The sequence below is a fragment of the Triplophysa dalaica genome, chromosome 6 (genome assembly GCF_015846415.1).
Source record: "Triplophysa dalaica isolate WHDGS20190420 chromosome 6, ASM1584641v1, whole genome shotgun sequence".
NCBI classification, from domain to species: Eukaryota; Metazoa; Chordata; class Actinopteri; order Cypriniformes; family Nemacheilidae; genus Triplophysa; species Triplophysa dalaica.
This window is the reverse complement of record NC_079547.1, coordinates 6,023,350-6,154,473: the sequence shown is the minus strand read 5'-3', so window position 1 is coordinate 6,154,473 and position 131,124 is coordinate 6,023,350. Positions and strand designations below refer to the sequence as shown.

Below are 131,124 nucleotides of genomic sequence, written 5' to 3'. Positions count from 1 at the left end.
TGGCTTTTCACAGTCAAATGATTGTTTTTATACAAGGTGGTTAGAATCTCCAGACGTCTGGGTCAGCTGCATAAATGCATTTGTGCGCATTATGAACGGATCGGATTGCAGTAGAAATGTTATCTTGCGCCGCTCAATAGCAATTTTACTGTTTAAATTGAGAGACGGTCACGAGGGACAAAAATGTTCTCATTCGCCTCTCCACATAGGGTTGGCACTGGATGCATTTGCCCATAGTGAACTGCTGAAAGGCAGGCTGGGTGTGTGGGCAGTATCCCGTCACACATAAGAACAGGATGCACAATTCCTGTGGATTTTCCCTGCAGGGACGACATTTTCTCTCTGTTCTGAGATGTGTGTTCAATGTGCCATTTACCTGCTCATTGTGTCGGGGGAATGGACCTAAGAGAGTTTGTGTCAGATTATTACCCCAATTTAACACCTGATTGTTTCATTGAAGGATTACAGAAGGAAAGAAAAGGAAGATGAGTGGTTGAAGAGTAATAAATTTGATCATTTTAACGTCAAAATCTGAATGGATGATATCTCAGATTCATTGCTTTGGGATATAGGCCTAGTTTAACCAAAATTTAATCATTATTTACGCACTCTTATGTGATTTCAGACGGTTTTCAATGGTTTTCTTTCCTCTGCAGAAAAGATATTTTGAAGAACGAATTAAACAACACCGACCCATTGACTTCCACTGTATGGATACAAAACTACAAATGATTTCTCAAAATATCGTATTTTGTGATCAACAGAAGAATGAGTCATATACAGGTTTTGAACAACATGTGGGTGAATAAATAAAAACTGATTTTTTATTTTGTGGTGAATAAAACAGACTGGTGATAAATGATTAAAATAAAAGGTCAGATTACAATACATTTTAGAGTTAGTATAGGAAAAATACAATAAACTATTCTCTATATTTCAGAATTCTAAGGTTTTCTGTTATTTCTTTATTTCCTTATATTGTTTGTCCTTTGTGTTTCAACTGCACCTACAAATGCATACAAACTGTATAAAATTGTGCAATATTGCAAAATTATGAAAAGCTCTCTAAATAAAATGAAACAGTAAAATAACTTCCTTAAATGTTTTAATACACTCATTCTGACTGTACACTGTAAAAATGTACATTTTGTTCAACTTAAACTTTTACTTTATTCAACATAAAAAAATATTAGTTATTACCAGGGCGGGATTGTTGTTTGACTGAATGACTGAATTTGATGCGAAATTGCTGTTTACTAATATTTTTAAATTGAATTAACCAAAAAATATGGCAGACAGGTAACATATGAGTTAAAACAACAATTTTTTTACAGTGTAAAAGCCATTATAGCATATTACATTTTACATAATTTAATTGGCTTACTCCCTAACTCAGCAACTCTGCCAAAACTTTACATATAACGACTTTTAAATTTGATTGTAATTGAATTTTTAAAGTAGCAAATTATTTTTACAATGAAAGTGGAATTGAAAAAACTAACATTTTAACTTGTGAATTCGAATTAATAGCAAGATAATAGCCTACACCATACGACCTCTACACAATAAAGCTGTTTTCACATCATATTTTAAACATCTTGAGCATTTCTCTTATTGTTTTCAAAACCTTTTGGTGGCTTCTGTTTTTATCCAAATGAAAGCTACACTAACGGGCCATAAAACTCACAACAACACGGAGAGGTTGATGAATGGCTTTAAAAAGGCATTGCGTTACTGGTGTGAAAGAAGTGTGTGGGTAGTAAGAACGATCCGTTTTGTGAGGCATTGTGCAATGTGCGCGTGCACTATTTTACCTTGGTGCCCGGCGGTCAAGAGGCCTTGATCAGATTTGCGCGTACTGGACCGCTTTCATCATCGCGTTTGTAGAAGCTGTTCATGTGGAACCGTGGGGGCGTTAAACCTTGCCAGGGCACAACAGCGGCCCTGGCATATCTAGATGCCTAATGATAAGATCTCATCATTGTGACAGTTTATGCAACTGCCATTTACATCTGTCGCTCTTTCCTCTAACCATGAAGCGCGAGAATGCGACGTTATCGCGTTTTCTACGCACCTGCTTTACCAATTGTTTTGTGACAAACACATGTAGGCGCGAGGTCGCAGTTGTCATGTCACTGGCCATAACAACATCCATTACATCAGACTCAATGAGCGCGTTCCCGGAGACAGCAGCCCGTGATTAACTGGTCTGTCACACATCATTTGACGCGCCATTTGTCAGTCTCACTGTGCGTCTTATAGGGCAGGCGCTTCAAACTGCAACATTGCTGCAGAGGCCACATGCTAAGAGGACTGTGCTATGAATGTTTTAGCAGACGGAGACTGCAACGCTACAACAGAAATAGAAACAGCGCTAGAGTTGAAGGCAGCAGGAGTACAGTATGGGAACGGTTGCTAGGTAACGCCCGGGCTCGCGCGGAGCATCCTTGCGTCCCTTCAGCGGTGCGATCAGGGGAAATCTGTCTTCACTTAGACTTGTTTCAAGTTAAATCTGTTTGACAGGTTATAAGACACGTAAAGACAAAGTTCTTATTTTTCTTTTGGTCGCTGGTAACAGAAAGAATCATGAGCTCCTAATACGGTTCACTTCAATCCCAACTTCTCTGCTCAACGCAGCATGACTAGAACTGTAGTGCATTAAAATGTCTTTAGCGCCCTCTGCCGCGTTTATACGTCAAGCAGCGTTCTGGACCATTTTTACCAATTACATTTTCTTTCTTTGCTTTGCATTCTAAACTAGAGTGCTCCAAAACACATTGTTTGAGGGAATTTTCTGAGTTGTAGATCATTACCTGTTAAACAGTATTATACTCTGGTTTATCAGCCTACTGTTGTTATAATAATGTATGTGTATATTAAACATCTCATAACTCACTTTTTGTTTGCGTTTTTTGTATTTTTTGTGAAAACAAGGAGCGAACACTGAATCATGGTCATAGCAGTTTTAATTCAAACATTTCAAATAAAACATAGAATTTTTCTTACACATTATCTATACACACACACAAACACACCCACATCCAAGCATTTAAGTAACAAAAGTAAACATGTCAATACATAAAAATACCTTGAACGAAGAGGACCATAACATTTTAATAGGTTATAATAAACTTTTTTGTTGACCCGATACATTCAGTGAATACAAGTATAAAAAAGTATGAGACGACACCCGGTGTGCAAGGATATCATCTGTCAGTTTGCCTGTTGGTAAAAGCAGCATTATCTGGTACAACGGCAAGTCTACCCAAATATTGTGTATCATTATTCAACGTTCTCTTTAAAAATAAACTGCCAGACATGATTTTATTACATTGGTTAAGTGAGATTCTTTACTGATGTGGACATAAAGATGCTTTCGACTACAAAAAATGGGTAAATGAAACGTAGACTCGGTGTGACATAAGAGTAAAAAGTATCAAAACTACTCTCTTTAAAAGCCATGACAAGAATGACTATAGCTTTACACCATATGTTTTCCACAAATGCCTTACAGGAGCACATCAAACACTAACAGTTTAACACCCTCATGTAACTTAAACATGAATTACTTACGTGACAAGCCAAAAAAAGCTATATGCTACTTTTTCATTTTCCATGAAGTACAATGTTGTGCATTTGTTTGCAGGGTGTAAATGTTTCTTGATTTAGAATACACAGAGTATAAATGTGTAACATACAGTAGCTTTTATGTCAGGTTTTACAGCAAGACCCTTAGTTTGGACTGCTACTAAAAGCACATAAACACTATCTGCCAAAACAGTGAGTGTTTAACCATCACACGGGACAAATAGTGATACAACCATGACATCTTTCCCATTTCTTTACCACTGACAAACTCGACCTCTAAACAATGACCACATTTTCACCACACATTTGCACTCATCAATAAAACTATCTGTGCAGACGCTACTCTATAAATATATTAAATATGCATTTAAGGATACGAGTGATATCAATGGCTAAAATCCATCTATCCATTTGCTTTAGAAAAAAGCAACTAATTTAGCTGACGAGAAAGTTATTGCTTGACGTGCTTTCTGTGTGAGGGGGAAAAAGATATAGAAGTTGAGAAACTCAAACGAGAGACGGAATAAAACAAACAAACAAAAGTATCACCTGCATGTTCCCTGAATACTGCGACTACATGAAATCATTGGAAAAATTGGTTCTGCCTGCAGTTCAGGCTTGGTCCATAGGGGGTGCCGGAGTACTATGGTGTGGCTGTATGTCTGTCGGGATCCCACAGTGGTTGAACAGTGGGGGGAAAAGGTGCTTGGTTTGAATGGGGCACAAAAGCTCCGATGTTGTCGAGGAGGGAGTGGCTATAACAGGTACAGTGTGACTGCTCTGAGGCAAAGCGGAGACGGACAAACCAGGTTGGCATGGGGCTGAGGGTACAGGGTTCAGGGGTGTTGAGAGCGCTGTGGACATCAGCAGTCCGTCGGAGGCAATAAGGCTGTGAAATTGAGAAGAGTCACTGAGGGGTAGTGTGAGAACGCCCCAAGATCCGTGTGAGATGTCCTCATCCTTGTCAAGGTCCAGATCACTGAGATCTGCTTTGGAGTTATCCATCTTGGATAGGAGGTGAGGTTGCCTCTGTGGATATGTGCTGTCTGTGAGATGTCCCACAGAGGAGGGGGGAGTGAGAGGTGGTTGTGGCGACGGAGGTGATGGGGGAAAAGCATCTTCCGAAGTGGGGAGCAGACTGGCGTCGAGCTCGAGGTTGGAAAGAGTCTCTACGGATAGCCGTGCGCTCAGTAGATCCACAACTCCACTCGACAAGCTACGACAATCCACCCCTTCTACGGGACCAAGCTCGACCATTCCACTAAGACAAGCAAAGGATTCTGGGTACGAGCCCATGGCCTGAAGTACACGAACTAGCTCCTCGGCTTCCTCTGAGGTGGGCAACAGTTCACTGTTCTTACCTATAAAATACACAAAATCAATTGTATAAATATAAAATGTATGCTAGTAGAACATTAAACAATCTTGAGAAAAGAGAGGCGATTACCTTCAAAAATATCAAAGTCCTGAAGATCATCCGGGAGTCGAGGTAGGACATCTGAAAAATCCTCCTGATTCAACTCCAGGTCATGTGGAATGTCATTGATGTCATTGGTGATGTCCTCTGGAAGTTCGTCTGCGCTCAGATCAGGAGTTAAAGGGCTCCTGCGTACAACACAAATGTTAGGACACACATATACATATACACACGCGCATAGATTCAGAATCGGCTCTCACCTTATGCCCGACGGCTGAGAGGGCAGGCACAAGATAGATGGCATGGCCAAGTTACCCTGGGGCAATGCGGGAGGAATGGGTTTCTGAGGACGCCGTGTTACTCCCCTCTTGCTTCTCTTTTTATGTTTCTTACTGAGAGGTGGAGGCTTGGCTCTCTTCAGTGGCCTGTGCCTCTGAATCTGCTGGTGGTGGTGGTACGTCTTACGGCTGATATCACCTCGAAGGAAATTGTCCTGCGGGAAATATGCATTGGCGCACAAACGGTTAAACACAATTGAGCTGAAAGTTTTATATGTAATTAAGCAGTTCACTGTATCTCACCATTTTTTTTGCGTGCTCGTCACAAAGCGGCGTCTGGTGTGTAATGTCAAAGACGGGGATGGAACACTGAGCCCCATCTGCAAAGCGAGCGGTACAGCTCGAGAACAGCTGCTGAGATCGGTTTTGAAGGATATCTTCAGAGTACAGTTAAGGAGGCAAGACGGGGGAATGCAGACAGTCATAAAACTTAAGCGGGTAATCACCAAAACAGATGGTTTACTAGATCACAGGAAATGGGGTTTATTCAGTGTACAATTAAAAAAAAAAGATATATATAAACAGTGTAAATATATATTTTTTTATAAAACAAAGTGGCTTTGGAACAAGGAATCACTTATAATATTACATACAACAACAATGACAATGTCCATAATAATTTTGATAATAGAAAAATATTGTTAATAAAGATATAACTGTGTATACAGAAATATACTGTATATATGTGTATTTGACAGATATACTATATGGCATGACAATGCAAAAATCTACAAAACAAACTGTTAATAATAGTAGGCATCAGTCTGTCTCGGGAGACAGTGTTAGCGCCCTGTCTGGTTTGTTCAGTCTTGTTGAGAGCAGAGTCTGATGTGGCTCAGAAGATCGATTCTAGCCTTTCAGTTTCTACCACAGATGTTGCACACTAAATCAGACGGCTGGTAAGAGGTCTTGTTCTGCTGCCTCTGTTTCCTCCGTTGTTGTTTTTCCTTCAGCTGCAGGTTACTCTTCTCCGTGCCCTTTTGACTTCCTCACGAATGACATGACGCCAATGACCACGATCAGTTGCTACCAGTTCCCAGCTCTTTGGGGCGATGTCAATCAGCTTCATGTCGCGTTTGGAGACATCCTTAAAGCGCAGTATTGGGGGACTTGTGGGCGGTGCCCCATGGCCAGCTCGCCGCACAGGAGGTCCATCATCCACATGCCCAAGCCGTCGGAGTTGATGCTTACAGACCATAAGAAGCATGCTGAGGGAGCCTGCTTTCTCCAGCACTTTGGTGTTGGTTACCTCGTCCTGCCATGTGATGCCAAGTATCCAACGAAGACACTGCAAGTGAAAGCTCTCAAGGCAGAGAAAAGCTCTCCGAGCAGACCTGTCCATAGACTTTGAAGATCTTTTCGGTTTGGGAGGTCTGAGCAGCAACATCGGCAAGCAGCATCATCGGCGAACAGTATCTCCCGGATGAGCACTGTGTGAATCTTGGTCTTGGCCTTCAGGCAGGACAGGTTAAACAGCTTCCCGTCGCTTCTGGTTTGCAGATGAACTCCCTTCTTCAGAGTCCTTGAAGGCAAATCTCAACACACAGCTTTGTTTTACGCTCCTCTTGATGATGAAGGGTTCGGATGACACGCCATCGAAGTTGACAGTGCCCGTCATGTTGTTGTGGAAGGAGGTGGAGATTCTTAGCAACTGTGGGGGGCAACCGATCTTCTATAGCCCTCATCTGCTGAGGGGGATGAAAAGTGGCATTCGTTTCTCTCTGCATTTCTCATGGAGCTGACACACTGAGAAAAGCATGTCCACAGTAGATCTCTCTGTCCTGAAGCCGCAGTAGGACTAGGGGTCAGAGAGGACCTGTAGGCAAGCAAGGACCATGCGTGCAAAGTCTTTGCCCACGGTGCTCAGAAGAGAGATGCCATGGTAATTATTTCAGTCACTTTGGTTGCCCTAGTTCTTGTACAGCGTGATGATCTTCGAGTCGTGCTTGTCCTGGGGGACCTTGCCTTCTCTCCAACACTGATACAGGAGTTTGTGAAGTGGTTCAAGCAAGACTTGATGATTTCAAGAGGTAATCCATCTTGACCTGGAGCTTTGATAAGGCATCGATGGCTTTGTTGAGTTCCTCCAGGGTGGTCTCTACATCCAACTCATTTAGAACAGGAAGGTCCTCGACTGCTTCAAGTGCTTCCTGAGAGACAGAATTTTCTCATCTCCCAAGCTGCTTGTCCTGTTCTGTGATGGTCTCTCCTCTCTTTAATTTTAGGGCTGTGCTCTTCTTCACCTATTTTCCTGTTGCTTGCTTGATGCCATCGTACTTACGTATGATATTGCATGTGTCTGAGGATTGTTGGATCTTGCCTGACAGCTGAAGCCAGTAGTTGTTTGCGCACTGGCATGTTGTTTGCTGGGCCTTGCATAGTGTAGCCTTCAGTGCTTGCAGATTCCTTTAACTTGGATCAAGTTTGTACTCAATCAGTGCACTTTGTTTGGCGTTGATGACAGGCTCCTTTTGGTGTCATACCAGTTGGTGTTTCTGTACTTCTTGCCATAGGTCAGCATGGCCAAGCTGTAGATGGAATTGCGGATACTGTTCCATCTTTACTCAGCGTTCTGTTCCTGACAGTTAGTAAGGGTTTCTTCAAGTCTCACAATGAACTCATTGTTCTTGTTTATGTTGGGAGTCTTGCTGGTATCAATGCAGGATGTAAGATCAAGGTAGATCTTTCTTGGTTTCAACTTTAACCTGGAGGCAATCAGTGATTGATCAGTGTCGCAGTCAGCTCGGTGGTAGGCTCTGGTGTTGCAGAGCTGATGCAAGTGTTTTGACCTGGGGCGTCTCCAGGATACTTTATGGCTTGCCTTATTCTGGAAAAAGGTGTTGATCACACATAGGTTGCATAGACAGCAGAATCCAAGGAGTCTCTGACCGTTGGGATTAATTTTGCCAACGCCATGATGACCTAGAACATTTGGCCATCCCTCTTGGTCTGTGCTCACCCATTCATTAAAGTTACCTAGAATGTATACATGCTATGAAGATGGAAAAATTGCTAATGGTTGTATCTAATGGCTCGTAGAACTGGTCTTTGAGCGCAAACGCAGATGCCAATGACTGGACCCTCCTCTGTTGAGAGACCCAACTTCAGGATTCTCTCTGTGCCATCTGTTGGTGGTTCTATCATCTGTAGCAGTGTGTTCCTCACAGCAAAGCCTACCCTGTGTTCTCTTGGTTCATCTGCACTTTTCGCTTGCCAAAAGAAGGTATAGTGTTCGTCATTTAGGGATCCTTTGTCTGGGAGTCATGTCTCTTGCAGGGCTGCAATATCCATGTTAAGTCTGTGGAGCTCGCAATCAATGATTGTAGTTTTGCGAGCGTCATGAATTTCTTTCGTCAATTTTAATAATATAATATGTTATAATTAGTGGTGGGCCGTTAACGGCGTTAACGCCGTTAACGCAGTGAGACTATTATCGCGCGTTAAAAAAAATGTCGCCGTTAATCTATTCTCAAAGTTGGGTTGGCAGCTGGGACTATACTACGCAAGCTATGATGACTTTCACCTTGATATTTTAGCGCGGATGTATACCAGCTTAACTGCACTGTACGCGGCGAGAACGATATTTTTCAACTCGCGTCATTTGCGGAAGCAGAAGCCGGCTCATCATCTCATAACCAGGGCTTCATTCGCGCGATTCGCGCAGCAAGCAGGTCTATCGCCTCTTTGCATTAACATATAAATCACTCGCGCTTGACACGCCATTCGCGTTTGGTCTGAACACAACATAACGTTACTGTTAAATTACCGCATCAAACGTGACGTGCTAACATGGATGCAGCTATGAAGCCGCCGGGTTTGCTTCAGGGAATATTAATTTTTAAGAAGCTTCCCAATAGAAACATCGACAAGACTAAGGTTGTTTGCACCTTGTGCAATGCGGAATTGGTTTAAAAAAAACACTTTCTCTCAACAGGTAGTGGTCTAGCTTTAGTTGAAACCAGTAACTTTGTATTGAGATCCAATGTATTATGGCTCCTGTATGACATATCGCTTGTTGCTCCCTCACTCTTTGTAAGTCGCTTTGGATAAAAGCGTCTGCTAAATGACTAAATGTAAATGTACTGTAGGAGTTCTTCCAGTCTCAAGTACCACCTAAACGGAAATCATCCCTTAGCTAATGCGGAAGTAAACACAAGTTCATCTTATTGAACATAATTTAATTTTCATCACCAATTATCATAGTAGAACAGCTTTCTCAAGCAGTTTGTGATGCATTTTGGAAACAGGAGATGAGCCCCTGGTCTAATGCGCCACCTGGCTTGAGAAACCCGTTCTCAAAGACTTACTTTTAGTCATTATTTGGGTAGCACACATATTCTGAATGCCTTCGGCAGAATTCAAATGAGCCATTTTAATCTAGATTAATCTAGATTAATTTTGGAATCTATGCCCACCACTAGTTATAATATAGACCACTTTGCAAAATGTAAACACAGGTCCTTAAGCACTTCCAGTTTTAGTTTTTATTTATATATTATCAGTATTTTTTCAATTTTAGATGATAACCCTGACTTTGTAAATCATTTATAAATATTATTTTGGTTGTATTTTGCTCAAACGTTTGTATAGTGTTAAAGAACTTTAACAGAAAGATCCTGTGCACCAGTGTTGGACCCACATTGTTTATGTCATTCAAAGACATGTATAATGCACTATTATATTTAATAATATCATTTTTATAATATAAAAGAACCATTTTTATGCAAATCTTTTACTACTTCCAAACATAAGCAACTTTGAGAGGATACGTTGAAAGCAGTGCCTGGAAAATGGTAAGGCTGGATTTTGACATTCTTTTCCTTTTATGACAGCCAAACATGAACCTGAGTCTGCCAAGCCAGCCAATGATAATGCAGTGCTGTGAAATAAAAACACATATTAAAACCCAGCAGGAAAAATGCCTCTGTAGCATCAAAAAAATATTTATATGTCATCCCACATAAATCCGCCTCAGTTGTGTGTGTTTGTACCTGGAGGCTGTAGAGGTCTCTTTATGTTGTTCCTGAATAAGCTGTGCACTGTGGTGAGGTTCCTCTCTTGCTGCCTGGAGTAGGGCTTTTTGAAGGGCATGCTGGGATTTCCTCTCCCTTCTGAAGCTCCTCTGCTCCCTGCTAAGGTGCTTGTGTTTTTCTTTCAGGTATGAGCAGAAGCCTGCCAGACGCTCAGTGCGGGAAATGCTGGCACTGAGAGACATAAGAAAGATGATAGTCTAGTTTTTGTCCGTTAAATATTACTTTGCAAGATCACTAAACTGATATTAAAGGGTCCACACTGCACACTTTTTGTCCACGTCCTGACTAAGATTAGCCAAGGCTGCTTACACTAAAAGGGTTAAAGGGATAGTTCACCCAAAAGTGACATGTCATGATTTTGCACCCTCAGGTTGTTCCTAACCTGTATACATTTCTTTGTTTGGTTGACCACAAAGAAAGATATTTGGAAGAATGTTAGTAACTGAGATTTCAGTTACCATGAGATTTTCTACCATGGTAGAAAGAACTGTTTTATAATTTTTTTTCTGTTTTTCGGTAAACTATCCCTGTAACCACAGGCCGCCGCCGCCACCACCACTGACCAATCAGAATTACATATTCTAGTGAGGTAATAAAGTAAATGGATGTTGTTGGACCTCTTTGCAAAGTGTTTCTCTTGTAGTCTCGTGCACTGATATGACACTGATTTTCCCAAGTCTCCATCCTCCTCCTCACTTTCTTCTGACCACTCAAGACCTAGAACACAAACTATGTATTAGTAATGGAAACTAATGCTAAAGTTTCCTTTAAATGGCACACATCACTGTCACATACCCAAATGGGAGTTCAGATCTTGGTATTCCCACTTGTGCTGGTCTATCAGACTTTGGAGTTGCTTCAAACATGGAGCTTGCTGTTTCATTGCAACTGAATTCTTTGTTATTAAATGTCTGTCTATGTCATCTCGGCTTTGTGGCATCCCTAAAGCTCCAGGGATAACCTTTTTGTCATGATTAAGCTTCAGGTTAATTTTCTTCTCGCCGGGAGCCGTTTCTGTGGAGCCCTTTTGGCAGACCTGAAGAGGCGAGGAAGTTTTGAATGATGAGACTGATTGGAGTGTGGGGGTTTTCGGAGTTGGCGTTCGAGGGGAGGAGGGCGTTAAAGGTGTCTGCATGGTTCTTCCAATCTGCGGAGGACATGCATGGATGGAGGAAAGAGAAGACAATTTCGGATGTTTCTGGAGGGTTGAATCCACCCGGCATTCTTGCTGTTTCTGACTCACAGCTTGACTTTCTTGAGGCTTCTTTAAAAACGTGCTACTTACTTTTAACATTTTTTCTTGCTTGTAAAGGGCAAACGGATCTGAGGGGAGCAGACGAGCCAGGGAAGGGGGTGGGGATAAATGCTCAAGCCCGTTGTGGGTCTTCAGAGCCAGAGATGGAACAGTGATGTTGAGGGCCAAAGACTCGATGGAATCTTGTTTCTTCTTTCGTTCCTTTTTGGGGAGGACGCCCATAACCTGAAGGTGACTGTTGCAATACCTAAACAGCAGACAGGTACAGTATGTGGTGAGTTTTCACACACAAATAACTTCCTTTAAACATTGATGAACTTACTTGCGGTCCTGCGCCTTGGGTATGGGGTTAGTGCAGCGCTGGCTGTTGTATTTGGCTACATATTCACACTGTCTGAAGGGGGCACTTCGATCCTCGAGCACATGGCGGATGCAGAAAGCGTAGCCATTGAGCCTGCGCTGCTTGCACAGCTTTGGACTATATGAACACAGAGGCTTGTGGTCCACCTCCGAGTAGTGGATGTGTTTGCCTTCATACATCCCAGGGCTGGAACTCTCCGGAACATCAGCTGATAAATAAAACGATAGATTATTGCGACATTCACTATTCAAAACAATGTTAGCTTTTGTAGTGCGAGTCATTATGCAATGACAATTCTAATTAATTGAGTATTCACTTTCTTCTACAGACTGCCAAAGGAAACTAAAAAGACTAAAGTCTTATAGATAAATATGTTGTTACAATTTGTCCATCCATCTACATGTCCATCCCCCGAGTCACGGGATGCTGGAACCTGGCAGGTGTCTCGGGCCTAAATATATTTAACATATTTGTTTCTTGTGCATTTATTGTATGTGTTCATTTCAATCATCATTTGTCAAATCTCAATTATAAACAGGTCAACACCGGTTCGAACCTGTATAGTTTTTGGCATATAAGTTTACGGGACAAAGGAATCAATGCTTTCCCCTCTTCCATTATAACTGGCATTCCTTTTAAGTTTCTAGCACTCAAGAGGATCCAAAAAGCTACAACAGAGACCCATGAATTTTATGAAGACACAGCTTTGAATAATTGTTGAAACCACCTCAGACATCAAACCATCTGAACTCTTCATTTTAAAGCACTTATCAAAGCATGTAGCGACAAGTGTAGGCTGCTCGGCATAAACAGCATATACAAAAATGTGACAGGCGGTGAGGAAAGTATCCTCGTTTTCAAGCAATCAATGTCTCTTGAAGAAAAAACAGCTGTTGTAAGCAGAGCTTTTAGCAGGTGAAGCACTAAATCATAAAACGATGCCTCATAAAAGTGCTCGGGCAGAGCACAATACGTTCGACATGCAAAGCAACTTTGAAAACGCAAGGGGACGGTGGACAACCCGCCTACTACTCTATCATGTACTTGGGCAGAACTATCAGTTACTTTTGAGGCAAGGATTAAGCAAGTTGGGTGTAGCGCCCGTTGTAACAATTTGATCATTTTGTTGCGAAAATGCAATTTTTAAAAGGCAGCTGCGCAAACGATCAAAGGATACATTCATTTGTTACATTACAAATATTAAGAACCTATTTTGATACTTTTTAACGGTCGTCGAAAACATTCATTCGGCCGCGAGACACCCAAGGATAATATTAGGGGGAATTACCTGTCTACGCGCGTCATCGACGACCGGAGACATTTGAAAGTTTTTTGTTTTATTTACCTCGGAAAATTGCTTTTTTTTCGTAAGTTTATTTGTAAATAATAACTCATGGATAACTAATATCACTTGCTTGATGAAAAATAATCCTTTATTTTTGCGCAATTCGTATTTACCGTTGGCCTGTGAAACCTCTTGAATCCCCACAAGTCGGGTAACGAGCCGCCCGTCTTGCCGTGCGTGATAAGCGGCTTCCGCCTTTGCTTGAGTCCGGTGCTTCCCAGCAGCCCCGCACTTTCAGATCGCTGCGGCCTACGCTAAACAAGCTAAGCTGATCTTTTCATACGGTCGACGGCTATTGCGCACAACGGGGATAATCCGCCTCTACTTTCACACTTTACGCGAGCGGATTTTGTGTTTTAACGCGTGCGTATAATTTTACACGAAACCTACTTGCACATCTTTGTCGATTATTGAAATAAAACTATCCGTACACAAGTAGAAGGGGTGTTGGTTTTGTCATCAGATGCGAGGCTTCTTACAGCACAACTACAGGCACTGGGGGGACATGACAACACCGACAGTGCAACAACAACCTCTGCAACCATTTTGGAATTCAACTTTGTATGTTCATTGTCGGCTTTTAGACAGATGACAGGGCTTGCAAACGCAAAATTCATAAAGAGGGATTGTGTGTCGAGTGTTAGAAGTGTTCAGACCAACGTGGAGGTTTATTTCAACAGCTATCATGGATTTTAAGTTTGAGGGGATCTCCCCCAAAGTCTTTACCGACAGCCTCCTCTTAAGCGTCTCATCCATGCCTGGAATATGACATCACCAACTTCAAATACACAGCAGTAAAAAAAACACACGTGTGAAAATAATTCCCGTCATTTATAATTTTCCTTCACTGTTATCAGTAAATATTAATAAGAGAAGACGTATAATAGTTGTAAAGTTTAAGTATACAGGGAAGCAGGTGTTACTGGTGTACAGAGATCTCGAAGTCTGAGGTTGCCTCCTATGAATCCATTCAGTGATGTCAGCACGGTCTAGACCGTTGCAAAATAATGTGATAGTTTACTCTAAACATCTAACTGCTTCACTTCTCCAATCAATGTAATTGGAATTCAGTGGATAGAAGCAGATTATTTTATTATATATTTTTATAGCACATGTACTCTCCTCAACAGGCAGAACGAGTAACTTAAATTTATAAATATATTATTTTAACCCTTTAAATTAAAAAAATAGTTTTCGCTGCAGTCAATAAAATGGAGGTCATATTTGAAATTTTAAGCTGTGTCTTCTGTAAATATATAATTGTAAGCTTTTTAAAGAACCACAACCATAGGGTGTGGTCTTTTTTTAATCAACCAGAGTTGTAAACTGTGGTATATTGATACAACACATTCTTTTACCAATTTAAACCATAGATATAAATGCTGAAAACCGTATATTGATATAATACATTTTTATTCATCATTAAGAGCTTTCCAAACAAAGCAGACGTCATTTAGTCTAAGCTTGGGAATGAAAACTTTACAACAACCTTCAGAGAATATTTAAATAGGAGCAAGATTAATTTCACTGCTCTGGTTACTTCTGACTATGTATAATAAGTGTGACAAACAGTAAAATATGCTTAATCCAGGTCTATGGGTGGACATGTTTGTGACCGTGACTAATGTGTGTGCTGTGTGCATTGCTATCGACAACTCTGAAAGAGTTTTAACAAATGGAGGGCTCGTCCACTGCGTCTGCCCCCTCTGTCACAGCCTTCACACACTTGGCCATTGTCTGGGAGGCTCTGCTGATAGAGTCTATAGTGGAAGACAGAAGAAACTAGTAAACACACGGTTACATCATTTTGAACACTAGGTGGAGCGTTTGTCTGACACACATGTACCTGTCATGTAAAACTCCTTCAAAGTAAGCTGAGGGGGGACGAGGGGAGCTCCAAGCAATGACTGATTCACAGCCTACAGAAAACAGACAAGACATTACTTGGTTGTTAAAGTAGTGAAGGTATAAAATAAAAATGCACAAATATGAGGGAGAAAACACTAACCTTTGAAAGTTCATTGGCCTGTTTGAAATAATTGGCTTCTTCTACATCATCATACCTCACCAGGTTAGGAGAGACCTCTGCCAGTCTTCTCCTTACCTCATCTAGTGTGTCATAGGGCAGCGTGACTCCAGCCAGCTAAGAACGCACAAAGATAAGAGTCTGTACCGAACCTCCCGTTTTTTTAGGTGTTTCATACAGAAAGTGTACACAGATTTTTGTGGCATGTGTGAATGTAGGCAACAGAATGCATTTACCTCAGAGATGGCACGCAAAATCTTCCAGTCCTCGCGTGCCATGCCTGGAGCGGTAACAGCAACCCTGGTTTGCTGGGCACGACCCTCTGTGTTAACATATGTGCCATACTTCTCTGTGTATGCTGCGCTGGGCAAGATGACATCAGCCATAGGTGCACCTACATCTCCATGGTGACCTGAGTCAGTGTGTGACACCATTAACTTCCAAAAATGTACACTTGGTAATAGACCTCTTACTTTGTGATATAGCCTTCAAAATAAGCATTTTCACTGACCCTGATAGATGATAAAGCTATCTTTGGGAAGGTCTGCTTTGGTGATGCAGCCTGCATCAGCTCCCAAAAGAAACAGGACTTTGGGAGGGTTCTTCCGGATGGCATCAACACCAGGCTTATAACCCATGTCCAAGGCTGCCACTTGACTGGCCACCCTGATGTCAAAAACATGTACATGCACTCTTTAGTTTAAAATTTACTTAACAAAAACTGAGCATTCTTAGTGGTGTATTGTACTAGCTAACCTGTGTAACACATTAAGAACCTTCCATCCCTCCTCTACACCACTGCTGGCCCGAGCATTTTGAGAAATAGTTGAGACAGCCTTAAGTATGGCTGCCCCATCCTCCCTCTGGAGAGCTGAACTACCCACTACAACCACAGGCGTCTTTGCCTGGGATAGGACCTAAAACACAATAATAAAATACTCTATATTCCTTCAAATTCAAGCATTTAGAAAATATTTATTTATTATTCCTATGAATAATAACCTTGCAGAAAGGGTGCGTTCCAGCAGCGATCTCCTGCAGCACTTGTGTGGATTCACCCAGATGGTTGTAAGAGTAGCTTAGATCCACATTGTGACCCACCAAGGCCACCTGTAGCTCATTATGTAACCAGCTGAAAAATTGATTGAACAAAAACAGTTAGGTGAAGAAAAATGACCGGCAAATGTGAAATGATTGTACCTCTTGCGGATACGTGTGTTGAAGAGAGGAGCCTCGTAACGTGGGTTTGTTCCGACCAAAAGCAAGTGGTCACACTCCTCAATGCCAGCAATACGGCTGTTTAAGAGGTAATTGGAGCGAAGGTCGGTTCTATGGAGACAATTACACAAAATGTGTTACATCTTCTAATAGTATTATGGCAATCATCCCAATTATGAGTATTGTGATTTGTTTTAAACTTTTGATGACCCACCCAGCACCAGACATCGGGAAGATCTCCTCAGTACACAGGGTCTCGCTGTCCAGTCTGTTCAGCAGGTCCTTTAGGGACACAAGAGCTTCTGCATCTACCATCCCGCCTGCAATGGCTCCTACCTCAGAACCCTGAACTCCCTGGAGCTGAAAACACAAACCTCAACCATTGAATTCTTTTATCTGTAAAATTACAAAACAGCATATGCATGTTTTCATAATGACATACATGCACATCTTGTTTATGATATTACAATATGCATGTACTTACTGCTCCAGCGACACGTGTTAGAACATCTTCCCAGCTGGTGTTCACCAGCTGCCCATTAGCATCCTTAACCATTGGTTGGGTCAGGCGCTGCCTTTTTAACCCATCGTATGAAAACCTTTGAGAGAGAAAGGACAGTAGACTAATGCATCACTAAGGGAATTTTGTGTCAAATTAGTGCAAAAAAAAAGATTTCTATCTTTTTTACAGCAAGTTGAAAAATAGATTTTTTGCTAAAAGAACATTTCTTCATGTCGCATATGGAGTTTGCATGCCACAGAAATTAGATGTACAAATCGCTTAAGAACTCTAGCTAGTCTGACTTCGCCAAAGTCGCACCAATGCCGTTTCAGAAAGACTAAACCGTTTAAGACATTTAAATGTTTTTGATATAATCCAACCAAAATCCTAATATGTATGTAATCGTGCACTACATGTACAAATATAGAAAGTAAGTGCTGATTTCATAAGTGCATAAGCTCTTGAAATTCTTACCTGGTCTTGTCTGATATCCATTCCTCATTTACATCTTCATTAAGACGAGGCAGAATTCTCATGACTTCACCACCCCTGGTGCTCACCACAATATTTGAGCCTACAGCGTCCATCACATCAATGGACTCTGTCTTCCTGCAGACACATCAGCAAATCACATTCATAAAATACAAATCACCAATGCAATTAACAGTCATCAAGTAAACAGCCAATAAATGGCACCACAAATAAGCTATGAAAGTGCAAAAATGCAGCACTAAATGTCTCAGAAGTGTACCTGGTCTCCCAGGGTCGTGAGGTGAAGGCGTATGGTTTGGACGTCAGTGCTCCGACAGGACACAAGTCTATCACATTACCAGACATCTCAGACAAGAACATCTTCTCTACATAGGTGCCGATCTGCATGTCATTACCACGTCCTGTAGTTCCCAGATCCTCCACTCCGGCAACCTCGCTAGCAAAACTGAAAGATTACAAAGCTTAAGTTTGTAGAAGAGGTTTTCTTTAATATTACTTGATAAACGCTTGGCTGTGCCGAGTGATGAATGAGATTTCTGTGTTACATAGCCTTAAAGATCTACTCACCGTACACATCGTGTGCACTGAATGCAGCGAGTCATGATTGTTTTGATGAGCGGCCCGATGTTCTTATCCTCCACTGCTCTTTTCCCTTCTGCGAAACGACTTCTGTCTGAGCCAAACATCATGGACTGGTCCTACAAATCCGGTTCAGACCAACAAAGTGAGTGAAAAGCAACTGCATTAGGCCCTGTTCAAATATGGTATCAATGCTTAAAATATAATCTGAATATAGAACATTTTTGACATGCATCTTTTTTCTGATCATATATACACCCTTCAACTTTGTCACATCCCTGGACACACCAATAGTATCACTGAAGGTCACGGATGATAATGTTGCCAGATATTGCAACAAAGAATTACAGCCACTTTTTCCTTTCTTATGCAGATCCTTCAGATGATGGTGGTGGGCTCGTAAATAGCTCTAAATTATTATTTTCTCACCTGCAGATCACATTCTCCTCCTTGATCACAGATTGGACAGTCAAGAGGGTGGTTGGCAAGGAGAAACTCCATGACTCCCTCCCTATCACAGATGGTAAATGGACCTTTATTCCATGTCATGAAAACTGTTGTATTAAATTAATTTGTGCAGAAAGCTACCTGGCCTTCCGTGTTTTCTCTGAGTTGGTCAAAATGTTCCATCCTTTCATGACAGGCATCGCACATGCTGCTACAGGCTGTCAATGAGAAACAAAAGGTGTGGAACATTTTAATTGTATGTAGAGTGTGTTGGTGACAACATTTAATCACAAAAGCATGCAAGTTTGAGTCCTGCACGTTACCTTTGGGGCTTTTTCGATTTCCACCAGACACATGCGGCAGTTACCTGCCACTGACAAACGATCATGATAGCAGAAACGTGGAATCTGCACGCCAACCTTCTCACAAGCCTTAACACAAATGTCTATGTCAGCAAACCGGATGAAAACTGCGCTCTTATGGAGTATAAAAAAAAAAAATCACAAAATCACCTGAAGTACTGTGGTTCCAGGTTCCACCGAGATAGGCTTTCCATCTACGAACACTTCAACCAAATTGCTTGAGGCCCGGACTGATGTTAAAACTGTTGGTAAAAAACAGCATTTGACTGCAGTAAGGTTGCTAAACATCAATGAGATAAAAGTAACAGGAAGGAAAAAACACAAGGAATGAATACCATTGTTAGAGGTGGGAATGGAGCCCATGGAATGGGCTGCCCCAGCCAGTGCCCTACTCAGTGTAGGCAAACGCAACATGTTGCTGTTGAAAAACATGCCATGTGATTAGAAGCACACATAACATGCTGATCACCATTTGAAGGCGTACTTTCTAGGTCGACTATGAATAAATATTTAAAACACAAGGACTGTTGACTATGAAATATGTCACTTTAGTCTTAATGATTAGACCCTTTGGCAGACAGTAATACAATTTATATAATCTGCCGGTCTGTACTATTTTTGTGCTTAAATGTATTTATCTGTAAAGCTGCAAAACTGCTATAGCGCAATTTAAAAAAAGAATTGAATTAAATAACCAACGTAATGCACAGGGCAGACTGTAAGTAACGTTATAAGTCATGAGGCAAGGGTTACAAAACCTTCAATTTAACAGCTAACTTACATCACAACATGTTGTTGAACCCTCAGTAAGACATAAACCACAATATTTTTAAAATAACCCTTTATAATTAAAAACTTATATAGATATGACATTGTCAAGACAGATATTTCAAACACTTCAATATAAATCTCATGCTGTGGACATTTGCAGGTAAAACTGGTTAGCAGGCTAGCACTCTAAGCACAGTAGCTGGTCAAGGGCAGGGAGAACATTACTGTAATTCTCCTATTTTCTTGCATATAATTATCACGCACAACTGTTATCCAAAACTAAGCTGTCCAGACAAAACTCCCTTGACCATTTAAACTAGGCAAAAAGCAGTCGTTCACGCTTACCTTGACGCTATTTGGCCTTCTAGACCAGAACAGCGTTCCTGCCGTGTATTCAGAAACAAATGTCCTCGGCGTATTTCGGAGATTACGGAAATAGCCGATTTCCAGTCACATGCAAAAATATATAAAATTAGATTATTCTTATTAAAGTAGCTCTAAATAAATAAATAAACAAAATTAATGTATGTCAGAAAATGTTAACAATCTCTTTAAAAAGATATACATTAATAAATAGTTTATGCCATGTTTTGTGTTGACCTTTTACATTTACTCTTTCGTCATTTCCGCTAAATAACAACGCCATCTCCTTCTCGTATTTCATCTTAAAAGTCATACAAGTCTGTCGAAACATTGATTGATTTTTATAAATATGTGGAAATTTTTCACACCTTATGGTCTGTTTTAATCCAAAGAGTTAAATTACACATGCACATACGAATAAGTCCCCTGTTTAAAATATTTTATGTAAAGTCGCCTTGCATGGGAGGAGTCACGGCGTCAGAGGTATAAAGATCATCTCACGCTCATTTCTCGTTCCTTCGCTCTTCCTCCAAGCTCTAGGCCCAACGTCTCAACACGAGGTCTCACCGGTAACTTTTAACAATGGGTTTTGGTGATCTTAAAACGCCCGCTGGCCTCAAAGTATTGAATGATTTTCTGACAGATAAAAGTTATATCGAGGGGTGAGTTATTCTACGTCTTTTTAGGTATTTTGAGATTGCTAATAGCAACCCGATAAGTTTAAAATTAGTAGTCATATAAACGTTACCCATACACTTCGAAGGCCATAGTTGATGTTTTTTTTATTAAAAATTAAATCTATGATCAGTTGGTTATTGTGTGATCTCTATTTTGTAGTAATGTCCCCTCCCCCTAAAATTTGTCAGTTGCCACAGCTTCCATACTATACTATTGAGGTTTGTGCGTGAACTGTATGGTCATGTAATGCAAAAACAACATATAAGAAAATCTTAATATTAAATGATTGTGACTCGACATTTGATTGCTCAAACACTTTTTCTTTCTTTTTCAAGGTACGTACCCTCTCAGGCAGATGTTGCGGTGTTCGATGCCCTGTCTGGTGCGCCCCCAGCTGACCTTTGCCATGCCTTGCGGTGGTACAACCACATCAAATCATACCATAAAGAGAAGGGCAGGTAACTTCACGCTTGATTTTTTTAAATACTAAACTTTTTGCGTTTACCCACTATACATGATGATTTCTTAACACCATCTTTCGCCTGAAAAACTGATGCACAATCCTTTATACTCTGATTTGGTTGGGGTTTTAAAGTCAAATCTAGGTATGTTGATGCAGTTCAAGGATTCATTTGTCCTTTATTATTATTATTTCAGCCTTCCAGGTGTAAAGAAACCTCTTGGTCAGTACGGCCCTGCTGGTGTTCAGGACACAACCAAAGCAGCTCCTGCAGCGGCAGATGAAGATGACGACGACATTGATCTGTTTGGTTCAGATGAGGAAGAGGTAAATTGAGATACTTTTCAGAGTTTTGATGAATTGCTGGTCACATGATGTTTTTTTATACCATCTTTCGGCTGATGTTGTGATGACTCCTTTAATTACTGAAAACCAGGTTGTGGTAAATATTCAGTGATTCGCTAGTTGTGTGCGAACCTGATTGTAGGTGTGTTCTGTTACAGGATGAGGAGACCATAAGGATCAAGGAGGAGAGACTTGCAACTTACAATGCAAAGAAGTCTAAAAGTATGCTTTATTGCACTTTTATATGTACATAAAAGCAACGTTGTGGCTAGTTCAATGTTGATTTATCAACATCTTTCGAATGACTTGTGTGCTTGACACTTAATTTAAACCTGACGTTTACCATTAAATTAATTTCGCCAATTAAATTGTGTGATCAATGTCTTCACCTTTCTTGTTTAATTCATTGTCTGAGCAGAGCCTGCCCTCATCGCCAAGTCTTCTATATTGTTGGACGTCAAGCCCTGGGATGATGAAACTGACATGGCCAAGCTTGAGGAGTGTGTCCGCACCATTCAGTTGGATGGTCTCGTCTGGGGTCAATGTAAGTACATGGCCAGTAATCTGCAATGACAAACTAAATATTTTATTATGCTTAAATCTCATCAGTTTCAGTTCTTTCAATTCAAGTAAATTGTGATTTTTCTCTTATACAGCTAAACTGTTACCGGTCGGCTATGGCATAAAAAAACTGCAGATTGCTTGCGTGGTGGAAGATGACAAAGTTGGAACGGATCAGCTAGAAGAACTGATCACAGCTTTTGAGGACTTTGTGCAGTCAATGGATGTGGCAGCCTTCAACAAGATTTAAGACCCCACAACAAAAAGCATTAACCCAATAAAGGCGCTTCACATTCACTTGTTCGTGGTTATGTTTTCATTAAAATCATCATCTGCTTGGCACTCTTTGTGTAACCTTATGCCTTTGGTTCAATTCCAGCTCGTTTAAGATGGAAGAGTATCACAAGTGTCCCAAACTTTTGCAGCGTTTCTTGCAGCCCGTTCTTAAATCTAATCTTGCCATTTATATCCAATGTCAAAGTTTACACTTTCACATGGATTCACTCACCAATTGTGTGATTATATTACTTTCCATGACATGATCTTGTCTGTAAAATCTAAGTTGAACTCTTTTAGAACCTCAATTAAAATAGTTAAACGTGTTTGGCTGCAGTAAATTTACGGTGCCGTTGCCAATTCGCACAGATTTATGTCAGTGGGCGGATTCCCGCGCTTTACTTTTACGTCACGAACAGACCCTTTGCAAAATACGGAGACCGATGGAATTTAAGTGGAATAACATCTTCAAGCAGGTGAAAGCATCGCTAAGTCCTATTAGGCTATTCGTGTTAAAGTAATTTGTAAATTCTGTTCAACGGTACAGTTAATATGTCATATCCTGTTGTCACCCTCTCCACGTTGTAATGCTAAGTATCACTAGCTTGCTAGGTGAGCTAGCGCAGCATGCTAGCGCAAACTGTATAGTTTGCGTGATTCTAAGCCGTGTATGAAGTCTGAAATAATCCGTTTATTATGAAATACGTTTTTGATGTAAATGGTTTTCTTTGTAAATATAACGGAAACGCTTTTTTAATGCAGGATTTATGTATGGAGGCCGGTGTCAATTTGGAGATGAAAATGAGTAATTAATAACTGACCGACAAAGTGCATTGCTAATTTATAACAAGTTTATATGTACAAGCCGTATACCAGTCATTGGTTTTTGATGCAAAGCATACTTAGGTTGCCAGTTTACACTTAAATAAATAGCAGGTCTACAGTAAGTTAGCGTTCAAGTTTTATAAAAGTATATCTCGAAGTTACGAACATATTCTTTTATTTAATTAAAATAAAGTAGAATATTTAAAGTGTTAAAAAAAGGAACTAATTTCTAATTCAGGTCAATGTATTTTGTTTCTGTAGACGCGTTTGATAATTAACTGCACGTGGCTTTACACGTAAAGTGCGATGATGTGACCCAAACATTTCTCAAGTATTCTCTCCTCCATATACGTGAGTACATCTAACGTTATATATGTATATACTTTTCTTACTGCTTACTTAATAGGGTTGTTGTTGGCATTAAATGTTTTAGCATTTTCACAATAGATAAAATGTGTATAATATATGTAAACAATGGATGAACGCATGTGTAATGCATTATGCGGCCACTCATATTTATACTTGTGGATGTTTTTGTCAGACAGTACAATGCCCTTGGAGGAGGGACTTAAATCCTTTGCTAAAGGTAAAACTCTTTAACCTTAAGCAATCAAAATTTGTCAGCTTGCAAAGGCTGTTTTCAGCAAATTATTATGACATTGTGAAATTATGAGAAGGCATGTGAATGTCCTGTTTTTTTGTAGATGCAGAGAGGCGTCCGGCTGGTACGTCAGGCAGGTGAGTTGTCATGCTATACGTAACTGAAAAATAAATCCAGCATTTACTGGAATCCACATTTCGTTGAACAGTAATATGTTACATGAATATTATGATTTTGTTTTTAAATCTTTTTTTTAATTCTCTCTAAACGATGAGTAGAGGGTTGGAGCCTATTGCTGGCCCTTCCAATTCCCAAAGACAGGGTTACTGCAGCTGCTGTCAAGTTCTGTATAACAGCGTTGAACAGGTACAAACTGTAACATGTCTCATGTTTATGAGTAGTTTCCTACTACTAGCCAATAGTTTTCATCACCGAAACGGATAATGCATGTTAATGGATCTGATATCTTCATTTTTATAAAAACTGAAAGTATTGTGATATTCTTTTGTTTAAAAACAAAATACTTTATTAAAATTATTGTAACCGACTTAGCATTTTTCTCTGCAGCACATCCTGAGTGCTCAACATAGAGAAGTGGTGCGAGCTGCTCGGACTAATGTGTCTTCTGGAAGTTTGTTGGAAAGATTCCTTAAGGATGTGCTTCAGCATCATCCCCATCGCTACAGTGACACACGGTATGCCTCTGTCTGCACTGTATATCAAATGTAACTTTTGGTTGACCAATATATCAGCACATGTATATGTTCATCCACACACATAAATTTGATTTATTACATATTTCCAATAATGAATAATAACATTTATCTAAAAAACATTCTTATGCTTGCATTCATCATCCAATAACATCATGTCACTAGCAAATTATCCACCAATAAGCCTTAACTCATTCGCTGCCAGCCTTTAAAAAAAAAGTTGCCAGCCTATGCCAGCGATTTTTTTAATTTTCACCCAACTTTAATGGCTCACAGTAAATTTTCTGTAAAGAATATATGGAGTCTCAGCTTTTAAACAAAAGAAACCTTATTCTTCTATCTTCATTTCTTCTTTTTATCACCCCTTAGATGTGGGTAGGTTTCTTAAAAAATGCATCGCTTTGATTAAACAGCTGAGATAATTAACGTTTTTTGTCAAAGATTCTGCCCAGATTACACTCAGAATAATCACTTAAAACCTCTAAAACATATACGTTCCAGGTTCTGGGATTCTGTACTTTTTCCCAAAGTTGTGTAACAGCGCCACCTGCTGTAAAACAGTACAAACACTGATTGCCGTAAAAACTTGTCTTTGGCGGTGAAGCATTTTTTTAATTGACGAGGTAACTCGTCAATGGCGGTGAAAGAGTTATTATATTATATTATTATATATAGTAGCCCTGCGATGGGTTGGCACTCCATCCAGGGTGTATCCTGCCTTGATGCCCGATGACTCCTGAGATAGGCACAGGCTCCCCGTGACCCGAGGTAGTTCGGATAAGCTGTAGAAAATGGAATGGAATGGAATTATATATAGTAATTATATCATTGGATGCTGAAAAGAGATTAGGTGCATTTTTATGGCTCTCACGAGGGTGTAATAGCTTGACTTGACTCTGTTAATTCAGTCTCTGTTTTGTTTGAAACTATCCCTAGCATGTGTAGCTAGACAGTGACTCTTGACTAATAAGCAGTTGCCGGTTGTGATCATAGCGTTTTCTATCTGAGTGAAAAATCAGGCAGTCTTTGTCATCTCTTCAATTATTAAAGTGGGAGTGTGACTGATGTAATACAAAGGGTATAAATAAGCTTTTTACTTTTATACCTCTGTTCCTTTGTAGGCCTACACATGCTGATCTGCCTTCTCTAACCACCCCACTTGTCCCAAAGGAGGAGTTCTCAGAAGTGTACTGTGGATCAGATGATGATGGTGTCTCTGTTGGGACACGTGAGGAGATGCCGACCTCTGATGAAGAGTCCTGCCAAATGCTGCAAATTGCATCGGCTTCCCCACCAGTAACAACAGACCTTCCTGGAACTACTCACATACAAACCACTTCTCAAAGGAGAAAAAAGGTGCCTGAACCACCTCCCCCTGAAAAGTATTCCCCCACACAAGGTTTTTTGCAAAGGACTAGTGGCAGTTCTACCAATGACCAACCACATACATCAAAAACAACACAGCCTATTCCAAACGAACTCTCACAAACACACCCTTCTGAACATATCTCTGATTCAGAGGATCCACCAGTCACCAAGACCAAAGTGGTCGAACACAGAAAAGCACATAGGAAAACCAATAGGAACACAGAGGGAAGTGACTCCTCCCATGCCCCGCCAGCTACAAAGTACATTACCTCAAAGGACCAACCTGCAACCTTAAACTCAATGGCAAAGGAACCCACAGTGTGGATTTCATCAGTGCCACCTTGGAAAGGCCCCCATAGGGAACAAACATTCAGTCATCTATCTGACCAGATACAAGATGTGATAGATGAGGTTATTGAAAGGTACTGTTATGGTCGCAGTCCCAAGGTTGACCTACACGAGGATGATGCCAACTTTCTTCTAAGTCCACAGTCTATGAGTGAATCCAAAGACAGTGAAGAATGGGACAATGCGATACAGACAGCTTTGGGAAAAGCTAAGAGTGAAGAGAAAAATTTAGCAGAATTATTAAAAGTGCATATAAACCTTGAAGACCAAGAATACCAAACTCAGCTAGACACAGCTCTAAAAACATTTGTGATGAGTATGAAAGCAGGACCAGAGGGAACCATAGAGAGTGCTACTGAAGAGGTATTTCCTGATCTTCCCCACGTTCCACAGTCTTTTATTGGAAAAACGTGGATGCAGGTTATGTATGAAGATGACATGAAAATTGACTCTATAGTGAAAGAGTTACAACAAGGTCAGGTCCGTTGCTATTTTGACAGTGAATCCTTGGCTAGGTATGGGAAACACTGTAAGAAAAGAGGAAAGAACAGGAAACAAGATAAAACAGAGCAAGCAGATACTGCTGGATGCGAGCCTACGGACATTCTACCTCTGTTGGAACACCATGATGAAGACCTAACACATCCAGTTGTTTTGTTGAAAAGAACAAGGCAAAACATTTTTAGACAAGCATCACGTTGCCAAGTTGTAAAAGTAAGCCATGGTACACAAACCATCCCCTTAAGCTGTCCAGTGGTGCGTCCAAAATCAACACAAGAAAGAGTCCCCTTGCCACACAGTCAAGAGCAAGGTCATATCCTTGAAAAAACTCCTGACATGAAGACAAGACTCTGTGCATTGAAGCTTCCTGCTTCCTACTGCAAGATAATGAGTCCCCTACAGCCCAAAACTGTGGTCTATGTGCTTTCTTCTCCAGATGGGGGACAGGGGATATCCAAGCCCACCCCTGTTAAGAAAGTAGGCAGGAAGCGTAAGTCATCTGATAGCGACCTAGGCATGAAATACAAGTACAAAAAGACACCCGTGAAGTTCTACGATCCGCTAACCAATAGGATTTTGAAGAGCCCACCAAAAGGAATGTCATCACTTCCTAATTCCATATCACTTTCACACGTCCGACAGTTATTCCGTAGCCTCAGCCCAGATATTAACAAGGAAAAACAGGACCTGGAGCAGGGGCAGTCTTCAGGAGCCTCTCGGAAGGGTCGTGGTAGGAGCAGCATGGCTGAACTTTGTACCTCCACCTCAGGCTCTTGTCTAGAGGGCGGTGGCCCTTCGGAGCCTGGTTCTTCTTTGTCTAGCAGAGTCTTGTTCCCCCGCTCTTCCATTTCAAGTAGCAGTTGTTTCCTCTTAGGACACCTTAAGCCGTCTGCCTCCCACACAGATGACTCTCCCAAAGCACTTTCTCAGTCTTGCACAGGCAGTTCGTATAAAGTTGGAGGGTCTGAACGAAAGGACCACCACAAAAGATCAGATGGCCAAACGCCAATTAGGCGTAGCTCACGTAGGGCTGGATCTTTGACTCCTGCCAAGAGAACATCGGCACCCCCTTTAAGGACCAAAAGGAAGTCTACCAAACCACAGTCCAAAGCAAAATCACAGGCCACTCTACAGCCCAAGGTTAACCCCCGCATATCTGCCGAATGTAGGACATCACCCAGAAATAAGAACCCTGTTAGGGCATCTCTTAGATCATCTACTTCAAAACTGGCGATTCAGCGCGTCACTACACCCTCTTCGAAAAAAATACATACAATGCTCAATGCCAGTCAGCAGAAGAGAACAAGGGGGAGGACGGCCACTGAACATATAGCAAACTGAACGTTATCAGACACCAGCTATGAACATAAGCTGTCTTCAGTTTTTTATGCTGTATAGATTTGCACAGTTGAATTTCAGCTGACTGTCTCAAGTTGAAGTTCATGTTTGTCTGCATCTGTTCCTTTGTTTGTTTGTTATCATGCGTTTTATAACTTGTAATGAGTATATTTTTTAAGTTTATAATGGGTATTTTTCTCAAAAGTTGATATTGATTGTTGTTAATTAAAATTTATAATGAATATCTAAGATAAGTATGTTTTAGCATTTTTAATAGGAGTATCTTAGCATTTTTCTCCCAGGTTGTGACACTGTAGTCTAAAATATTAATGCTAGCCAATGTGAAACCTATGCTTATGTCAGCAATACACATATAGGCTACAGCACCCGGAGACTAGTAAAGCAAAGGAGTAGTGGAGGAATGCCAGGAAACTAATAGATATAAAACGAACATACATGTATAACCTGCTTCACTAAAATCCGAGACTACTCACAAATATAAAGAACAGCATTTAATTTTTGTTCTCAAAGGGCTGTACGTAGGGGGGGAAATCTAACGTTTTAACTAACATAAAACATTTTTATTTTAGGGTTTGGGTAAGTCAAGCGTAGCTCTATCTTGCCTAATCTATTTGCAATAAAGGTAAATGGCAGTCCCCAATTAACCAGCGAAACTGAGTGTGTGCGAAGAATGAGGATGGCCTGACGCGTCAGCGCAGCAGAAGCGGATGTGCTGCGCAGGCGCATTTCTTACCTTACGGTGCGAGATGCTTGGCCACCGCCTTCCATCCGTGCCGCCACCCCTTCGCCTTCTTCCCAGTCCTCCCCACCCCTCAGCATCCCGACCGCGTTAACCACCCCTCAGCATCCGATGCTGCATGAAGGATTTCCCCCTCTTCTTGCGGGATAAGCGAAGATATTTAACGCTCTCACAATAATGGACTGCGACGCTCGGTGTGAATTAATGCGCTGATGTCATTTTATTCAGCCTTCAAATATGAATCATGCATCTGGTATTCAATCTGTGTCTGCTCGGTTGCATATTTATTTCCGTGCTGTCTTCTATTGCCACGACCTCAACGGGTATGTATAATTTTCCCAACTTTAACGTTTTTGACAGTTTAATATTCCGTGTCCGTAATATAATATATATTTTTTGTAAATTTTCTACACGTACGTACATTATTATTTCAGTGTTTTTCGAATGCCTTTTGATGCAGTTGGAAATTCCTGCTTGTCTAATGATAATTACGGAGATATTGTCAAACAGGGTGGGTGATGTCGGATTTGATAGAGAAGCGTCCATTACTTTGCTGTGTTCAAGTGCATTTGTATGTGTCAATCTATGCAGATGTGGAGGTAAAAGCTTGCAAAGGCCTGTTTGGGTTGACAGCACCATTGGTATGGTGTCGAGAAGATGGTTTAAGGGTCACCCATCCAGACTCGCCGAGTCTCGATGGATCTTAATTCGATTACCATGAAAACACATGATTATTATGCGTTTACATGACGCGCCTCGAATGCATTTACAATCCTGCTATCCGTCGTCAGATATCTTGCCGATGATGTTTAAAAATAGATACGCTCAAATGGGTTCCTGTCTCTTGCCATTACGTATCTCGTATTCTTCTCCCATCCGCCGGCTTGAATGTGCGATCAGATGTCAGTGTTTTTATTTGGTTATGCACTTGCCCCTGTGCCTCCGCTCGATACACAGAGAGAGATCTGCATAAGAGAGACCTGTGCGCACACTCTCTCTCTCTCTCTCTCTCTCTCTCTCTCTCTCTCTGTCTCTCTTTCTCTGCAGCATCACAGGGCTGCAGCTACTGGCATACGGTCATATATAATTGAAGGGATTCCTCTTTGAGATGGAAACCTTAAAGCGTTAAACAATTTCCTGGTGCTGTTCCTCCTCTCTGCAGGTTCCAGCTTCTTGCAGTATGAAGAACTCAGGGAGTCTCACACTCCGCGAGCCACAGCTGCAGCGCCGGGCAATTTCACAGGAAGGAAAACGGGAGAGCGCGAGATCACGATCACATATCCATCGCGGCTCGTATACTTCCTGAACGAAGACTCGGAGAGCGCGTATCATGACCTGGACACTCGCACGCGGAATCAGGCCGGTGATGGACAGGTGAGACGCAAGGTGTCACTCAGGTGCGCTTGTGCGTCAGCGCTCGTGCAGTAGAGACCACTTCATCGAGTCATTACTTGTCCAATTAAAACCATGGAATATTAATCTCTAAAACGAATGAAGACTGTTAGATTAGCTGGCCATCAAAAATGTGCAGTGTTGCAGTATCAGAATATAACACTAGTGTGATGGGGCTGCTTTATATCTCACCTATAGCAGCTGCGATGAATGGTGCATTATTCCCAATGTTCATCCAGGTCCACTGGACCTCTCTCACAAATCGTACACGCTTTTCGCAAAAGAAGCAGTTTTCTCCCCCCCAACAGGGACTCCATACAAAACAGACGGGATGTGGGACTGCTTTGTGCACACACTTTCTGCGTGGTTCTGCCAATGCAGTATTTTTGTAACAGGACGCACATCTGTGATTTATGTTTGTTTGTTTTTGCTCTAGAGCAATTTATCTTTATCTTAGAAATGTGCTTGCTGAGAGGATAAAAATAGCATGTTTTTCATGAAAAGATTTGCTGAATAGCAGATCTGGCTTTTGATGTCCAGATTTATACACTATTGTATGTGTGTTTTTGAAGTGTAAATGAGCCTCTCTTTCTTTCTGACTGTAGCATGTCCACCTGGCCCAAGCAAGTTTCCAGCTGCAAGCTTTTGGCTCCACCTTTACACTGGACCTGACTCTGAACAAGTAAGTGCGCGAGTGTGTGGCTATAATAACATAAAATGTAAAAAAATGGAGATCCCAGGGTTACTGGGCACTGAATGTTTTAAATCATAACACTCAACCTCTGATCAACTAACAGCATTGTCGTGAAGGTCATACAGCACAGTTCATACAGAAGACAGTGTTCTCCCACTGCACTCTTACTGAGCACAGAGGCGCATGGGATTTGGAACAGTGGATTGCATATTTTCTGAAAATGTAGGGCTTGTTTTGGACAATTATTGTGACATTTCCTTTAAAAATGGTCTCACTCATCTTTTGTAGTGATTTGTTGTCATCAGACTATATGGAGATCCACTATGAGAAAGACAAGCCGGTTCTCTCTAGGGTAAGACACAAAGTACAACATTATTATGAAAGGGGAAGTTCACCCGAAAATGAAAATTCTGTCATCATTTACTTAACCTCAGGTTGTTTGAAACCTGTATACATTTTGTTGTTATGCTAAACACAAAGAAATATATTTGGAAGAATGTTAGCAATTTTCCAGTCTAGGACATCATCTATTTTGTACATTTCTGTTCTGTTGAACACAAAATTAGATATTTTGAAAAATTTGGAAAAACAAACAGTTCTGGGGCACCTTTGACTACCTTTTAATTTTACTTACTATGGCAGTAAATGGGGAATGAGATCTGTTTGGTTACTGACATTCTTCCAAATATCTTCCGTTGTGTTCAGCAGAACAAAGAAATTTATATTGGTCTGGAACAACCAGAGGGTGAGTAAACAATGATAGAATTTTCATTTTTGGGTGAACTGTCCCTTTAAACTCACCCCTGAAAACAAACCTGGTAACACTTTAAATTAATGTTATATTTTTGAACATTAGTAAATGCATTGTAACATGAACTAACAATGTGCAGTATAGATCGGCATGTATTAATCCTTGTTAATGTCAATACATGTAGTTCATGGTGCATTAATAAATGTTAAGAGATAAAACGTTTGATAAAAAAGGGCAATTCAATGCAAATGTTAACTTTAAAAATAGAAAATAAACCTTTTTCCAGAGGTTTCTAACAAACTGATAGGCCAGATGTCAATATTTGGTGGTTTAAATACCCATGTGAAATCTTTCCTAAAGTTTTTGAAGCATAGTATTCAATAGTGGGCCAAGTGAATTGTCACAACCATAACGGTCCACATTCCTCATAAATGGGCACATGAAAATATAAATAAAATAACTAATCTGTGGTTTATGAAGAGAATTCCTTCTCCATTTGTTGGGGATTATTGCTTCTGGTTGGTACATTTTAATTCACTGAAATCCTACAAAGTATGTTGTAAAATTGTGCATCCTGAATTTGTTTTAATTGAAAAGTCATGCACAGCCTGATATCATCTGTACTCTATCATCAGTGGTTTAATAAACTATAAACAGATGACTCAATATATTGCTATTAAATATTTTAAGTTTTGTCTAGAAATGTCACATCCATAACGCTGAAATTAACATGACCTAAGAATAATAAATTCTCTAGAAATATTGTCCAATTTTAGTGCATGTAATCTAGCGCATCAACTAACTGTTAACAATTACAACCTTAATGTAAAGTGTTACCTTCTGTATTTTACTGACAAACAAGCAAAAATATAACATTAAATAACACTGTGGTGTAAGTTAATGTCATTTACATTTTATAAGTACATTTTAAGTGATGTCTTTGTCTGCAAGCATTGACCCATATGCGTATGTTTAGGGCGGCGAACACTGCTACTACCACGGCCAGGTGAGAGGGCAGGAGGACTCCCATGTAGCTTTGTCCACCTGCGACGGGCTACAGTGAGTTGCGTTTCTTTGTTTTTTGTGTGAGAGGAAGAGAGAAAGTCTGATCTGGAGGCCCACTGTGAGGCCAGATGGCCCTTGGTACACATAAAATGATCTGAATGTCAACATGTTAGTGTGTGGTTGAGTGTTACAGTCGATGGAAAGACCAGACGTGTTTGTTCTGCATTAAAACCAATTTAGGTTTTCTTATCACTAGCAGGTCATTACATTTTTTTTCTTCTGTTGATCCGGCATTCTTTTAGCGGGATGTTTGATGATGGTAATTTCGTCTATCTCATCGAGCCTCTGAAACAGACTCACACCGTGGTAAGATCACAACTGTTGTAGTTTATCGTTCCGGTTTAATTTGCCACATGACCCGTCTGTCGACTACACCTGAACATTTGCACTCTTTAGGAAACAGAGGCACGGCCACACACTTTGCGGCGAACATCATCGCTGCGCATGACCTCTGTCCCTGCTGATTGGGGTAAGTGTGTCACGGTCTCAGTAACAGTAGAGGCTAGATATTACGACCACACCCTCGTTTCTATGGTTACCTACATTTCTGCTTCCCTCAGCTCCTGATGACCCAGTTGAGGAAACAGAAGTGGAGAAACAGTTTTTCGCTAGCATGCCTTGGTTGAAGAGGAGGAGGAAAAGAGCCGTAAGAAAATGACCTTTAACCCCTTCAATGGTTTTCACTGTTTCCATGGAAACATCTATATGTGTTACCTCATATGTTACATTATAGTACATATAGTAGATTTACATTTAGCTTGATTGTGATGTTTTTGTGTAATTTTGTTTTTGTTCTGCGGTTGCTTAGATGCCACGAAACATCTTTGAAGAAATGAAATATCTGGAAATAATGATTGTCGCTGACCACAACACGGTGGGTTTATTTTTTTAACACAAAACACAGTTTTTCTAGAAGAATTTAAAAAAATCAAATTAATTAAGCTGTGCACCCTAGTCTTTATTTTAAGAATTAGAACAGAAATTGTCCACTAGAGGGCACTAAATAACAAATGTCACATAATGTATAAAAAAATTATGTTCACAGTGGGCTTTTAGACAGTTTGACCTCTTTTTTTACAGTTTAAAAGGCATAAGAGTAAGAAGCATACCCGGAACTCGGCCAAATCTGTGGTCAACCTGGTAGATGCTGTATGTTTCCATATTTGTATATTTGTCGATTGAAAATTCCCCTAAATATACCTTTTATATTTTTCATAATTTCCCTTTAAATTTCAAATAATATTCCCCTAAGATTTTTAAGGAACAGCTGAATACACGTGTGGTATTGGTTGCCGTGGAGATCTGGACGGACAGGGACCGGATTCCACTCAGCGTGAAGCCGCTGGAAATGTTGCGAGATTTTTCAAAGTACAGACAGCAAAGCATCAACATCAATGCTGATGCAGTGCACTTGTTTACGTGAGTTCTGGACGTTTTTTTGTATTTTAGTGAATTTCTTTTAGTTTGATGTTGGATCGCGTGGTTTTAAATGCAGTTCAAAGAAAGAGATGATGTATAAAGTTTTCTCTTCTCAGCAATGTGACATTTCATTACGGTCGGAGCAGTGTTGCATACATCGGCGGCGTGTGTTCCAAAGGAAGAGGAGTTGGTGTCAATGAGGTAAGAAACAAAGCATAGGGTAAACAGACTGGGCGGTTCACCTAGACAAACGTTACCAATAGCAATTTTATTTAAAAAACAAAGTACCATCTTAAAAGGGTGTCATGTATTTGTCACATTCTTTCAGTTTGGCAGCACATGGACGATGGCTGGCTCGCTCTCACAGAGTTTAGCCCAGAATCTGGGTATCCAATGGGATCCTGTGATAAGGAGGAGTAAGTTTGTTTCACTTCCTATTTTCATGCTGCATTTCTCAATTTAGGATTCTGCTTGACGTTAATTTTTAAATGTCCTGTGTTTTTTCAGAGGAATGCGGCTGTATGGACTCATGGGTGGGATGTATAATGGAGGATACTGGGTATCATTAAACACATACTCGCACCCCATCTAACAGCCTCTCCAAAATACGCGTCGGGTTTTGAGCTTCTAGTTTTCTCTCAGATATTCTTGATATGCATAGTTTTATTTTTGACTGTTTTTTCCCTGTAGAGTGCAACACCCACGCAGGTTTTCCAAATGCAGCATCAGTGACTACAGAAATTTCCTTTTAAGAGGGGGAGCGTCATGTCTGTTTAACAAACCCAACAAGGTAGGCTTGTTCGTCCATTGAGCACATTATATATATTGATATATATTGATACTTCTTTTAGAAGAACCTAAAGCAATGAACCTTTGTGTCGGCAGCTTTTTGAGGCTACAGAATGTGGGAATGGTTATGTAGAAGTGGGAGAGGAGTGTGACTGTGGAGCCCGAATGGTAAGGACTTTTTCAAACCCTTTATCTTAGACAGAATAATTTCTGCATTTTAGTCTGTCCAATAAAAACAAATATTGTTTTTTCTGTGTGTTTCTACAGGAGTGCTATAAAGACTGCTGTAAAAAATGTTCTTTGTCCAATGGTGCTCACTGCAGCGATGGCCCCTGCTGCAATGGCACTTGTCTGGTAAGGCGCTTGAAATTCATTAACATTCTTCAGATTTAAATAGGTTTAAATAGGTTAAACATTATTATGGACTGATTCTTTGTTTTTCTTTTTTAGTTTTACCCGCGGGGATACAGCTGCCGATATGCAGTGAATGATTGTGACATATCAGAGACTTGCTCAGGAGACTCAGGACAGGTCTTGTTTTTTTCCAACTTCTATCACTGTCAAAATTATTTTTGTTTCTGTGTCATTGGCCACATTGAGCTATACGACATGACAGCTCTTGTTTGCTTGCAAAATGATCAATGATGAGTTTTTGACCTGAATTTAGGGTAAAACAATCAGTTATTGTGATGTACCTGACTTTCTTATTATTTGTTAGTCAGTCAACAAGGTCACTCCACATTTCAGTTCAACATTTACAGTTAACACATTTAGAAATGTTAGACACCTGTCACAAATGATGTGGCACTTGAAAGTACAGACAGGAATGTAACAGTTGCAAAATGACAATAACAGTATCACAGGACATAATTTCACACAATACACCCCCAAACTCACCATCACGCCGTCATTTTCTGCCAGTCACAAGTGCCATAACAGAAGGCATGTGATTCACTTAATGACAGCCCATCTGCAGCTTTAACACTTTAAAATGATTCAGGATTAAAGCACAGTTGTCTTACACTGAATATATTAAATTGGTTATAGTTTTATTAGAGATGTGCAATATTGAAGTTTAATAACATTCTAAAAAAACATTCTAAAAAAATGCAATAAATGAATTTTAAATTGTTGTGAAATCTCTTCACGTTTGATACATACATTTAAAATACATTTAATATCTGAAAATTATATACCCAATTATATACATGGTTCACATTCTTTTTGGGAAAAGAAATCAAGACTATCTCTGTCTTGCCAATCCAACTTACTGCTCTCTGCAGTCTACATTAGCCTAAAACTTTGACTTTATATATCTTTAAAAACTAAAATCCTTTAGTTCTTGTAGAACATTGCAATATTAACATTTGCAATATTTTAAATGTATCCTCTTGCCCAATTATTCGACTATTTATATATTAATTTATTTCAGAATCTTTTTTTCTGTCGCTCTAAAAAATCTGGCTTACGTTCTTGACATATTTATTAACCTCTTTAAACTGTTTAGACACTTATATCTAAATCTTAACAGGCATTATATGTTAGGTACAATTAGTAAATATTCTTCAAATTTTACTTCATATTGGAATCAGATAATAATTCTGAATAATAACATAAAAATACAAAACTGAATAAAACATCTTAAAGCAGTAGTTCACCTCAAAGGGAAAATTCTGTCATCATTTGCTCACCTTCAATTCATTTTAAACCTGTATGGCATCGTTGGTCCCCATTCACTTCTATTATATGGACATAAAACCAATGCGAGTCAATGGGGACCGATGGTTCTCTGTTAACAACATTTTTCTAAATATATTCTTTTGTGTTCTGCAGAAGAAAGAATGCCATACAGGTTTGAAATGTAAAGAGGTTGAACAAACGATGACTGCATTTTTATTTTGGGGTGAACTGCTCTTTCAATTTTCATCACTGTAAAACAAATTATTTTGTTTGTATTATTTTTCATAGTGCCCTCCTAATCTCCATAAACAAGATGGCTACTCTTGTCAACTCAATCAGGTAAAACACTCTCTTTAACATCTCAGTAAAATAAATTGGATTAAAAAATGTTAAGAACATTTTTGATCTGTCACAACTCACTATTTACTGTCATTCCAGGGCCGCTGTTACAGTGGTGAATGTAAGACCCGGGATGGTCAGTGCAAATATATCTGGGGGACAAGTGAGTTACACTAATGTCCTCAGAGAACTTATACACATACCATAAATTTACACCATTTCACCTGCTACACCTCCTGTACCTTTCTATTCTCTTAGAGTCGGAAGGCTCAGAGAAGCACTGCTATGAAAAGTTAAATACAGAAGGGACCGAAAAAGGGAATTGTGGAAAAGATGGAGACAAATGGATTACCTGCAGCAAACAGTGAGTTTCCTTATCGTATTTATTTTCTCCCGCAAACTTACTAAAAGGGTATATTGTTGTTCAATTGTTAGTGTTGGATCATGATTCACTTAAGGAATATGCAAGTCAGGTGATGCTGCTGCCACTCCCCAAAAGTTAGATGGTTCGTAGTTTTTAGATATGGTGGATGGAGCAGCATATTTGTAAACAAATCTTAATCTGCATTTTAAAATGCTGAAGGTGCATTAGATTATTCCTCAAATCTAGATATATGGCCAGTTACAATACATTTATCCATGATTTGATATGTTACTACTGCAGTGATCAATAGATGCACATTTTAAGCATCTGCTTTTGGTCATTATTTTGATCTTTAAATCTTCACTAAAAGCAGCCGCTTCAATTTTTAAAAATTCATATTTTGGCAAAACTCTTATTGCACCATTTACACCTTAAAATGCCCTAAACATACATCTGCTCAGAAAATCTTAATGATGATTGAAAACCATCTCTAACATTTTCCCAAATGTGTGAATTCACAGCGATGTGTTCTGTGGGTACCTGCTGTGCAGTCATATTGGCAGAAGCCCAAGGATTGGAACCATGAAAGGTGACATCACTCCAACCACCTTCAACCATCAGGGTAGACTGGTGGACTGCAGGCATGTTCCATGATTTTATATCGCAATACTTGATTGTTTCAGATTTTCTTTATTTTTGACGGTATTCCCTTTAACTTTATTTTAGTGGTGGACATGTTCTGTTAGATGATGATACTGATTTGGGGTATGTAGAAGATGGGACACCGTGTGGGCCCTCTATGATGTGCCTTGAGCGGAAATGTCTACCTATCTCCTCCTTGAACCTCACAGCTTGTCCGTCTGGCCCGAGCGACCGAGTCTGCTCTTCTCACGGCGTGAGTGATCACCATCTGACTCTCGCACCTGCTTACACAAGACTTTTACTCTAGATTAGAGTTGAAAATAAATTGGTTTAAATTCCGAAACAATAAAGTCAGAAATCCATTTAAATTTATTTCAATGTTTTAGTCCTGGGCTGCAAGGTGTCTCTTAGTGTGCTACGAAGACTTTAAAGATATATCTTAACTACAGGTATACCTTTTCTACATGTGTTTCCCGAACTGTACCTTAGGAGGTTACTTTCCTACATGCCACGTTAACAGGTGCTGTCCATGGCAGTGGTGCTGAATTAATGGATATCGATCGCTCAACAATCAATTATTTACTCTGTACAGGGACTGCTTTATGTGAGATAGTGGTGTACTTTATAAAATAAGCACTTTAGAAATAGTTGAGGTTGCGTTTATTGGGACTCATAGGATATAAACCAAATTACAAACTAAATCCAACCAATGGATTTTATTTAATTGTGAAATGACTGTGCGAACCCGCAATCCCATGCCCAAATGTCTCAACACGCTACACTAACTGGCAGTATGGTCACTTATATCAAAGGTTCTCAAACTTTGGGTCATAAGTATTAGGTCCACCACATCAGAAGTAACTGTGATTAAATTTCAGAAAAACAAGAGTAATCACCGACTTTACTTTTTCAAGGGAAAAGTAATTCAGTTAACGTAATTTATTACTTAGTAACTACTTACACCCAACACTGATGACAACATGTTACATTGTAAGAGAGAGATTGAGATTAAATTGAGATTAAAGTTCAGAATAAATTCAGAATTTTGAAGATAAACAGCGATCCCTACTGTATAACAGTTATAACAAAGATTGCTATAAATTTCCATCAATTCAAATTTATGAGCATTCTCATAAACGACAAAAAATCAATTAATGCCAAAGAAAAAGGATTCAGTAGTTTTTTATCTGCTTGTCTCTCCTCAGGTGTGCAATAATGAAGCCACCTGCACCTGTGATGCTACCTGGGCTGGAACTGACTGCAGCATGCACGACCCCCCAAAAGAGCCGCCTATCATTGAGGACCCGGGCCCTAAGGGTTCGTGATCTCTCTTATTTCTTGAAATATACCAAACACAGTCAGCAATGCAATATTCACAGACCCTCCAATGCATAACGCCAGCCACTGCAAAGCCACTTCCAAACATCATAGTTTTTTGGTAGTGCCCTATTTTTACACTGGGACCTTCCCTGTCAACTTCTACAAACACTGGTGTATATAATTTTTTTTAAATGGGGCCTTAAGTGACATTTTCTCTGTTGAATCACCCCTATTTCCTTTGCACAGTGAGCGTGGCCACAAACAGGCTGATAGGGGCAGTGGCAGGGACCATTCTGGCCCTGGGGGTGATTTTTGGAGGCACAGGGTGGGGAATAGAGTAAGCACATCTTAACCCTTTAACGCCATCCCCCCGGCAAGAGGGAGACCTTGAGATCCCTCGTGTACGTGCAAGCTGTGTTTACGTGTTCTCCCAGTGGCTTTGTCCGTTGTGTTAAATGTGATGGTGCCCTGTAATTTTTCTATGTTGTGTAATTGATGGACTGATTGATTGGTATATATCTCTCTTTTTTCCCTCCTCTCCCCTGGCTGCTTTTATCCTGGATCTCTTTATTATTATCACCCTGTGTTGCAGTGCTTCCCTCTTTGGTCCATGTGGGGCATTTACAAAAACGTAACAAAAGCTTCAAAGAATGAATAAGAACGAGGGGAAAAGGGTGTAAAAACATGTGATCACTTGTGCTGACGCTTTTTCTGTGCGTGTGGCGTCTTCGACCAACATCAAATCCCCCCAGAATTGACCTAATTTCTGTGCATAGCTAATTACGAAACTTTCTCGAGGTGCATGAGTGGGTGAAAGTGCGTGATGAGTGTGTTTGTAGGTTAAGGTTCTTTGTGTGTCTGCGTGTGTGTGTCCGTGCAGTTGTTCTCGTCAGTCCCGTGTCGACGTAGGCTAACTTGAAACAGCACGTGCTTTAAGATCATATGCCACTCCCCTGTTCTAAAGCCAGTACATCTGCCCTCCCCAAATTCTATACAAACCCCACACATACACTATTCTATCCTATCACACTGGTAAGTTCGCAAAAATCTACCCCCTGTAATGGATTCATGAGCAAAATAAGCTTTTATTGTCATACCCATCCATGACTAAAATAGTGCATAACATACTTGAAGTCCAGCATTTGATGTGTAAACCCTGCATGCTGTGCAGGTGCCCCCTGCGGCTCATGTCATGTTTCTCTCCCATCATGCCCTTCTGCAGGTCCTAGCGCCACCAACCTTATCATAGGCTCCATCGCAGGGGCCATCCTGATGGCAGCCATAGTGCTGGGGGGTACGGGATGGGGATTTAAGTAAGAGCTACACCGCATGCTTCCTACTGCCTGCCAGCCTGGAGCAGGCTAACTCACTTAAACATACACTTTTGAATAAAAACATGCAACACATACCACTACGCACATGCACACACAGATTCACACAAGGGCCTGGGCTTCTGCTACAGACAACAGATAGTGAAATAGTAGTGAAGTGATGAAGATTGTCCCCGTTAGGATGCATGCTGTGCTTAGTATTATATCATGTTTAAATTGTCATTTTGTCAAATAAAAACCAAGGTTGACTGTACAGCTGTATGTGGTACGCACACAACAGCTCAGAAAGTTACTTGCCGATGTTTGTAACCACCTGGCCAATCGAGTAATAGAGTCACGTAAATAATACCCAAGCCCATCTTTGGTACACGTCCTGAAAAAGGCGTGGTTACGCATTTGCTGAAGCACTCTGTTGACTGTAGCAGAACCTCTTGCAGACCGGCCCAACGCTTGACATGCATGCAAGCAAAATGGTTAAATAAATACTGAGCAAGATGTGTAATGAAAGTTATGAAATTACAACAAAAGAAAAGGTTGTTGTGTAGCCTGTTTTTGCTAACAATTCAAACGTGTTAAATATCAATATGCTATGAATTGTACCAAGGTGGGAATTGTTAGAGAATGTTACCTTGTTTGCTCCAGGAATCAAGCAAATGCAGATCAAGTTTTGCAAAATGATGTGTGTGCGATAGGGAACATCAAATAGGAGTGTAACCTTAAAATTTACATTTGGTCTCAAAATATCTGTAGATTACAGTTTTTAACATAGATTACAAGATTAATAAAATATAAAACGTAAGTGAAAGTGGACATGTAACATAATTTATTGTTCACAATGGCATGTTTGTGGCCAGCATAGACCCATATTCATCCACTTAAGCTACTAGGAAGAAGTACTGGACAGCTAGCCTTGAGACCTGGTGACCATTCATACTTTTAGAGGACCACAGCATGCTTGTTTGCACATAGCATCTTGACTGAGCCCATTTAGAGTTTGCATGTGAACTGGCACAAAGCCAGAGCTAAACCGGAGTGCTATCAGAGCATCGCACAAAGGCTGGGCTCACCTCATGTGAAGGGAGGGGTATTTTTTTCTTTCCTTGGTTTGAGAAAGGGATTCTGTGGGGTGGGTTGTTGGGTTGGGTTGACCAGTTTTTGTTTATCCGCTCTCCTCGCCGTGATCTCTCTCTCAATCCCCCCTCCGTTGTCTAAAAGGGTGAGAGTTTGAGCGGAGAGGGGTGGAGGTTGTGTCGTAGGCAGCCTTTGTGCCATGGCTGGCTGCCACGCCCTCTTATCTCCCGGAAGGCCCTGGGCCCCCCGAAAACCTAGAACAGAGCAAGAGCCCTCACCCCCCACCCGGACTCGCCAGGCACCGCTGCCTTTACTGCCTGCTTCACAGAGACCTGGTACAGATACACGCGCTGCACTGCACCTGCATGCTACCCCAAACACCCCCTTCCCCTACACAGCGATAGTGGCGTCTCCCACCTAACCTCTCTTTGGCCAGGTGCATGTTAAACTGCTGGGATGCCCCACATCAAGCCACACTACGGGGAGGTTGTGTCAAACCCCTGTCGTTGTTGGTGTTGTTGTTGCAGTTGTTGTTGCCTTTATTGTTGTTCCTGGTGGTATCGTCGTAGTTCATGTTGTGGGTGTAACGTCATTTCTGACCCTCGATGTTGTACACTCTTTCTTGCTGTTCTCTGTCTGTGTCAGTGTTTTCTCTCCCAGGAGGTAATGTTTTTTTTTCCACATCCCTTGTTGTCTTTCTAACACATACTCACCCAGTCAGTGGAGGGACATTCTGTGTCTCCTCTTGTCGCTGTGAAGGACGGCCGCTTTAATCCACCGCACCCCGGCAGCGATAGAATGGCTTGTCCATATGCGAAAATTTGATCCAAATGTTACAGATAGCTTTTTTCAGAAATCAGTCGGAAATAATTACAAGGCTAACTGAGCAACTCAAGTAACATGAACGTTGCAGCCGGGTTGCTGGGGGTCAAGGTGGTTCATGGCCTAAATGGGCAGAATAGTTGCATGTCGATGTTTCTAGCATTGCCCGCACTAATCCTTCTCTCTTCTCTTCTCTCCCGTTTGTTCTTATCGGCAAGAAATGTCAAGAAAAGACGATATGACCCTAATGCCAGTGCCATCTAAAGACTTTGAGAACTGCATCCTTGCCTTGTGTGCCCCTTGGTTCTGTTAGAACCTGCTGGACTGTACCTTCTCCTGCTGCTAGCTCCGCCGCTGATGGAGTTAGCGTTACTTGAATTAAATGATGAAAGAAAGCAAGGGAAGACGAACGTACGAACATTTTCTAGCCAAAGTCTCGTAGAACTGCTTCTTTAGAGTCGCCAGTGTCCCTTCGCCCTCTGACCTTGATTATCCATGCTGAGTCACTAGAAACCCAAACAAATGACTGAGTGGATGGTTCCCGCTCATCTGGGCATGACTTCCTGTTTACATGCTGTGGTCTCCGGTTCTGATCTCAGCATGAGCAGCTTCAGCCGTGGACCTCATATTGGCAGAGGAGGGACACCAATGCAAGAATACCGTTTCAGAGAAAAAAGGACGGTTTCAGAACCCAGGTCCCGTAGGTCACAGTTCCAGTAGGTGGGTGAGCACGTCCATGTGTTTTGAGGGGCTGAATGTGCTAGAAGAGGGACCCATATCTTCTTCTACAAACATTTCAAGGCATAAATGAACATTTTGTTTGTTTCTTTTGTTATTTCCGCATGTTATATTGCCGGCATTTTTTGTAGAATTATTTCAACTATTCAATCGAAATGAAAAAGAAAAAAGGATCCAATTGGCCAGCAGCCTTAGAAGCTGCATGATAAAATGAACTTTGAACTCCAGAGTCATATGTATGCCTGATGACGTCAATTCCCCTTAAATAAACTATTATTCTTCCGGCTGGGCCCTGTAGGACTGCCCTGACCTAAATGCCGTTACTGGCCAATCAGAAAGCTGCATGATGTAATTGCACTGAGGGCAGAGCCCACACAGCCTGCCGCGCTTTTTAAGGTATCTGCATGTCAAAGGAAAAACAGTTAACATTTACTTACTATGCAAAGGGGTAACATTGTACAAACCTTGAGGTTTGATAAAGAATTCTCAAAGGAGACTAACAATGAATTTGATCTCAAGTTAACAGATTATTATTATTATTAGGCAGTCTTTTATATGCTCGGCCATCTATGTTTGACATTATAGTAAGCTTACGATTACTTCAAATGAATGTTTCTATGAAAATCTCAGCTTCTAAAAATGAAAATGTCATTTGTCATTTCCGTGGGACGGTATAATTCAGGCACTTGTGAAATTAATTGATACTATTCATAGAAAGGGGCTATTGAAGTAGAGGGAGCTCTAATTTTGGGCTAAAATAAGAGCAGAGAGAAAGAGTGTGTTTTTCTAAATCATCATTGACTGACACTATCAGGTTTCTGAACTCATCTTCCTAACCCGGTCCCCTTTGAAAACCATCTCATGTTCCCATGGAAACATTGCCAAAAAATAATATAATAAAGAACTTAACAAAAACGTTAAAAATTGAAGTCTTATTTTCTTTATGTAATGGAGAATACCTGAGAATTTATTTGTGAGCACAGACAAATTGGAAAAAAATTACATGAAAACATCTAAATATCTACCATGGGCAGTTCAGAACATGCTATGATGTTAAACATTGTAAAATCAGACATATTTTTGAAAAAAAGAATTGCAATTTTTTTTTTAAGATTTCATTAAATTATCATGAGTTGGTCAAACAAAAATTGTAAATGCTTACAGCAGACTATTTATATAAACGTCATTTTTTTACTTTTATTTGGACTAATAAATTAACAAAGAGAGATTACAAATTAAAGTTCTGATACAAACAGATATACATTTATTTAAAATATAAATGTTGTTTTGACTGCTTTATCGTATTTCGATTTAGACATTACATCAATAATCCCATCACATTTTAATCCTATGCACATTTTAAATCCTTTTCAAGTGTTCCTAAATCTTAAATTCATAAATCTGCACTTGTAAATATAGAATTTAGATAGAAATATTATGTATATTTAAACCAACATCCTTAAAATAATGTTCTTTAACATGAAATCCTAAAATGATATGCTTATAAGATAATTAAATTGTTTTCAAAATGTTATCATCAATTACATTTTTTTATGAACTGAAATTAATTTTAATTTAATTTTAATGGTTGCCCAATGAATGGGAATTTGGGATTTTGAAATGTAATTGGTTGCCTTTATGCCAAGCTATCCGAAACTGAGGCAACTAGATGAGAAACAGAGTCTCTGATTCCCTCTGCTGCCATCATCAGCATCTCTTTCTCCACACAGACAGATCCTGATGCAGAAGAAAACACAACAATTATTCTTTTTAGAAAAATATTTGCTGCATAGGTATAGAGACAAAGATACAAAATTAAATATTATGCAAACATGATGCAAAATGTAAACAATTTTAAAGAAATAAACGATGAATATAAACAAATATAGTAATTAAAAGACCTGTGGGTGCGCAGAAAGAGAGCTCATTTCTCAGTCGCTGTACAAGCTCACAGAGTTCCTCTTCTGTGTCTGAGTCATCTGAGACAGAATGTTCTTTCTGTGCAAAAACATAGATGCCCGGCTGATGAACAGAAAGATCCTGTCGTTCATGAAACAGCTCCTCCTCTTCCTCCTCTAGCCCCTCTACCTCCTCAGTAACTGTATGGAGTTCTTGCATGAAGACGCTGTCTGTGTCATCCAGATTTGTGCAGATGTCTTCTGATACCTCATAAACAGTCCCCTGCTTCACTTCTTTACTTCCCAGATCTATTACTTGTTCCCGATAGCCATTTCTCTCATCCACAAGCTCTTCCTTTTCACTGGAGATGTCACAAGGTGGGGTAAATTCATTCTCACTAATGGCGTCATGATCTTGTTGAGGAAGATTTACATGAGAATCCAAATTGATTGTGAGATCATTTCGGTCCCTCAGACTCAACACCTGACATGACTAACACAAATCAAAATCTGTCATATAAGGTCATTTAAAACTCCAGGTACATTCCATGTCAGTGGGGCATATTTTTGATATATAGTTATCAAATTGTAGAAAATCATGTTTTGCCCAATCACACTACTACATGTGGAAAAAGCCATAGCTCATCTTATGTTACAAATTTTGTAAAGTTGCTCATTTTATTCCGCATTTAAGCATGAAAATAAATTAAATAATTTCCTTGTTTTTATTCAATAATATTAGATAATCAAGCATGTGGTATGTTCTTTAAAAATAAGTTTTTACTGTGAAATTAGGCTCAAAATGTTGAAAAATAAAAGTATATGCATATCAAAAATGTCTACCAAGTTCCTGTCAACAGTGTTACCCAGTAAAGTAAAAAATATGAGATAAAGGTAAAAAAATCCAGAACCAAAAAACCCTAAAATGGATAACAGTAGAAAATCTTCCTTCATTCTACTCCGTCCAAAAAAAAGGTAATAATAGTATGTCATCAGAAATCATTCCATCTTACATGTCTGACTCTGTCTAGTTCATCCTCCAGATGTTGGTTATGTTGGCTCAGCGCGTCCATCATGGTCTTCAACTCGGTGCATTTGTCCTCCAGTGAATCATGCTCTGACTGCGCCGCAACTCTCCATACCTGAAACTCTTTCTCCAGGAGCCTGCTCATCACATGAACCCAACAAATACAGACACAAGACTATAAGAATTGTTTAAAAAAAGTTAATTACATTTTATTAACTCAGACTTGCATGACTTCCTGCGTAAGGATGACTCACCACTTGTCTCTCTGCATCTCTCTCATGGCTTTCTGGGTAACACTGAGGTCTTTTTGAAAAATAGCCGTTTCTTTCTACAACACAAAACATATCCACATTGTTAAACCCTAAAAAGAAAAGCATTTAATGTACTCTGAGATGATGGAGGTAGGATACCTGAACTGTCTCTGTGTCTTCAGTCTGCAGACTTTTAGACTCGACTGATAGCACAACAGGGGCAGCAGTCACACCTGATTCAGATCCACCAAGTGTGTCTGGAGCTTCTACTGGCTGCTGAACTGAAGCAGGTGCACTGAAGAGATGCAGAGATACATGTAATTATTGTATGTTTAGTATTTCCTGCACACAGACGAATATACAAATGCAAAAATCTGTACATGTATTGCAGCTCAGCGCTGGAACCTGCTCTCAGAGCTCTCTGTGTCCTCTCTGCATCTCTCCGGGTGTGATGTCGAGGAATCAAAGCGCGTCGAGCACTGGAGGCCAGTGATGTTACTGACTCTTTCCATGACGGCTGAACAAAACACAATACACATTCTACATTGCGGTTAAAAGATTATATTAATACAACTATTCAATAGTTCACCAAAAATAGGAAAATTCTGCCTTCATTTACTCTCTTTTAAACCATGACGTTTTTGTTCATGTAGTCAAATCATCACGGAAACCAAAACAACATTGCTTTTCATTGTGTGAAGAACAACACAGACATCTTGAATGTTTTATTTATTATTTAGCAAATGAAAGATATGCATGTTTTTGGAACTACGGGCTTCTTCCCCTTTAGGAGAATATGTACGTACATTTTTTTACATGTATGAAAAATGTAATGTGCTTTTTAGAGAGCAAACCTGTGTGCAGAATTCCAGTACGGGATGGGAAGGTTTGTGCTTCTTGCTGCCTCTCTCAGTTAAAAAGCAGCTTTGACAGAGATGTGTGTTCAGACACTTCAGACAGCGATACCTGAGGAGAGGTCATACCAGGTAAGACTTCATATAATTGAATTGAGAATGATGTCTGAATTTGGATCGGAGTATAATTAACATGGAATTAAATTTATTTAACTGTCGTTTTTTAAAATAGATTCCATTAGTCAGTATAACTGTACCACGAACATTTTTCTTTTAACAAAATAAACAAGTCACCATAAAATGAAAAATTAACCATTATTTTTTAATGGAATAATGCTGTTTTTATTATAAATGTGCTACCCTTGCAGGCCGTTGTGTTTCATTATTCACGTGCTTGCATATTTAGATTTATAACAAGACAAATTTCGCCCCCATTGACTACTATAGTAGGAAAAAATACAATAATAGTGAAAAGTGCCCCAGAACTGTTTGCTGTCCTACATTCTTCAAAATCTCTTCTTTTGGTTAAACAGAACAAAAACGATTTTCTTTTTTTCCTACTATGGTAGTAAATGGGGGGCAAAATCTGTCTGGTTACAAGCATTCTTCCAAATATCTTTTTCTGTGTTCATCAGAACAAATACATTATTAAGATTTGGAACAACTGGACGGCGAGTAATGAGTGAAGACAGTATTTACATTTTTGGGTGAAGTATCCCTTTAAATACAGTGCAGTATATTCATATAAAACAGTAGTATTGTGTCGTTTAAACATGAATATGAACTTGTTTTCTTTGCATTAATCAAGATCTGAAACATTACAACGGTTTGTCCTGTTCGAATTTTCTACAAATGCAAATAAAAAACAATATTTTGATATACGATTCGGTACAAATGTTGTCACTGGTTCACAGAATAAAACCAAAATGATTTTACCTAAATGCATCATATACATAGTAAATTCAGATATACAGAAAATAATTTTGTGTGATCTTTTACTTTTTTTGTGGCTGTATACGTCACCAATTGGAAAAAAACACCATCGCAACTTCCATTTCATGCCGACTTGCTTCTCTGTTCAAAATGCCAAAACACCTAATTGTGCACTGATCATTTACTTACAGTATATAGTCTGAACGTTTTAGCAATATGTATTGGATATATTTATAAAAAAATACCCTTTGTGGTTTTGATTGTCAAAAGGAAAACCTCTCCGACATACCTGAGGCCAGTGATGGGAAATGCTTTACATGTGTGACAGCGAACTCTATGATGTACAGTCTCACTCACTGAGAGTCTGTAAAGAGTGGAGAGCCACAACAACAGACGAGGTTCTGACTGTAGCCAGTTGAGAAAATGTTCTTCCGTCACACTTGCATTGATTACCTGAGAGAAAAACAAACTTAAAGTCAGTTTTGAGGATGTTTACATGGGAATAAACAAGGGTGATGTAGCCTAGAGGTTTTAAAGAACGGTTTGAGGAGTAGTTAATGCTTCAGTAATACGTGTACTGTAAGTGTATTTAAATATCGGCTAATATTAATGAGATGTTTATTGACAATACTGTACCCCATTAAAACAGGAGGCCACCGCAGTATCAACATGACCAAACACATGGTTCTCTTGAACCGCTGCTGGAACCTTAACACACAAATCTTAGTTAGAAATTGGCTGAAATATTTGTTAGGGACTCCAATTCATTTGTCTTTTTCACCTGACTTAGGTCATCCAGCAAGACTCTGAGTCCAGTTCGACTGACACTGCCACTGTCACTATCCTGATTCCCAATGTACTGGAACAAATCTATGATTAAAATATTACAGTCCCTATTAAATCTCTTGTACGTATACAAAAAAGCTCAAGGTTTGCATCCTAGAAGAGAGAAATTGTCTACTAAAAGTTCACTTGAGCATATTGACAGATAATACACCTTATAAAGCCTGACATTGGTGGATATAACCTCATAAAAATGTGTATGTGTGTAATAAACATCATTGTGTAAGTAAACATTGTACAGACCTCTATGTTTAGCTGTAAGAGTGTCTCCAGAAAGAGCGATCAATGCCGCCTCCACTGACCGGAGCAGGATAACACCAGTCTGCTCTCTAACAGAAAAACGTAAAGTTACACACAAACACACAAATGCAAAGATACTTCATGTTGAATCACTTGTCATCACCTGTCAAACAGCTTAAAGAGGAGTCTGGTGGTTTGATCTGTGGCTTCCCGTACAGCTTGACCAGACAGTTCCTCTGAAGTGTTCTGAAATAACTGTTGAAGACTCTGTTGTACATCCTCCTGAGAAAGTCTAACCATTGCATCTCCAGATCTGTTTAGAGTATTTAAAACTGGACGCAGATGCTGCAGTGTCACCAGGTGCACTGACCCGCATTAAGTTTAATAAGAAACAGACAAGATATATGTTATAATGCATGTCACGTGTGGATGCAGTAATATCATTTAATTATGTCCTAAATACAGTTATAGAAGAGAACTTGCATGAAATGTTGTTTTTGCAGAAACATCAACGCTGAAAGACTCACTTTGACACTGTTTTTGTAATGAGCGGAGCTTCAGTGCAGCACGATACACTGCAGGACGAACCTCATTCAGACCTTATTATGGAAGAAATAGATAAATTGGTGTATAGAACCATCCATACATAAATAAACAAACAGAAGGTTAATTCTAAGTGCATTATATACAGGATCTTTAAACAGTGTTTTTTTTTTATATACAGTACATGTACAAAATGCAGACAACAAAAATAAAATGAGAAGATAAAGAATGCCCTCATAATCAAACAAAAAACAACACAACATTAGTTTGTTAATGCATCAGTGATGAATGAATTCTATCAGGGGATCAATAAAAGCATACACATAGACTTACCAGTGTATTGCAGCTCCATAACAGTCAAGATCCTGAAACAGGTTTTCATCCTTTTAATATAACGTATTTGTGAAGCCAACATCCACAACATCTTCCGTTCGTACATCACGTTACATTAATTATTATAATGAAATTGATTATTGTCACATTTACAAAAATAACAAATGTGCTGCTTACCTAAACCTTATGAAAAGGAAACCGTTTTTTGCACCTTGTTACCAGCACCTGCTAAACAGAACTTCTATTCTAAACTTGCATACACAAGCTGACACATTAACCTGGTTTGTATTACTTATTGTAAATAATATATGAACACAGAGGTTTTATGTCACGCAGTCCATGTCAACACTGTAGGCTAATATTAGGCTGCCGACTCTTTGTGTAGGCTTTACAGTATATTCACAAATAAATATGACATAAGACAATAAACAGTTTCAGAACATCAGTTAAGTGCCGGAAAGAACAGCTAAAAAGATCTTGATCCATAACACCCCAAAACTGAAACACAGTCTATTTTGAGCTTTTATTGGCTGATTTATCTTCATTGTTCAGTCCAAGTTTTATACGTCAAAATTTTATAAATCAATAATCTAACCATTTTATATATGAGATGGTTGATCTTTTGAAATTTGCTTTTAGCTCCTCTTTTCATTTAACACTCATGTAAATTTAATGCACTGAACATGTCAACAGGTTTAGTAGTGATATGCAAATGTACAGTAAGAGGATTTGTCAGACGTAATTCTAGACTGGCAAAAAAAATCCAATAAAGTCCTGTCAAATTGTTGTTAAGTATTGTAAAATGGTTGCAGGATTTTACTGTAAAGCAATTTACAGTTAATTGAGGTTTGTTAAGTACAGTATCTTGTTTTTTACAGAAATATAGAAACCTGTATTGCATGTTAGACCAGTTAGAAAAACCTGTATGTCTAATAATACAAGTAACTATTTACAGAGATTTCCTGTGTACATCAAAGTTTTAATACATATGTGAACTTACATGCTTAACCACTCAAAGTCCGTTCGTTTTGAGTTCGAGTACAAACACAAGAGTTGACTGTTGTTCATTTTCTCTGAGACCTTTCCGCTTTTTTACGCCAACCTTGTTGTAGCTGACTTGGATGGGTTGATTCCAACAAATTATCTGCACAAAGATACAGTCACAAACACAAGCAGAAGCATTAGAATAGTTGACAGAATTGAATTAAACAAACAAAAATAAAGCTTCAATCTGTACCTTTAACCTCTCTATCAGATCTCATTTATAAAAAGGTTATTCCATTTGTGTAGCAAGTGATACTTAGGCTATGTGATGCGCTCAGCATTTATAAATTTGGGTATTTAATAACCGTTTAGAACCAATCAGAGTCAAGGACCAGAACTGACTGTTTTATTATAAATGTTTAACAACAGATTTCAGAACATAGTACATTACCTTAGACAATAAGTTTGGGAGAGTCTGGAGGCATGAAACTCCTGTTGCAGACACCTACAAAAATATATACAGTATACATAATTCAATTTATTTACATTTATGAGAGCCATTTGAATAATTAATCACTCTAAATGACTTACGACAGGTTTCTGTGTAAAAGAAGCAGAATGGGATCCCCATGCATGGGATAACACAAGTAAGCGCTGGATTTAATCTGCATTTGTCCCCAATGGCTTCTGTTTGAAGAACTAAAGGATCTTTCCCTTTTCTTCCTGTTAGAAGAATCTTTAAGTAAATAATGACATATTCCTAACTCACCAAATGTAACGTTAAGAATAACATTGTGGGCTAGGACCTTAACACTTTACTAGATGATGTTGCACTGTTTTAGCCACGAACCAAAAAGTAATCGACATCTGACTATATGGGCTACTGCATGCCCTTAGGCTCCAGACTAAAGTTTAACTAGAAGCACTGACTGATAGTCGAGCGCAAACAGAAAAAATTCGGTGGGATATCAGCCTGCAATCTAAATATTCACATTTTCTCTAGAACAGTGGTTCTCAAACTTCTTTGCTTAAGTACCCCTTTTTATGATTTTTTCAAGCCTAGTACCCCTTGACCAGACAGCAACATTTTGCATTAAAATACAGTGAACTGAGAGTCAGACAGTTATTATATCTGATGCCCCCAAGCAGGTTTATTGCTTATAAACATTTCTGTATGTAGCTTTACGCAGCTATGTAAATCTCTTAAGTATAATGCATAACAGTTAAAGGTAAATCAGTGTTTTTCAGTTCAATCAACATTTCTTTAACATTTAACCGCAACCTCTCCTAAGTTGCATTATTTCGCACCCAGACACCGCTCCTGATTCCGGGTCTCAAAAAATAACTTGTTTTAAAAGTATGAATTCATTTTTTATGCATATTTGTGTAATCCTAATTTCATTTAACAATACTATCATCATAATTTATTGATTTATTGATTTTAAGTATTCATTCCTAAATTTCAGTTTCTCTTACGTACATTACCCCCGGGGGTACAACTCGGCCCCCTTTGGACTGGAACTTTTAGCAGATGCATTTATCGAAAGCGACTTACAAATGAGGTGAAGAATGGAAAGAATTGGAACAACATAAGGACAACAAAATGCATAAGTGAAATTGTACTGGTCTCGTATAGCCCCGCACAGTATACAAAGCTTAGTTTTTTTTTAAAGAAAGAGTTGAAAAAGAGATAGAAGTCAGAATTGGAAGAGATGAGTTTTCAACTATTGAAAAAACTGACAAATAGGTCACTTTCACTTCACTTCACTTTCACAACTGACTTACCTAAGGACTTGGACTTGACTCAGACTACAAAGTTTGACTTGGACCTGTGCTGTGGCTTCACCTTACTTCAAATATAAATACTTTTACGGGGTTTTGACAAATATGAATCGATTATTATTCAGCATTATCTTATTTTAAATTGATGATTTAAGCACGATTAACACCAACCTTTACTGATACAGAAAGTAGATCATAATTCATGGTTTAAGTCTCAAATGAATGTTTCCTGCTAGGTCAGTGCTACTGTGAGAAGTCTTATCATCGTGTTTAAAAACGTCTTCTGTTAGCACACACTCTATTCTTGAGTAGCTTGTGTATGTGTGATTGCATTGTTTTAGGAAAGTGAGAAAGAGTGGAAAACCACGAGACAGACATAAGGTCATGTTTTGAAGAGTGGTACATGTGCTTAGGCTGTGAGAGGTTTCTATGCACCCATGATATCTATTGCATCATTCAATGAGCTTTAAATGTGCTAATGCCTCTTATCTTCTATCTCTAAGGGATCGCCCGGCCACCCTGCGGAGAAAGCTCATTTCGGCCGCCTGTATCCGGGATCTTGTCCTTTCGGTCATGACCCACAGCTCATGACCATAGGTGAGAGTAGGAACGTAGATTGACCGGTAAATCGAGAGCTTCGCTTTGCGGCTCAGCTCCTTCTTCACCACGACAGACCGGTACAGCGACTGCATTACTGCAGAAGCTGCACCGATCCGTCTGTCAATCTCCCGCTCCATCCTTCCCTCACTCGTGAACAAGACCCCCAGATACTTGAACTCCTCCACTTGAGGCAGGAACTCTCCACCTACCTGAAGCGAGCAAGCCACCCTTTTCCGGCTGAGAACCATGGCCTCAGATTTGGAGGTGCTGATTCTCATCCCAGCCGCTTCACACTCGGCTGCAAACCGTCCCAGTGCATGCTGAAGGTCCTGGTCTGATGGGGCCAGCACGATGACATCATCCGCAAAGAGCAGAGATGCAATCGTGTGGTCACCAAACCCGACGCCCTCCGGCCCCTGGCTGCGCCTAGAAATTCTGTCCATAAAAATTATGAACAGAACCGGCGACAAAGGGCAGCCCTGCCGGAGTCCAACATGCACCGGAAACAAGTCTGACTTACCAAGCTCCTGCTCCGGTCGTACAGGGACCGGATGGCCCTTAGCAAAGGGTCCCGAATCCCATACTCCCGGAGCACCCTCCACAAGATGCTGCGGGGGACACAGTCGAATGCCTTCTCCAAATCCACAAAACACATGTGGATTGGTTGGGCAAACTCCCATGAACCCTCCAGCACCCTGAAGAGGGTATAGAGCTGGTCCAGTGTTCCACGACCGGGACGGAAACCACACTGTTCCTCCCGAATCCGAGGTTCTACTATCGGCCGGATTCTCCATCTCCAGTACCCTGGCATAGACTTTCCCGGGGAGGCTGAGAAGTGTGATCCCCCGGTAATTGGAGCACACCCTCCGGTCCCCCTTCTTAAAAAGGGGGACCACCACCCCGGTCTGCCAGTCCAAGGGCACTGTCCCCGACCGCCACGCGATGCTGCAGAGGCGTGTCAGCCAAGACAGCCCCACAACATCCAGAGACTTGAGGTACTCAGGAAGGATCTCATCCACCCCCGGTGCCCTGCCACCGAGGAGTTTCTTGACTACCTCGGTGACTTCATCCCGGGTGATGGGCGAGTCCGCCTCTGAGCCCTCGGCCTCTGCTTCCTCAATGGAAGACGTGACGGCGGGATTGAGGAGATCCTCGAAGTATTCCTTCCACCGCCCGATGATATCCCCGGTCGAGGTCAACAGCTGCCCCCCTCCACTGTAAACAGCGTTGGTGGGGCATTGCTTTCCCCTCCTGAGGCGTCGGACGGTTTGCCAGAATCTCTTCGAGGCCGACCGATAGTCCTTCTCCATGGCCTCGCCGAACTCCTCCCAGGCCCGAGTTTTTGCCTCCCCAACCACCCGGGCTGCAGTCCGCTTGGCCTGTCGGTACCTGTCAGCTGCCTCGGGAGTCCCACAAGCCAGCCAGGCCCGATAGGACTCCTTCTTCAGCTTGACGGCATCCCTTACTTCCGGTGTCCACCACCGGGTTCGGGGATTGCCGCCTCGACAGGCACCGGAGACCTTACGGCCACAGCTCCGAGTGGCTGCGTTGACAATGGAGGTGGAGAACATGGTCCACTCGGACTCAATATCTCCAGACTCCCTCTGGATCTGGTCGAAGCTCTGCCGGAGGTGGAAGTTGAAGATCTCTCTGACAGGCGATTCGGCCAAACGTTCCCAACAGACCCTCACAGTACGTTTGGGTCTGCCGAGTCTGTCCAGCTTCCTCCCCCGCCATCGGATCCAACTCACCACCAGGTGGTGATCGGTTGACAGCTCCGCCCCTCTCTTCACCCGAGTGTCCAAGACATACGGCCGTAGGTCAGATGAAACAACAACAAAGTCGATCATTGACCTCCGGCCAAGGGTGTCCTGGTGCCATGTGCACTGATGGACACCCTTATGCTTGAACATGGTGTTCGTTATGGCCAAACTGTAACTCGCACAGAAGTCCAATAACAGAACACCACTCGGGTTCAGATCAGGAGGGCCGTTCCTCCCAATCACGCCCCTCCAGGTGTCACTGTCGCTGCCCACGTGAGCGTTGAAGTCACCCAGCAGAAGGACGGAGTCCCCAGTCGGGGCGCTTTCCAGCACCCCTCCCAGAGACTCCAAGAAGGCCGGGTACTCTACACTGCCATTTGGCCCATAGGCGCAAACAACAGTGAGAGACCTATCCCCGACCCGGAGGCGCAGGGAAGCGACCCTCTCGTTCACCGGGGTAAACTCCAACACATGGCGGCTGAGCTGGGGGGCTATAAGCAAACCCACACCAGCCCGCCGCCTCTCACCCTTGGCAACTCCAGAGTGGTAAAGAGTCCATCCTCCCTCGAGGAGTGTGGTTCCAGAGCCCAAGCTGTGCGTAGAGGTGATCCCGACTATCTCTAGTCGGAATCTCTGAACCTCACGCACAAGCTCCGGCTCCTTCCCGTCAGAGAGGTGACGTTCCATGTCCCTAGAGCTAGATTCCGCGTCCAGGGATCGGGTTTTCGAGGCCCCCGCCTTCGACTACCACCCGTTCCACTTTGCACCGGCCCCTTACGGTCCCTCCTGTAGGTGGTGGGCTGTAGGCTCTTATCTTTATTTGTCTAATCTGAAGTTTAATGAACTTAAAATTACTGGTACAGTCGGAATGGTCTGGTTCTACTCAAAAAGGTTTTGTCAACTTTACTTAAATATCTTGGGATGTAAGGTAGGTCGGCCTATGAAACTCCTTGAGAGTGCTGAAGCTGACTTCTGCTGGCGAGGCTGCTAACTATTTTTCTTCACTAAATTTTATTCTAGTAATTATATTCCTGACTCTGAGTCTTCTTTCATCATAACTGGTCTTCGCGTCTTTTACTGTAAATCGCCTACAGACCGAAGACTATGATGAAGCCGACGTCATCTTTCAAGAACGCGCATTAGGAAAAACGTATTACACAGCGGGAGTACAGGATTCCTAAAGATGTCTGTAACAGAGAGAAGATGACGATTGACCTTTTGGACAGACTCATGAGCAAGGGAGAGGACATCTGCTGCAAGTTCGTACAGATTTTAAGATGGGGAAATATAATGGCGAGTTTTCCATTATTGGTGAGTCATGCCATTATTGCACCTCGAGTACAAGGTTAGAGTCCACCAAAATCCCAACCATTCACCTGCTGTTTTAATGCTACTGTGATTGGCTTGTAGTGACCTTTTTTAAATACGTGTATTTGTTTTACAGGACAGATAACATCAGAGGTAACTTACATATTCTTAAGATTTGAAAGACAGGTAAAAAAAGAAATTATGTTTCATCACAAATTCCACGTGGCACCTGCTTAATCTTCAACAATGTAAATTTTTTAACCATGAAAGAAAGGAGTTGATCAGATGGACCAAGGTTTGTTTATTTATTAAAATATTTGTAAATACATTGGTACGGTGTTTACTTTAAGAAACATTTATAAAATTATATAACCGATTTTTCGATTCCTAAAAATAATAAAAAAGTATTTTTCTTATATGATTGATGTTTTCGTAACTTCTGTTTTTAGCGAATCAGAAAAAAAAATGCTTTCATATGAAACGCCAACTTCACATTTTTAAATATTCTGTCAAAGTAAAAAAACAATGTTTTAATGGGGACCAAAGCTGTTAGCATGAAAACAATCATGAGTCATGTAGTATCTTTATTTTTTATTCTTAAACAGTTTAATATTTACTTTAAAAAATTGTTTCTTAAGATCATGTTTTTCTAAATGTCTTCAACAAATTAAACAAATGTTCTATGCATTTACTGTATCTAATAAAAACTGTACTGTACTTTAAGATTATTGTAGTTTTACATCTCCAATAAACAATATTCAACTAACACAAACATTGTGTAAGACCATCACAAACTGTCATCAGTCTTTAGGAACCACAACACTTCAACAGCCAGAAGCTGTATTTTAAACACGCAGTGGCAAAAATTGGATATGTCAGTATCATTCAAGAGCTTTATCTGTACTTTGGTACAATGACAATTTTCTTTTGTCCATTCCTGATTTAAAAGATGCAAAGTTTATTTATAAAGTGACAGTTTATACATAGACACCCCCATACTGTCTTAATAATGATAAGCATTGACACTTTACATTATATCCTTAAAATGTTCTTAAACTGCACCCATTTGCTCTGATAAATCGGCATTTTATTTATAGACGGTTTTCTTTGGATGCATGCACCTGGTCCGAAGTTAAATTCCGGTCTGTGTCTAGTGACTAATAATACAACCATTTTTTTGGTTTAATTTATTATATTAACATTAATTACTATTAATATATTTTGTAATTTATTAAATAAACTATTTGATTAATTGTATAGCATATCATTTTTTAATAAACAATTTGTTTAGCCATAAAGTAATGGTTCATCCACTGGTAAACCAAAATAATACTGGGTAGAAATACTTTTAACTTGCTAGCTAATGTTATTATTTCTTTAATTTGTCATCAGAAATAATCTGCAGGGATTTTCTTCGCGAATGTATACCGGAAAATAAATTTGGGCCACCAAACATGCATGCGCAGTAACAATTGTTTATGTCGTTGCTTAAAACCCTATCTACTATGATAAACATTATTAAAGCTCATTACAAATAAAAACAGTAATCAAAGTTCTCATTTTACTTGCTGAGCACATCATTTTTACAGTCTAATCATTTAAAAAGCACTTATCCCAAATATGGAGTTATTGGTATTGGTTTTAAAAAAGTTATTTTCAAGTGAAATACACCCTCTTAAAATAAACCCCTGCACAATAATAAAAAAAAGAGAGAGTAAAAATAACTCATGGCAAATAATAAACAAAAATAGCAAATAATAAACAGAAACCGCTACCACTCAAAAAACTTCATGCTGCAGCTAATCAGGTGACATCATCGGAAGGACCATTTTTTTAGTTAGAGTGTAGCGAACTTCAGGCATCTGCTTGCTGCCTCGAAAGACTTTGGAGCTCACTATGCGATTCACTTTTGTCATAATCGAGTGAATGTCCTCTTTCCTGCCAGAAGAAAAAAATAAGTAAAAGTTAGATAAGTTATATAATATAATAATAGCAGATCAAAATAAGTACTTAACTCTAACAAATCAGCTTTAAGCTACGGCAAATGTTCTATCTTTCTAAAATAAAAAAATACATCTCACCGTGTGCTGCCAATTTTTAGCTGCTCACAGAGTTCCTGGATATAGAACGACCCATTTTGTATGTGACGGAAAGCTCTGTAGGACTCCACTGTTGACATACCGATCAGAAAATCAGCTTCTATAGGGATACTCTGGAAGGTAGCAGTTTGAGCATTTTCCTTCTCTGTGCCTTCTTCTGTACCATCGTCCTGTTCATCTGCCATTCCCACGGCCTCCTGGCATACATTTCCTTGACAGGCCTGAATAAAGATAAGCTTGGGCTTGCCAGCCAGCGTGCAGCATTTAGCAAGAGGTCGCAAAAGGTCACGGATTTCAACCTGCTTTCCATCTACACCCAACACTGTGCCTTTCTCTCCATGTGAGAGGATGCAGCATACGAAAGCGTCCATTTGTGCGTGATCCTTTTCTGCAAACTGCTTTATAAAACGTTGCATATCTGAGGCATTCAAATTGTCCTCAACCTCAACCTCAAATTGCATCTTCTTAAACACTTTGACAAGTTCATCTAGAAAAAAAGCATACAAATGTTAAGAAATGTTCTACTGCTATGTGTTCTTCACGAAAAAACAAACAAACAAACACGCATGTCCAAATTCACTGATTTTCAAGAACTGGAATAAAACACTGTGCTATTTAAATGATTATTTAATGTGTTGTCAAAGTTGACAAGCACTTTTTAATACTTTTCATTTGCTAGATATTTGCAAAACTTAGTTTCAAACATAAAGGGTGACTGACAATAATGATTTGTGGCAACAACAAAAAAACATGAAATATGGAAATACAAGGTTTCAGAAGTTAAAAAGTCTTATAAAATTACCTTTATCTTTATCTGTCCCCAACCGCTTTCCAAGTGATGTATTTGTCTCAAAATAAAAGTTGTTAATGATCAAACAATGTCCACGAGGCTGATTTGACATAGAATATAGCTCCTGCTTTGGTACTGTGAAAAAAGTCCAATATTACATTAAGAGCTTAGAGACATATATGTGGGCTATTCTAAATGTACCTATGATGATATTACAGTAAATTAGATAATATTCTAGTCTTTTCGCCTCGACATTACTTACCTGAAGCTGAACGCTTTCTTTTAGAAAAATGTTGAGAAATGTTGGTAACTGTTTGCAGTTGTTTCCTCTTTCCTTTAGGGTCATTAGGATTCTGTTGCATGAGTCCGGGGTGGTTTTCTTTGCCTCCCTGCATGACAGAATGCAAACTGTGACTATTGTTTGTTTTTAATAAAATGAAACCAAAGTAAATGAAGTAAGCCAAATGCAGAAATTTTTAGCTTCGGTCAGATACCTGTGAATTTTTTTTGTGAGCACAACCAGTTTGCTCCATCTGAGGACAGAAAAGTCAATACAAGGGAAAGAAACAAACACAGTAACACTGATATTTACATTGTCTTCTTGCAAGTAAACATAAAGAAGACCAGAGATATGGTAATTGATTTTTCGATCTAGTCCCTGGTCTCCTCCACTAACAAAAGAGTAAAAGGTCAAATGGTTGAATGAGCTAGTAGTTGATAACAAGTTGCGTTTTGATACTCATGCTGAAGCATATGCAAAAAAGGCCAGCAACTGTTACACTGTCTTCGGAGGCTCTCTACTTTTAATATTAGTAGGACTTTTATGACTATGTATTATAAATATTATATTGAATCTGTACTTTGATTTTCTATCTGCTGTTGGTATGATAATGTAAACGTTAAGCATTGAAACTCATTGAATGGCATTGTCAACCAACGCCAAGCCTAAACTTGAAACCAGTGGATATAGAAACTCCTTTATTCCTACTGCTGTAAGGCTTTTAAATGTGTGATATGTTAGAATTTGTTTTGTTTGTGTGTTTTTAGTATGTTAACAAACTCTATGCTGCATCAAAAATCGCTCTTTGGAATTATAATAAACTTTGAACCTTGAAAGATCCGAATTAAACAAATACGCAAAGCACGAGGAAAACGTTGAACTGGCTTTATCTGTTTACAATTTATCTGATTTGTTAAATTTGATTCATAATTTATTTTATACTGGAAACCACAAGGTGAAAATGATACTATCAGTTAAAACATGCGACATGTTTACAAAGAACCTGCCATTAAAAATGTAGCTAGTTGTATAACGTTGTTTAAATGCCTTAACGTTAAGTTAAATGTCAATGACTCACGCATGTTTGCAGCTCATGAAGGAAGTTTTCCGGTTTTTCAATTTCGCGGGCTTTTGTGCACAGACAAAAAGTGCATAAATATTGCACTTACCTCAATTATAAAATAGTTCTGGATTGAAGAATAATGCAAAGAACACCGTTGTTCAGAAGCAAATCGAGAGTATTAGTAATAGTGCCCTGATTGAGACCACGGTGTTAGAGGAGACTCACGCAGCGGAATAAAGCGAAAGTAAATGCAGACTCTGCATAAACTTGGACACACCTAGACTTAAAGGCATAGTTCGCACAAAATAAATCATGTCCTCGACCTCATGTTCTTCAAAACATATGATACTGGGAACAAAAAAGATAAATGTCAAAAGAATGTGTATATTATTATTGATTTTTTGTTGGGTAAACTACTCTTTAAAGGGGTCCTATGGCACGAATAGGCATTTTAGGCGTGTTTATAATGGGGTTTATTTTCTTTGTTGAGTCGCGACGAGATGTAACACTAGAAAGCGCGTGCTTTATTTATTATGTTACCATTCCCTGCTGTAATGCGAGCTTGTTTCTATCTCACACAAACTCTGTATGATGTATATGGTTGTTTGTTTATAGTCTTTATAACGTCGTACATAACAGGTACAACAGTTAGCTATAGTTTTTAATTATATAACAGAATATTTTTTTATAAAACCTTACCAATCCTTTAAGTGACGTGCACAGGAATTTTGAGGGGCAGTTGCTCTGACCTGAAAAAAGGGCACCCACCCAAAAAAAACTGAAAATAAACTCCCCGGCTATATGAAGGACTAAGAAAAACTCTGATTAATTAATCAATTCGCCTACACAGTGTCATGTCATCTTTATCACAGTGCAAAGTCTCTGTCTCATCTCCTGGTTGGCTTTTTCGCAGACAACCCTGCAGTGATGTGCTACGACAGCGTTTTAGTGCCACGTCAAAAAAAAAAAAGATTTCGAGAATAAAGTCGAAATATTACGAGAATAAAGTCGAAATGTTACGAGAATAAAGTCGAAATGTTACGAGATTAAAGTCGAAATGTTACGAGAATAAACTCGTCGTAAAACATATTTTGTTTACGTGAATGTTGTATTTTAAGAGTTTAAGTTGTGTTTAAGCACGTCTTCTGAACCAGTGAGTTAGTTCGGAAGGCCTTGCAAACACCAGCAGTCATTTTTAAAACCTCTCTAGTTCACATTTGTACATTTTTATAAATCCTTAAGGATTGTGTCTTTTATAAGCTTGATGCAACCAGATCTCGTAACATTTCGACTTTAATTTCGTAACATTTCGACTTTATTCTCGTAACATTTCGACCTCTTTTCAGTGGGCATTTTGGCTTCAAACAATACCCAAAATAGTGATAGCATTTAGGCTTTAACCTTTTTGAATAAAATAATTAATGTGATGCATTACTTCCATCATTCATTCTTCTTGCTAAAACGAAATGTGAGAAACTAACTATCAGCAAAAAAAATAGAAGCCTATATCTGTATTATTATTTAGGCTAAACGTGGCAAACGTGGCAAACTCAGCCTGGATTTATGAAGATTTTATTTCATTTCACATAACTTGATGATGATGATCGTTCACCTTTTCTGACAACGAGTCGTCTCACCCGACAACCGCGACAATCTCCTTCTAGGACCGCTCATGCAGGCTCAGCTCAGGTGCCGGTCGCGTGCAGCGCTGCAGCCATGTAAACAGAGTTTTCCCTTCCCCTACTGACTTTCATTTTCGGTGACCGAATATGGAAGTGAATGAGGCTTTGCGGTGTTTTTTTATCTAGGCCTACGTGAAATTATGCATCCATTGTACGATTTATTTTTTTCTTTTTTTCCACCTCGGATGGGCAACACGAGTCGAGAAGGGCATATGGGCAGTTGCCCGGGCAACCTGAGCAACCCCCCTGTGCACTTCCCTGAATCCTTTACATCCTGCTCAATTCGCGCTGGCAAAGTTGATGTATCGGCTTGATCATCTTCATTTTCCGTATCAGATTAGGGCTCGAATTGATACGAAGTCACGTTGACATTTTATCACCTCTCTGTCAGTACAATTGCTTGTGAACATGATGTTCCGAATATGGTAAGAGGGGTTACATTGTCCTTACACTCTTGCAGTATTCGACCAATCGCTACGCAATGGTTGACTGGCCAATCATAACACACCAGGCTTTTCAGAGCAATGAACTTCAGCGCGTTTCAGAGAGGCTGGACAAAGAGGGGATACAAACATGTACGGTGTGTGGAAAATACAGCGTTTTTTACGCTGTATTTAACCTTAAATCGTATATACACATTACATTACATCCAAAACAAACTATAATATTCGTTTTAGCCGTTAAGTCGTGTCAGTTGACGCCTTTAAATTCGCACTCCGTAAGATTGTCGCTATCTCAGTTTGTAATTGCTACTGCAGGTGATGTGCGGAGGTATTTCTTTACGTGAGTTGTGATTCGGTACTGCTCAACAGCGCGGATGAGTCTGATGTTTTGAGTCGTGGCCTGTGTCAGGAGAAGGGGGAGTCTGCTGACCTGGAGTATGCAGTTTTACACCCTAGGAAGTTTTACGGCCTATACAGTTTTAAGACCATGTTGTTCCGTATTTCTCCAGTAGGGGTCGCTGTTCACTATGAACCACCAGTACAGACCTAAAAGATAACTTCGTCGTCTATCGCGAGTTAGACATATGGTAAATAATCGTTTTTGATACTAAGAAATGGCCCAACATGCATATTTTTAACGATTAATTGATATTGTTATGAATTAATTTAAACATCGTAACATATATATATATATAATACAGATATGTGTGTGTGTGATTTAAACTCAAAGACAATACAATTAATACTTATTGGCGACCAGGTCAATATTGTGTCTGGATCAATCTTAGCTAACCACGTGTATGCCACCTCGATATCTCTTACTCATTTTCATATTTATTTTCTTTATAATTTATTCTCATTTTGTCTCTGTAGTCAATGCGAGATGGCCTTTCCTGTTAAGATATTCTTCTGACCCTGTTAACTTGCATTATATATTATATGTAACCATTTCTGTTTAGCTGCACACGCGCATTCAAGTTTTTATAAAAAAAAATAATAGCACCAATAATGCAATAATTGAGCACGAACAACCACAAAGATGTTCAAACTCAAATTGAAAACATAAGTCCCATATGGATCTTGATTTGAGTTGTTAAAGAGATGATCCAATTATCTATTGTACATACAATATACCTCTTTGATATTTTCCATTGAATATTTTAACTTAATGATCTGGATTAAAATCTATGTGCACTTTATAGGGGTTTTATCACGTTAATCATGTATCTTGTTTTCTTAATAGTAGTTGTTGGCTGGCTAATAAGGCCTTTTATATGGTGATATTATTGATCTCATTTGTAATAAAACTTGGAAATAATTGAAAAAATATTAACTTGTACTGTCTTGTTATTTCAAAAAGTTTTAGAAAAATAAATCTCTATGAATTTGTATGAATTATACAGCAGGGGCGTAGAACTGCATACTCCCCCTACTGGAGAAATAAGGAACAGCAGGGGCGTTAAACTGCCTGGGTCGCAAAACTGCATGCTCCTTAATAAACACAGATAACATATAACGGCTGCGGGTAATTTCCATACCTTGTCACTGATTTGACTGGGAGTCCCAATTTTTATAGTATATCATGCAAAATTTTCACGATGAGTTGAGGGAAAACAAGGAGCGGAGCCACTTGCAGTAAACTCAAAATCACACAACGGGGTAAATGCAGGGAGGGAACACGAGGGAAACATACAATAATACACACCAGACAACTCAACACAAGGGCTATGTATTCACAGGTGAAAACAATACATGATAACGAGACAAAATATGATAGGAACTGGCGCCCAACAGAGGTCCCAGCACCAGGGCATGACATCATGAGTAAGGGAAGCTTCCACAGACATGTTAATCCATCAGGAATTGTCCTTATTATAGAGTTAAATTCTTTAAACAGAACGGGACATTGATGGATATTCATAAAACATAAGATAACAAATCACCATTGGATTTGAATAGATCAACAAAAATGATTTTTTTATTAAACCATTTTTCAAAAAAAAAGATCTATTTCTAATTTTAATATCCACATTTTTCCATAAAATTGATTTGTGGGGGACAAGTTGTGGTTCTAAACCAATTTCCAGGCGAACAAAGCTTGTTAATGAAATCTTGCCAGTTTAATAGTAGAGTAACAGTGGAGTAATTGCATTTCATCAAAAAAGAAAGCCACCTACCCTATTAAATAAATTATTAGGAATAAAATACCACAATGAATCTGACCCTATCAAACATCTTTTTAACAAATTAATTGTAAATGTACTGTTATCATCAAAATTCTGGACTTTCAGACCCCCATCAGGCATGCGTTCACTCGTCTATTGTTTTTCTGACTCTGTTTTTCTGAATGGCAGTTGGGTGATTTTGCCTTTCAAGTTCCAGCGAGGTGATATGTCGATGTTCCCTGACTTTGAACTGAACATGTTCGCTCCCTTCTCACTTAAGATGGCCGAACACCCTGTGAAGTCCACTTTGCAGTCCACCTAAGGACAAATGGAACGCACTTCTGTAAATCAAGAAACAGGAAATGGTTTGATTAGTTTTGTATCAATGATGGCAGTTATACTAGAATTGATGTATCAAAGGGAAGACATTCTGTGTTAGATTTAACAATAGTTTCGGAAAGCTTAGCTGGAAAGTGTTAATGGAAAATATTAGATCACAGTACAATAGGCAGAGACCATTTTTCTATTTGCAGTAAAATGGGAGTAGAGATTGCTGAAGTTGTGGGGGAAAGAATGCCAAGGTGGAGGTTTAAATCAGCGGATTGGGATAAGTACAAGGAGCTATGTGAAAGCAAAATGAAGGAAATTTTATGATGGATGTTAATGTTTCTAATACCAAAAATATGTCAGGTTCTACAGAGTTCAGCTGTAGAAGTAATAGGCGAGAAGACAGGAAGCAGGAGGAAAGCTGTACCATGGGGGAATGAGGAATATAATGAAGCAATTATAAGGAGAAATAAAGCCCTTAAGAGGGTAAGAAGGTCACTTAACTTTAATGATTTAGTTTACTATAAAAGGGCACCGGCTATGGTGAGAAGAGTAATTCGGACATCTAAAATAAATTATTGGAGAGAATTTTGTAAGAAAATTGGTGAAGACATTGAAATAAATGAAGTATGGGGTATGATAAGAAAGATGGAAGGGATACAAAGAGATCGCAACACACCTGTTTTAATACATAATAATAGACAAATTTGAACTGAAAGTGGAAAAGCAGACGTATTGGCAGAAAATTTTGTTAAAGTTCACAGTACTCCCATCTATCAGAGGACTCAAGGAATGATAGGGAGCAGATATTAAGTAAATATCCTCACTTATTGGAGGATAAAGGACCATCTGGATGTATGTTGGATTCAGAATTTACCTTGTATGAATTGAAAAAGGAACTTGAAGGGGTTTAAACAAACTTCTCCAGTTAGAGATCTGTTATGAGATGATAAAACGTTTATCAGAAACATCGTTAGATCTTATCTTGAGCCTTTTTAATAAGGTTTGGGAGTAAGGAAAGTTACCAGCTGACTGGAACAGGCTAAACAAGGCAAGGACCATATGCAGCCAAATAACTACAGACCCATAGCTTTAACTTCTAATTTCTGCAAACTATATAAACTTATTATTATTATTATTATTTATATTATTATTATTTATTCTGCTAGTTTAGTTATTCTATTCCACCAATCTTGAATGACACTCCAGCTCAGTAGGTGGCAGGAATGCACTTTTCTGTTTGAATTCCCACCGTCATAAAGAGCCAAAAAATAAAAGGAAGTTTGATTAGTTTCTATTTGTAATTGCTCCTCTTTGTGTCTGACTCAGATTTGTTGTAACGTTAGGAACTTTGAGGATCTGAAATGTCTATGACAGTCATAGAAACTAATAGTTATTTTATGTTAGTCTGTCTTCGAAGACTGTGAGAAAAGGTGACTTCGATGCAAAAATGAGCAAAATACAGGTGACGTTTTATCATTTCAAATCGTAAGAGAAAATATGTTTACTTCGTACCATACTTTGTGTTTTTAATTAATGGATTTAACGTTATACACGAATACTTATGAATATTTTTAATAGACTTGTTAAGTTTTACATTTTAAAATGTTTCAATCGATTGTCATGAACGAGTTCCTATTGTCTAGAGATGATTGAATATAGATTTAATTACTGCGTGTGTTCACAAACTTAAACTTTTTTTGTTCAAACTGTCACTAAACAGATGTGGGAAATGGTTACAAATGGCTCTGACTGAGGCATGCCTGACCCTTTCAGAATCAAAAGGTGGTCCATGTTTATTTTTTTCAAATTAAATTATTTCTTTGTTCTATTGTTTGAGTCAAATAACTACAATACTTTATAAACAAACAATACTACATAAACAACAGTGTTGTGAATCGGTTCACTTGATTTCAATCATATTTGTTCTGTAGGAAGCTTCAAATTTTGGGTGAGGGAATATTTCATTTTTAAAAAGTAATGTTATGGTTTCGTTTTTGGCAGACGGTTTTATCCAAATTGACTTACATTGCATCTTCTTATACATTGGTTTCCAAGTATGTGCCATCTCCCAGGATCGTTGTTAGTGCCATGCTCTTACCACTGAGCTACAACCGTATTGGTCTACAACAGGGTGAAAGCATCTGCCAAATGCATAGGATGTAAACACGTTCTGCCCTAAAATACTTGTAAAACTTGAGCCTGTACTAGGCTGGCTCGACTGCGGGGCAATAATGTATTTTGGATGGGCAGATACTGTATATAATCATAGTTCATTACATGCATTAATTTGTGACATGCAAACATTTTCTGTGATTAAATTGACATATCATTTTTAATAGATAATACAAATAATTGTTAGTTAAATATTTTTGAAGGGGCCCAGGAAAAATTCCCCTTGACCCAGCCTGGTAAAAATATAATCTCCATATTTTTCTTCTGTTCTTTAGGGTTTCTGTGTACTGGATGCTCCTGTCACCAAAACAAATTCCTTGTATGTGCAAACCTACTTGGCAATAAAGCTCTTTCTGATTCTGATTGATCTTGAACAATGCAATCAAAACAGGAACCATTCAAGAAAAGCATTCGTCAAAATAAGCGTTTTCTTATTGATACTTTACAAGAAGATGCCGACTTCATCTTGCAGCATGTCCAACAAGATGAACTCATCACTGACCGTGAGTACCGCCTCTTAAAAGATGATCAGCAAAGAAAAGGGCGAGAGGATGTGGTCATCACCTTACTTGATAAACTTATGGGCAAGGGGGAGGAAACCTGCAAAAAATTCATAAAGCTTTTGGAACGGGATGAGGTATTGGAGACTTTTCGATCATTGGTGGGTCATGCCATCATTGCACATCCAGGGGAAATACAAGGTAATGGTCCACCGAGATCCCACCCATTTACCTGCTGTGTTAATACTGCTCTGCTTGTCTTGTGGTGACCTTTATTTAATATGTTCATCTGTTTTACAGAGCAGGTAAAATGAGAGGTCGCTTTCATATTCTGAAGATTAAAAGTCAGGTAAGAAAGAGACAAGTATGTTTAATAATTGTATACTAATGTATATCTGTCTGCATATTTCAGATCAGGCAATACACAATAACACAAATTCCACGCGGTACCTGCGTAATTATCAACAATGTACATTTTGCAAGCATGAGTGAAAGGATTGGATCAGATGAGGATCAAAGTTTGTTTAATTCATTTTTAAATATAATATATTGGTAACTGTCTTTTTGATTCCTAAGAATGCAACTAACTTTGCCTAATAATCAGCAATCTTACGTTATTAAAAAGATATTAATGTGATTTTTCCCGTGCCATAGAGTCTCTTGACAGAGTTTTCAGCTGGCTGGGGTTTACGGTGTTGGTACACAAAGATAAAACCGCAGCACAAATGAAGGATCTCCTGAAGGACCTGGGCAGGACAGTGAATGGTGACTGCTTCGTATGCTGCATCCTCAGCCACGGCAGCAGTGATGGAGTCTATGGAACCGACGGGAACATTGTTTCTGTTGATGAAATACGTGATCCTTTCAATGGCAGTAACTGTAGGAACCTAGCTGGCAAACCCAAACTGTTTTTTATACAAGCTTGTCGTGGAAAGAAATACCAAAATGTTGTTCAAGTCCAAGCAGATGATCCAGAAGGAGACGAGTCAGAGCTGGAGGTGGATGCTGACAGAATGGAAGTCTTAATCCCAGCTGACTCGGATTTCCTCATTGCCAGATCAACTATTGACCATTACTACTCTTTCAGAAACATAATGAAAGGCTCCTGGTTTATTCAGTCTCTGTGCAAGCAGCTAGAGACACTTTGTCCACAGTGAGTTTGAACAGTTTTCCCTTAACTTGCTCCAGTATACAAAAATGGATTTCTATCATAAACATATACCTGTGTTTTATCACACAAATATTTTATTATTATGTAATCATGATTAATACGTATTTTTTTTAGGGGAACTGACATCCAGACAATACTGCTCGCAGTGAATTATGATGTCAGCCTTGAGGGTGTTACCAGGAAACAGATGTCTGTCCATGAAGTTGCCATGAGGATGAAACTGATTCTTCATGTCCCCAAAGTCCAGTGAAACCCTGCAAAGTCCTGCAGTACATGTTAAGCTACATATGTAATTTATATACACTTTAGTTTTTTTATATATGTTTGATGCTGTCATTAGGACTGTTTTTAGTTATTCAGGATAAAAATCTTAAATTCTCTTTATATAAAAAGTAAATAAAGTAAAATAGAAATAGGGACCAAAGCTGTTAACATGACAACAATCATATCTTTTTATTTTAAAACATTTTAATATTTCCTTTTAAAAATGTTCCTCAGGATAATGCTTTAATTTGTATATGCATTTACTGTATCTAATAAAAAAGTATTCCAACTGTACTATATTAGATATTGGAGTTTTACATCTACAATAAACAACATTCAATCATCACAAACAAGTCAATGGGTAAAACTAAAAACTATCAAAAGTATTCAGGAACCACAACATTTTGAGACAAAACTGGTGTACTTATAGACCGTTTGAGCAGCAACAATATAAATGTTATGTGGCCCAAACTTAACTTCCAGTAGACCTCCTCAAAGAATCAATACACGAGTAGTTTACATAATTTAATACATTTAATATACAATAATATATTAATATAAACAAAATTAAATTGTTATATTATAATAACCAAACACAGACGATGGACATTATGTAGGTGGACCTGACCGGAGAAATTGATTAATAAAAAAGATCCGAAGTATCATTTTATACTACTTCAAAAAGTTCTCCTTTGAAGGCAAAGTTTCTCCACTTTGTTTCTGTTAAATTTCTGCTTCAAAGTACAGCCATTTTGATTCGTGTTTTAGTTAAGTGAGGTTGTGGCTGTAGCCCATTACTGACTTGTGGACAGTGTTATTTGGCTTGCTTTCCATCTCTTAAGAGGTTAAGAAGAGATAAGTTTAGTTTAAAAGAACATGAAATCAAGAAAGTTCCAAGAAATGTGGCATTTAATATAGCAAACACGACAATATGCAACCCTAAATAAATATGTTTTTAAATAGGATTAGGATTGTAATTTGTTCAGACTCTCTATCTGCTTTTAAAATTATAGAGTTGACAAAATCTGATAGAGAAGACCTGCTAGTAGAAATCTATACATTACTGTACTGACTGAAAGAAGAGGGTATAATTGTATACTTTTGTTGGGTGCAGGCACATATCCGGATAGTGAATGAAACAGCGGATAAATTAGCAAAAACAGGAGTGAGATAAAATCAGTAATAAATAGGAAAATATTAAGAATATGACAACAAAGATGGTAAAATAGCAGCAAAGGAAGGTGGTAATATAATATTGTAAAATCAGTAGGGACAAAATAACAGTTTTATGGAAGGCACAGAAATGAAGAAGTAATGATTTAGATTAAGGATGGGACATACAGGACTAAACTCAACACTTTAATGGGGAAGCATGAAAATGGTATGTGTGATGTTTCTGAAACAGTAGCATGTGCTCTTTCAATGAAGTAAATATGATGATCAGCGTAACAGTCTTTTTAGCAATATAAGTTACAGGCCAGTGAGCGTTGTGGACCTTTTGGGAAAGGGTTTGAATGATTATCATGTATTTAAGGCAGTTTTAACCTTTTTAGAGCTTACAGGACTAGACCACAGGGTTTAATGTAGGAGGATGAGGGTCATGATGCTTCTGCCCATCAAAGCGGTTGAGGAGACCAGTGCGGAAACTGGAGGAGCTGAACACGCAGCGCCCGCTGAAGCTTGGGCTCTGATCCTCTGAGATGGATTGGGCATTACAAGTTTTCTTTTTTTTATAGCAAAACAGATTCATCACCCATGTGGTCGAGATATACAGTAGGTGGCGGTAATACTCCTAAAGAGTGAACGGCCATTGAACCAAATAGAAGAAGAAGAAGGAAGTTTAATTAGTTTCTATTTGTAAATGCTCCTCTGACTTAGATTTGTTGTAACGTTGGGAACTTTGAGGATCTGACATTTCTATGACAGTCATAGAAACTGTGAACATCATTCTGCTGATACGTGTTCTGAGTAATGTAACGTTACTTTATATTAGTCTATCTTGGAAGACTGTGAGAAAAGGTGACTTTGATGCAAAAATGAGCACAAATACAGGTGACGTTTTATCATTTCAAATCGAAAGAGAAAATATGTTTACTTCGTACCATACTTTGTGTTTTTAATTAATGGATTTAACGTTATACACGAATACTTGACTTGTTAAGTTTTACATTTTAAAATGTTTCAATCGATTGACATGAACGAGTTCCTATTGTCTAGAGATTAATGAATATAGATGGAATTACTGCGTGTGTTCACAAAATAAAACTTTTTTTTGTTCAAAATGTCACTGAACAGATGTGGGAAATGGTTACAAATGGCTCTGACTGAGGCATTTCAGAATGAAAAGGTGGTCCATGTTTTTTTTTTTTCAAATTAAATTAATTATTTGTTCTATTGTCTGACTACAACACTTTATAAATAAAAAATACTACATAAACAACAGTGTTGTGATCGGTACACTTGATTTGAATCATGTTTCTGTAGGAATCTACAAATTTAAGGGGCGGGAATATTTCATTTAAAAAAAGTAATGTTTCGTTTTTACATTTATGCATTTGGCAGACGGTTTTATCCAAATTGACTTACATTGCATCTTCTTATACATTTGCTTCCATGTATGTGCATTCTCTCAGGATCGACCCACGACCTTGGCGTGCTCTTACCACTGAGCTACAACCGTATTGGCTACAACAGGGTGAAAGCATCTGCCAAATGCATAGGATGTAAACACGTTCTGCCCTAAAATATTTGTAAAACTTGTGCCTATACTAGGCTGGCTTGACTGAGGGCAATAATGTATTCTGGACGGGCAGATACTGTATATAATCATAGTTCATTACATGCATTAATTTGTGACATGCAAACATTTTCTGTGATTAGATTGACAGATCATTTTTAATAGATAATACAAATAATTGCTAGTTAAATATTTTTGAAGGGTCCCAAGAAAAATTCTCCTTGACCCAGCCTGGTAAAACTATAATCTCCATATTTTTCTTCTGTTCTTTAGGGTTTCTGTGTACTGGATGCTCCTGTCACCAAAACAAATTCCTTGTATGTGCAAACCTACTTGGCAATAAAGCTCTTTCTGATTCTGATTGATCTTGAACAATGCAATCAAAACAGGAACCATTCAAGAAAAGCATTCGTCAAAATAAGCGTTTTCTTATTGATACTTTACAAGAAGATGCCGACTTCATCTTGCAGCATGTCCAACAAGATGAACTCATCACTGACCGTGAGTACCGCCTCTTAAAAGATGATCAGCAAAGAAAAGGGCGAGAGGATGTGGTCATCACCTTACTTGATAAACTTATGGGCAAGGGGGAGGAAACCTGCAAAAAATTCATAAAGCTTTTGGAACGGGATGAGTTATTGGAGACTTTTCCAAATGTGAAGAATCACTCTATTCTTGCTACAGGTACATTTATCCAGCAAGCTCTTCACTTTATGATTTGATAAATCTCTTTACTTAGTTGTCTGTATGGATGTTTGGAAATGATTTATATGTTCTTGCTTTTCAGACAACCCAGTTACAGATAACTCAAAGGTGAATTTATATTTTAAATATATATTTCCCCTCCCTTATGTAAGCTGTTTATTTAACATGTATACACAGACAGAGAAATATACTTTTATACGTAAATGACACAATTACAAACCAAGATTCTTTTGTTGATTTTTGTTGTTTACTCATTTAGCTCAGCATTGATCTTCAAAAGAACCTTCAAAAATTGGCCTGCAGCTCAGAGAAATTCAAGAAAGGGCACAGAAACCAGGAACAGGGTCATGAGGTTAATATGTAGCACTAACAATATGCATATATAATATGTGGAAACACAGTTCTCATACATTTTCATTCGTAATGAGGAGTTCTAAATAGTTACATACTTTTACCTGACTATTATTTTTATGCTTGTATAAAACATATATAAATACTTGTTAATCCAAGACATAAAAAAATGGACTTGGTAGTGTAATAAGTTCATTGTACTGTAATAGTTCTGCATTCTTTTACAGGACGACTACTATCCCGTGACCCAGCGGCCTTTAGGATACTGTCTAATCTTCAACAACCTAAATTATCATCAACTGGGCTTAAGTAACAGGACTGGCACAGATAAAGATAGAGGTTTTTCAAGTAACTTTTTGTGTACAGCTATACTTTATCACTTCTCAAATGAGCCTCATAAATTCTCTCTCTTTTGTCTGTTTAGATGATCTTACCAGATTGTTTCTCAAAATGCATTTTTGGGTTGAGGTGCGAAACGACTTGCAAGGTCCGGATATGTTGAATGTGATCAAAGAGTTTGCAGAGAAAGATCACTCTAGAATGGATGTTTTCGTCTGCTGCATTCTCTCCCATGGGGCAATCGGCACTGTGATGGGCACAGACGGCCAGTGCATCCTAATCCGGGATCTTATATTGCCTTTTGCTGAAAGCCGCACACTTGCAAATAAGCCTAAGCTTTTTTTCATTCAGGCCTCCCAAGGTACAAATAGGAACATAGGAGTGTTTTTGAAGAACATACAGGAGACTAATAAAAATGATGCTCAAATGGATGTTTCTAGTATTCCTCTAGAAGCAGATTTTTTAATTGGAATGTCCACTGCTGCGCATTGTGTGTCAGTGCGGAACATCGTAGAAGGGTCCATCTATATTCAAGAGCTCTGCAAACAGCTGGAAGAATGCTGTTCCAGGTGAGTTTGAAGGGTGATGTCAAATAAAGCATACTTAAATATTAATGAACATTGTTTTTCCCTTCAGTAAATTGGAATTAACTTGCCTGCATCTTTCTCTCACAGAAAAGAGGATATCTTGTCCATTCTGACAAAGGTGAACCGTAAAGTGAGCACGACAAATCTGATGGGTCATAAGCAAATACCTGAACCTCGGTATACCTTAACCAGGAAACTGGTACTCCCCTGGACTGAAGCTTTGGATCACTAAAATAACATTGCATCTTTCTACGTTCACACTTTGTAATTCATGGGATGGTCTGAGCACTTTGATACTACAAAAGAATGTTGAACTACAAGTTACAAGCACCATGATGATATTTTAGTTCACTGGACACTTTTTACTTTGGCCTCACAGAGAACATCACCCTTTTGTTTGTGTCCTCCTACTTTTGATAATAACACTGCTGCAATAAGGGACCAAAGTATAGCAATCTTGTGTCATGAAAATGTTCATGAATTGAACAGATGTTGCTAAAATAAATATGAATGCTGTTAATAAAGCAAGATGTTATACGCATTAAACATGTTGGTGTCTTTAATAGTAATATTTTTGTTAAAAGAATTAGGTCACCCATTGTATAAAACATAATACCTGGCAACCCTCACTATCTGGTAGCCCAACCCTCATGTGAACGAGCTTCCGCGAAGGGTTCGAGTGTCTGCGAGGGAAACTCAATGTGAGTGTTGCATAATAAACCGTAAAATAATCATAAATCAAGCTTTATTTGTTAGAGATTTGCATAATATTTGTTGGATTAAGTTGAGCGAAATGCCTATATTTAGTTTACCATGTTTTATTGCGATGCAAGGAAACGAAAGCACAAAATGTACGGCCACGTAAGTTAATGTTTAAAAGTAAAAGAAAACCTATTATGGCCGATAGATTGTTGAATTGTTATGTTTTATCGATTAACTGAAGAAAGAAAAATCAACTTCTTAGTATTGCCTTACTGTACAGAACATGTTATGCCTAATTTACCAACAGGTTGATCTTTCATTCTCTCACATCTTTTATATTTCCCAGCTAACGTTATTTGGCGTTGAACTATGGCCACGAACAGTACAAACCGTGAACGAATTCGTGAACATAAAGTCTTCCTAGTAGAAACTTTATGTGAAGAAGCTGACGTCATCTTGCAGCACGCACAGGGCGATAAACTTATAACCCCGCGGGAGTACAGGAATCTTAAAGATGTCGTTAACAGAGAGAAGAAGACCATTGACCTTCTGGACAAACTCATGAACAAGGGAGAGGAAACCTGCTGCAATTTCGTACAGATTTTAGGAAAGGCCGATATATTGGAGACTTTTCCATCATTGGTGGGTCATGCCATCATTGCACATCCAGGGAAAATACAAGGTAATGGTCCACCGAGATCCCACCCATTTACCTGTTGTTTTAATACTGCTCTGCTTGTCTTGTGGTGACCTTTATTTAATATGTTCATCTGTTTTACAGACCAGGTAACATGAGAGGTCGCTTTCATATTCTGAAGATTAAAAGTCAGGTAAGAAAGAGACAAGTATGTTTAATGATTGTATACTAACGTATTTCTGTCTGCATATTTCAGATCAGGCAATATACAATAACACAAATTCCACGCGGTACCTGCGTAATTATCAACAATGTACATTTTGGAAGCATGAAGGAAAGGGAGGGATCAGATGAGGATCAAAGTTTGTTTAATTAATTTTAAAATATAACATATTGGTATTTGGTCTTTTTGATTCCTAAAATTGCAGTTAACTTTGCCTAATAATCAGCAATCTTACCTTATTAAAAAGATATTTATGTGATTTTTCCCGTGCCATAGAGTCTCTTGACAGAGTTTTCAGCTGGCTGGGGTTTACGGTGTTGGTACACAAAGATAAAACCGCAGCACAAATGAAGGATCTCCTGATAGACCTGGGCAGGACAGTGAATGGTGACTGCTTCGTATGCTGCATCCTCAGCCACGGCAGCAGTGATGGAGTCTTTGGAACTGACAAGAACATTGTTTCTGTTGATGAAATACGTGAACCTTTCAATGGCAGTAACTGTAGGAACCTAGCTGGCAAACCCAAACTGTTTTTTATACAAGCTTGTCGTGGAGGTAAATTCCAAAATGTTGTTCGAGTCCAAGCAGATGATCCAGAAGGAGCCGAGTCAGAGCTGGAGGTGGATGCTGAAAGTATGGAAGTCTCAATCCCAGCTGACTCGGATTTCCTCATTGCCAGATCAACTATTGACCTTCACGTCTCTTTCAGAAACACAGTGAAAGGCTCCTGGTTTATTCAGTCACTGTGCAAGCAGCTAGAGACACATTGTCCAAAGTGAGTTTGAACAGTTTTCCCTTAACTTGCTCCAGTATACAAAATTGGATTTCTGTCACAAAGATAGACCTGTGTTTTATCAAACAAATATTTTATTATTATGTAATCATGATCAATACATATTATTTTAGGGGAACTGACATCCAGACAATACTGCTCGAAGTGAATTATGATGTCAGCCTTGAGGGTGTTACCAGGAAACAGATGCCTGTCCATGAAGTTGCCATGAGGAAGAAACTAATTCTTCATGTCCCCAAAGTCCAGTGAAACCCTGCAAAGTCCTGCAGTACATGTTAAGCTACATATGTCATTTATATACACTTTAGTTTTTTTATATGATTGATGTTTTCATTAGGTCTGTTTTTAGTTATACAGGAAAGAAATCTTAAATTCTCTTTTCCTTTTTAAATATTTTGTAATAATAAATAAAGTAAAAAAAAAATAGGGACCAAAGCTGTTAACATGACAGCAATCCTGGCCCCATATCTTCATTTTTTTTTTAAAACATTGTAATATTTCCTTTTAAAAATGTTCCTCAAGATAATGCTTTAATTTGTATATCCATTTACTGTCTCTAATCAAAAAGTATTCCAACTGTACTATATTAGATATTGGAGTTTTGCATCTACAATAAACAACATTCAATCAACACAAACATGTCAATGGATAAAACTAAAAACTATCAAAAGTATTCAGGAACCACAACATTTTGAGACAAAACCAGTGTACTTATAGACTGTTTTAGCAGAAACAACATAAATGTTATGTAACCCAAACTTAACTTCCAGTAGACCTCCGCAAAGAATCAATACATGAGTAGTTTACATCATTAAATACATTTAATATACAATAAATTATTAATATAAACAAAATTCAATTGCTATATTATAACCAAACACAGACACAATGGACATTATGTAGGTGGACCGGAGAAATTGATTAATAAAAAAGATCCGAACTATCATTTTATACTGCTTCAAAAGTTCATCTTTGTTTTTGTTAAATTTCTGCTTCAAAGTACAGCCATTTTGATTCGTGTATTAGTTAAGTGAGGTTGTGGCTGTAGCCCATTACTGACTTGTGGACAGTGTTTTTTGGCTTGCTTTCCATCTCTTAAGAGGTTAAGAAGAGATAAGTTTAGTTTAAAAGATTTAATTTATTTAAATTATATTTATTTAATTTAATATTGCAAACACGTTTCTTCTTTAGTCAGTCAGTCATATTTATTTAGAGAGCACATTTGAAAACAACAGCTGTTGGCCAAAGTGCTGAAAAAAATGTTATATACAAAATTTATGCATATAACAAAATACAAGTAAACATAGAACACAGCGACAGATAGTACACTACAGTTATGTCACTGTGCTTACTTATGACCATATGCAACCCTAAATAAATACGTTTTTAGAAGTGAATTCACAACAGCGTATGTTGGTGCACTTCTTATATAAGGTGGTCAATTTTTCTGTAGCTTTGGAGCAGCTTCTGAAAAGGCCTGAACTCCTTTCGATTTCAAGCATGTCCTTGAAACGGTCAACTGAAGGCTAGTTGATCAATGTTCCCTGGATCGGAGATATACTGTATGACGGAGCCATTCCATGGAAACCCTTATAAATAAACAACGTTTTAAAATGGTTAAGGTATATTACCTGGGAGCAAGAGGAGAGAGATCAACACTGGTGAAATATGTTCCCTTTTCCTTGTTCCAGTTAACAGTTGAGCGGCAGCATTCTGAACAAGTAAAAGATGAGACAATAGAGACTAGGAAAATATTACAGAAATAAATTTGAGTAAAATTTATAATGAATTGCTTAGATGATGAAGTAATGTTATTGTGAAAAATATCAGCTTAGTGGTTGAAAGACGTGAGTGGCTTACATTTAAAGCTTTGTGTTATTTGCTGATTCTCATCAGCTTCATTGGTCCCGGTGATATCAAGGCAATACGTACTTTCAGAAGCGTGTTTATTGTCTTAACTGCTGTCAAATTTACATTGCTAAAAAGCTCTATTCATCTTCTATTCATTACAATGGCAATGGCAAAAACCTAAATAATAAACAATAAAAATCCTACAATGTGATTTTCTGGAATTTTTTTTCTTATTTTGTCTCTCATATGCCCCTCTCATCTTTTTAAGTGGGAGAACTTGTACAATTGGTGGCTGACTAAATACTTTTTTTGCCCCACTGTATACATGTTGCTGCTTGTTGGGCTGATATTCATAAAAAACACCCACCAAACAAAAGAAAACATATCTCAAACCTGCTGCACACCTTTCCAAACCGTTTCCAGGAAACATGTCGCTCAACCCAGAAACTGTGCGCACCGGTTTGAGCTTGAACATGCCCCTGTTACTTCTCCCTCGTGAACGGAAGATGAGGTCTTTTGTTCAACAATAAAATAACATAATTCAAGCTGATGGTTAAATTGAACAAAGATATTTTGATAACAAAATGATAACAAAAGAAAATTGTATTGCATGGAAAATGTCAAGCCCTGTTTACAGTTATTGTACTGCAAGCACAGGTGTTTTGTGTGCATTTTGTATCATTTACTAAATAAAAACGACTTCATTACATGTAATTCATGTCATGCACTTCTCTAAAAACTGTCAAACAAAACAGTAGTTGTTAGTTCTCATTCGCGTCACGTCAGCACAAAGCATTCCAGAGAGATATCGTTCTTGAACAAATTGAACAAACTGGTAAATGTTGTTCATGAACGAAATGAACGAGAGTGTACACTATAGTTCGGTCATTTACCATGCGAGTCTCGTTCAGCAATCACCTGAGAGCTGCAAAGCCCAGTTCCAGATAGGCTACTGTGCACGCTTGTTTATTTAAAATACATAAAATTCCCGTTTAACATAATTCCAGATTGATGAATGTGTAAATGACCAAAAATTGACTTTAATTATGCAGAAAAATCTTGTGCGTTGGTCATCTGAACTACTTATTTAGACTTATTCTATTTATTTAATGAGTAGATCAGAGACACACATTTGAAAAAAGCCTGTAATCAGTTTACACGTCCATTAATACGTTTGTTGACATAACACAACTCTTCTTTCGCCACCTGCCAATGTATTATAGAAATGGTCACTGAACGAATCAGTAACCGAAAAAGAAAGAATCACCCTCGCCTGTTAATCAAGGTATAGTGCAGTTTATAAGTGCAAACGGATCAAATATAACTAGCTTGTTCATATGCAGTTTTTTTGCAGCTTGCACTAAACGTATGCTAACAGTCAATGGTGTTCAGCTCTGTTGCCTCAGTTTTACGTCACACATATATTTGTTTTACAAAAGTAGCTTAAAGATTGTCTATGATTTACATATTACACATTGATTATTCTGTTGTTTGAGATCTGTGTATTTGTATGAAAATGCTAACTTGCAACATATGTGCTAAGACCTGCAGCAAAACATCTGCATATGTCAGGCACATGCAAACTCACAGTTTTTTGCCTAATGCATCTTTTATATGTGGTTTCCCTTAATGCACAAGCACTTTTTCTGCCTTAAAAGTGTCATGCTTATGGACATAAATATGGAATGAATAGGACTAGACTGGATAGTGCAGGTGATGATTTATCACAGGCAATGTTGATTTGTGTAACTGTAAGTGTGAGGATGTCAGGCATCTTATCTAACATCTGAAAGTCATATTAGTGAGGGCAGGACAATTACATGCCCTTTTCAAACATTGTGACCAAAAGTTTACTGTAAAGTCAAGATTCACGTCACTTTTGTCAAGAAACTATAAAGATTGCTCTAAAGATATTGTCGTCCAATCAATTTCAAATTTAGCAAGCACTATTGATTGTAATGAGGAAAGTGAGGCAATCCAAGTCAGAGCAGTAATGAAGGTATGAAGGTTTGGCTGACAGTTTCTTTGACATTTGTCATTTTTATCTTAAATCACAAGCAAAATTGATTCTTTCAATTGTCAGGAAATACACTACATAAACCAGTCACACCTTATTTTCAAACTACAAGAAAAAATTATTTCTCTAGGACAATCTGAAGATAACATACACACTGTTGATGGATACCATGAAAAGTGAGGACCTTCACAGGGCTTGCAATATCCAGATACTCAAGACTGATCATAAGAGCAAGACATATTTCAAAAGTAACTTCAGTTATGTGGAGGCAGTGTCCATCTGTCTTGGGATGAACGAGTCAGGCAAGGAATGTTTTGCTCAATATGTCCCGGTAAAAAATACCATTGCGTCTCTCATGTCCTTACAGTCAGTCTAGGAGCAACTTCAACAATTAGGAACTAGAGTCCAGCCTGATGATGTGTTTCAAGATTTGTGGGAAGGCACAAATATTACAAATAACTTGCTGCTTAAGCACACAACCTCTTCAAGTGGCATAATCCTTTACCAGGATTCATTTAATGTAGTAAACCCCTTAGGCTCAGGGAGGAAAAAGCACAAGATTTTGGCTGTGTATCTGACACTTGCCAATATTCTGCAGAGAACAGATCGAGTATTGATCAAATGCAGATTGTGCTGCTTTCTCGAGAACAAGACTACAAGCATTTTGGACAAGATCTAGTGTTTGGCTCTCTTTTGAAAGATTTAAAAGATCTTGAGCTAAATGGACTAACTTTACAAGATGGACAGGTCTGGAAGGGAACCCTATGTGCCATAGCAGGTGACTTTTTACGGTTCAAACAACATTGGGGGCTTTAATGAAAACTTTAGCAAGAGCATACATTTTTGCAGATACTGTGATAGTGACCGTGAAACATTTCTGGCCAATCCTTTAGCAAAGGGACCCGACCGCACACCACAGTCATATAAGAAAAATGTTGAGGCTCTGAGTCGTAAAGCGGAATCAAGCGACTGTGGCATTAAATTTGACCCTATCTTCAATGAGCTCACATATTTTCATGTATGCCAACCAGGACTACCTCCTTGTATTGGACAAGATCTTTTTGAAGGCATTGTCTCAACTGATTTGGCATTATTCCTTAACCACCTTGTTTCAAAAGAGAATTGAATAGACGCATGGAGCAGTTTAAATATCTGGGTAATGATGCCAACAACAAACCTTGTGAGGTCAACCCAGGGACTGGTAAACTTTCTGGCGCACTGTTCAGAATTGGTGTTTCCTGGGAATGTTGCCATTATTAATTGGTGATAAAATAAATAACCCTGAAGATAGTGAGGTATGGCAGCTCATCTTGCAGTTAAAGGAAATTGTGGAGCTTGTCTGTGCTCCAACAATTTCCAGAGATCAGGTAGCATATTTAAGTGTCCTTATTGATGAATATTCGCAAAAAAGAGTGCAATTTTTGGTGATCATATGCTTAAGCCTAAGCACCACTACCTAAATCATTATCCAGAACTCATTGTTCACTTTGGCCCTCTCATCCGTCTGTGGACCCGAAGGTTTAAAAGTAAGCATGGTTACTTCAAGCAATGTGCAAGAAAGATCCATTACTTTAAAAACCTCTGTGGAACCCTTGCTGAAAAACATCAAATGTTGCAGTCTTTCATGTATCGTTCCACCATGTATCGTGGTAGATAAGGGAACTGAATTTATGCTAGGACACTATAATGAGAAGATCATTCAGTCAGTTGCTCATCTTAACTTTGTTCCTAAAGTTACCATCATAAGTCATGATGTGACCGTACAAGGGACAACATAAAAGAGCAACATGTTTGTTGTGATGGATCATAATGATGGCCTTGTAGTAGGACAAATAAAAATGGCCATCATTAATAAACATTCAGAAGTGTACTTTATCACTGAGGTGTATCAGGCTGTTCGTCAGCCTTTCATTAATGCTAATCTCAGCCTAAATATTCAGTTTGTGGCATGCCTCTGCTAACTCTTCATCATTTGGTCCCCACATTTTAGTTGTGACATGTCATCCATCAGTGATCAAAATAAAGGAAATCATCCTCAAGAAATTGCCCAGGCTGTCTGAGGATATTCAAAATCAAGTTATCACTACACTCACAAGCTCATGTCTGGAATCAATAGATGACCTCAAGTATGTACAGCAGGATGATCTCAGAGACCTCCTGCCTGTTATACAGCAAAGACAACTTCTGGAAGCATTCAGAATAGGTAATTAGTATTTTTATCAATGATCTAATGTTAGTTGACTCTGTTTATATTTGTATTTCGACTGGCCGCAGACTTTACAGTTCTCCCAAAATCAGTCTCAACTGTGTACCGTCTCAATCAGAGTTCCGAAGTCCCTCTTTAGGATCTCCGACTGGCACATCCTGATGTTGATCACCCCTGCGGGCAGCATGACTGCTCCAAAGTTCCTGGCCCTTCAGGATCGTGGATATCTGTGCAGAAAAATGTTGATCACGGCACCAGGAAAGCATTGAATGTGCACCTTACCTTTAGTAGAGGAACCACATACGTTCCAGATGATTGAGTCTCCGATGACAGCAGTGTTGAATTCCATCTCGCGGGGGCAAAGCAATTCCTGGTGGGGATCTCAAAGACAAGAGGCGGCTTCGATCCTGGCTAGCAAATTTCATCCTTGGGTGTGTTAGTGAATGAATGTAGTTCAACTGGGCACATCGCGTCCTCTATGCATGAGTTCTGTTTCAAAATCATGCCGCAAACTTGCCACGGACAGCTAAGCGGCAGACCAGGATTGACCGGTTCGGACTGAAGAATCCTGGAGCATTAGACAATAATCTGTGGCGTGTTCAATCGACCGTAAATGCATTTAAACTGCTGATTACTCTTGTAATTTAGGAGAAGCGAATAGTCAGCAGAAGTCTGCAGTAGTGCGCAGGTCTGCTATTTACCCTGTTTTAACTGTTGAACTGGACTGTTGCCTGTAATTAGTTAAAGGAACTCTCCAAATGTTTTGGAAAAAGGATCATTCTTCAACTCCCCTAGATTTAATAAAATGAGTTTTACAGTTTTGGAATCTATTCAGCCGATCTCTGGGTCTGGCGATAGCACTTTTAGCATAGCTTAGCATTGAATCCAATTAGACCAGTAGCGTCGTGTTCAAACACGCTCGGTCCGGTATTAGGCTGAACCCAGAGCGTGTTGTGCTTACAAATAGCAGCCTTTAATGTTCAAAGATTGCATTTGTGCACGCAGGCAGCTTAAGCGCAATTTATGGTCTCGTCACGGATCTACGCCGTAGCCTACGCCTTCGTAGAGCCGCGTACCCTACGCCGTAGCCTGACGCGCACCTCTCCAAAAATGTAACAACTGGTCAACTCAAAGGAGACCCAACACGGACGCTGTGATTGGTCTGTGTGAATCCCTTCCTCAGTTTAAAAAACTCTGGGATGGAGTCACGTTAACTATAATGCATTTTCGAATTAATTATATAATTAAATTATTTGTACTTCTGTATTTAACATCTCAAATCTGCAAAAGTGACTGTTTACTTGCCTAGTGGTCACTGCCTGTCGACGCGGACAACAACGTCACAGTATCAAAACCGACACGTAGCCTACGGCGTAGAGATGTAGGTCTGACGCAGAAGTAAAAATCAAACTTCAGAGAGACAGGATTTATAGGCAGCATAAACAGAGAGTGTCTTTGCTATAGCCAATAATCTATTTACAAACTACAATTATAAATTATCACTAGAAATGTCATCAAAAGTTATTGAAAGGGAAAATAAAATTTTGATTTATACTATACTATGCTCCAATGGGCGTTTCGGCCGCCATTTTATTTTTTCGAGCTTGAGCCGTCTCGACCAATCACATTCCTTGCATGTTGTCACTGGTTAGCTTGAGGAGCTTGACGTAGAGCATTTTTAAGAAAAGTTTCAATTTCAAAAGATGCTCTGAGCTGCAGAAAAAGACGCCGGCCCTGGCATTTAAACAAGAGGTCAGGAATTTTTTTGAAAACACGGTTTACTCCATTGGATTATAATTAGGGACGCAAAATAAATTATCGGCCATATCGCTATCGTCCGATTAATGGTCATTTTTAATGTTATCGGTGGATAATACAATTAAGGCCGATATATTGTAGCCGATAAATAATAAATCATTTCGTCTGGTTTAAAATCTTTAGCTGCACGCAACTTACTCAGAGTTAAAATACAGCACAGCACTGTCTTTCGCTCTTGATCATTCACTTACGCCTTTTAGCCAAACATTGTTGGTACTAGTGTTGGGTGATATTCTCTGTAGTCAGATCGTGCTATCGCCAGCCTGTGGATCGCCGATACATGATAGTATTAAGGGGCGGGGCAATTACACATTTATTTATGACAAACTGGATTTGTTTAAAACAACGGAAGCTTACGTGTCTAGAAATGTGACTGCAATTAGCATTCTATCAGAGTTTAAGTTCAGTGCAGTTGGCAACATTGTTACTTTCCACCGCAACCTTCTAAACAAGAGAAAGTAAACTATTGATGCCCGTGAGCTCTGTTATGACGTGATTGCCAAACGGGAACATTTCGTATGCTGGCTTTAAACCCTCACAGGCAGAGCAATTCCTGCGAGGAAAAGCCTGAGCAGTGCGCATCACAAGCTCTCTCTTGCGCTGAAAACTCAAAGCCGGCACATTATAAACTCTCTCTTGCATGAGAAAAAGCCAAAGCCGCGTGCATTGCAAGCTCTCTTGCATTAAGAAATGTATAATGCGCGTTTGTAATATTGATTTGCAACATATATTACCAAACAGCCAACCATCGTCTAGGGCAGGGGTTCCCAAAGTTTTCAGACCACGACCCTCAATATTAGACTGCTGACGACCCGCGACCCCCCCCCTCCTTTCTCCTCTCTGTTTTCCTACGACAGCTTGTAAGGATTTGCGATTTGGTTACATACTGACAGAGCTAAAACAAAAAGGAGCTCAATCTCTAAGCCAGGCTATTTTATTAACAAAAAACGATTACATCCCATAACTGTGAAGTGCTTACAGACAGAATACGAACAAGCTGCCTGTAACACGCATAAGTCAGCGCGGAGAATGTCTTTTCGCATAAATACGTTGAGCCAAATTGCAAGAGTACATCCAACGCGGCTTTCGACAACTGTGGATATTCCAGCGCGACAGAAACCCAGAACTCATCCAGCGTCTTGCCGTCAAATGCCGTCCTCAGGATTCGATCGGTTGAAAGTTCTATCAGCGCATCTTCCATATCTGACGCCAAATGATTTGCCGTGGTCACATTAAATGGTGACCTTATCCGGTCATATTGGTCGGGAGCGTATCCCTCAGGGAAATACTTATGAAATGGATCCAAAAGGGACTGAAGGTGAGCAGTAACAGATGCCTTGATGCTGTTAACACTGAGTGCATTTTCCTCCATAAATTCTTCCAGTTCAGAAAACATGTCTATGCGTCCCATTTCCACTCTCTCTCTCTCCAACGCACCAGCTTTCTCGCAAATTCCTGCACTTTATCATTAAGGTACAAGATGTTTGTGTTTTCACCTTGCAGGGACACATTAAGTCCGTTTAGTTTTTCAAAAATACATGACAAATATGCCAGTCTTGTCACCCAGTCAGCATCAGACAGATGCTCAGCAAGTGGGGATCTTTGGTCTGTGAGGAAAATGCGCACCTCATCCCGCAGCTCGTACAGGCGTCTCAGCACATTTCCTCGCGTCAGCCACCTGACTTCTGTGTGTAGGAGCAGGCCTTTGTGCTCTGATCCCATTTCATTACAGAGAGTGGAAAACAGTCGTGTGTTCAGTGGACGTGATTTTATGTAATTAACAATCTTCACAGCAGTGTCAAGAACATGTTTAAACTCCGCATTCAGGGTTTTGCATGCGAGGGCTTCTCTGTGTATGATGCAGTGCGTGAAATTGAGGTGAGGTGCAACTTGGAGGACTCGTGCCTTTAGTCCTTTCTTTTTTCCCAGCATTGCCCCAGCTCCGTCTGTGCACACTGATATGCACTCGCCCCAAGATAGTCCTTCATCTTTAAGTTTGCTGTCCAGTTTATTGAAAATGTCCTCGCCCGTGCATGATCCCTTCAGTTGCGTACAAAATAACATTTCCTCGTGTAGTTTCCCCTCAAAAATATATCTGACAAATACAAGGAGTTGAGCGGTGCTGGACACGTCTGTGGATTCATCCAGTTGTAAGGCGTACCTCCCACTCTTCTTCACTTTGTCAATCAGTTGACACTTGATATCCTGAGCCCTGTCTGTAATGCGGCCGGATACAGTCCCATCAGAGAGCGGCACTTGTTCCAGCTCAGCGGCCAGTTTATCTCCGTGCATGATGCGACTCATAACTATTGCTGCTGGTTTGATTAAAGTTTCTCCAATTGTGTGTGGCTTTTTGGTCCGTGCAATTAAATATGCCACTTCATATGAAGCCTTCTGAGCTTTAGTGGGGATAGTTGTTTGTTTAAAAATGACTTTTTTTGTCCCTGTAACTCTTTCTCCTTTCTGCGGAAAAAGTCAGTGGGTTTATCTGTGAGGCTGGGGTGTTTGGTGTTCAGGTGTCTTTGCATTTTCACGGGCTTCAAACTCTCATGTGCGAGGACTTCGGAGCACACAACGCATTGAGGGTGTTGTACCTGATTTATAACAATGCACGTGAGACCATAGTTTATGTATTCCTCCCTGTATTTTCTGGCTTTCGAGGAGGGATGGTCCATTTGCGGAGCACAGGTTTGGCGGGCTGCCCTTCCAGAGGTGGAGGGTAGTCCTGGCGGCTCATCCTCTTCTCTGCCCTCTGTATTTTCTGCTGATCCCGCTCTCTCATCAGCAGGCATCTCTGGTCCCTTCTCGTTTTCTTTTGATGATAATATCCCCCGTTTCATTTTTTATAAAGTTTAGATCTCAAATTAGACCGATCGCTATTTAACAAAACACCAAATGTGCATCTAGCTAGCTAGCGAATGTTGTTGTGCTGCACGTGATTGATGCCGTCACACTGTCTTAATTAATCGGAGCAAACAAATTTTTAATTCCAGTTTATTTTAATTATCCTAAATTTATACTTGTATCATTACCTTTAAAAAAAAATAATAATAATACGTTTCTGTAAATCATCTCGCGACCCCCCGGGTGGTCGTGACCCCCACTTTGGTAACCACTGGTCTAGGGAATCAGCTATCGACGATAGGTCTGAGGATCGTCAATACACGATATTATCATCATTTGGAACAACCCTAGTTGGTACAGTATGTAGATACAGTATTTATGAATGTGTAAATTATATGAACAAAAGCATATTGCTTAGATCAGACTGCTCTGAATGCTTTCTGTCCTGAAGCCTGTTAGACATGTGGCTATTAAGAAAAAAATTTTGGGTTGCTCTGGAAGAACATCTATAACTTATTTATTAAATAAAAATATATATACCAGAAAATGTTCTTACATCTATTTGATGTCTGCATTTACATCTGCAATACATACAGTAGTTTGATCACTTGCAATACGTCTCAAATAGATGTAAGCCAGATGGATTGTGCCATCTGGGCTCTTTCTATAGCGCGAGTCATAGACCCATTCAGTATATGTTGCTGTGAGAAGAGAAAGTTCACAAAGTTCAAGAGAGAGTGATTGACAGCGTGATGCGATCGTTTCCACCCAACAGTAGGCTATATACAGTTAAGGAATGATATGATGTGTTTATTGAGCTTAAATTAATTTAAATTAGTGGTGGGCATAGATTATTTTTTTTAATCTAGATTAATCTAGATTAATTCCAAGATTAATCTAGATTAATCTAGATTAAAATTGCTCATTTGAATTCTGCCGAAGGCATTCAGAATATGTGTGCTACCCAAATAATGACTAAAAGTAAGTCTTTGAGAACGGGTTTCTCAAGCCAGGTGGCGCATTAGACCAGGGGCTCATCTCCTGTTTCCAAAATGCATCACAAACTGCTTGAGAAAGCTGTTCTACTATGATAATTGGTGATGAAAATTAAATTATGTTCAATAAAATGAACTTGTTTTTACTTCCGCATTAGCTAAGGGATGATTTGCGTTTAGGTGGTACTTGAAACTGGAAGAGCTCCTACAGTACATTTACATTTAGTCATTTAGCAAATGCTTTTATCCAAAGCGACTTACAAAGAGTGAGGGAGCAACAAGCGACCTGTCATACAGGAGCCATAATACATAAGATCTCAATGCAAAGTTACTGGTTTCAACTAAAGCTAGACCACTACCTGTTGAGAGAAAGTGTTTTTTTTTAACCAATTCCGCATTGCACAAGGTGCAAACAACCTTAGTCTTGTCGATGTTTCCATTGGGGAGCTTCTTAAAAATTAATATTCCCTGAAGCAAACCCGGCGGCTTCATAGCTGCATCCATGTTAGCACGTCACGTTTGATGCGGTAATTTCACAGTAACCTTATGTTGTGTTCAGACCAAACGCGAATGGCGTGTCAAGCGCGAGTGATTTATATGTTAATGCAAAGAGGCGATAGACCTACTTGCTGCACGAATTGCGCGAATGAAGCCCTGGTTATGAGATGATGAGGCGGCTTCTGCTTCAGCGAATCACGCGAATCACGCGAGTTGAAAAATCTCGCTCTCGCCCCGTACAGTGCAGTTAAGCTGGTATACATCCGCGCTAAAATATCAAGGTGAAAGTCATCATAGCTTGCGTAGTATAGACCCAGCTCCCAACCCAACTTTGAGAATAGATTAACGGCAACGTTTTTTTTATCGCGCGATAAGAGTCTCACTGCGTTAACGGCCCACCACTAATTTAAATACAACCTTTCAAAGTTGAATGTCACTATTATATTTACAAAAATACTGTTGGTATATTTTAGGAGCTGTTAGATTTAGGGCAAGTTTTTTCTTTTTGATTAATATTTGTTTTTCTGAGGGTCTAGACTACATGCGGCTACTATAGCTTGATGCAAAAAACAGGGGTGGATGGTGTTATGTATATAGTCAGTTTTATCTTTATCGCAACAAATACCAGGAATTATCGTGATAGAGTTCCAGGGCCATATCACCCATCCCTACTAATGTTGTGCAGTGAATGTTTTAAAATAAAAGCAGTTGTCCACTTTTTGCCATTTGTCTCAGTCTTAGGGAATTTTATATTAATATTTAGATACTGTACAGTGGCCAATATATTGGTTATCGGCTTCCAATGTTAAAGAAGTATTCTTTAGTATATACATCTGTAACCAATACATTCCCTTTCTGTCGGTCTCTCGACGTTGTGTCGAACTGACAGATGGGGTTCCTATTGAAAACGCCACAACGCTGTGCCATATCACAATCTCTAGAGAAGCGAAAGTGAATGGCCTGGGTGTGTCAAGACGTGAGCGCTTTGTGAAATTTTAATCTTCCAGTGGATAGATAGGTAGGGGGTCCCAGAGCTTTTTGAAAAGGTGGGAAGCCTCTACCTTCGGTGCTCGTGGGTAGCGGCCTTATGTTAGCAGAGGACTGAAGGTAGAGGACCGAATGAGGACCGAAGGTAGAGGTCCTAAAGGTATTCTCGATCTCCCTTGGGTCTTCCCATGAGGGCCGCTTCTGCCGCGGCTGCTGACGGGGTGGTTTCCTATTCGACATCGTCTTCTGGGGGGCCGCCTGAGTGGGGGGCACTGGAGCCGCAGGGCGTCAACAAAGACCAGGGCTGCTGGGAATCACACGATGCACGGGATCTCGACTGCCGAAGGGCGGCAGAGTTGCGGCGGGGAGGTTATGCTTGATGGCCTCTGTCTGCTTCTTTACTGTCAAGAACTGCTGGTGGACAGGTGGACCTTCTCGGCATCAATCATCTGTGCAAGGTTCGGCCAGAGGTGTCTCTCTTGGACCATAAGTGTGAACATCGTCCGACACAGGGCCCGCATAGTCACCTTGGTCGCCCGTGAACGAGGTTGTTGGCGGTGCAGAGTTTCGGCATAAGCGCTGCGTCGGTTTTACCCTCTTGGAGCTCTCTCAATTTCCCATGGCCTGGACCTGCAGGGTGGCCATTGCATGCAGAGGGGGCAGCTTGGCCCTCAGCAGTGTAAGCTCTCGAGATCAGAGATGCCGAAAACATACATGCTTTGGACGGGAGTAGAGGTTGATCCCCCCAGGCGGCAGCCGTCTGCGGTGCACTTAGACGGCACGTTCCACCTGGGGGACATCAACGTATCCTCTAGCTGCCCCACTATCAAGGAACGAAAGGGTGACAGAACTAGTTTGATGTGCACGTGCTGGTAAAGGGGAGCGTTTCCAAGTCTTACTGAGTTCCTCATTCACTTCCGGGCAACACGGCACTGGGGGCGGCTGCGACTTGGAGCTGCACTCAATCCCGAGGCACCATGTATTCGGCCGCGAGCACTGGAAGAGGCAGTGTGGTGCACTCCAACCCAATGCTTGCGGCGGCCCGGGAAAGCAGGGCTGACATTTCCGACATCCACCTCATCCTGAGCTCGAACCCCCGGATGAGGGAGCTGCAAGGAATCGTCGGAGTCAGATGCCAGTAAGTCACCCCCCGATGCTGCAAAGGACATATCATCATCACACACTGTTTCCGATACGTGGTTGAGGACTGGTCAGACGAGAGAAGGTGCAAACGGTCGCCGTAGCGGACGGCAGGGCCATAGCCACTTCTGTCACGGAACGGGAAGCAGACGAGGTGGTGGCTGGGTCCCAGATGGAACAGACGCTAGCAGTTTCAAATCAGAAGTTAATTATGAACACGGCCTAAGACAGCTTTGTCTTTTTTAGGGGTTTTTGTTGTGCTGATAAGGTAGATGCTGAGATTGCAGATAGCGAACCTGCCGGGTGGATTATCTGCTCGTTGTCACCTCGAAATTTGTTAATTAAACATAATTCACTGAAGCATGTCGCGATCACGCGCAGTGATCTTCCTTCCATTCACGTTACTCTCTTCTGTCCATTTGCGTCTGCGTCATCATTTGCTTGTTATTTAGCGTGACATTCGTTTAGTTGGGAAGAGTGAGAGTGTGAGAGCATGAGAGAGCTTGAACACATGTGGTTGAGCGCTTACAACCCTTAGCTTGTGATTGACCAGACCTCTGATGCGGTGCGGAGTTCCTGCATAAGCGCTGGGTCGGTCTTACCCTCGTGGAGCTCTCTCAATGCCTTGGCCTGGACCAGTAGAATGGCGATAGCGTGGAGAGAGGGGGCATCTTGGCCCTCAGCAGTATAAGCTCTCGACATCAGAGATACCAAAAACCTACATGCTTTGGACAGGAGTATAGTTCGACCCCCCAGGTGGCAGCTGTCTGCCGTGCACCGAGACGGCACATTCCACCTCGGGGACATAGACGTATCCTCTAGCTGCCCCACCAACGAGGAACGGAAGGGTGAACGAACTAGTTTGATGTGCACACGCTGAAAAAGGGGGCGTTTAGAGGTCTTACTGCGTTCCTCATGCACTTCCGGGAAACATGGCACTGGAGGGGGCTGCGGATTGGAGCCGCGCTCAACCCCGAGGCACCATGTATTCGGCCGAGAGCACTGGGAGAGGCAGTGTGGTGTACTGCAACCCAATGCTCGCGCCGGCCCGGGAAAGCATGGATGACATTCCGACATCCACTTCTTCCTGAGCTCGATCTGCACGAAATCGTCGGAGTCAGATGCCAGTAAGTCACCCCCCGATGCTGAAAAGGACTTGTAGAATGGCCATAGCGTGGAGAGAGGGGGCAGCTTGGCCCTCAGCAGTGTAAGCTCTGGACATCAGAGATACCGAAAACCTACATGCTTTGGACAGGAGTATAGTTCGACCCCCCAGGTGGCAGCTGTCTGCCGTGCACCGAGATGGCACATTCCACCTGGGGGACATCGACGTATCCTCTAGCTGCCCCACCATCGAGGAACGGAAGGGTGAACGAACTAGTTTGATGTGCACACGCTTAAAAAGGGGGCGTTTAGAGTTCTTACTGCGTTCCTCATGCACTTCCGGGAAACATGGCACTGGAGGGGCCTGCGGCTTGGAGCCGCGCTCAACCCCGAGGCACCATGTATTCGGCCACGAGCACTGGGAGAGGCAGTGTGGTGTACTGCAACCCAATGCTCGCGCCGGCCCGGGAAAGCATGGATGACATTCCGACATCCACTTCTTCCTGAGCTCGATCCCCCGGAGGAGGGAGCTGCAAGGAATCGTCGGAGTCAGATGCCAGTAAGTCACCCCCCGATGCTGAAAAGGACCTGTAGAATGGCCATAGCGTGGAGAGAGGGGGCAGCTTGGCCCTCAGCAGTGTAAGCTCTCGACATCAGAGATACCGAAAACCTACATGCTTTGGACAGGAGTATAGTTCGACCCCCCAGGTGGCAGCTGTCTGCCGTGCACCGAGATGGCACATTCCACCTGGGGGACATCGACGTATCCTCTAGCTGCCCCACCATCGAGGAACGGAAGGGTGAACGAACTAGTTTGATGTGCACACGCTTAAAAAGGGGGCGTTTAGAGGTCTTACTGCGTTCCTCATGCACTTCCGGGAAACATGGCACTGGAGGGGGCTGCGGCTTGGAGCCGCGCTCAACCCCGAGGCACCATGTGTTTGGCCGCGAGCACTGGAGTGGCAGTGTGGTGTACTGCAACCCAATGCTCGCGCCGGCCCGGGAAAGCATGGATGACATTCCGACATCCACTTCTTCCTGAGCTCGATCCCCCGGAGGAGGGAGCTCCAAGGAATCGTCGGAGTCAGATGCCAGTAAGTCACCCCCCGATGCTGAAAAGGACCTGTAGAATGGCCATAGCGTGGAGAGAGGGGGCAGCTTGGCCCTCAGCAGTGTAAGCTCTCGACATCAGAGATACCGAAAACCTACATGCTTTGGACAGGAGTATAGTTCGACCCCCCAGGTGGCAGCTGTCTGCCGTGCACCGAGACGGGACATTCCACCTGGGGGACATCGACGTTTCCTCTAGCTGCCCCACCATCGAGGAACGGAAGGGCGCACAAACTAGTTTGAGATGCACACGCTGAAAAAGGGTGCGTTTAGAGGTCTTACGGAGTTCCTCATTCACTTCCGGGAAACACGGCACTGGGGGCGGCTGCGGCTTGGAGCCGCGGTCAACCCCGAGGCACCATGTATTCGGCTGCGAGCACTGGGAGAGGCAGTGTAGTGTACTGCAACCCAATGCTCGCGCCGGCCCGGGAAAGCATGGATGACATTCCGACATCCCCTTCTTCCTGAGCTCGATTCCCCGGAGGAGGGAGCTGCAAGGAATTGTCGAAGTCAGATGCCAGTAAGTCACCCCCGATGCTGCAAAGGACCTGTAGAATGGCCATAGCGTGGAGAGAGGGGGCAGCTTGGCCCTCAGCAGTGTAAGCTCTCGACATCAGAGATACCAAAAACCTACATGCTTTGGACAGGAGTATAGTTCGACCCCCCAGGTGGCAGTCGTCTGCGGTGCACCGAGACGGCACGTTCCACCTGGGGGACATTAACGTATCCTCTAGCTGCCCCACCATCGAGGAACGGAAGGGTGACAGAACTAGTTTGACGTGCACGCACTGAAAAAGGCAGTGTTTCCAGGTCTTACTGAGTTCCTCATGCAGTTCCGGGAAACATGGCACTGGGGACGGCTGCGGCTTGGAGCCGCGCTCAACCCCGGGGCACCATGTATTCGGCCACGAGCACTGGAAGATGCAGTGTGGTGCAATGCAACCCAATGCTCCCGGTGGCCCGGGAAAGCATGGCTGACATTCAGACATCCACTTCTTCCTGAGCTCGATCCCCCGGAGGAGGGAGCTGCAAGGAATCGTCGGAGTCAGATGCATGGGTGGATTATCTGCTCGTGCTCGTCTCGAAATTTGTTAATTAAACATAATTCACTGAAGCACGTCGCAATCACACGCAGTGATCTTCCTTCCATTCATGTTACTCTCCGCCGTTATTTGGCGTGACATTCATTCAGTTGGGAAGAGTGAGAGTGTAAGAGAGCGTGAGAGAGCTTGAAAGCGTGTGCGTGAGAGCTTACAACCCTGAGCTTGTGATTGAGCAGACATCTGATTCCAGTCCCTCTAGTGATAGGGGAGGGGCCATGCATGCTCGGATGCTCCAATGCTTCATCAATCCCCCGTATTAGTACCGCACTAAAAAATCCTGAACAGAGAATTGGTGAAAAACTGTTTAACTCCACAATAGAGTAATACATATTTCTATGTCTTTTTTATGTGTTTCAGCTATACATATAAATACTCATATACATCCGGCACCACAGATAAAGTATAAATTAATATATAATCTAACCACACCAAACAGATAAAATAAGTTTCAAATAAATCTTAGCTGGCTCAGTACCTCAAACCATTCGTGGAGAAGAATATCTTTCAGACGAATGCGTCGGTTTGGATCCTCCTGCAGACATGACTGGATCAAGTTGCAGCATTCTGTGTAGAAAGATGGAAGAGATTGTTATTATCTGAAACTGTAAATTTTATTAGATAGGGTTTTTAATCTATATCTGGTCTGACGGATCATGTTATTCACTAAATCTTTCATCAAACTGCTTGGCTCAGTTTTTGTTTTTCCTGCTATGTGCAATTTGGAATTACAGTTGGCATGATGAAGATCTCACCTTTGGACAAGCCACTTCTAGACCATCGATTCTGTTTAATCTTGTCCAGGGTCTGGAAGCCAGGAAAGAACCCGCACAACATCGCAAACAACGTCACCCCAAGTGACCACACTGTCGCTGGCTCTGCGTGGTACTCGAACTTCTCGTAGAATTCAGGGCAGCAGTACTCCACTGTGCCTGGAGAAAACATATTTCATCTGAATTCTATCTCTGCATTACCACAGGATCGAATCTTAAAGTCAAGGGCTGTTCATAAAGCTGTACGTGTGGCCTTCAGACATGTCTTAAGGGGTAGTACATACCTTGGAATATCTTGTATTTCGATTTCTTCCAAAGATCTCCACACCCAAAGTCGATGAGCTTTACATCTAGCGTGTCTGTGTTAATTAGTAAATTATTCAGTTTTATATCCCGGTGGAAAACGCCACGTTCGCAGCATACAGATGCAGCTATGGTTGCCTGCCATATGATAATCTGTGCCAAAGCCTCTCTGACTTTGCCTCCTTTGCTACAAACAAAGGAATGCAAATCCAGGCATGGAGAAGGACACTCTTGGATCATGACATAGTGGTCAGATTTGTCCTCCCAGTCCAGAAGTTGGATGATTTCAGGAACTGGGGTTCCGGTAGTCGCGAGGATCAGAAGAGCGATCTCCCGTGGAAGAGGTTCAGGATGACAGGGCTTGAAGAAATGAAGAATTTTCACAAAGTGATGTCAATGACTATAAATGTCAATAAAACAACAGAAAATGTTTTTCAAACAATAAGCACAGCCTACTTACAATCCTGATATAATCCGTGTCCACAGACTTTTTGACATATTTCACTGCCACCTAATCGACAAAAAAAATAAACAGGGATTTGAGTATGAAAGACTGAAAATGAATTCATATCACTCCAAGCATTACTGCTGAAAAGAGATATAAAATATTTTAAACGATAGAAAAAAAGTAAAACATAAGATACATAAAAGAGGGATTGCAAAGGATAAATTAAGATATTAAAAAGATAAGCACAAACCAGAAAGAAGTAAAAATCAAACCTTCAAGCCATCTTTCACACGGGTCCCTTCATAAACAGCTCCATAACCTCCTTCCCCCAACATTTCACCGATTTTATACTGGAAGAAGTTTACTTCTACATCTGTTAAAAGATTGAAAGTTTGCAGGACTATAATTAATATTTTATTTGAGAAAAAATACAGTGCATGTTAAGAATATGATTTTTATTGCTGTGCAATAATATATATATTCTTGTTCAAATTACCAAGAATTTTTTACATGTCTCCATAAATGTAAAAGTAAATCCATCCAAGTGTTAAATAAAGATTTTTTATGTCTGAACAGGAACAAATATCAGAGGCTCAGTACACTGTTCATCAGTACATTTTTTATATCAGGATAGGAAGGACAGTGTCCAAAAGAAGATATTAAAACAGTGGCACAGTTGTGCCCATACTCTATGAAAAGTGTGTGTGTCATGTTGGGATTACGGTTGTAAACTCACTCTTAGCGTCCAGAACACACTGGTCATCAAACTCGAACAACATCCTCGAACTGACTGAAGGTTGGGAGACATCACTTAAATTGGACCCTGACTGAAACGGAATCTGGATGCTGTCAACACTCGGGTCGGACACGGGCCGCACCAGGGACTGGGGGATGCCGACAAGCAAGTCAGCCAGAGAAAGGGCTGGTGTGTAGAAGTTGTCCTCGCTCGAGTCAGACACAGAGCGGACTGGAGATTGACGATCGTTGACAAGCAAGTCAGCCAGAGAAAGTGCCGGTGTGTGGAAGCTCCCCTCACTGGAGTTGGACACAGAGCAGTCTAGAGATGGTAGGACCCCTACATTGACCTGCTGTACTGAAATCTCATCTGTAGAGGGGAAAGGTATCAAACATGAGATAATTTTATCAAATAATTACTTTCATTCTTTGTTGTGGAATTTGGTTAGTCAAAACATGACAATTACATTTCTGTTATTTCATAGTTTTGATGAGTTTATTCTAAAATATATTTGTAGGAAAATATACTTCTAAGTGATCTGACCCTTAACTTTTACATACACTCATAACGTGATGTTATTTACCTTTGGTAATGTTGTCAGAGGAGACAACAGCTACTTCTGTTGCACTTTGATGTGCTTTCCGGCCTTTTTTCCACTTCCAAAACCTCTTCTTCTTCTTTTTCACTTCATCTCTCTTACCGCTTCCATCCCCATCAGGTTCACTGACATGCGTTTCCTGATCTACGCAGACCTCGACACTGACCTGCCGTTCTGAAATATCACCTGTAGAAGATATCAAACCCAAGATCAATTAGATCAAATAATATTAATGAAATACTGAAAACTCACATAACTGGGCAAACCTATTGATAAAAAATGTACAGTTGAGTTATAAGGTGCAACTTTTACATAAATTTCACTCAGAGGAACATGTAACTTCTACCTTTTAACCAAGAAGTTAGGACTACCTGTCAGACATCATGTAACAAAATTATTCAATAACAATGCCTGGCAGATCTTTAATTGTAATGCATTTAAAATGAAAGATAATGTAAGAACACAACATATTTAGAGTAATGATTATTATTTATGGTCAAACTTGGCTAGGCACAACAAAACTCATGTGTAATTTAATAGTTTTGATGAGTTTATACTAAAATATTACAGGTTAAATATATTTGGAAGGGTTTTGACCCTAAACGTTTACACAAACATACATGGCGTCATTTTGTTTACCTTCGGCAATGTTGTCAGCGGGTACAACGGCTACTTCATTAGCATTCTGACCTTTTTTTCGCCCTTTCATCCACTTCCAAAATCTCCCTTTCTTAACTCCATCTCTTCTAGCAGATCCGTCTCCATCAGTTGATCCAACTGGTGGAGGTAAACAATCTCGCGAATTCACGGTCGATCCTGTAGGGGTACTTTGGAGCTCTCCGTACACGCTCCTACAATCGTCCCCGCGATCAGCTTTAACGCATCGACAAATATTCTGACCCATCTTAATTGCAAGTTAACTTTAGTCAATAACCGTAAACGAGAAAGTTGCAGAATGAGCAAAGTAAGACGCGTTATGTTTGACTTAAGATCAGATAGACTCGTGACGTAATAATGGAACTTCAAGTGCCCAGTTACTATGTCGATGGAGCCACAAAGCGTCCGTTGGCCTGTTTGTTTTCGAGTTTTTGAGGAGAGGAGTCCTGTATTTATGTGCTTTATTTAAGCGCTTTTTCTACATTAATAAACCTTCATCTGTATTGATTACAGGTAGGAACAATTGTATGTTTTGTAATGTTTGTCGTGTGTAAAAATAATGTCAGTAGGTTACTGTAAGTTATATCGAAAATGATTTGACAAATGTGAAAGATTAAAACAAGAAATAAATTTCTTTATTTTAATACTCTGTATTTAAAGAATAATTAAAAATTTGATTGAGATTATATATGTGTTCAGGAGGTATACATAGACCAAAGATTGCTGCATACGTCATCGTGTCCGCCATTTTGGGAGACTGGGTATTCAGAATAAAACGCACAAAAACTTTACATTTCTCAAATGACTTTGGTTCTACCAACTATGTGAAGTAAAAATACGCCTCCTGTTACTTATTCATGGACAGAAAATAATTTGTAATTGTTGGAAAACGTTGATTTATGATCGATTTTGCTAAAATAAAGAAATCAATTTACATAATGAATTGCAGGTAATTTAGGCATAACAATACAGTCAAATCACAAATTGTCTAGTGTCAAGTTGTAATAGTGTGAACATTTATTTTTTAAAGTGCTTACCAGGCTTATATAATACACAAACTCTTACTTTATTGGAATGATAACCATTGCCACCAGTGTTGGGTAAGTTACTCTGAAAAAGTAATTTATTACTAGTTACTCATTACATATTCAATAGTGCAATTAGATTACTGTCCAAATTACTCTGTCCAAAAAGTATTTAGTCACTCATTACTAATTACTTTCTATATCCTACATCAACCTTGATTAGTTAAGTTATTCAAGAATATACATGAAACGGCTTATTGAATTCATTCAAATAATATTATTAACCGAGCAAAGTATTACAAATGTGAGAATTATACATTAAAGCACAGATTTTAAAGTAAGACTTTGAATTTTGAAGTCAATTACGCTATTGCACATGCATATATTTAACAAAGTATTTAGTTTAATTACATCAAAAGTAACTGTATTTAAATTACAGAAGACATATGAGTAATCCCTTACTTTACTTTTGCAAGGGAAAAGTAATTAAATTACAGTAACTAATTACTTAGTAACTAGTTACACCCAACACTGATTGCCACTTTAAACAGACCCTAACCATGTATTACATTGTAATACTGTGAAATTATTTTTTCTTCCAAATTTACTTTAAAAAAGCAGTCACATTCTAAAAGTTATCTCTCCCGACAAGTGTAAGCACCAACACTTTCCTCAAAAAGTGGTGTACACTGGTACACTGTAAGTACTTATCTTCAAATGCCTACCAAAGAAAATTGAAAATCTTAAGAATGGACAATCAAACATCACGCCGCTGCTTAAACCAGTAACATATTGTAACATTTTTTTTTAGATGGCGGATTCATTTCCCTTGACCTTTACAGTTTTGGATTCCTTTTCACAGTCCCAAAACCAGACTCAAAATAACAGCAGCAGAAGTGTTGCTTCTGCACATAACACCTAGAAAAACCATAAATGCAATTGTAGGGCCATAAGCGAAGTGGAATTATAAGATGTACAATTTTAATGGCATTTGGCAAGTTTCGAAAGTAAGTAGTCTCAATAGTAGAGAATCAAAACATAAAATAGGCAAACAATATGTATGCAATACAGTACGCAGGATGTGAAGAAAAAAGATGTGACTAAAATCTATTTTGTATACTTTGTTTTTGATTTTAAAGGTTTACCGTAGATTTTCTATAAAAAGAGAGGACTGTAACCAGACCAAAAACACCGATATCACATAAAAACAGGTTTTTAGCAGGTAAACATCCAACAAAAAGTCCAAGGTGATCTTGAAAGAAAAAAATCATCTTTATATAAAAGAAGAAAATTCCTATGCACATACAAAATGTGTTTAGCCAGCTCAATCACAATATGGTAATGAGTAAAAATGTAGAATATGTCACTGTTCCTAAACAGAAGAGACATATATGAAAAGGACAAAACTGAAAAGTCTGTAAAAACCTTCAGATTACAGATTTAAAAGAAATGGAAACAAGTAATACACATTGACTTTAGGGGAAAAATTAAGAAATAAAACGGAATGATGTTTCATTTATTGTAGGGCTGTCAAAAGATTAATTGTGATTAATCGCATCCCAAATAAAAGTTTGTGTTTACATAATATGTATGTGCATACAATTTTTGTTTTTATAAAAACATACACATATTTATATATACTTTCTAAATATGTATGTAAGAATGAATAAACATTTATGAATTATTTAAATTACTAGTAAAAATAAATATACACATTTCCTAAATATATATATGTATATGTGTTTATAAATTCAAAATGAATATGCACATTTCACACACATATAATATGTAAACACAATCTTTTAATATTGGATGCTTGACAGCCCTAATTTATTGATTCATCTGGTCTCCACGTCAATGGTTTACTTTATAACTACTGTACATTAATGTCAGAAAGCTGCATTTACATGTCCTTTCAAATAATTTAAACCTCTTGTGACAGCATTTAGTGACTAACTAACTAATTAACCCATGTCTAGTATGAAATATAGATGTTTTATAATTACTTTCTCTTCATACAAGCCTTATTAGTATACAAACTTACTTCAATGTTACGGTACATACAAACTAATTTCATCACTTTGAGAAATGACCTTAACCTCATAATTCAGTGATAATAAATCCATATAAAGGAAGCACTTGGGTCTTTCTGTAAGCTGTATCAAACTAAGACTGGGTAACAGATCTTTTCCCGACACAAAACCGGTCAGAAGCTTCAGTCCATAGGAAGGACGAGTTTCTTTCTGAGGGTATATCGAGGTTCGGGCATCTGCTTTTTGCCTTGTAACATCTTGCTGCTGACTTCATGATTCACCTTTGTCATAATAGACAAGATGTCCTCTTTTCTGCAAGAAAACCAGACTTTACATTAATACGTGTTCTACCTTTTTACCAGAATGCCGGAATGGTTCTTAATAAGAGTGACTAACAGTAATAGGCAATCAACACCCAGTAGTATCAAATAAATGGTACACAAAATATGCTGGTTATTAAATTATTCAGACATTGACTTTGCAACTTGACTTTGAAAGTGGAACATTAAAAGATCATAGACTTTGTATTGCAGAAAGATTGCGCCACTGCAACGCAAACAACTCCAACTGGCAACGTCCCTTTATCAACTCACTTGGGGCAGTGATTCTCCAGCTGTCTACAGAGCTCCTGGATATAGATAGACCCATCTGTGGTGTGCCGGAAGGACTGATAATGCTCTACCGTGGCCATTCCAATTAGAAAATCAGCTTCTTTAGGAAGACTGAATGGCAGTTCCATACGAGCATCCTCTTCATATCTTCCTTCTTCTGTACTGTCCGGTCCATCTGTCATCCACACAGGCTCATGGCCCAAATTACCTTGGCAGGCCTGAATAAAAAACAGCTTGGGCTTGCTGGCCAAGGAGTTGCATCTAGCAAAGGGCAGTGTGAGTTCACGGATCTCAATCTGTTTGCCATCTACGCCCAACACTGCACCTTTCTCTCCGTGGGAGAGTACGCAGCAGACAAAAACGTCCATTTGCGTGTGATCCATGTTGGCAAACTCCTCGGCCACATTGAGCATGTCTGAAGCATTCAAATCGTTGTGCACCTTGACCTCAAATTTCATTTTCTGAAACACTCGTATAAGCGCCTCTAAAACAAAAATATATGTTTTTTTTTAAGTTTAGTTCTGTAAGAAATACAATTGTCATATGTAAAGTTACAGAATTGTATAAAATACCTCTGTCCATTTCGGTGCCTTTACGGTTTTTGAATTTTTCAGCTTTTCCAAAGTTGTAGTTATTGACGATGAGACAGTATCCTACAGGCTGATGGCTAATGGAATAGTATTCTTTCTTTATGAATGCAAAACAAAATAATGGTTTCAAAATTTGAGCCATATGCCTCAATCCGGCAAAGAGTTCTATTCAAGAAATATCTTATACATACATACAAACTCACACACATATATAACAAATTAAATGTAATCTGTCTTTACATCTTCAAATTGTTCTGGAGGCTGTGCATCAGTAAAAAGATTTATGGAAGAGTCTCTCCTCGCTAAAAGCAAAAAAGAGAGATGCACATAATTTCTAGAACTTTTCTGAGAACTTATTTCTGTAAAAACAAGAATGTTCATTTGGTAAGCAATACTTTGAAACAAAAGAGGAGAGTATAACTTACATGCAGGTAAATCTTTCTCTATAGGCTGTGTTAAAATCAAATAAAAGGCATTAAAGCACATACTGATCCCTCATACATATGAATAATGTGATATTCTGGACCTATTTGAACCTAAAAACATATGTTCCTGAACTAAAGATCGTTGCTGTTCAGGCCTTGCAGAGCATCATCAGTTTTGGTGACCTGATTAAACAAATCTAAAACCTAAATTAAAAGGTTGCTTAATGTAATTAAAAAACACACATCTGAATTTTACTGTAACATTACTGACCATGGTCACACTTCCCTCTTACATTAGCAAGACTTACTTCAGGATAGTGGGGTCTGGAGAGCTGATGGTTAGAAACTTCCTGTAGAGGAGGTCTGTTCCCTATTGGACAAAAACATATGCATTTTTTTTATAATTTAAGAAACATATCAAACTCATTAAGATGTACATGATCATTGAAAACGGTATTTTTATTTGTACCTTGTCTTTTGTGCATTTTGAAATCTTGTATCACGTTGGCCAGTTGTTTGTCACACTTTTCAAGAATTCCTTGCAGCTTATCTAGATTGTCTTCTCCAAGCATCTGCTGCTTTTCCATCTCAATCAAAATGTCTAGTAATGACTGTATAATCATAACCACATAGAGTTACACAGTTACACAGACCTATTCAATAGGTCATGTATTCTTTTACATTTTTTACACTTACAGAAGATGTTGCTAGTTTTGATTTGGGAATCTCCTCAGAGAGAAGGAATCTCACTACACTGAGGTTTTCGTCAGTCATGTCTTCAGACAATTTATAAAGCATCTTTCTGTGATGAGCAGAGAGACAAAAATGTAAGATAAAGAACATTGAACACTGTAGCATTTCCCAAAATACCTATTTAACAGACGATACAGCCCTTGAGAATTTACTTCTGTATGTATAGTAAATAAAGATCTACTTTAAAACCTGTAACATAATAAGAGATCTTCTTTGAAAGATTGCTAAACAACCTAGATTTTACATTCTTCATACCTGTATGGTGAGACCCCCTTGCTTGTGTCTCTTGTCTGCAGATGCCTCTCCACCTCCTCTCTAGACGTATTCAGGATGAAAAGCAGGTCAAAGCGTCCAATTGTGATCAGAAGCTCAGGGATGAGCAGTCCATCTTCGAGGAGTCCCTGCTCCTCCAGTCGTAAAAAGAGATCTTTGGCATCACTAACTCTCTCCAGGCGTTTTTTCTGAAGCAGATCAGAGTCTGTGCACAGAAACTTTAGCTCGGCCACTTCCTTACTTGTCAGGTCCTCATCAATCTCAAGAAGCTTCAGAGTATTCATGTTGAGCTAAAAAATAAGAAGATACCTTAAAGAAATAAAGATTTTAAGGATAATTAAATATGAATGAACACATAAACTTTGTCAGATGAAAAAAATTGTTTATTATTGTATGTCTCCCGAATGGGAGAACTGCGCAATCATATTTACATTTTTTAACATATTTCAGTCGTTTAGGATATATGTAAAGAGTACAACTTCATCATGGCTCTATTTGCTTCATATCTTGATAGTTATAGCCTACTTTAAAATTAACAGTTGTCATAAGGAAATGTGAAATCCATTATATTTCATTCACTTCTCTGTCATGAAAACGTCATCAACCAAGTTGGTGAATTTAGTGACGATGGTCCTTAATGAAGTGGTGCATGAATGTGGTTCATGTAAAAAAAATTGTGTGTTCAATTTGTTATTTTATCAAATATACACAATTTTAATCTACCCAGGGTCATCCTGTGTCTTTACTCTGTACTTGAAATGTGGTTAATCTAGTGACTGAGAAAGCTTTACCATAATTTATTGTTTATTTTAGTTGATATGTTGATATTATTATGCTACCTAGTCACAGTAATTACTCAACATTAAGCTGTTAGCAATAAGATTTATTTGTAAGAATTAAGTAGTATTTGGGTGTAATAAACCTTTAAAAAAACTCTAGTAGTTTAGAATTGGGTGGAAATACTGTCTTGTGCACGTTTTTTCTGACGGCCGTGTTTTTACTCCCCCACCTGCAACCGCCTGATCTCGCCAGTCGGTGTCAGTATGAATCAACTCGAACAAGCCTAATATGTTTTAATGTTTTGTTTTTAGGTCTCAGCTTGATTCCCTTTTTTATGTTGTGACAACTTTATTAGTTGTCCATATTTTAAACTTGAATCTGTACTTGGAATTTTGATTTTTAAATGTTGTTCAAAATATCGTAATTGGGAACCCAGAAATGGTCTATTATAAACAAGTACAGACATGTTACTTTGTTTTCCCCCCATCAATATATGACGTTTCGTTTAGCCAAACTTCCAATGAGGTTATTAAAACGGTATATAAAATACTTAGTTAGATAAGAATATAGCAAAGTTTAAATCAAATTATACATAGTTTGTCACTACACAAGTGTACATTACTGTCACTGCTTTAAAATGATACGCAAGAACACTTAAACACTGAGCAGATCGATAGCTATAGTTACAATGCAGATGCGATCACACCTAAGTTACTTTTGTACCGCCAACATTCAACTAAAATTTCTAAAACTCATCTTACCTTTATAAATGTACACCAGCCAACAGAAATCAACGCAGAAAAACGTAAAGTTCACGTAAATAAGACAAGCAAGTCCGGGACAACATTCTACCTCGGCATCTACTACTCGATTACTTTCGATTTCAGCCTAAACAGCAGTTCCAGTTTGAACCAGGAAGTGACGTGACCATTGTGATTGGTGCGTATGTTGTTTGTCACCGTGGGATTGCCCACGTTGTGTAATAAATACCTCTAGTTTAAAAAACACTTTGAACTGAAAATGAATAAAAACAGTTTTATAGTAGTTTGTTCATGACCATAATGCGCAGAACTTTGGGCTTATGATTTCTTTAAGGAGTTGAGTGCATGTGAAAGCCATCGCGTATTATATATTGTACTAGGAAAACTTGGGATTTCCTTATGTTGCCTTGTTGGAAGGTTTGTAATTTGACAATATATTGTAGATTGTACGCAGTTAGATTAATGTTAATAAACAATGGAAAAAAGCTAGCTTTCACCAGTTTCTCTGACTAATCTTAATATGACAGGCATGAGCAACCAAACTACATTCCCCATAATTCTGGGTAGCAGCGCACGCGTTAGTTTAGGTTGATTTATTATGTTAACGCTTAAAACATTTCTGTATTGGTCTTCCGACCAAAACTCGCAATGTATCTAATTATCTAATCATCCTAATGCAACGACATGTATTCACCAAATACTTACTACTTAAATAAAACTTTACTGGAAAGGCTGCAAGGGGGAAAAACTTTATTTAAAATCTCTGGTACAAAAACGTTGTGGTTAGGGTTTGTTATCCAGCACTTCTGGAAATGTTGGGTTTGGTGACTCTTTACAGGGATTTCCTGGGGGACTTTGAGAAGCAAAGGGTGCAAAGAAGTCACGAGCAAATGAGAAGACATCTGATGGTTTCCTCAACAGCAGGAATTGGAGGAAATCCGCCATTAAAGCTTTTAGTTCCGGGTGCTGTCTGATGTGGGAGGTGTAATCTGCTTTGAGTTCCTCCTGTTTTGGAAATAAAAGCCAAAGGAAGCGCTATATATTGCATAGTGTACAAATGTTGTAGGTATAACATGTAGATGTGAAAACACAATGTTTTTGGTTGTGATTTTTAATGTGTAAAATATTTATGTGATCAGTGTATATGAATAGACACACACACCTTTCTGTCAAGAAACTTTGAGTAAAGTTCCATGTCTTCTTCCCAAATGAGTGGCTTCTTCTCAAACACAGGAATCTGTTTTTTGTCCACTGAAAAAGCAAATCTCATTTACATACATATTGTTTAGATGTATAAGAAAAACTTATGATCACAGAGGAGCAGACTGCATAATGATAAAGTCTTCAAACCTCCATCTAGCAAGAGAGGCAAATGCAGTAGCTTCATCATTGCGGGTGAACCCAATTGTACTCTGCTTACTAGATGCCTATATGAAAAGTTCATGTTTTAGGAAAAGTCAGAGTCACCATGAAATCATAAACTATTGTTATTTAATCTTATTGCAGAAACCGTTATATTCAGATATAGTACAACATTCTAAAGAAAATACTACACCAACGTTTCATGATATTTAAGGAATGTTTTGAATTTAATACAAGTTAGACTTAAAAATGAAACCTGCAGTATTTCTTTAAGATAAGGGTGTCCTACCCCTCAGGCAGAAAGAAGCAATGCCAAGTTGAAGAGGTGTCTTTTGCAGAAAACACAGTTCTTTCTATTCCAAATGTGTTGACCAGTTCTTCACAAATCTTCTGTTTCTTCCACCCGAGTGCTCTCTGAATCAAACAAAGTTTATCACTGTTAAAACGACATTGAAGCCTGGCAAATATTACAAAAACACACTCATATGGTGGGGGAACGAAATACAGGACTTTCTTGAAATACAGGCAAGCTCAAAGGACTTACATAGGTTGACTTCGATATCACCGAATCTGCATCAAATGATAGAAATGTCATGTTTTCTGGAACAATCTTCTGCAGAGAAAGTATGCGCAGGATCAGGAAGTTGGAAGCCTCGGATACAAGGCCTGTTAAAGAGCTCAATGGAAATGTGTGGGTTTGCGTCTTCACTCCCTATAGATTCAGTTAAAGGAAAGGCGATATTGCATTATTGAGACAAACTTTCAAACGTGACAAGATATATTGACATAGTATAAACAAGAATAGAGTTTTTAATGTAATAAATTCATTTAGATCATGCATTAATCATTAATGGTTAAAAGGCAGTTTTAGCAGGTGTGGATCACAATCTCTATTTTAAATTGACAAAAAAATCTATTACATCTTTTGCACAGAATTACTCAAAATGATTGGAATGAAACTTACCTCCTTCTCTGATATAGTCCTGTTTACCATAAGCTGATCATCTTGTCTAACCATATGTACCTTCCTATCCAGCATCTTATGTTCCAGCTGAAACATTAACAAACTGTGATATTACATTTTATTTTACACTTAAATAAGGGTAAAAGCATATTAAATATGCCTATTGGGCCTATTGGCAAATGTAATGAATTGTACTTTTTTTTTTACAAGAAAAACATACCTTTACATATTCATGTTGATTTTCTTCCAATATCTCAAGCCTTTCAGATATATAAGCTGTCAACAGAAAAAAAAACGTCTGAAACAACATCTGCATCGTACATTATTAAATAAATAGTAAAGTGGAATGTAATAAGAGAGGTCATCTCACCCACAATTGATGTGCCGCAAGGGACTTCATCAATCACACCATGACTGCTGGCATGAAGGAGAAAGCAGAGCTCTTCATTGCAGCTCGCCCTACTGACACTCACAGAGAAATCTCCCAGTTCTCTGCCCGAATCTGACACGGTCACCAGTGAATCCGCAAAAACACATTTCTCCACATCCCTGGGTGCTGACAGTGAGAGTAGTCAAGTTAATTATAATCATATCTAATCATATATTGTCCTTCCCTTGCTTTTCCTGCTCAAAAACAACAAAAAACCTTAGAAAACATATGAAGAGTTAAGATAACTCAAAACGATTTTTATATGATATCATGTTTTTTTGTGTAAGTTAGCTTAATTTTTTTAGTTATTATGGCTCAAATCAAAACAAACCAATTGCAGTTGGATTGATGTTAGTTGGAATGCACAATAAAAAACATATTTTTTTAAACTGAGTTTAATTTGGGAAATAAGTTCTTCATATGTAGGCTAGCAACACACTTTTTATCATACATCACACCTTTAAACTCTTCTGGAATAAGGCCCAGATATACAGAGTACATAGGGAAATTTGCAATGGTAATGATGGTAAACAGCTTTTGGTTCATAATGGTTTTATAGTGAAGCTTAGAATTGGTATTGTATTTCCTCAGGGTAAAACAATTCACCACTGTAGATGATAAAAAAGATGTTTTTATAAAAGACATTAAATGTCACTAAACTCACATACGGCTGGCAATACGTTATCATTAAAGAAAATAGTTAAACAAATGACACATATATAAGAAAATAACGCTTTATTGAAAGCAGTGCCCTTTGACGCCATTAAAAGATGGTCCCGACCCTAAAATAGCATCTCGGACTCGGGCAAACTTAAATCGTTTTATTTAGAAAAGTAATTTGCTTAATGTCACTCATGTGTGAAATTACTTACAGATGTTTTTAATAAACTCAATAGCATTAACTGAAGCTTTCGGCTCTTCTGTTTCGATCGGAGTTGTTTCGCTGTCCCCCATGTGTGTCGGAAAGTCCAGAATAAACGATATCTTCAAAGCATATAATTTCGTCGTTTAAGGTCGTATGAACTAGTTACCTTTTTCTGTTGACTATAATATTGTTTTTCGGTATACCGTCCTAACACTGTTTAACAGCAAAACAACGGAATCAGTTGATATACGTTCCCAAGTTTAAAAACGGCACAATTGATCTTACACGACAGAAACCGCATGAAAGCTTTAAAACCATTATGTTTCTGCTCTATGAATGTTTTGTTTTATGCCCCATACTTATTAGCATCTTTGGTTTCCACGGTAACGATGCTGTCATGTGCCGTAAACCGACTAGACGCGGTGCACGCAAAAGTCTTAAAGGGATAGTTCACCCCAAAATATTTGTATTTACTCACCTTCGAGTTGTTCCAAATCTGTATATATTGTTTTGATGAACACAGAGAAAGATATTTGGAAGAATGCTTATTACCAAACAGTTAATGGGTGACCGTGACAATTGTAGTAGGAACAATTAATACACTTTTTTTTTTAATGCACCACAAAATAAGTTATTTTGACGAATGTAGGACAGCAAATATTTCTGGGGCACTTTTGAATACCCGTATATTTTTCCTACTATGGTTGTCAATGGGGTCCAAGATCTGTTGGGTTGCAAGCTCCGCCCAAATATCTTTCTCTGTGTTCAAGAACTTTTTACAGGTTAGGAACAACTAGAGAGTGAGTTATTCATGACAAGATTTTTCATTTTTGGGTGAACTATCCCCAAAGGCCCCAATGAAATCAACATAATTTTTTCGCTTTCACAGGTAGTTTAAATGTTGTATATAAACTAGTATGCTTCATAACAAAGATACAATATTAGACTTCAAAACATACAAAATAACGAAATTTCCTGACATCATTCTGCAGCTTCTAATGGCTACTAAATTTGGACTAGAAATATTTTTTGGCCACGTATGTATAAAATATGTTTTTAAGATGGAACGTAAACATCAAATTACTTGTTTGGTATATGTTTCCACAGGATATGGAGCCTTTGCAATGATTAATGCTTAAAAGCCACCTGTTGTTCAATACAAAGGAAAAGTGTCCCTCCTTGCATTCAGGTCATTTAACAAAAATGGAAAAAAAAAGCTGCATTGCATGCTGATGCCGCCATCTTAGAAGGATTTCTTTTTGCCAGTGCTATTTTTTTGGCACTTGCCTGTTTGTTGCTTTGTTTAATTGAAGCTCTGGAATTTTAATGGAGAAAATTCATTCAAAACACAATAAATGATGCTGCGTGTTCTAAGGCACTTCAGACAAGTATGGATGAATTACGATTTATTATCACAAAACGATGATAAATATCAGTGCTTGTAGTACCATATGTATTCCAAAAGTTGGTAGTTCAAATGTGGGATTCACTGCACATTTTCAACACTCAGGGTTTATCCCCACAGAAATTAACTATGGTTTCAAAACAGTCATCTTTTGTAAAACCACGGTTACTATAAATTTAGTTTCACTAGAGTAACCATAGTTTAATCATGGCATTAGTTATTAAACTATGGTGATACCAACTGAAATGAATCCTTCAACAACAGGGCACCTACACTTAATGTAGATAATAAAATACTGGTTTGCTGTCCAAAGGGGATCAACAAGATAACACTACTTAACTATAGAAATGTAAAACTTCAGACAACTTCAGTCTATCAAATCTTTTGAAATGTTTTTGTATAAAAAATAATGCCCAAGTCTTCCTTACTATACACTCTTGCTATACATTTAACTTTTGTGTTTTTAATTTAAAGTGATCTGATGCACTTAAATATAGTGATTACAACATGTTTAGCTTTGAATGGTTACAGTGGTTACTACTTTTTAATATCAGTAGATCAAAAGTCTTATCGGCCCTTATAAATGTCCTTGCGTCTGCGCAACTCCTCGAAAACACGGGCGCGGTAGGAAGTCCAGTCTTCATCTTGCTTCTGCTGTAGGCCCAGAGCCCGGTGGAGATCCTGGGCGTGGCTTCGTAGGAAAGGATTGTACTGTTTCTCCTCTGCCAGAGTGGATGGACACTGCATAAAGAGATGGGAAAACTGAACCTTTTACTGCGCATCAAGAGCACAAGAGTTTTAACAGACAGGATATATACTATCAGTATGACAGCTCACTTTTAAACTCTAAATCGAGATTAGCTTGTAAAAATATCACAACAGATGCAACTGATGTCTATTTTTTCACAGCAGACTGGGCCTTCTTACCGTGCAAAATCTCTGCCCCCTCTGTTGCAGCACCCACTGTAACTTCTGCTCCCGCACCACATTATTGGGCTCCACCTCAGCAGCAAACAACAAATTAGCTTCTGCATACTCGTGTCCTGCATAAATAAAGACCTGCATAAACAGTCTTTTCAGAATTCACACCCTTGTACTAAAAGTGTGGACTGCGTTCTCTTACCAGGCCAAAGCAGAGTGTTATCATTTAGTGATCCCACTGTGTCCAGAGATGACAACATTGTTAAGGCATTACCCTCAAACATTCTCCCTACAAGGCAATGGAAATGAGTCAGAGCTTAGAATAGAACTAGCGGGATTCAAGAATGCTACATTCCTGTTTGATATACTTTGATGTGCTCAGATGTACACAAATTGTCAAATTTTTTCAGCAGGTTACAATAACACTACAAATAATTTAAACAGAAGGAAACATCTGCACTACTTTAAAGATAAGTGCCGGTTACAAATAATGCAAACACTCACCACATCCGGAGAGGAACACCAGGTCCCCTGAAAATAGGCTGCTGGGGCCACCGATCGCCCGGCCATCAAGCAGGTAGATCATGTGACCCACTGTGTGCCCAGGAGTGAAAAAGGCCCTGAACTGGAGCTGAGTGCCGAAACCTATTGTGTCTTTGTCTGAGAGTGGACTGAATAATCCAGAAAAAACATACATCTAAATGATCTGCTGCATATTAAGCATGCTTTCAAGCGTTCGGTAAAATTATTATACTTCATTATTATAATTCAAAGCATATAACATATAGATATAAGCACTGACTGTGTAAGTCCTGGAATGTTGTCCATAGCACTCCCATACACTCGGCAGGAACTGTAGCGTCTCTTCAAAGCCCTGTTCCCTCCACTGTGGTCCCTTATTAGGAAAAAATAAATAAAGAAAATACATTCGGATTCAATTTGCTTATTTAGACAACAAGTAAACACCTCATTTAGCCAATCCATTCATAGTTCTGCATTCACAAAACTGATAAAAGGCAAGGAGCAATATTTTCAGATTCTTTTCCTCACCAGTGTTTGTGTGTGCAGAGAACAGCTTGCAACGTCACTCCCTCTTCTTCTAGGCATGCCTGTGTGGGTGTAAAATCACACCATAATACTACAGCTGTGGTTAAATGTCACATAATATAAGACGTTTGTGAGATGATGTCAAATAAGGCATCGCTTTGTGTAACTTAATATTTAGATTATGACAAAACCTCCCTAAAACCTAACACTGACTGACCACAATATTACTCATCCATTGATGAAAAACAAGTCGACACACCTCACAATGACTAATGTCTACTTTCGAGCCTTAAAGACCCTGGATTGGAGATCTTTTTAATTATTACGATTGATTTCCAATGAAAATAACCAAATGAAAATGACTCCAGCTTTGGCGGTCAAGTAAACCAGTGTGGAAAGGGAAGCATTTCCACTAGACCACTTGTGGCTTGGCAATTTGACTTTGCGAGTCAAGGAATCCAGCTAAACCATTTCCGAAACCACAGCAAGGTTGCTTTAAACCAAACCTGAACCGGCTGGGGGTCGGCAGGGTCCACCACAACTGCCAGATTCGATGCCGTGTCAATGACCACATAGCTGTAGTTGTCTGATAGGATAGGTACTGGTATTATTTTGATACCTGTCGAATACAAGAACCTATATTAGGTACAGGAAATCAATGGTGAAATGTATGATAGAATAGGTATTTCTGCTCACCGTTTATTGTAGTGGGTTGAGTTCTGGAATGGCCGGAGGGGTATCGCTCTCTTGCTTTCCTTATCTGCCTCTTATGGAACATATACCCGAGTTGGGTCCGTGTATAAAGAGAGTACCTGTGTGCATTTTAAAAGCAATCCTTAATCAAAATAAAAGTTGACTATGAATTTATTATTGTAACACTTGGTGTAAAAGCTTTAATACAAGCAGAATTTGTATAACAAGTTCACTAGTTAGATATCAAACATTATATAGGATCTTATTAGTGAAATCACAGTTAAGATACAGATACTGAGCACTTATGTTCATGTAAGTGACAACTGGGATGTATTTTTCATCATTAATGGGGACAAAACACGTGAATCAGTTGCAGGTGCTAAATGTAAAGTAGAAATATGTTCACATTTCAATTCAAATGTTAAACTATTCGTTTGAACCGCAACAAAACATGAAAGCAAAAAAGGAATTTAATAAAAACAACAAAAATGTGCCACTTACGCTATCCAGAAGAGTGGTTTCTCTGTGCGAGCCATTAGTTCAGCGATTCGAGTTTTTTTCCATGGAGTTTTTCGGGCACAATTAATAACACGGCAAATGAACACACCTCCACACACCGAAGCAACGCAAAGCAAATACACAGTCCAGTCTGGAAGCGCCATTACTGTGGGCGTGTTGAAGATGACGAAACGAAAAAGGACAGCAACGATTGGCCAGAAGCAAAACTCGCCGTAAAATGTGTGGCTTCTAACAAGTGCTTTTCAACGCACATTGTATTTCCACTCAAACACGTCAATTTTTTTTATTAATACAGCATCATTAGCAAACGATTTGGAAAAGTATATTTTTATATTTGAAAAGAATATTATAATAATTGTATAGGTAAACAGATGGTGTTTCGTATTTATTCCCTTTTAACTATTAGAATCTTTAATTTTTTAACAGAGTGAAGATTCTATTTCATTATTTGTATAGTATTTTCAGCCATAATGAAGGAACTCGTTCTAGGTTGGCCAATAATAAGACTTGAATTCCGCCACCTAGTGGTAGAAAACGAAAGCGACCACACACACACACTTCCCGCTTGTTCTGGGAACACAAATATGTAGCTTGGGTGGGTCTAGTTCAACACATCCTTACAGGCTGCTTACATTTCTAAGGAAGCGATTCACAACGAAAGCAAGTTAGTAGGGATATTTTTAATCATTTTAATTTCAGATACTTGATAAACGCAGACATGTTCTTATAAATTTGGCTCTTTAAACTCCACCTGCTGGTTAATGCGGACAAGTATATTGACGTCATAGCTTGACTGCTAGCTTACATTAGTTGGGCAGGCATTTGAAGAACCGAAGCTGGAACAGGGTGTTGACACTCGTGTTTTTATTTTAACAAACTCATTCTGAAGGTTATTCATCGCTAACGTTTCTTTCTTCAAGATCCGACATCGTCATACAAAGTTTCTGGATATTAGACACCGCGTGGTAAGAGCACTTTTGTTATATTTTAACATAACTCTTCTTTGCTCTCGTATGGCATAGGACACTATTTCTTTGTTACTATGGGAATGACAGTACTCATTCAAACACTTAGAAAACCAAAATGTTCTGACAGTACAGCATTTCTAATACTAGGGTAAACCGCTGTAACTTGGTTGGTTAGTGACGTCTTAAAATAAATACAATTTTAAGTCAAAAAATACAGAGAAGTTGTTTTAGAAGACATTTTATAAGGGGAGTGACGACAAAACGTAGGAAATTTGTCACTCTGTTTAGCATAGCATGACGTCTTTATTTTATAATAATAAACTTTCAACTTAATTCAATAAATAACATTTATATTTAAAAAAATTACATTGTAATGTAGAAGTATGAGAGTTGGAATTTCGTAAAGTACCCTCCTGCTCCTCTAGGATGGGCTGGTCGTTTGTGGCCAATGCCCCAAAACTAGTCAAGTTTGTGCCTAGTCAATGCACTTGTTTGTATTGGCAAAAAAATATTGTTTATACAGACAATTCGTATTATAAGTTTAATATTAAACTTTTTTAATTCACAGTGTTTGATCAAAGGCACATTGGTAAACATTTTAACCTAAACTGTACAACATTTGTAGAACGTGGTTGATTGTGTAACATTTTGTCCACGTTTCTCATCCATCATGGTGCACCAGTGAGAAAAGTGGGGAAAAGTGTGCTTTGTTTTAAGGTTGCTTAGTAAAGTACATAATGATATAACAGTGTGCAGTGTGTTTGACTCATATTGGCCGTTTGAAACCGAAATAGGAATGGCTACATTACTTTCCATTCTTGCATTGCATTACACAGCTGATTCTCTGCACATGTTTTTGTTAGTATGTGAAGAGACGATTGACTTCTAGTCATAATCCACATAGCAACAAAAACAGGGAGGGACAGTTACAGAAGGAAACTCTTAAATATGTTGTTTTTCTGCTTTGCAAATACGAAGTGAACATAAACTTGACTTTGCGTTGTTTGTCACATGACCTGCAGTTTTGTTTGTTTATATAACAATAGACTATGACTCAGAGTAGTTGCTCTGTGAATTTGTCACTCTTATGTAATCTAGGAAAACACTTACTTTCTTAAAATGTTAGGGCACGTTTACCCGGGTTACCAGTGGTTATGAGTTACATGTTCATGCTGACCTTACAGTGTGTGTGTGTGTGGTTTATGTCTGTTTGACAACAGGAAGTACTGATTCCGTACTACAAAAATGAGGGTAACTTGTTAAAAAATTGTCAAAATTCTAAATCTGTCTTTCTAAGATAAACGTAGGAAAACTTGGTCGCTGAGGAAATACTGTGTGTATTCACTTTACTCACTGTAACGCCTTTCATAGGTTGTGTCTGCGTGACTGTTTCCAGGAAGACTACGTTTGGTGGGAGATTTTTGCAGCACTTACTATTTGAGAGTAGTGAAAGTGTGAGCCATTATATGTCTGCTGCAAAGTCTTGGTAAGGCAAGTCAGTTTAGTGGCAAAACCCTAGGGACAGATATTTTCAATCAGATTTATACCTTCTCTTTAAAGGAAAAGTTTACCTTCAAAATGAAAATTCAGTCATTATTTACTTGCCCTCTTGTCATTTCAAACCTGTATGACTTTCTTTCTCCTGCAGAACACAAAAGAAGGTATTCTGAAAAACCATTGGTCCCCATTGACTTGCATTGGTTTTGTGTCCATATAATAGAATTCAATGGCGACCAACGTTTTTTTGGTTACCAGCATCTTTCAAAATAGCTTCCTTTGTGTTTTGCAGACGAAAGAAAATCACACAAGTTTAAAATGGCTGCAAAGTGATTAAATGATGGCACAATTTTCATTTTGAAGATTGATTATTTCTTGAACAGAATGGATGTTGAACTACATGTCATTTTTTACTAGGGGTCTATGGATAGACTCACTGCATGATACTGGGTTCACGATCACAATAGTACAACAATGTCTTGAACAAAATATAAAAGCTGAAATTCAAATAACAGATTCATTTCCAAAGGATTAACAATTTGTGAAATTTGTTATCAATTTGATTTGGGCGATTTCGGATTTACGCATGTGACATTTTGCGTTATGCGTGTAACACATAACTCTCTGAGAATGTATTTGTAAAACAATGTATTGAACTGTTTATTTTGACTAAATCCCTGTTGATAAAGTCAGAACAATATCAGAATTTCTGTTAATTAAAATGCACAAACCAGAAGCAAAAATATCCAACAAATGAAGACGAGATGGCTCATAGAACATAAAATAGTTGTTATATTTTAATTTTCCTGTGCCCATTTTTGTGGAATATTGACCGTAATGGAAGTGACAATTCTAAAAGCAACACTTACTTGACTATGAAAAACCATGCTTAAAAGATACAAATCCGTGAGAAAGACATGGGTATTTAAACCACTAAATGTTAAAAGGGTGATGTAAAACTGTTTCATGAATTCTAACTTCTTAACAATGTTAAAAATGCTGGCTTCTCATGCTTAACATGTTCAACTTGTTGTGCTTCTGTGCTCGATACATTCCCCCAAGGTTAGTATAGGTTTTTTGGAAAGTTTTCTTTTGAACATGAAAAACTGTAACGTAACAACTTAATCTTAGTCCCTTATAGAAAGGGTATGCATTGACGTCACTTTCCCACGGGAACAAAATGTTGGGACACACTACCCTGGGTGGCAAAACACCCAGCAAAATGGCGAAAGAGAATAGGAGAAACAAAGAAACAGGATTAAAACGCAAAACTATTGTATTGTCCTGATATTGTAAGCATAGCAGTCATTTGCTGCGTGTTTTGTGAGCACGCTCTTGCTTGAAAGAAAAAGACCGCCCGCGTATCAACCAATGAGTGATTGGAAAACAGGAAGTGTACGGTTTTCTGTCAACTGGTCACTTGTTTACATCCTGAACCGGCCGAACCCTGCATAGTGGGTTTCTATTAATGATACTGAAGTTTTTGGGGTAAAAGAATAAAAGATGTTTGACATGTATCAGGAAGAGGGGTACTATGACAGTGTACCAGGGTCGGTAAAAGACAATCTTTTCATGAGTTGTCAAATAGTGTACATATTTTGATCATTATACAATTTTTTGCTTAAAAGTTACAGTTGGGCCCACACGGAATCGGAGCTCGCAGAGCTCTGCAGAAATAAACACATGCCGTTCTTTAAGTTATATACACTCCCTTGCTTTTACAAAATGATGCTTTGATCTGTCAGAATTTATTAAAGCACTCCCAGTTCTGACGTTAAAATCCATTAGACAAACCATCAGCGCAGTAAACAGGCGAACAGTCTGCAGATTTCTTCCAGGCATGGCTATAGTACTCTGTATTTGAAAGAATGGATCAAAGTGTTATTCCAGGCCAAGGACTAGAATGTGTTTGAAAAGACACTGTAGCTAGAACTTTAGGGTCATTACGGTATTATTTTGGACTGAATAGAGTTTGCTGTTGTTTGGAACTGGTATCTTACAGATCAGCCAAACATTTTTTTAAATGATGTACAATAGCATTTACTTATGTAAAGTAGCAGAATGAAAAGCGTATTTTAAAGTAAATTTTTGTTGTGGTGGAAACCTTAACTTGGGGATGTACAGTAGTTGCACAAATGATCCGAATGTCTTTGTCTTCTCTGCCAGGATTTATTGAAGCACAATGTCCAGGTCTGATTTTCCTCCGGGTTACGATGAATCCCGGCTGCTCTCCAACCCTGATCCTCGGAGTGGTTTCCCTCCTTCTAACCCTCCGTATGGCTTCGACTCATATGGGGGACCACCGCCTTATCCGCAGCCCAACACATACCCAGGACAACCTGGAGGGAACCCCCCGCAGCCCAACACATACCCAGGACAACCTGGAGGATACCCCCCGCAGCCCAACAACGCTTATCCAGGACAACCTGGAGGATACCCCCCGCAGCCCAACACTGCTTACGCAGGACAACCTGGAGGATACCCCCCGCAGCCCAATAACGCTTACCCAGGACAACGAGGAGGATTCCCCCCGCCATTTATCCCTCCCATGCCAATCCCTGTTATTTCCAACGATTCGGGTATAATTACAACTGATTCTAGTAAATACAAACTGGAATCATACACTGGAATCAAACGCCAACCTGCCACATTTAATATCGCCATAAGTTTTAGTTAAAGGGGTCATATGGTGCAAATACGTGTTTTTAAATCGTAATACACATTAGTTACATCTAAAACAAACAATAATATTCGTTTTAGCCGTGACATATGACCCCTTTAGTTATTAAGTCACTATTATTCCTAACTAGAGTGAAAAAATTAAATATGTGAATTAGGGCTGTCAAACGATTAATCGCATCCAGAATAAAAGTTTGTGTTTACATGATATATGTCAATGTACTCTGCATATTAATTTTGTATTTATAAATACAAACACGTACACATGAATACGTATTTAGGAAATATTTACATGTATTTATTTATATTTACCTATAATTGGTATTATATATATAAATGTTTATAAAATAAATGAATGTATGTGTATGCGTTAATAAATACAAAATTATTATGGACCGTACACCGATATATATTATATAAGCATTTTCTGGATGCAATTAATAGTTTGACAGCCCTTATGTGAATATTTGATGTCTCCCTCAGCTGTACAGTATGTTATGAGAGTCAGTCAAACTCATGAATATGTCAGTTCAGAAGGCCTTTAGTCTTGACTAAAAGATGTTACACTGTTACAGATGACAATGAAGGATTTACCAGCGCAGAAGGATGGGACACTACTCGTATCCGACACACGTTTATACGGAAAGTAAGGAACAACTCCTCTTACATCAGAATAAGATTTAGTTCTATACACGGTTTCAGCAGAAACAACATAAACAAACGATATGTGGACCAAACTTAACTTCCAGTAGACCTCCGCAAAGAATCAATAACTGTTGAGATTTCATTTTATACAATTAATAAACAATCTTAGTCCCTTATTTAACGTACCTTAGTTTAAACGTACCGTTGTATGATTTCGAATGGATGTGTCTTACAGGTTTACCTGATCCTCGCTGTACAGCTTCTCATCACATTCGGAATCGTGTCTATTTTCACGTTTGTGTAAGTCTCTGTGTTCTGACTGTTATTACGTAATCTTATTTGTTGTCACAGAAAAACTTTTGAATTATGCAGGTAGACTTTAATCAGATTATTTTGTTTTGTTCATCCAGGGAATCTGTAGCAGGGTTTGTGAGAAAAAACCCAGCAATTTACTGGACTTCATAGTAAGAACAAGGCATTTATCTAAAATACACATTTGACAATATTGAACAGTGGTGGTAGTAGTCATGTTAGTCAGAGTAAAAAATAATACAAAAGTAAAGTGGATGTATATGGCACCTGGAACAGTGTAATTGAATGGTGAAATGTTTTTCAGTGCTGTCTACTTTATCACACATATGGTGTTGGTTTGCTGTAAGGGACCCAGGTGAGATTCTTCCATTGTCGGAACCAGCTTCATAGCAGCTCTAGTAAAAATAACAGATGGGGATATTTTGTACCATTTGGTTTCGCTAATATGAATTAATACACATCAAAATTAAACCAAAACCAAGGTAAAACTAAAGCTGCCATGAACGTAACACAAACATGTGATTTAATGCAAACAATTTGGCTTTAAAATTTGTTCTGCTATACATTTTGTTTAGGAGACGTTTCCCGTGGAACTTGATCCTCTTGACCATTTTTGTGAGTCCGTTTCTGAGGCAATGTTGACCAAAGGTGTAATAGAAATGCTTATTGTATTTTTTATTCTTCTTTCAGACATTGGCATTGTCATACATGACTGGGGCAGTAGCAAGGTAATGCATCTGTTTTAGATTGCGCCTTTGTACCTTAAAGTTGTGTTTTAACAAGGAAGTGGAGTAAAATAGCTTAAGATTTTAAAAGTAATGCACATTATATTTACATATGTTTTATGATTTTTAAAATTCTAGTTACTATAGTACTAAAGCAGTATTCCTCGCCCTGGGAATCACTGCTGTGGTGTGCATTGCTGTGACCGTGTTCTGCTTCCAGACTAAGGTAGAGTCACATTTACTATATATAACAGCACCATGTTTAGCCTGTACCCCAAGACCTCGTATCATGCTTTTCCATCCTTCTAATAGGTGGATTTTACCAAATGTGCTGGACTTTTCACCGTGCTTGGAATCGTGGTGTTTGTGACCGGCATTATCACAGCTATCGTGCTGTCATTCAAATATGTGAGCAGTTTTTATCAAGCCACTTTCATTTACATAGTACTATTTCTTTGCTTATAGTATGTCAAAGGGATAGTCCACCGAAAAATGAAAATTCTGTCATCATTTAGTCGCCCTCGAGTGTCCAAAACTGTTTAAAAGTCTTTTTTTCTGTTGAATACAAAAGAAGATATTTTAAAGAATGTTGGAAACTAAATAGTTCTGGCTTCTGGGGCACTATTGACTACCATAGTAGTTTTATTTCCTACTATGGAAGTATATAATGCCCCAGATCTGTTGGGCTACAAACATTCTTCTAAATATCTTTCTTAGTGTTCAGCAGAACAACGAAACTTACACAGGTTTGCAACTTGAAGTTGAGGAAACGATGATAGAATTTTCATTTTCCCCATTTAATGCCTTAAATCCACAGTTTGCGTGCAAAATGTGACTGGCAAGAAAGTGGTAAGGGAGGGAAGTGTATTCACAGGTGTTCACAGTAACTATTATAACCTTTTACTATTTCAGATCCCATGGCTTCACATGTTGTATGCAGGTATAGGGGCCATTGCATTTACTCTGGTACGTGTATAAATCAAACACAATTACAAGCTGCAATTTGTCTTATATTCCTTGAATGTATCTATTCAAGCACAATGTTGTTTCATCTCTTTTTATTCATCTCTGTATATCTTTTATTTTTTTTACTAGTTTCTGGCATATCACACCCAGCTGCTCATTGGCAACAGGAAACACTCTATCGGACCAGAGGAATATGTTTTTGCTGCTCTCTCGCTTTATGTTGACATTATCCAGATCTTCCTCTTCCTTCTGCAAATCATCGGATTTGCAGAGAGATAGTAGCTTCAAGCTGGCCGGCCGGCCTGTGTTGTCATAATAGCTTCGTTTTTATGCACTATGCAATGTCTTCTCAGTCCAGTCATGGACTGGAACATGTACTCAAATAATTAAACTCTACTGAACTTAGAACATGATACTGCTCAATTGTTATTAGCTGTTAAGGGATGAATACAGTGTCCATTGAGTATTCTAACTGTATGCTTACATTCTCATCAAATAAGGGATTTGTATGTGATGTGTTCCATCATTTTGTGTCAAAAGTCAAAATATGCCATTATAGAAGAAACATTAGTTTGGCATCGTATAGATGCACAGTGTTCATTGTAGTATGACATCACTCATGTTGCCTATTTGATTCGATCACCCTCCTGTTAAAACATCCAAGATTTGACAGGAAAACATGGATCACTTTAGAGGGGTACTCAAAATAATGGAGTATTATATACAGAAGTGGATCTGTATTATGTAAACCTCTACTGTATAGTCATGGTTATAGCTTTTCTGCTGTGTACATAGATCTATTATTTCATCTAGAACTTTTTAATACATATGTAACTCGCAAACATCCATATATTTATATAAAAGTATATCAGATCACAGTGCTTGAGATTTTTCTTTACTTTATTCATTTGATACTACTATGTGGTGCCTCTGTTTGTTTAGTTTCAAATACACGCCGTAAATACAATAAAATAGTATTAACAACATAAATGGAATATTACATTATGCTGTTTTTTTTTCAAGTGCCTTTGTCATATTGTTGAAGAATGGCTTCAATTTAAAATGTATCATTGTTATTTTGGGAATGGTCATATTAAACATTGCATAAAACACATATTTGATGGTTGCACGTCAGTTTTTATTATATTAATGTTCAACCATACTAAATTCAAACATGCTGCAATGACATCAAAGTCTCATTTTCAGACAGAAAGATTTAATCTTACAACCAACAATTTGTTTCCAACTCCTGGTCAAAGGTCTATCATCATCATACAAACCAGCTTTCAAAGTCTTTGTTTTATAATGTATCCACAGCAACCCAACCATAAGTGCTCAATAAAAAGGCATTTTTCAGCACAGTAGTCATTTGTAACAGATGCTTTCACTCCACCCTGGTGGCAAGTTTATATCGCTCTGTGTCGTAATCTCCCTCATTGGATTTTTTCATTCTCTGTCTGATTTTCAGCTGCTTCAGTCGGTTCTTGTCCACCTGTCTCTTTGCCAGAATAAAGCCAATAACTCCAGTGGGCATGCCAATCATCCTATGAGAAAACATTTTAGTATAGTATCAGAATAATCAACTGCTTAGTATTTATATACTAAAATTCAATCGTCCATTGCAGGCAGGGTTTACCACGCATATCCAATCTTCATCATTGGATTTTTGGCCTTTCTTTTTGGAATGTATTCAGGCCGGTTATCATCTTCATCTTCTTCATTCTCCTCTTCTTTCCTTTGTTGCTCTGTCTTGGATTCATGTTCTTTTGGGTTCTGTGTCTTGCTGGTAGTATGTAAGCAGAAATGCCTGCAGTGTAGAGCTCTGCTATGTAAAACATTCTGCAATCCGATATGAGAAATCTTACTCTTAAAGGGAGATGCTATCCATAATGTCCTTATTGACAGCTGATGCAATCCTGTCCAAAAACGATTAAGATAGAAAAAAGTCATGTTTATACATTGAATGTTGAACAAAAGACACATGTATGTTTTTTTATTTGAATAAATTAATACAAACACGTAGACACACAGGACTGCAGATAAAACTATAACTCTAAACGAAAAATATGTTTGTCCATATGTATACTCAGCCATATGTATAAATGGTGCCTTACAATGTAGTACTTGATATTATATTATTACTTTATGAATATGTCCCCATACAAACTGAAATGTCAAGTAAATGAAATTTCGCTTCCCTATAAATGCCACCATAACAGTATTTTTTCATTAGTAGCGGTAATTATACAAGATAATTCAATAGAAAACGGAATATTTTCTAAACATTTTGATGATACATATCACTATATAAAAAAACTAAAGTTTTGCAAATGGTTCTGAAATACCTTCAAAAGCCGACCTCATCAGATTCATGCAGGGCGCCGCCATCTTTGTTGTGTAAAGAAGCGAGCGTGCGTCATCGCCGGGTCATTTTGGATCAAGTGGATAGGTGCCGCGCTATGTGCCTGACAGGATTATTAATCCACTTAAAACACAGCCAATCAGATGTAGATATTCAAAACCCTCCAGAATACAGATTTGGAGGCATGAGTGATTATCAAAAGGGTATTTTGATATATTAAGCACATGGTGATGTTCTCTGTAAACACGCTTAGCATTTTTTGTGTTCTGGATGCTGATACCAGCATTGAATGCTGATGTCCCTATCAAATTACACTTAATACTTATATCTATATTTTATTAATGCATCTATTCTCTTAAGATTTTTACTGATTCTACAGAATGCTTGTTCGTGTTTCATAGTCAACATGACATTGCTAATCATGTTACACTTGTTTGTTCATTTGTGGCTTTACAGTTTGTATAAAATAACTGTGAACATATCAATTTTACACTTTTCATTTAAATAGTTTTCACAAAACTCTGCATAAAATACTTTCTTCTCATTGTTGTGTATTTTACATGGTGTAGACATTACAGATTGCCTTTGCACTGCTTGAATGCTTTATCAATTACAGAGCTACACAAACCAGGTAAACATCTGTATTTACTTTATTGCATCATGAACGTTTCTGACAATATCCTTTCACAAAACATGCAAAACATTTTATGCCTTTTTAAAATATACCTAAACACGAAAAACATTATTTACAATTTTTGAAAAGGTCACAATTTAAAAATGAAGGTAAAATGAATTTGAGATTAAAATGAAGGATTAACCAATTTACACAAAGAACCAGACCAGTTTTCACATCACATCCGACATCCCATATCTAAAAATGAGTACGCTGATTTAAACTGTATGTACAGCATCAAAAGATGATCTAGTCGTCAAACGTGTAATTGGGGTTGACCACAAGAGTAACATCCGCCTCCTGAGATTCTTTTCCACTGGACTCAACAGAACCCTTCAATCCAGACTGTGTGAGCTCAATCAGAATATAATCCTGATAAAGAGAAAAATCGTTTTTGTTAAAGAACTTTGTGTAGTCTCCATAGCTTTAAACTCAAACATTCAAAAATATTCATTTATAACACGAAACAACGATTTCCTTACACAATGAACCAGTCTGTGGATGACTTTGTCTATCATTGCCTTCTTATTCATGAGTTCCATTTCTGAATCAATCTCTGATTCAATTTCCTTCAGGTACCAGTTCACGACTGCACTCTTCTTAAGTGCAGCCTCGTCTTCAGCTGAGAGAAACCACAAGACACAAATCACTGAGCGTGTTTATAATAACTTGCAATATATATATTTTTAATATACTATATGTATGTTTCACTTTAAATTGATCTATTTATAAATGTAATAAACTATAATCTATTTAACTTGGAAAACACGAATAAACAATATCTTAAATAGAAAAATCAAATATTTGGTTCATATTTACATACTAACATTTACACTGAAAATGTCTCAATTTAGAAAAATTACATTGAGTTGATAAAAAGGGGCTCTAAACGCTTACCTTCCTCAGATCGGCGTAGGTGTAGCACCAACAGGTTGGAAATCCGCTTGTAGTCGGCAAACGATATGCGGAGTGAAGGTTTACCGTTTTCTCCATTGACTGCTTGACTGTTAGTACCGTTTGTGTGCTCGTGACCGTTTACTTCTCCGTTTACGCCATTAGGAACATCATGTCCTGAAAACCACAACCGGTGTGTTTACAAACATACTAAGCAGGTGTAAAAATGTATATGGCAAAGTGTCTTGAAACCTTGGTTCCCACCAAACGTTTTGACTTTATCTTTTGGATTTATTTAAATTTCCAATATAAAAAAAATATAATATGTAAAACTGTGTTTTTATCAGGTCAAAAAAAGAGTAAGTTTAGAAAAAACAACACAGAAAACCCAGAAAAATAAAGGATGACTCTACCATTCAGCTGTTCTTCTTCCTCTTCCATGGCCTCCTCTTCCTCCTGATCCAGATTAATATCAGGGGTCTCGACCCTAATGATGGATTTATTCAGAAGTCTGAACGCTTCCTTTACATGCTTTGGTTGAACCTAAAGGAGAAAAAATACAGATTTCTATCACATTGCATTATAGGTATGTTTCTCTTACTAATCTTATTTCGTCTTGTCGGTAATATTGATGATGTTCTCTCATACACACCTCATCACAGCAGTGCATCCTGGCCATGCTCTCAGAGAGCCGGATCAAGCTCTCCAGCTGGCGGACGGTGATCCTCCAGGCTGATTTAGTAACTCCAGAACCATCTCTCTGTCTCAGACGCTTATACTGCTCAACGATGAATTCCTCAGACTCCTTTGAGATCTGATACCACACACAGAGCAAGGAACAGGTAAAGAAAGGTATAATGTACAAACAGCTAATGGTTTTCCTAAAATATTTTACTGTACAATTAAAACTCTGTTCCAGGCAGAATAGGAAGATGTGCTGATATTGCTGTCATTCACCTTTGGTTTGAACTGCCGGGCAAAGAGCAGATATCTTCGGATCTCATCCAGACTGTAGACACGCTCCACAGAATTCTCGATCCTGGAGTGAAGGTCAACAATACGTCTGGCTATGGCATAGTCGGTGACCTGAGGTGAAAGACATAAGCATTTATCATCAATCTACAAACATCCTAATAAAGTGATTTTTACTTTTGGGTGAACTATCGCTCTAAGTTCAAACTCATCTTAATAAATTATTATTAACTTTTAGCTCGGAAACATCTAGTAAAAACACACGTGCACATATTGTACCTCATTACAATCGTCCACCAGGATGAAGAAGAGATCGAAGCGGGACATGATGGGTGCTGACAGGTTGATGTTCTGTTTGAGAGATTTGGTGCGGTCGTAGCGTCCGCTCACCGGATTCGCTGCAGCCAAGATGGAAGTGCGAGCATTCAGAGTGGCCTGAAAAGATCGAATGTTCAATGAAGTAAAAAATGACCATCTCACACATCTATTCATAAACAATCTGTTGGTGGAAACTTTTCAGAAATTAAAGTTAACATTTTGACCTTTGACTCTCACCTTCACTCCAGCTTTGGTGATGGAGATGGTCTGCTGCTCCATGGCCTCATGGATGGCCACCTGGTCTCTGGTTTCCATCTTATCAAACTCATCAATACAGCAAACACCCTGAGGATAACAGTATATTTTTACATTTGGCAGACGTTTTTTTATTAACTCCTCCTGCAATTTATGGGCATCACTTGAGGTTTTAGATGTTGTATAGGGTCACGGTTAAAGCTAACTCTGGATCGGAATTTTTTATTTTTATTAATTTATGCGATGACTTTTAATTCAAATTCTCACAATAACTACAATATATTACTTTTTCTTAACTCAAGAACAGGTAGCCCCTCACTTAATTTTAAATACTTCCAAATAAAACAAACATTTCAGGTACCACCACAAAACACACAGCCCCCAAAATATGTTGGTGTCGCTGTGTATTTTTAAGGATGATCACATTGTGTGCTAGACTCACATTATCGGCCAACATGAGGGCTCCGGCCTCAATGACGAACTCGTGCGATTCCTCGTCTCTCACCACAGCAGCCGTGAGCCCGGCCGCGCTGGAAGCTTTACCGCTGGTGTACACTGCCCGCGGACTGAATTCCTCCACGTGCCTGAAATAAGACCCAAAACATGAGAACAGATCATTTTAGACCAACACCTAAACCCAAAATGTAAATTCTGTCATGAATTATTCAGCCTCAAATTATTTCAAACCTATATGAATTTCTTTGTCTTGTTGAACAAAAAAATGTATTTGAAAGAACAGAATATAATAATTCTTTCTCCTAAGGTAGTCAATGGTGCCCCAGAAATCTCAGTCGATAGCATTCTGATAAATATCTTTCTTTCTGTTCAACCAAACAAAGAAACTTTGGGGTTGAGTAATTCATGACAGAAGTTTCATTTTTGGGTGAACTATCCCTTTAAAAGTTACATATTCCTTCACTACTTCTACTATTTATGATTAAACCTTTAAAATAAAAGACAAATGTCAACAGCTCTGTAATAATACCACTCCTGTTCTTTAGAAGCTGAACTCACTTTAGAAACTGGCTTTTGGCTGTGCTGGGGTCTCCAACGATGCAGACATTGATGTCACCTCTCAGAGACGTGCCCTCCATAGTGGTTTTAGGAACACCTCCGAACAGCATGAGCAGAATTCCTCGCTTTACTTCATCGTTACCTGAGAAAGTAAATCTTGTTAGACTATCATATACATTAATGACACTCTATACTAATGGATATATACTAACGGTCACAAAATAAAACAGATTGTTGTTTGTTGCGACTGACCATGAATGGTAGGGAAGAGGCTGGTGCAGAGGTTGTGGTAGAGATTCTTGTCTTGGCTCATCTCAAACACCTTCTCCCACTCCTGCACTGACATCTGGTTCTTGATGCTTTCTGCAGTCTGATCCTCATCTCGGAGCTCCTTACCGCCAAACTTCAAACAGGCATAATCCGTTTAAAATCAATGAAAGTGCGATTGAACGCATCATAAACTTTGTACTGCTCAAATTCTTACTCTGGGATTGGTTGGGGCTACGTTGCACGCCAAGAAGGCCAGTCGGTAACTGAGTTCTCTGACGCCCAGCGCTTTCAGTCCACGTACGCCTTCATTCTCATAACCTTGTGCTCCAGCTGTCCTGGAGCTGGTCTCAGCACGCAGACCTGGAACAAACACATGTCGTCATTTTTAACTTTTATTTGATAGTTGAAGGCGAGAGGAAGTAAACGTATCGGTGAAGGTTCAGAGATGCACACGAGAGGTGTGTACCTGGTGTGGCCAGCTGGGATACATCAGGCACGACGATGAGAGAGCCAATGAAGTCACATTTATCACCGGCCTGTGCTGACTCCACAGCCTCCGCTCGAAGAATCACCTCCATACTGCGCGGTATAGACCCTCTGGGAAGTTCTGCCTGCGTCTCCTGTATCCGCACCTGGTGTCAGCATATGATAAAGACAGTTTAATGTGTGATAGTAAAACCATAATCTAACAAACGCACTATATAAACTGATGACATATGAGGGAATGTTAACATAGGAAATAAAATTCACTTTTAAGTATCTGCCATACCTTCTGAAAATCGACGAACTTAGATTTGTTCGTATCAAGGAGAAAGCGTCTACGGTTGTTGCACACCGGGTTGCGGCAGATGCTCGGCTGCGTGTATTTAAACTGTTGCTCTACATCTTTTATCATTCCCTGACAGTCCAGACACAAGAAGGTCCCGCTCACCAGCTCAGGGTGAACAGGGTGAGTACGGACCACCTGACCGCTGATCCGCACCAGCGAGCCTACCTTCAGAGCGGTCAACTCACGGATCCTGCAAAGACCCAAAACAAAAATAAGATGAGTAGGAGGAGATGTTTGTGTTAAAAATGTTTAAGTTCGAAATTATTACACTACATAAAAAACTAAATGTTTTGTCATTGTTACACTATTTTGTCCTTACTTGTGTCTGGTTGGTAGATCCTGGAAGGCAACATAGAATTCTTTGGCGACAGGAACCTTGCCATGATCTCGAGCAAAGCTACGGACAGCTCGGCACAGATAGGGGTAAAGTCTAAGAAAAAATATGTTAGATATTTATGTATCTTCAAAAAAAAGTATTTCTATTACATGTGCAATACGTATCCATTTTATATATACCATATGTATATCATATGTTTCTTAACATTCCATAAGGTTTCAGTAAAATATAAGACACTTAAAAACGAACAAAATCACATTAATACGTTAGTGTTTTCGGTGATGTCATACATTACTATACGTATGCTAAAATTAAAAACAACTGAAAGTGATAATTGATGTTTCTGTCATCATTTTTAAACCTTTATGACTTTCTTTCTTCCACAGAAAGCAGAGGAAGATATTTTGAAGAAAGTTGGTAACCTAACAGCACTTGCCCCCATTCACTTCTATTGTATGGACACATTAATTCACATACATTTATTCATTTGGCAGACGCTTTTATCCAGAGTGACTTAGAAGTAGGAGAGCATATACACATTTGCAACTGAATGAGGGCCAGTTAACGACATTCTTCAAAATATCTCATTTTGTGCTCTGCGGAAGAAACAAAGTAATAAAGGTTTGAAATGTCAAGAGGGTGAGTAAATAATGACAGAATTTTTATTTTTGGGTGAACTATTATTGTAAGTACATCCCTTTTCATCAGTTCTGCATAGTACAGTATGATATGCAAATAATGCAAAAAAGCAATGCATGAAAACCATGATGAGGTTTTGGTCTGTATTGATTGACACCTGTAGAACTCCTCCTGGATGGCGGTGGCCAGTTCTTGATTAAATCCCTCCAGATCTGTATAACTGACCACGAGTGTATTCCTCTCGGGCCGGATCAACTCTTCTGCGTCCCGCAGGTATTTCACCTCCCCATCGCTATTCTGAAACCTGCGGAACGATACACACACAAATTCATGTAAAATACAAATTACAACTAAAAATGAATACAAAATTATAACATACGCAAAATATAATATCTGGGTTTTACAGTAACGTTAATGCATGCGTGTTCATATTCTAGTGACTAAATATGTGTGCTTTGATATTTAAATGAAATCATCCAAGTAAAACATTTGGAAAAGCTATGAATGTTTATAACATTATAATTTATATTTGATATATATATATAGTTACATTTGAAATGTTATCGTTTAACTGGAATTAGTCGTGAACAACAAGATGCAACGCATTTACTCACTCTTCCAAAAAAGCCTGGAATAATTTCTGACACTTTTCCGCCAGTTCGTCCTTCATCATCTGACCAGCATGTTGATCCACTCCGGGTTCCATAAGATCCATTTTTTCAAATCACTTGTTATTACAAAGTTATTACAATACCGTGTCGTCCGGTAGACAAAGCCACACGAGTTCCTGCAGAAGTTTTCGCGCGGAATGCTGTACCATGTGATTCTTTTCCCGCCACCGCGAACCAATCAAATGGTTGCATTTCGGTGCAGCGGCTACAATTCGTCCCTAGTAACCACTAATTTTTGAGTGACGTTTTAGGGGTGTGGCGTCATGTTTGTGGATAGTTTCATATTCACGAGATGTGTTTATCTAAATAAAAATAAACATTTGATGTCGAATAAATATTGTTGTTATACAGTAGAAAGGCGGTTATTCTTAAACAGTGGTTGACCAAAAAAAACCGAGTCTCTAACCGATCACAATATGATCAAACCACCAGACACGAAATGATATATAGCAATAGTCTGCGATTATGGGTCTTTATCTTATATATTTAACAACTGTCTCCAAGTGTCCCCCTGAGAAAATATTTTTTTATAAGAGATACGCGAATGATATTATCTCCCTGCAGATTGATAAAGCAGCTCGTTAGCATGATTATCAAGATAGAATAAAACGGTTTCCGTATGGTTTACACTACAAAAGTCATTTGAGTGAAATGTCATCAAAAATATAATTGTGCCAACATTGTAGTGTTTTGATTCAAATAAACAAACAATTAAATGGCATTTTATTATATAAAATGTTTTTAAAATGGATGACTTTTAGTGAAGAGTAAAAAGC

At 39.1% G+C, this 131,124-nt stretch overlaps 17 protein-coding genes and 1 long non-coding RNA gene across 39 annotated transcripts; 7 read left to right on the top strand and 11 right to left on the bottom strand.

The window, feature by feature from the left end:
• Positions 1-2,955: 2,955 nt before the first annotated feature.
• On the bottom strand, positions 2,956-14,452 carry ino80db (INO80 complex subunit Db). The gene is given in 11 exon segments (XM_056749711.1): positions 2,956-4,287; positions 4,290-4,949; positions 5,036-5,193; positions 5,266-5,498; positions 5,587-5,720; positions 10,113-10,222; positions 10,335-10,547; positions 10,994-11,093; positions 11,172-11,878; positions 11,954-12,200; positions 13,451-14,452. Coding segments are annotated over 10 exon segments (2,589 nt in total). The 5' UTR covers positions 12,172-12,200; positions 13,451-14,452; the 3' UTR covers positions 2,956-4,231.
• Positions 14,453-14,731: 279 nt separating this feature from the next.
• Positions 14,732-20,223, bottom strand: ndufs1 (NADH:ubiquinone oxidoreductase core subunit S1). The gene is made up of 19 exons (XM_056749712.1): positions 20,080-20,223; positions 19,299-19,381; positions 19,114-19,205; positions 18,925-19,032; positions 18,743-18,819; positions 18,584-18,665; positions 18,143-18,273; positions 17,835-18,020; positions 17,558-17,692; positions 17,066-17,180; positions 16,796-16,941; positions 16,564-16,692; positions 16,366-16,495; positions 16,120-16,280; positions 15,875-16,029; positions 15,600-15,775; positions 15,346-15,480; positions 15,184-15,256; positions 14,732-15,097 (listed from the first exon to the last, which is right to left on the bottom strand). The coding sequence occupies exons 2-19, from the start codon at positions 19,375-19,377 to the stop codon at positions 15,006-15,008; spliced, it is 2,202 nt and encodes a 733-aa protein (XP_056605690.1). The 5' UTR covers positions 19,378-19,381; positions 20,080-20,223; the 3' UTR covers positions 14,732-15,005.
• A 377-nt stretch (positions 20,224-20,600) lies between these two features.
• Positions 20,601-22,438, top strand: eef1b2 (eukaryotic translation elongation factor 1 beta 2). Its single transcript, XM_056749713.1, has 6 exons — positions 20,601-20,759; positions 21,111-21,233; positions 21,433-21,562; positions 21,739-21,802; positions 21,999-22,124; positions 22,237-22,438. Exons 1-6 carry the CDS (start codon positions 20,680-20,682, stop codon positions 22,389-22,391), a joined length of 678 nt encoding a protein of 225 aa, XP_056605691.1. The 5' UTR covers positions 20,601-20,679; the 3' UTR covers positions 22,392-22,438.
• A 358-nt stretch (positions 22,439-22,796) lies between these two features.
• Positions 22,797-28,360, top strand: zdbf2 (zinc finger, DBF-type containing 2). 7 transcript variants are annotated; one of them, XM_056749709.1, is made up of 7 exons: positions 22,797-22,893; positions 23,504-23,593; positions 23,788-23,828; positions 23,947-23,980; positions 24,122-24,209; positions 24,411-24,538; positions 25,678-28,360. In XM_056749709.1, exons 3-7 carry the CDS (start codon positions 23,792-23,794, stop codon positions 28,112-28,114), a joined length of 2,724 nt encoding a protein of 907 aa, XP_056605687.1. In that variant the 5' UTR covers positions 22,797-22,893; positions 23,504-23,593; positions 23,788-23,791; the 3' UTR covers positions 28,115-28,360. The 7 variants fall into 7 exon arrangements, with proteins under 7 accessions (XP_056605687.1, XP_056605682.1, XP_056605685.1 ...); XM_056749704.1 differs by having other exon boundaries at positions 23,784-23,828; XM_056749707.1 differs by lacking the exon at positions 22,797-22,893 and adding an exon at positions 22,957-23,222 and having other exon boundaries at positions 23,784-23,828.
• Positions 28,361-28,886: 526 nt separating this feature from the next.
• On the top strand, positions 28,887-44,212 carry adam23a (ADAM metallopeptidase domain 23a). Of its 5 annotated transcripts, XR_008906969.1 has the most exons (27): positions 28,887-29,194; positions 30,034-30,245; positions 30,869-30,945; positions 31,246-31,309; positions 32,685-32,767; positions 33,016-33,079; positions 33,170-33,242; positions 33,334-33,419; positions 33,582-33,647; positions 33,854-33,922; positions 34,026-34,192; positions 34,309-34,393; positions 34,521-34,608; positions 34,700-34,751; positions 34,883-34,982; positions 35,078-35,149; positions 35,249-35,335; positions 35,432-35,512; positions 36,950-37,000; positions 37,100-37,163; positions 37,259-37,364; positions 37,886-38,005; positions 38,091-38,259; positions 39,212-39,323; positions 40,549-40,639; positions 41,873-42,063; positions 42,769-44,212. XR_008906969.1 is itself a non-coding variant. In XM_056750581.1 (26 exons), the coding sequence occupies exons 1-26, from the start codon at positions 29,116-29,118 to the stop codon at positions 42,812-42,814; spliced, it is 2,364 nt and encodes a 787-aa protein (XP_056606559.1). In that variant the 5' UTR covers positions 28,887-29,115; the 3' UTR covers positions 42,815-44,212. The 5 variants fall into 5 exon arrangements, 4 of the variants coding, with proteins under 4 accessions (XP_056606559.1, XP_056606562.1, XP_056606560.1 ...); XM_056750581.1 differs by lacking the exon at positions 41,873-42,063; XM_056750584.1 differs by having other exon boundaries at positions 41,873-44,212.
• A 712-nt stretch (positions 44,213-44,924) lies between these two features.
• dytn (dystrotelin) lies at positions 44,925-50,259 on the bottom strand. Its single transcript, XM_056750120.1, has 14 exons — positions 50,211-50,259; positions 49,862-49,933; positions 49,498-49,699; positions 49,309-49,423; positions 49,033-49,110; positions 48,888-48,959; positions 48,541-48,704; positions 47,319-47,430; positions 46,845-46,981; positions 46,600-46,759; positions 46,468-46,541; positions 46,200-46,350; positions 45,190-45,670; positions 44,925-45,025 (listed from the first exon to the last, which is right to left on the bottom strand). Exons 1-14 carry the CDS (start codon positions 50,257-50,259, stop codon positions 44,925-44,927), a joined length of 1,968 nt encoding a protein of 655 aa, XP_056606098.1.
• A 7,055-nt stretch (positions 50,260-57,314) lies between these two features.
• Positions 57,315-62,607, bottom strand: LOC130424805 (caspase-8-like). Of its 2 annotated transcripts, none has more exons than XM_056750733.1 (6): positions 62,492-62,607; positions 60,031-60,069; positions 59,799-59,925; positions 59,549-59,671; positions 58,729-59,233; positions 57,315-58,585 (listed from the first exon to the last, which is right to left on the bottom strand). In XM_056750733.1, the coding sequence occupies exons 2-6, from the start codon at positions 60,067-60,069 to the stop codon at positions 58,447-58,449; spliced, it is 933 nt and encodes a 310-aa protein (XP_056606711.1). In that variant the 5' UTR covers positions 62,492-62,607; the 3' UTR covers positions 57,315-58,446. The 2 variants fall into 2 exon arrangements, with proteins under 2 accessions (XP_056606711.1, XP_056606710.1); XM_056750732.1 differs by lacking the exon at positions 62,492-62,607 and adding an exon at positions 60,986-61,123.
• Positions 62,608-66,769: 4,162 nt separating this feature from the next.
• On the top strand, positions 66,770-68,029 carry LOC130424510 (uncharacterized). Its single transcript, XR_008906950.1, has 3 exons — positions 66,770-66,961; positions 67,220-67,281; positions 67,947-68,029. It is a non-coding gene; the product is annotated as an uncharacterized LOC130424510 (long non-coding RNA).
• Positions 68,030-68,481: 452 nt separating this feature from the next.
• Positions 68,482-74,855, top strand: LOC130424454 (caspase-8-like). Its single transcript, XM_056750119.1, has 9 exons — positions 68,482-68,689; positions 68,826-69,324; positions 69,457-69,589; positions 72,721-73,027; positions 73,131-73,156; positions 73,308-73,400; positions 73,627-73,738; positions 73,824-74,307; positions 74,413-74,855. The coding sequence occupies exons 1-9, from the start codon at positions 68,656-68,658 to the stop codon at positions 74,555-74,557; spliced, it is 1,833 nt and encodes a 610-aa protein (XP_056606097.1). The 5' UTR covers positions 68,482-68,655; the 3' UTR covers positions 74,558-74,855.
• A 110-nt stretch (positions 74,856-74,965) lies between these two features.
• Positions 74,966-77,255, top strand: LOC130424509 (caspase-8-like). The gene is made up of 6 exons (XM_056750226.1): positions 74,966-75,026; positions 75,374-75,709; positions 75,824-75,825; positions 75,921-76,026; positions 76,164-76,662; positions 76,794-77,255. Exons 2-6 carry the CDS (start codon positions 75,397-75,399, stop codon positions 76,927-76,929), a joined length of 1,056 nt encoding a protein of 351 aa, XP_056606204.1. The 5' UTR covers positions 74,966-75,026; positions 75,374-75,396; the 3' UTR covers positions 76,930-77,255.
• Positions 77,256-77,756: 501 nt separating this feature from the next.
• Positions 77,757-88,231, bottom strand: LOC130424508 (zinc finger BED domain-containing protein 5-like). 3 transcript variants are annotated; one of them, XM_056750224.1, is made up of 5 exons: positions 83,059-88,231; positions 82,861-82,981; positions 82,642-82,732; positions 78,312-78,393; positions 77,757-78,224 (listed from the first exon to the last, which is right to left on the bottom strand). In XM_056750224.1, the coding sequence occupies exon 1, from the start codon at positions 86,874-86,876 to the stop codon at positions 85,971-85,973; it is 906 nt and encodes a 301-aa protein (XP_056606202.1). In that variant the 5' UTR covers positions 86,877-88,231; the 3' UTR covers positions 77,757-78,224; positions 78,312-78,393; positions 82,642-82,732; positions 82,861-82,981; positions 83,059-85,970. The 3 variants fall into 3 exon arrangements, with proteins under 3 accessions (XP_056606202.1, XP_056606200.1, XP_056606201.1); XM_056750222.1 differs by having other exon boundaries at positions 82,861-88,231; XM_056750223.1 differs by having other exon boundaries at positions 82,642-82,729; positions 82,861-88,231.
• A 5,354-nt stretch (positions 88,232-93,585) lies between these two features.
• Positions 93,586-98,134, bottom strand: LOC130424456 (serine/threonine-protein kinase pim-2-like). Of its 2 annotated transcripts, none has more exons than XM_056750122.1 (9): positions 97,848-98,134; positions 97,194-97,394; positions 96,611-96,979; positions 96,147-96,247; positions 95,887-95,937; positions 95,408-95,786; positions 95,106-95,282; positions 94,829-94,917; positions 93,586-94,630 (listed from the first exon to the last, which is right to left on the bottom strand). In XM_056750122.1, exons 1-9 carry the CDS (start codon positions 98,110-98,112, stop codon positions 94,610-94,612), a joined length of 1,653 nt encoding a protein of 550 aa, XP_056606100.1. In that variant the 5' UTR covers positions 98,113-98,134; the 3' UTR covers positions 93,586-94,609. The 2 variants fall into 2 exon arrangements, with proteins under 2 accessions (XP_056606100.1, XP_056606101.1); XM_056750123.1 differs by having other exon boundaries at positions 97,899-98,134.
• Positions 98,135-99,849: 1,715 nt separating this feature from the next.
• Positions 99,850-105,247, bottom strand: casp8 (caspase 8, apoptosis-related cysteine peptidase). Of its 4 annotated transcripts, XM_056750126.1 has the most exons (10): positions 105,117-105,247; positions 103,558-103,884; positions 103,246-103,351; positions 103,019-103,160; positions 102,858-102,919; positions 102,550-102,574; positions 102,365-102,426; positions 102,107-102,221; positions 101,517-102,018; positions 99,850-101,235 (listed from the first exon to the last, which is right to left on the bottom strand). In XM_056750126.1, exons 2-10 carry the CDS (start codon positions 103,857-103,859, stop codon positions 101,106-101,108), a joined length of 1,446 nt encoding a protein of 481 aa, XP_056606104.1. In that variant the 5' UTR covers positions 103,860-103,884; positions 105,117-105,247; the 3' UTR covers positions 99,850-101,105. The 4 variants fall into 4 exon arrangements, with proteins under 4 accessions (XP_056606104.1, XP_056606102.1, XP_056606103.1 ...); XM_056750124.1 differs by having other exon boundaries at positions 102,365-102,574; XM_056750125.1 differs by having other exon boundaries at positions 102,365-102,574; positions 103,558-103,865; positions 105,117-105,242.
• Positions 105,248-105,844: 597 nt separating this feature from the next.
• Positions 105,845-109,187, bottom strand: catip (ciliogenesis associated TTC17 interacting protein). Of its 3 annotated transcripts, none has more exons than XM_056750888.1 (9): positions 109,097-109,187; positions 107,813-107,998; positions 107,663-107,718; positions 107,443-107,529; positions 107,023-107,190; positions 106,768-106,892; positions 106,467-106,543; positions 106,279-106,367; positions 105,845-106,121 (listed from the first exon to the last, which is right to left on the bottom strand). In XM_056750888.1, the coding sequence occupies exons 1-9, from the start codon at positions 109,134-109,136 to the stop codon at positions 105,900-105,902; spliced, it is 1,050 nt and encodes a 349-aa protein (XP_056606866.1). In that variant the 5' UTR covers positions 109,137-109,187; the 3' UTR covers positions 105,845-105,899. The 3 variants fall into 3 exon arrangements, with proteins under 3 accessions (XP_056606866.1, XP_056606865.1, XP_056606867.1); XM_056750887.1 differs by lacking the exon at positions 109,097-109,187 and adding an exon at positions 108,745-109,090; XM_056750889.1 differs by lacking the exon at positions 109,097-109,187 and adding an exon at positions 108,745-109,090 and having other exon boundaries at positions 107,023-107,091.
• A 943-nt stretch (positions 109,188-110,130) lies between these two features.
• On the bottom strand, positions 110,131-113,465 carry pnkd (PNKD metallo-beta-lactamase domain containing). The gene is made up of 9 exons (XM_056750446.1): positions 113,305-113,465; positions 112,807-112,922; positions 112,617-112,729; positions 112,114-112,172; positions 111,866-111,958; positions 111,568-111,734; positions 111,266-111,352; positions 111,070-111,185; positions 110,131-110,883 (listed from the first exon to the last, which is right to left on the bottom strand). The coding sequence occupies exons 1-9, from the start codon at positions 113,463-113,465 to the stop codon at positions 110,710-110,712; spliced, it is 1,086 nt and encodes a 361-aa protein (XP_056606424.1). The 3' UTR covers positions 110,131-110,709.
• A 423-nt stretch (positions 113,466-113,888) lies between these two features.
• tmbim1a (transmembrane BAX inhibitor motif containing 1a) lies at positions 113,889-122,230 on the top strand. 3 transcript variants are annotated; one of them, XM_056750444.1, is made up of 13 exons: positions 113,889-113,986; positions 114,243-114,287; positions 117,954-118,366; positions 119,042-119,112; positions 119,347-119,411; positions 119,522-119,575; positions 119,728-119,778; positions 119,999-120,038; positions 120,114-120,151; positions 120,287-120,374; positions 120,461-120,556; positions 121,061-121,114; positions 121,244-122,230. In XM_056750444.1, the coding sequence occupies exons 3-13, from the start codon at positions 117,970-117,972 to the stop codon at positions 121,391-121,393; spliced, it is 1,104 nt and encodes a 367-aa protein (XP_056606422.1). In that variant the 5' UTR covers positions 113,889-113,986; positions 114,243-114,287; positions 117,954-117,969; the 3' UTR covers positions 121,394-122,230. The 3 variants fall into 3 exon arrangements, with proteins under 3 accessions (XP_056606422.1, XP_056606421.1, XP_056606423.1); XM_056750445.1 differs by having other exon boundaries at positions 113,938-113,990; XM_056750443.1 differs by having other exon boundaries at positions 113,889-114,287.
• On the bottom strand, positions 121,997-123,534 carry si:ch73-71c20.5 (DUF4748 domain-containing protein). The gene is made up of 3 exons (XM_056750448.1): positions 123,460-123,534; positions 122,751-123,030; positions 121,997-122,658 (listed from the first exon to the last, which is right to left on the bottom strand). Exons 1-3 carry the CDS (start codon positions 123,500-123,502, stop codon positions 122,499-122,501), a joined length of 483 nt encoding a protein of 160 aa, XP_056606426.1. The 5' UTR covers positions 123,503-123,534; the 3' UTR covers positions 121,997-122,498.
• A 574-nt stretch (positions 123,535-124,108) lies between these two features.
• mcm6 (minichromosome maintenance complex component 6) lies at positions 124,109-130,500 on the bottom strand. The gene is made up of 17 exons (XM_056750627.1): positions 130,292-130,500; positions 129,835-129,981; positions 129,021-129,131; positions 128,642-128,891; positions 128,339-128,504; positions 128,087-128,232; positions 127,855-128,005; positions 127,603-127,744; positions 127,031-127,172; positions 126,571-126,678; positions 126,295-126,450; positions 126,001-126,129; positions 125,696-125,857; positions 125,457-125,586; positions 125,047-125,220; positions 124,632-124,771; positions 124,109-124,521 (listed from the first exon to the last, which is right to left on the bottom strand). The coding sequence occupies exons 1-17, from the start codon at positions 130,390-130,392 to the stop codon at positions 124,399-124,401; spliced, it is 2,478 nt and encodes an 825-aa protein (XP_056606605.1). The 5' UTR covers positions 130,393-130,500; the 3' UTR covers positions 124,109-124,398.
• Between the last annotated feature and the right edge of the window lie 624 nt (positions 130,501-131,124).

Excerpts from the sequence above, each read along its gene's own strand:
- ndufs1 (XM_056749712.1), bottom strand. The coding sequence starts at position 19,377 with ATGTTGCGTTTGCCTACACTGAGTAGGGCACTGGCTGGGGCAGCCCAT. Across the intron at positions 18,820-18,924 it reads AAATCGAAAAAGCCCCAAAG|CCTGTAGCAGCATGTGCGAT; the intron begins GTAACGTGCAGG and ends TCTCATTGACAG. Across the intron at positions 15,257-15,345 it reads AGGCCAATGAACTTTCAAAG|GCTGTGAATCAGTCATTGCT; the intron begins GTTAGTGTTTTC and ends TGTTTTCTGTAG.
- eef1b2 (XM_056749713.1), top strand. The coding sequence starts at position 20,680 with ATGGGTTTTGGTGATCTTAAAACGCCCGCTGGCCTCAAAGTATTGAAT. Across the intron at positions 21,803-21,998 it reads CAATGCAAAGAAGTCTAAAA|AGCCTGCCCTCATCGCCAAG; the intron begins GTATGCTTTATT and ends TTGTCTGAGCAG. Across the intron at positions 22,125-22,236 it reads TGGTCTCGTCTGGGGTCAAT|CTAAACTGTTACCGGTCGGC; the intron begins GTAAGTACATGG and ends TCTCTTATACAG.
- zdbf2 (XM_056749709.1), top strand. The coding sequence starts at position 23,792 with ATGCCCTTGGAGGAGGGACTTAAATCCTTTGCTAAAG. Across the intron at positions 23,829-23,946 it reads ACTTAAATCCTTTGCTAAAG|ATGCAGAGAGGCGTCCGGCT; the intron begins GTAAAACTCTTT and ends GTTTTTTTGTAG. Across the intron at positions 24,210-24,410 it reads TGTATAACAGCGTTGAACAG|CACATCCTGAGTGCTCAACA; the intron begins GTACAAACTGTA and ends TTTTCTCTGCAG.
- adam23a (XM_056750581.1), top strand. The coding sequence starts at position 29,116 with ATGCATCTGGTATTCAATCTGTGTCTGCTCGGTTGCATATTTATTTCC. Across the intron at positions 33,923-34,025 it reads TGGTCAACCTGGTAGATGCT|ATTTTTAAGGAACAGCTGAA; the intron begins GTATGTTTCCAT and ends TATTCCCCTAAG. Across the intron at positions 34,609-34,699 it reads GGATCCTGTGATAAGGAGGA|AGGAATGCGGCTGTATGGAC; the intron begins GTAAGTTTGTTT and ends GTGTTTTTTCAG.
- dytn (XM_056750120.1), bottom strand. The coding sequence starts at position 50,259 with ATGAAAACCTGTTTCAGGATCTTGACTGTTATGGAGCTGCAATACACT. Across the intron at positions 46,760-46,844 it reads AGCGCTGAGCTGCAATACAT|TGCACCTGCTTCAGTTCAGC; the intron begins GTACAGATTTTT and ends GCATCTCTTCAG. Across the intron at positions 45,026-45,189 it reads CTCTTTCTGCGCACCCACAG|GATCTGTCTGTGTGGAGAAA; the intron begins GTCTTTTAATTA and ends CTTCTGCATCAG.
- LOC130424805 (XM_056750733.1), bottom strand. The coding sequence starts at position 60,069 with ATGGAGCAAACTGGTTGTGCTCACAAAAAAAATTCACAG. Across the intron at positions 59,234-59,548 it reads GGGGACAGATAAAGATAAAG|ATGAACTTGTCAAAGTGTTT; the intron begins GTAATTTTATAA and ends CTTTTTTTCTAG. Across the intron at positions 58,586-58,728 it reads CTAAAAATTGGCAGCACACG|GAAAGAGGACATTCACTCGA; the intron begins GTGAGATGTATT and ends TTCTTCTGGCAG.
- LOC130424454 (XM_056750119.1), top strand. The coding sequence starts at position 68,656 with ATGAGTGAAAGGATTGGATCAGATGAGGATCAAA. Across the intron at positions 69,590-72,720 it reads TTCATGTCCCCAAAGTCCAG|CAATCAAAACAGGAACCATT; the intron begins TGAAACCCTGCA and ends TCTTGAACAATG. Across the intron at positions 73,401-73,626 it reads ACCAGGAACAGGGTCATGAG|GACGACTACTATCCCGTGAC; the intron begins GTTAATATGTAG and ends ATTCTTTTACAG.
- LOC130424509 (XM_056750226.1), top strand. The coding sequence starts at position 75,397 with ATGGCCACGAACAGTACAAACCGTGAACGAATTCGTGAACATAAAGTC. Across the intron at positions 76,027-76,163 it reads GGGATCAGATGAGGATCAAA|AGTCTCTTGACAGAGTTTTC; the intron begins GTTTGTTTAATT and ends CCCGTGCCATAG. Across the intron at positions 76,663-76,793 it reads CTAGAGACACATTGTCCAAA|GGGAACTGACATCCAGACAA; the intron begins GTGAGTTTGAAC and ends ATATTATTTTAG.
- LOC130424508 (XM_056750222.1), bottom strand. The coding sequence starts at position 86,876 with ATGAGTCGCATCATGCACGGAGATAAACTGGCCGCTGAGCTGGAACAA.
- LOC130424456 (XM_056750122.1), bottom strand. The coding sequence starts at position 98,112 with ATGGGTCAGAATATTTGTCGATGCGTTAAAGCTGATCGCGGGGACGAT. Across the intron at positions 95,787-95,886 it reads ACACGGATTATATCAGGATT|CCCTGTCATCCTGAACCTCT; the intron begins GTAAGTAGGCTG and ends CATTTCTTCAAG. Across the intron at positions 94,631-94,828 it reads TTCTCCACGAATGGTTTGAG|GATTTTTTAGTGCGGTACTA; the intron begins GTACTGAGCCAG and ends TTCTCTGTTCAG.
- casp8 (XM_056750124.1), bottom strand. The coding sequence starts at position 103,859 with ATGAATACTCTGAAGCTTCTTGAGATTGATGAGGACCTGACAAGTAAG. Across the intron at positions 103,161-103,245 it reads CAAAACTAGCAACATCTTCT|TCATTACTAGACATTTTGAT; the intron begins GTAAGTGTAAAA and ends ATGATTATACAG. Across the intron at positions 102,222-102,364 it reads CTCCAGAACAATTTGAAGAT|AAAGAATACTATTCCATTAG; the intron begins GTAAAGACAGAT and ends GCATTCATAAAG.
- catip (XM_056750887.1), bottom strand. The coding sequence starts at position 108,826 with ATGGGGGACAGCGAAACAACTCCGATCGAAACAGAAGAGCCGAAAGCT. Across the intron at positions 107,999-108,744 it reads TGAGTTTATTAAAAACATCT|CACCCAGGGATGTGGAGAAA; the intron begins GTAAGTAATTTC and ends TCTCACTGTCAG. Across the intron at positions 106,122-106,278 it reads CAAAGTTTCTTGACAGAAAG|GAGGAACTCAAAGCAGATTA; the intron begins GTGTGTGTGTCT and ends TTTCCAAAACAG.
- pnkd (XM_056750446.1), bottom strand. The coding sequence starts at position 113,465 with ATGGCGCTTCCAGACTGGACTGTGTATTTGCTTTGCGTTGCTTCGGTG. Across the intron at positions 112,730-112,806 it reads TCAACCCACTACAATAAACG|GTATCAAAATAATACCAGTA; the intron begins GTGAGCAGAAAT and ends TGTATTCGACAG. Across the intron at positions 112,173-112,616 it reads CCGACCCCCAGCCGGTTCAG|GCATGCCTAGAAGAAGAGGG; the intron begins GTTTGGTTTAAA and ends ACACCCACACAG.
- tmbim1a (XM_056750444.1), top strand. The coding sequence starts at position 117,970 with ATGTCCAGGTCTGATTTTCCTCCGGGTTACGATGAATCCCGGCTGCTC. Across the intron at positions 119,412-119,521 it reads GTGTCTATTTTCACGTTTGT|GGAATCTGTAGCAGGGTTTG; the intron begins GTAAGTCTCTGT and ends TTGTTCATCCAG. Across the intron at positions 121,115-121,243 it reads GGGCCATTGCATTTACTCTG|TTTCTGGCATATCACACCCA; the intron begins GTACGTGTATAA and ends TTTTTTTACTAG.
- si:ch73-71c20.5 (XM_056750448.1), bottom strand. The coding sequence starts at position 123,502 with ATGGCGGCGCCCTGCATGAATCTGATGAGGTCGGCTTTTGAAG. Across the intron at positions 123,031-123,459 it reads GATGAGGTCGGCTTTTGAAG|GATTGCATCAGCTGTCAATA; the intron begins GTATTTCAGAAC and ends GTTTTTGGACAG. Across the intron at positions 122,659-122,750 it reads ATGAAGATTGGATATGCGTG|GATGATTGGCATGCCCACTG; the intron begins GTAAACCCTGCC and ends GTTTTCTCATAG.
- mcm6 (XM_056750627.1), bottom strand. The coding sequence starts at position 130,392 with ATGGATCTTATGGAACCCGGAGTGGATCAACATGCTGGTCAGATGATG. Across the intron at positions 129,132-129,834 it reads ATCCAGGAGGAGTTCTACAG|ACTTTACCCCTATCTGTGCC; the intron begins GTGTCAATCAAT and ends ATTTTTTCTTAG. Across the intron at positions 125,858-126,000 it reads CCCGGCAGTTCAAACCAAAG|ATCTCAAAGGAGTCTGAGGA; the intron begins GTGAATGACAGC and ends GTGTGGTATCAG.